General features: G+C 41.6%; 2 protein-coding genes across 7 annotated transcripts; one reads left to right on the top strand and one right to left on the bottom strand.

Annotated features, from left to right (window-relative positions):
* Window positions 1-32,708: 32,708 nt before the first annotated feature.
* Window positions 32,709-108,405, bottom strand: SH3BGRL2 (SH3 domain binding glutamate rich protein like 2). Its single transcript, XM_068936470.1, has 5 exons — window positions 108,338-108,405; window positions 106,534-106,747; window positions 51,972-52,157; window positions 38,729-38,809; window positions 32,709-37,535 (listed from the first exon to the last, which is right to left on the bottom strand). The coding sequence occupies exons 1-5, from the start codon at window positions 108,403-108,405 to the stop codon at window positions 37,521-37,523; spliced, it is 564 nt and encodes a 187-aa protein (XP_068792571.1). The 3' UTR covers window positions 32,709-37,520.
* LCA5 (lebercilin LCA5) lies at window positions 106,732-142,604 on the top strand. Of its 6 annotated transcripts, none has more exons than XM_068937622.1 (9): window positions 106,732-106,957; window positions 113,033-113,413; window positions 114,779-115,308; window positions 116,650-116,787; window positions 117,852-117,948; window positions 118,862-119,007; window positions 120,863-121,001; window positions 131,365-131,452; window positions 136,700-142,604. In XM_068937622.1, exons 2-9 carry the CDS (start codon window positions 113,215-113,217, stop codon window positions 137,049-137,051), a joined length of 1,689 nt encoding a protein of 562 aa, XP_068793723.1. In that variant the 5' UTR covers window positions 106,732-106,957; window positions 113,033-113,214; the 3' UTR covers window positions 137,052-142,604. The 6 variants fall into 6 exon arrangements, with proteins under 6 accessions (XP_068793723.1, XP_068793720.1, XP_068793725.1 ...); XM_068937624.1 differs by lacking the exon at window positions 106,732-106,957 and adding an exon at window positions 107,020-107,298 and having other exon boundaries at window positions 136,700-137,066; XM_068937619.1 differs by lacking the exons at window positions 131,365-131,452; window positions 136,700-142,604 and adding an exon at window positions 122,785-126,061.
* The last annotated feature ends 1,575 nt before the right edge of the window (window positions 142,605-144,179 follow it).

The raw sequence follows: 144,179 nt of genomic DNA, 5'->3' as shown, positions 1-144,179 counted from the left end.
TAAGCAAGAAGAAAGCAATGGATGGCACAGAGCACCAGCAAAGGTGAGGGAAGTCATCCAGTTTATAACCCGCCCCCTGCTTTTCCAGCAGCAATGCCAAAGTGAAGCCATCTCAGAGGAGGGCAACAGCAGCCCTGTGGGAATGGAGGACCCCGAGCTGCTGTGGTCCCTGCGAAGAGCACGGCAAGCCGCGACTGGAAACCATTGGCATTGCCAGGTTACGTCAGCTGCAGGGCTCATGCAGAAGAGCATCTTCTAGGAGAAGGAAACCTTCACTGGGAGACTTGTTTTAACACTGCGGTGATGTATTTGACTCATTTGTTTCTTCCTAACACCCACATACCACGAGCGCAGAACGCAGCCGTCAAAGCATGCAGCTACAGAAATTAACTCCTCTGGCAAAAACAAATAATGATCCTGCTTCAAAACAGTTGGTTAAATCTTATTTCAAGAGATATCATTACCTGGCTGTAGCACCAAACTTCTTTCGGGAAGCTGATTTTTTAAGCTTCCAAAGCCTGTTACACTGGCTGGGCAGCAAGTGATAAAATGGACAACAAAAATCACGGCTGCAATATTTAAATAGATGAGCTATGAAGTATAATTTTAATGTCAGATAATGAAGGTTGGAACTTAGTTTAAAATTCATGGATTTCAGCAAAGTACTAAATTTCTGCTTAGACTACAAGGACTTCTTATAAAGAAGTACTTGCAACCTCCCATGGCTTCTTCAAAAATCTCTATCATAGCCTAACTATATGCATGGGTATTATATTAATAATGACACTAGCTGCATTGCTGTTTATGGACACCAGAGTCATGCAAGACATTGTACACGTTAGAGAAAAGATCCCTGTGCCAAAGAGTGTGGACAAACTCTGTAGACACTGGGGAACTTAAGGTAACTTAAGTTACCTTAACTTAAGTCCCCAGTGAAACAATTTAAAGCTACATGAAAGCAGTAGCCTTTTTCTGCAGCTGCAAAAAATTTTAATTGGTCCTAGAGCTATATCGAGAGGCTGTAATTGTGACCATGAAATCAAGCGGACTATTTGGAAGGGAATAACATTTTAGACATATGAGAGAATTTTGCAGGCTATATTTCATTTATTTGAACTTTTGATTGCTCAGAATTTACCCCTGAAGCTATCTGATGTCTTGGGCTGCCATGGAATAAAGCTGCGGACATACTAATCTCTAACACCATCAAATACTGTGATTCAGAGAAGAAAGACAATATCTGAAAGGGTGTGTAATTACAGTTGTTCTAATGGTTCCAAAAAGTAACCTAAAAGAAATGAAGCTTGCTAATATTGTTCTTCAAGTTTCTTTTAGCAGCTGTACAGAACAGCTTAGCGATAAAGTTGAAAAAGCCAGTAAGCTTTATTCAGTGTTAAAATAATGGCAATATTTATTGAAAAGGAAACCTAAAACACATGTTGTCAAGGGACTGATGATGAAATACGTGTGATTTGTATACAAACTGCACTAAGAGAGAAATTTTGAAATGTTGTCTCAAAGGGACAAAGCTATGATTATCTCTACCAGCAGCTAGTGCATATCTTACGAGAAGGTAGAAAAAGTGAGATGGGACACTCTGTGCTATTGTATTTTTGTTTCTCTCAGCATAACAAACCAATATGCGTAAATAAGCAGCTCATCTTCTTCCCCCCACCCAAGAAAAAAAAGTAAATGCGTTTCTCCAACCAGCAGGAAGAAGATGCAAAATAATTATAATGTCTGTAATCTAGGAATGAGCAAAAACAGCAATTACCATAGCAAGGTACTTCACATGCAACCCTTTGGGAAATCCAAAATTTCTAAATAATACTATCTAGTTAGAATCTGACTGTAAGTGAACATCTATGCACATAAAACTAAATATTAAAAGAAATGCAGTAGCTGAAATCCAAATATAAGAGGATCCATAAGATGAAAATGGCAGTATGTTTCCGGTAAGCACAGCTTTAAAGAACAGCGATGCACCACTTTGGTGTCACTGATTTCAGAGCTGCTACTTTCTGTTTGCAGTGTGCTTCATGTTATACCTCACACATACTCTTTTCACAGAATGATGGAGATTTTTTCTGTGTCTCGAATAACACTGTGCCATATCCAAACCGTATGCTATGGCACCAAGGTAGATTTTTTTTTTTTAGCATCTACCACAGCTGAAAGCACCAAGTCGTTCAGATTTCCAGAAACCTGGAGTGGTCCCACTTCAGTCTCGGTAGACCCTGGATAAAAGGGTCGTATTCACGCAGACTACAGCTGGGTGTCTAGCTGGGGTATTGCACCCAGCTCTTTCCGTTGATTGCAGGCGAAGACAAAATACAGCACTAGGGTGTCTAAATCAGCTGTTGTCCTCTGTCACTTTGGCTGTGCAGCAGATGGTCTGAATACGTCCCAGCATGACTAGTGGCTGTTGATCTTTATTCAGCCAAGGTCTGTTTCATATTTATTTCTCTACTATTTAATGAAGCAAGAAACCTTTTATATACGTGAAAATAAAGTTCGTATTTCAGCTGCCCATTCTCCTGCTTTAGCCACAGCTCAGCTGTTGGGTGCTTTGTTCCAGATGATGGAAATACCATCTCATGGCACCAGTAATTTAGTTCACTGCAGTGACGTTTGTGATGGTTAAAGCCAATTGCTACGCAATTTAGAAGGAGGATGGAGATGTCCCTGCAGCTTTCACTGTGATGCTGATTGTGAGAGTATCAGAAGAAATGGTCCTAGTCCGTGCATATGCCATAAGGAACAGAGAGTAATGTCTAGCTGGAGCATCTTCTCCAGATTTCAGATAGTACAGGATTTTGCCAGTGGAGGAGTTCAGGGTGAATCTTAAAAACCTTCCTGCGTGAGCAAAATTCACTGAAGCTTCCTGCTTGCTTTTCCTCCCTCAGTGGTGAGTTTGCCTCAGAACAACTATTTGAAAGGTAGCTGTTTACCTTCATTGTCTGTCCTGTGCCTCAGAAAGGTGGGAAAACCAGGCTAGCAGCACCTCTCCGCTGCTGTAGGCGCTATGAAGATAAGTTAATTAACATTTGAGAAGCAGTCACATTATGGAGTAATGCACGCCACAGGAAAAAAGTATTAAGAAATTAGCATTTCAGAGCAGAGTTTGACTAGCAGGCAGTAACTAAGGCCTGGGGCCACACACTCAACAATGAGCAAAAACAAAATATTGAGTCGCTGCTCCTAAAGTGAGCCTAGGTCCTCCCCAGCTCTGGAGGAGGCAGAAGTCCCGTGGGAAAAGCAATTTGTGACCAGGTAAGGAGGGACGGCAACAAATAGGCTCCAAGGGCCTGGGAACGGGCTGCAGAGGCGGGTGTATGTGTGTGATACTACCCATACGAGAAGAAAAGCAAAATGTGCTGAGCTGAAGCTCATCACGTAATTTGACAGCCTGAAGACAGTGCCAAGCAATGCTGGAGGTCCACAGAAAAGTCCAACAGTGAGATTTTCTATATTTCCTGCCATGTGAGGGCTATTACACAGACTTAAGCAGTAGTGAGACTAATGTGAGAGGGAGCTATTTCTTCCTTCATACTTTAACTCTTCTTTTATCTATTGAAGCGATTGGGACAGTGCAGAAATATGTTTTTCTGAGGGAGAGAGGTTATGATGAGTAAATCACGCTAGCAGAATACTCCGTATTGTCATCAAGCAGCATTTATCTAAGTATTGTAGCATCTCCCTAGACTTGAAGCTGTCCCCTAAAAATATTTGTGCGAATAAGTAGGGAAAGGAGAAGTGCTGTGACTGCAGAGAGGTAGATGTTCTGATTTACCTACTATGGAAACTCAAATGGTCAAGGAAATGTAAGCTTATTGTGAAAAACATATTTCAAAGCAGCCAGGGGAGAAGCGGAGAAACAGTCTAATTTAAATCCTGAAAAAACAGTAATTTGTTTCTATTTAAAACCTCCACGCAGAGAAATACATCTTACCTTTGGTACCTGGGCGTCAGTGTGGAAGGTGTGTGTTAATAACATACAAATACCTTATCAGGACTCTAGCTGGATTTAAATCCAGTGAAACCAGCTTCCAGCAGGAGTGCTGAGAGAACAATAACAAATGACTCTATTAGTATTAATGCAGTCAGCTTGTACTATTTATAAAGTAAATATCATCTGAGTAGAAAAATTGCCTCATTGGCAGAACAGAGGTAAAAATTTCCATTTATCACATTTTAAAATAGCCTAATCACGCACTATGTAGTTGGTAACCATAAATGAAAGTTTTTTTTTAACATTAAGATGATTAATAATAGGCAGTGTTATGCATTTTCCTGCTGAGGGAAAACATAAATATTTTGTCCTAAACGCAAATACTCTCACTGTAATGAAGTGTTTGCATTAATCTACTGAATAATTTCTTTTTATTCCTGCAGGCATTAGGGCCTTTAAAAGCACATAAAGGAAACATGATGATATCTTATTTGGCTGAAGAATGAAACCTACTGAGTGAGCCGTACAGGCATTTAAGGTTTTAATGCTGTTACAGTCCACATCACCTGGGACTCAAACTGCTCAGAGCCAGGAGACCTGCCCACCAGCTCCATTCCTCAAACAGTGGTCCCATTTTGACCAGGGGTATTTGGCCGATTTTATGATGCTCTTATGATGCAGTCAGTAGAGAAGTGGCCAGGAGGACAAGGAAAGCCCTTTCTAGGGTGCAACACCCCTGCACATTTTGTTTTTACCCTTGGAAGTATGTGTACATGGAAAATTAACTATGAAGTCATAAAAATAGCTCCCTCCCAAAGGATCCTTTGGCATTTGAAAGTGTGGCTAACCGGAAGATACAGCCCGTTGGGAGTGCGAGTGCGGTTTGCCTCCCTTCCGCAAGCACGCAGCGGTCTACTGCCTTTGCTGCAAAAAGCCCCCTGAGCACAATTTCGGCTCTGGAAAAGAAAACACATGCACAGCCCATCTCTGGCTAAACTAGGATGACACCAAAGCCCACCCTTAGGCTGAGGGGAGGGAGCTCAGAGCCTCAAAGGGCAGAGGTACCAGACTGCCCACACCTGTGACCAATGTTTATGTGCCATATATATCCTCCAAACCACAGCCATCTGCTGTTTTATCACCCCTTGGGCCCTGTGGTAGCTGTATTTTTTCTAGGGAATGTGTGTGTGGTCAGAAAGAGCTTCACACCTCAGCTGCTCAGAGCTTTATCTCCCATGTCATCCACAGGAGGGTTGTCAAGCCAGGCATTTCCTCACCTGCCTTATCTGCAAAGCCCTACTGGCCTGAGAGCTTTTCGCAGCATGGATCTGCTGATTCAGACTCTGAACAGAAGACACAGGTGGCCAAAATATACCTGAAATAAAAAAGCATGTTTTAAGACCCTACCTTACCCTGTTCAATCTGGTTGCTAGCTTGACTGGACCTCCCTGCCCAAGCATGGTCTGCCACGCATTGGTGATGATTACTGAAGAAAAAGGTGTGTGAAGGGAAGCTAGCCTTGGGTCCTCAGCGTTGTGTCCCCAGCACTGTGAGTCAGACTATCCCATCCATATCTAGCACGTAAGTCCTTGAAGGTAAAGCAACTGATGTACTCTACACTCAAAAAGGTAGGACTGAAGGAGATACCTGAGCAATTAGGTTAGCCCTAGAACAGATAGCAGGAGTATTAGCTGATCCCTTTTATATACCGTTTAAATTCTGCTTTCGAAACAGTTGTGCTTTCTGCATTCAGCTGAAAGTTTTTCCAAAATTCATAATTCAAAATAACATATAGTTAGAAATCTGTTCTTTCCCAATGAAGGTTAATTCACGGCCAGTTTACACCACTTGTTCTTGTGCCCATGTTATCTCTTCGGTGAATAGCTCCATCCTTTCTGTTTATCCTCTCCCACCCTTGCAGTGTCCAAATGTAGTAAAAATAGCCCCTCTCTGCCTTACTTTGCTAAGTGAAGCAAGCCAAGCGGCTCCGATGGCATCCAATAGGATCCTGAGGGGAATGGGCCTTTTCTGCACCTATTCCATTTTTTCCATCCTCTTTGAATGTGAAAGACCAGGACTATGCAAAGCACGCCAAACAAAGCCTCTTTCCTTTCTTGCTAGTGCTTCCTGCTTGCTACTTTGGGCAATTTGTAGTTCAACTGGGAGGCTCTGAGATGCCCCGAGGTGCCATCTTCCCCCCAGGGAGTGCGGGCACGTGACTTAGGTTTTGCGCTTCACTAAGAGCAGAATGACAAATGGGTGCGTGCCACCACTCTTGCACTTCACTGCAGACTGCTCCCTTACCCCTAGAAGCCGCTACGGGTTTCAGACCTGGAGAAGGAACCTGGCAGAGGTGGCCTGTTAGATAGTTTGGAGGTTAAGCTGAAGATGCCGTTTATATTTTCAGATACACATTTCTGGTTTAAAATATTAACCCAAAGTTGGTTGGTTGACAGGGCCTAGGAGGGGGTTTGAAGCAGTAAATAAGGGAAAAAAAAGATTCAGCTGTGTCAGAGACATTTTTGCCCCATTTTTAATTAACGATCCACAAAAATGGGGAACAAAGCTTGGCAGAAACAGCGAGAATCACCCAGTCCCAGATGGCTCACACCAATTGCTAGGAATTATTTAAATTCCAAATAATGCTCAGGAGTAGTTATCTTTTGTGCCAAGATTCATTTCAGAATAAAACAACTTCGGACATTGCTGTGCTGCTCTATCAGTTGAAGGTAAGAAGCAGCTCCGTCCTTAATCTATTTCAGAGTTAAGCTTACAATTACTTGTTCATAAGAACTACCAAAACTCATAATTCTACCTCCTATATCAAAAAAGCTCCTCCTAATTCAAAGGACTCAGCAGAACAATCAGCATAGATTGGTAATGATGTAAGCAAAAATAATAGCAAACAATGCCTACTCTTTATGCAAGTACCCCCTAGTTCCCCTGTTAGATGCTCAGAAGAGGTAGGAGACTGTAATAAAAAACACGTTACCACACACTACCTGCATCTTCAGAATGCAGCATCTCACACTCACATACACCATCCAACAGCAGGGTTGTACTAACTTCCACTCAGTACCAAGTCCCAGAGCTAGTGCTACCCTCCAGGCAGCACGAGGGTGCAATTCCCACCACCAGCTGCTGCCGTGTCTCTGAAGACAGGACAGGACCTGTCTCTGAGGCCCCTGACCCTCCCTCTCCTTTGTGGACCTCTGGTGCCAGCTTGCCCACATGTTTCTCAATTGTTCTAGGAGGCTGAGTGCCCTCCCAGGGACTACTGTGGAGTTTGTTAGGGGTCTGGGAGGGGTTTGTTAGGGGTCCTCCAATTCTGCCATTGCCAGCCCTAAGGTTTTAAAAAATTCACCTCCTTACATAGCTCATAGTTACAGAAACAAAAAGTTCCAGACTTTTCCTTGCATGCTTTTCTCGTGCAACCATGTTGGTCAACGCTTAAACATTTTTATAAGCAGAGGGATAGCTGGGCTTGCTGTCTGCTAAGTTAACATTATATTCAATTGTATCCAAAATGCTAAATGATTTTATTTAAAAATGCCCATTCTCAAAAGGCTCCACTAAGCCATGTCTAAACAGGTTGCTGGTTCAATAAATGAATATCACGCTGCTTTAAAAGGACAGACCTGCTACTTACTGCCAGCAGTTCTCAGGAGCACAAGGGTGTGTATCCAAAACCTTCCTCTTCAAAATCTCTCTGGAATACAAAAACAAACTGTTCCTTCTAACCTTTTGAGTAGCCAAGAAAACGTTCACCGTTTTGTTGACTTGTCTTGTGGAGACACTGAAAGGCTCACCCTCCCAAACCCAGGTAATCCCTGGGCGCTTTAGAGACATCTGTGCCTGTAACACCTACTGTAGGAAAGGGGGTAGGAAAGAGGAGGTTTGGAGAACTAGGAGGCTCAGATAAACATGTTCCTGGATAGGTAGGAGAAGAGTGCAGGAGGGCGTGATAAAAAGTATGTAAAAGGCTATCACAATTACCCGTTCTCATGTCTACAGCGAATAGGACAAAGAGTAAAAGCTTAACCACAAGCTGGGAAGAAGTAGCTGAAATGTTAGGAAGAGCTTTCTAGCCATAATAATAATGAAGCACTGGTGTGGATCATCCAGGGAACATGAGGAGTCTCAGGCACTGGCACGTTTTTATGTTATTCAGACCTCTGTCAGGGCTGGTTTGAGTATAGCTTACCCCGCTCCAGAACTGGAGGATGGGTTAAATGGTCTCCTGAGAGCTTTTTTTTTTTAATAGCTCTATATTCATAATCTTTCTCAGCTACAATAAAATCTTAGTATGTCGCTAGAGGAAAAAAAAAAAAAAAGTAGACTTACCCAAACATGTTTCCCACATATGCTTCAAATGTTATTTAAAGGGCAGCATCACATTGGAGTGGGGTCCTGGTAGAGCACAGGCAGTGATTTCTGCTGCGCCCCTGGGCTTTGCCATGTCCCTTTACCCTCTTTCAGAGGGCATAAGGCCCATCTTTCCAACTGTGCTCGGCTGCAGCAGCCTCCACAGGTAAGAGAGCGGCGCCTTGCCCTTTCTGTAATTCTCAGGAACACCTTCAGTCAAGGTAAGTTGTGTCTTTACTAATTTGAGCCAAAGAGGAGGTGGCATCTGGTTTTCTAGGCTTTCTTAGCAGTCAGGGGTGAGAGAGAGGACTGAGCCAAAATTTGTTTTATTTTCATTGCGGGAGACCTGCAATAACATTTGTCAGCTTCAGTATGCACGATCCTGAAAATCTGCCTACACAGGATGGATTAGGACACAGGCACATCCTACCTCCACCTAGAGTCTAAATCAATCATTTAACCTTTGTGCTTTAAGAGGTAAGGTGGTGAGATATAAATCTGGAATAATATTGAAACATAATTCTTAACGATAACTCTCTTGATGAACACTGTGTTAAGTATAAAGTATCTTTCCCTTGCTGGCTGTTGAGGAGCTGAACTCGCAATTCTCACTCCCATCCAGCCATTATTACTTGAAGTGAATGAATTAGGTACCTAAACTCTGTTAAAGCAGAGTACATTTTTTAGATTATATGACAATGGTTACGGAGATCAACGAAGGGAGAGGAGACTGAGGATTAGAAGAGACACAGGAGTAAACTTAATAATGTGAGCTCTCATTAGGTAATATTTCTGCTCTTTTGTACCCACCAATTAAAATTTCTACTGCAATTTTCTAAAGATATCTTTTGGGAATCTGACTTCACGCCTGTCCTTTTCTAATTCATGTTCTTGGCAAATCCCCTCTGGTAAAACTTTTCACGATCAACCTTAATCTACCATTTAGCTATAAGTGCCCAAATTCTTTGAAAACGAGGGTTTTGGACCTAAATCCCTTATGTAATTTTCACTGTTTTGCATTTTGTTATAAATTGCTGGATTTTCTTAGTGGAACGATGAAATTGGCCAAGGCTAAATAAGTTTCAGCATTTTCTGAAGATATCCAAATTGATTATTGTATATCTAATTTAAAGTAATTAGTCATCCACACTATGCTATTAGCAGCAAATTCTTGTCTTGGTATGGAAATTCAACTCCACTCTCAAGTTATAAGTTTGTTTAATTTAGAACTTGAAGTGGAGATTTATTTTTAGAAAAAAAATGTTTAAATCTGATTATACCCATGCTATATAGAAACACATTTAGGTTTTGGCTCTAAAACAAGCATCCTGAAAAAAAGATATCACCCGGATCTGCTTTCATGCAGTGCTGTCCACCGTGAAATGCAATCAGAAGCTGGCATTCACTTTTGAAGGTTTACCGAAACCCATGCTTTCAACCTTTTTCCTCATAAGGCTTATTTCCCCACCAAAGGGAGAGAGACCTGGTCTCACTCTTTCTCCTCTCCACCAGAGACTTCGTGGAGGAAAGGCATGCGCGTATGCCTGCGACTGACAGGCATTGGGGCTCAGATTGCACTAGTTTTGCTGCAGTTTGGTTTTACAGATATGCTGCAAAGCCCAGCTTTACCCCTTCCTCTCCATTCTAAAGCAGTGGGTAATGGACAGATTTTATGTTCAGCTCTGTGCGTATTTTGAAGTTTTAGTGTAAGAAAGATGTGTTCGCAGCAAGGAGGAGAGGAACCTAGAATTATATTTCAAAAAGTTAACAACAATTATAATAGTAACCACCATTATCAGATGCAACCTGATGCAATAATCACAGAGGACATGCTCGTAATGGCTTCTTTGGCTTAAAGACCTTTGTTGTCTTATAAATCAGAACTTAAGAACATGTTCAGAAACAGGAAAATACTGTATGGAAGAAAGACCTAGGATTTCTACATCATTCAATGATTCAATGTGCCTCTCTAATCTAACACATATCCTTATGTCCATGCTGGTGAAAATAATGCCGCTACGCAGGGAAGTGTGGCGAGCACTTTCTGCTAGTTTGGAAACTGAAGCTGTACATTCATGAACAAGTGAGTATCTTCAGGAGTTCATACAAGCTGGGAAGACTTTCCCAGCCTTCCCATCTTTAGAAACTATTGTAGCCATTACCAGTACATTTTCTTGGTCTCAGAGAAGTTTTGTTCTATTATAATAACTGATTTGGATGTTACTGGAGACTCAGTCTTCTACCACTGCAGAAAAAATAACAAGGTAGTCTTTTGACTACATTTTAAATATTGAATTTTGAAATGGGCTTTACTAAATAAGAAAAAAAGTACCTGTCTACATCTTTTAATGTTGAAGACCATTTACGCTTAATGATGGGAAAGCGAAGCATAGAAATATGGAGATTTTTAAAATCAAGCTAGACATATAATATAAGTTTGATAAATAGTCTGATGAAGGCTAGAAGGGAAATGAAAACACAAATGCTATTGGAGAATGTATATAAAAAATAGACAGCAATGTGCAGCTTTAGTCATTAGCAGCAGAAATAATAAGTTATTGAAATGAAGCTATTAGCAGAATTCAAATGAACTAGACTCATGGACATATAATGACTTCTTCCTAGCAGATATCTGGGAAGAACATTACTAAACAAGCCAAAACTGTGGGCTGTCTGCAAGTAAAGGCATATTTACCACTTCAGGACTCAGAAACCAGAATATATGTGAAAATCTCTAGAGATAGTTAAAAATAAATGAATAAAGCTAATTCCTGTGCTTCTTTTCAAGTGTGAATCTTGCAGTTTTAAACTAGCTCAGTGCCATTATGCAGCTGGTAAAATCAGTGATCTTCATCATGCTGGGATTTTTACAGGGAATCTGTGTCAGTTCTTAATGGGAACCCTCAAGGGATTACATGCAATATACTTTCACACAGAGTGTGGTCTATCATATGTAATATTAAAGCACTGTAGGGAGAAAGGAAGGACAAATGACCCCTAAAAAGGAGGTGTCAGCTGGCAGCAAGGTGTGACTAAGCAGAGATCCTGGTGAGGATTGCAATATGGGTGAAATTCAGGTCTGCATTTGGGATGCATTTGAGGCCATGTATCATTCACACAAATGCACTGCAAGTAAGACAGGAGACTTCTTACTGCTGAAGGACCCAAGGGCTGCGGATGGTCGGTCAGTGTCCAGAAAAGGAAGACGGCTTGCTTCAGTTGCCCACTCAAAAAAGTGTCTTGTACCGTCACGAAGTCACAGAGTATCTGAGATATCTCGGGGGGTATCAGGACCAAGGGCAGCTGGAAGGTACCTGGGGCATCCTAACTGGCATCGGACATCTGTGAGAGGGCCATCAAGTCAAGCCTAGGCTGTTCTATCAGGCCAGAATAGCACAGACTCAAGGAGAAAAATGAAAGTCTGTGCTTTCAGAGAAAGAAAGATTATTTAGGAAAAAATACAGTAAGTAATTTAAAAAAGGGAATGTAGTGCTTCTAGTGCAGCAAGGCAGCCTGGTTTACCTCGTTTCTCAAAAAAGCTTTCAGTATTTCTCTGTTAAGAAGCTATTAAAAGAACGGAGTGCAAGGAAAGGGACAAAATCTTGGAATGGCTGGAGGTCTGTTTAAGCAACAGAAATCGTAGCAGATGGCTGTTTCTGAGTATTGAGAAATATTGAACCTTAGTGATGGATGCATATAGAGATTTTCCCCTAGGCGGCCAATAAGAAGTTGTGCTTTGTAGTAATGACTGGGCAAGTCAGCGGAGAGGGGAGGGATGAAATTTGCTGCTGGCACAAACAGTTCAAACGTTTTTAAAAGGTGAACGGATAAAACACAACAGTGCTTTTAAATTAGAAAGGGAGCTGTAATTCCAGTAAGACAGTGAATATATCTTGACCAAATCTTTGCCAAACCCAGCTTAAAAACAAAAGAAATTCAACCATTCATGGATCCCAACATATGCAAATTTTCCCTCATTCTCCACTTCCCACACAAGCTGGTTTCTCATTTCATGGTTTTATTTCACAAGAGTAGGAGTTTTTTGTTAGGATAAGTTGAGAGACTTGGTAGGGTATAGAAGAGTTAACAACAACCTTTTAAAACACCATTATTTTAGATTACTTCTTCATCACCCTTCGAAGAAGTAGCTGACTTCCAAATCGTTAACTGCATGGTAGATTGGTTTCATGCAAGGTGGCATAAGTCAGTCCTCCCCAAACCTGAAGCCACTTGTCTATACCGCTGTTCCTGTGTTCCCATCCATTTTCTGTCCCCTGCTCTGCAGTTGTTCACTGAGCTCCACATTGTAAATGGGATCAGTGAAATGATAAGAGCTGAAACTAAGCCTGGCAGCACCCCTGAAGAAGGGGCAATGAACTACACTGCCTCGGAACAGGACGGAGAAACGAGGAAGGGGAACAAGTGGCCCCCAGCAAAGGCATTGGGGTGGGAATTTCTTAAGCTCGCAGCACAGCCAGAAGAAATACATCTTCTGAAAAATGGTACATGATGGAAATAGGCTTGGGAATGCTGTTGAAGAACCAGAGCTGTGTAGAGGCCATCCACACACGGTCAGGACAGGGAAACAGACAAATCTGAGGATTTAATTTGATAATATGTGTCTCCACAGATAATTTATAGCAAGGAGAAATGTAATTTTTTAAAACTTTTTTTACAGGGAAAAAGTATCATCTTCAGAGTCAGAAGAGTCCAAGTTGGGAAATATTTCTGTAGAGAAATTCTAATCCATTTTGATCAGCCTTCACAAAAAATGAAAGTACCCGTGCAGGAAGAAATTCCATCTCTCCTCAACTTCCCTCCCTTTTCCTCTAGAAAAAAAGTCATATTAGGCATAAATGATGATAACATGAACATAAAACCTCAAAGCAATAACATCTTCTTTTGAAAGACCTTGAAAGGGAATGAGGAATCATCCCAAATAGCCCCTTACCATCTGCCTATAATATGGTGCCATTTTAAAATGAATGCAATATTGAGTATATTAATAATAGAGAATGGTAATAGAAAATCATGCAAAATTATTGAAAAGAGGCAGGAGATTCTGATAATGTTAAATGCAGACGGTCACTGCATATGGCATATGGTATATGGCACAAATGGAATGTCAAAAAGAGAACTAGTCAATTAAGTCCACCTGCAGCTGCATCTGGTGAGGGACCTGAACAGCAACAAGAAAGGCTTTGACAGGTGGCAAAAGGAAGACTAGAGGAAGTGTGGGCCTGCTGCTCAATGAGGCAGGGGACCTAGTAATAAAAGGACATGGAGAAGACCAAAGTACTCAGTACCTTTCTTGCCTTGGTCTTTACTGGTAAGATTGACTTTCAGGAATCCTAGGTCCCTGAGACCCATGGGAAGGTCTGGAGCAAGAAAGACTGACCCACGGTTGTGGAGGATCAGGTTAGGGGACATTTAAATAACCTGGACACACACAGGTCAATGGGTCCGATTGGAGACACCCACTATTACTAAGGGAGCTGTCCAATGTCATTGCAAGACCACTCACAATTATCTTTGAGAAGTCATGACAATCAGGGGAGGTGCCTGAGGACTGGAAGAAAGCAAGCGTCAATCCAGTCTTCAAATAGGGGAAGAAGGAAGATTCAGGGAACTGCAGACCAGCCAGCAGCATCTTGATCTCTGGGAAGGTGATGGAGCAACGAATCCTGGATACTATTTCCAGACATGTGAAGAACAAGAAGGTGATTGGGAGAAGCCGGTATGGATTTATGAAGGGGAAAGAATGCACGACCAACCTGATAGCCTTTAATAATGAGATGACTAGCTCAGTGGTTGAGGGGAGAGCAGTGAATGTTTATCTTGACTTTAGCAAGACTTTCAATACTCTTCTCATAAGCATTGTCATAGTCAAACTGATGAAGTACAGGCTAGATAACTGGACAGTGAGGTGAAATGAAATTGGACTGAACTGACCTCAAAGTGTTGTGATCCATAAAGTGTTGTGATCACATGGAGCATGAAGTCCAGCTAGAGGCCAGTTACTAGCGGTATATCCTAGGGGTTGATACTGGAGCCAATATTTCCTCATTGACAACTTGGACGACAGGTCTGAGTGCACCTGCAGCAATTTTGCTGATGATATAAAGCTGGGAGGAGTGGCTGATACACCAGAGGCCTGTGCTGCCATTCAGAGGAACTTCAACAGGCTGGAGAAATGGGCAGAGAAGAACCTCCTGAAGTTCATCAAATGGAAGGGCAAAGTCCAGCCCCCGGGGAGGAATAACCCCATGCACCACCACAAGCAGAGGGTTGACTGGCTGGAACTTTGCAGGTCCTAGGGATCCTGGTGGGCAGCAAGCTGAATACGAGCCAGCAATATACCCTCATGGCAAAGAGGGCCAGTGGCATCCTGGGCTGCATTAGGGACGGTTCTGCCAGCGGGTGGAGGGAGGTGCTCCTTTGCCTCTACTCAGCACTGGTGAGGCCATTCCTGGAGTGCTGGGTCCAGTTCTGGGATCTCCAGTAGAGGAGAAGCATGGACATACTGGAGTGAGACTAGTGAAAGGCCACAAAGATGATGAACGAACTGGAGCAGCTGGCGTAACTGAAGAGGCTAACAGGTCTGGGATTGTTTAGCCGGGAGAAGAGAAGGCTCGAAGGGAACTTATGAATGCATACAAATGTCTGCACAGAGGATGTAAAGAGGACGAGGCCAGACTCTTCTCAGTAGTGCCCAGTGAGAGCACCACAAGAGGCAATGGGCACCAACTGAAATACAGAAAATTCCACTTAAACATGAAAAAACTCTTTACCATGAAGGTGTTTGAACACTGGAACAGGTCATGCACAGAGGTTGTAGAGTCCTTGAATATCACTGGAGATATTCAAAACCTGATTGGACATTGGGCAACCTGCTCGAGCTGACTCTGCTCTGAGCAGGGAGGTTGGACTAGGTGATCTCCAGATGGCCCTTGCAACTTCAATGATTCTGTGATCCTTTGAAAACCTGGTCTCATCTACTCCTCCAGGTTCCCAGACAGTGGAGCACAGGGCCGCGTGAGCCAGGTCAGCCAGGAGGATGCGTAAGCATGTTAGCATGGCACCAAGCCCAAATTGCTAAACTCACCTCTCAATTACTATAGAAAAAAGAGCTGTGTCACAGCCTATACCACACTGATATCTGCCTGCAAAGGTAGCATAGACGTGTCCACTAAGGTTCTTCCTGCACGAACAACAGAAACGTGGTTAGAGAAAGATCCCAAGGCCCAGGAGCTCAGTTTGTTTGCCCACACATAAGCATTTGGTGCCATTTCAGATGCTCTTAGATATATGCCTACCCTCCAGGTAAAAACTCAGAAAGGTTCCTGTTACTACTGTATCTTATCTACCAGCCTCGTGCCAAAGTGTTAGGTGCTGTAGACACCAAATATATGTGTTTGGAGAATAGAGTGGTAAGTGTCTTGAGACAGTTCGGCAGCCCTGGCTGTGCGAAGGGCTGGGGTGGGGTCTCAGAGGGCTGTGGGGGAGGCACCCTGGTGGGATGTGTTGCTGGGGCTGTGCGACATGGCAGATTGCCTGGAAACTGGAGCCACAGGGAAGGGTTTCAGCTCTGCAGCTTAGCTTAAAAGGAGAGATAAGACTTCTCAACCCAAATTGTGGACATCCCTCAGAGCCCAGTGATGGACTAGGACCCTGATGTGCTAGATTCAATACAGCCACGGATCGAAAAGGCACTCTATTCTCCAAAAAGAAAAAAAAAATAGAGATCAAAGAGAGAAATAGAGCAATTGGAGAGCGTTAGAAAGCAATAAGACAAAAGTAGCCAGTTTTGATCTCTGGCCATCAACACCCTTATGGCCACAGCCATACAACCTGGGAGTGGAAGATAAAGCCCGGTATTGCAAGGAGGAACATCTTGGGTGTGGAAGAGAAAAGGCCTGTATAAGATGCGAAAAAGGTTTACGCTCCAGAAAAGGTACTTAAGAACTAGGAAAAATCTTTGTAGCATGCAAGGGCCTTGAGGATGGCAAAAGACATGTCTTACTTTCCTCAGTAAGAAACATACAGATTTGGTGTGCTGATCAAATCACCAGCTGGGCAGGCCACAGTACAAACAGAAAGTCTTCTTAGAGGAAGACTGCAGAACTACAAAGGGAAAACAAAGTATGAAGGACCTAATAGTCCACCATGTAAATTCTCACTATCACATCTGCATCTGAGGTAGAAATAAATATTTAAAATAAGGAAATAAAAGATTGTATGATGGTAGATTTTCTGTGAAGACTTTAACAAGTGCACACTGGTATCATATCACAGCATTTTCAAGGCATAGACATATCTCTAGCCCTGTCGAGCCAACCAGTCCCTTCTAACTGGACCACTTTATACATCAACACTTGTATTCATATGTATTTTAAAAATCTAAAACATAGTCTAAATATATAGGAGTCCTTGTGTGTCAAAGCATTCAGTGAGAGCCACAGGAAAGAAATCCCTGCTGTTTGCCTGAATTCAGTGTTATTAGTGAAATGTGCTGCTGGAAAATGCATCTTTTTTCCCGAAATAGGCCTTTTGTCTGTTTTGTCAGTCTTCTGAGTTAACGGTAGATTAATGGTGTTACATTACACCCAGATTTCATCTAAACCCTTGTGCAGGCATTAGAACAATGTGTCTGATTGTTATTAATTTTGAGAGGAGCCAGTGTACTCCCTTTGCACAGTCCGAGACCCTCCAAAATTTGTGCGGCCTGAAATGACTCCCTTGGCAAGGTCAGCAGGACATCAGCTGCTTGAGTACAGACGAGCTTAACTAGTAAGCAGATTACGGGTGCACTTTGAGAGTTTCTGATTGCTTAACCCAATGAGAGCTTGTCATTATTTTACACTCCCAGACCTATGTGGATATGCAAGACTGCAGAGAGCCTTGGGGTGTTGATAAGATGACTTTCAGCCCTGAACCATTATCTACCAGAACAGATGGTTAATAGAGAAGACTACTCATACTATTAGTTTACCAACCAGCTCATACGTGTTGTATACTACTCATTCAGTTTCTAAATGCATCCATGTTTCATCATCATAAAGAGTAAAATCCAAGCTAACTACACATCTGGCAACAAATATTTCACCTTAACTGTGCATGTATTAAGAAACGCCTGTTGAATGCAAAGATGGCTTTTCAGCAGCAAGAAAGATGTTTAAAACTGCGTGCAATGTTACCTGTTAAGAACAGGTAATAGCACTACGATTTTCTGTGACTGAATGCAGTTTTACTCTATTTACGAGACTCAAAGCTCTCGTGGGAAACTAATAGTTTGGTAGATAACATAGTCAATTTTATGAGCGTCCCTTGAGCTGAACATTTCCATTCAACCTTGCTCCTTACACTTTAGGCTCACCTGTTTTCCCTCCATTGCTCTGGTTTTCCCATCTTCAGCTGTCCTCTAATTATGTACCCCAGGCTTACCTAACAGAAGCTGTTTGCCGCCTTCCTGCTGATGCAAAATGGCTTCTGGCTTTAAATAATTAAATAATCAGTGTGGCTTTCCTCCATATCAGTTCCGGTTCTTGTGGGGTTGCTGCCTGTGAGTTACATTTTGCTTTTGGATAAAACTCTCTTTTCTGAGCATGGTGATGCCTTAAAACTGGGCTGCTCGGCCTATTGCTTACCTCAAGGGCCAGATCTCACCCCTTAGATTGTAGGCTTGAGATGGAACTGATTCAAGAGATTATAATGCTTATTGATTAACACACTGCTAATAATCTAATAAACCAATTAAATGATAAAAAACTAATTAAATAAGAACTCACCACTTTCACCAATTTACAGTTCTGTCACTCTTCACACAAGTTACGCATGATTATTGAGTTGCTGTTTCTCACCCTTAAGGCTTTTTCATTACACATAACGACTATACCTAACCTTCCACCCTCTCATTCCACATATTATCAAGGTGCAATTCTGTCCCTGTTTGCTCTATTCCCCTCCCACCAAGTCTATCGGACATAGACTTGATGGAGAGTCCAGCTGGTTGTCCAAGCAGTTTCCACCAATGTCCTAATCAGCTTCACCACCATCCGTAGGCATCTGCAAACCTATCGTCAGAAGATCCAGTCTTTCTTTGTTCACTGACCGATTTTAAACTTTAAACTTTATTCTCTACTTTTTCCATTTTTTACCCTTCTTTTTCACCACCTTATATCTCCCTTTCCCCACCCAATCTCCTCCCAAACAACCCTCCACTTCGCTCCCAATTTTGCTACATCCATACCCAAATTTGATTTTTATGATAGTATTACCTAAGCAATCTAAGTATTACTTGGTATTAATGATACAATTTCCAAGGAACAGTTGGCTTTGCAGGGCTCAGCTCCTGAAAATAGCCCCCAAACTCAGTTATCTGGTTCACACTGCTTGCATATTGTTTACCTTCCTCACTTCTTAGGACTTTCCATCCTACTTTGGCTCTCATTCCTCTTCCTAGTTCCAATTAAGTACAAGCACTTTCTTTTCTTATATCCAAACAGTCCACATGCCAGTGGTTACCCTGTAACATGTTTTTCTCACTCTTTTTTTTTTGCTCACGCAGCATCCTGCTCTGCCTTAGCTGCTTAATCACAAATCGTTGGCCTTGACCCGTTCCTGGGCCAGTGCCCTGCTTTCCCACAGAGACCCTGTCTCGAGACAGGCCTGACCTGCTGTAGAGCAGAGCCCTACGGTGACACTTTCCAGGTGTCTTAGAGACATCTAGGCTGAGCACAACGTCATTAAGGACATGACAAGAAAGGTACGGCAACGGGGTATATACAACAGGGATGTTCCCTCTAGAGCTCCTTGCCTTTAATATCTTGGTGATGTCAGACCTTTACCAAGCATCTATCCCCAAGGGAGAGCTATCAGGCTGGCTAAAAAGGGAGGCTTTTCATCAGAAATCAGTCCATCACATGCACCAACTGAGCTCTTTTGTTTTTATTGGCAGGTGTGAACAGGCTGGACTGCTACAGCTCACACTGCAAACAGATTTTCCCCTGGAAAGCATCTCTGGAGGGGACAAATCTCAGGCTGTGGAAGTAGCATAGTTGTGTTGGAATGAGGGTGGAACTGGTGCGTACTAAGGGAAAGGCATCAAAGCTGAAGTAAAAGTAACTTCCTATTCACCGGAAGCTCTGCAAAATGTCCCTAGGTCGCAATCTGCCTCTATCTATTACTTCTACAGGTTGTTAATCTGCTTGGAGGTTTCATCTGAGCAGATGCATGCGCTGCTGCTCCATTGTCTTTCAAAGACAGGGATCAAACACACTTTGTGGAGGATGCAGCTTTTCTGAGAACCTCCCAAGCCTGGTTTGACTGAAGTGGAGTAAGAAACAGACCATTTTGACTCATTATTTGAAATCTGATGGGGCCAATGTTATTTTGCTTTAAAAGTATTTGAGAAACGTACTTTCTGTGGGCAGTTATTTACCTCAGAGCTGAAAAATAATTTTTTTGTAGTAATTTTAGTAGGAATATAAGCTTTTGCAGGTCTGGAGGGAAAGCAAACACTGAGAGATCCAGACTGTTGAGACATTCAACAATAAGGAGACAATTGTGCCTTTTGGCTCTTGCTCCCTGTTAATCTCCATATTTAGTCGCATGCAAGTGCCAAAGCTGCTCTGAACCCCAGAAACCCGAAGCAGCACCATCCGACTCGTGGCACGAAAGTGAGACTTGGTGCTGTCTTTCTTCGGCCCCTGCCAACCAGGGCAGTGGCCGTGTCAGTGGGGTAGAGCCATTGACTGTGTGTGCAAGGCAAGGAATTAAGTGAGGTTGAAACTAGTGCGTTATGATCAGGGCAGCTGATGCAAAAGTAGAAGAAAAAATAGAACAAAGCTGGGCTTTCTGTAAAACAAAAGCACACTGAGAGAAATCGAAATGATATTTCATTTTCCAAACACAGGTGGACAAGATTTTGTTTGACTTGTACTCAGGGAAAAACTTTCTCTCTGTGCAACTTCATTTGTGAGGAGTCATTTGTTCCATTTGCTTCGTCTTTCTTCCCCAGTTCTTCAAATAGATGCAATGCCAGGTGTGCAGAAAAGTTTGCGTGAGTGTGGCCCGTGTAAGATTTTTTTTTAATGATCTGGCATCAGTAAAGACCCAGTCAGGTTCTTATCTGATCTCTATTCCTATACAGAAAATAATTTTATAGGTTATTGTTCATACTGTCAGTGTTATTTCTGCCAAGCGTTGTGCCCCTCCTGGTCTTTCCTGATGCTGCTGCTGCTGAACTGTGGAAAAGGCAGCTTGATGCCCAATAATCTCATCAAAATGAAATATTATTTCTAGTTTAGTAATTTACTTCTGTAACAAGACATGGACAATGCCAGTATTTACAGAGGTAGTCACAAAAGTGCAACTAATTAAAGGTCATTTTGAAAAGAAGATGGTCCCATTGCTTTGAAAAATAAAATAAGGACTGTACAGTTGTAACTGCTTTGCAAGGTTTACTTTCATTTCTAAAGCAGATGTTTCTGCTATTTAATTATGAATAAACTAGAAGAGCTGGATGCTCTGGGAAATCTGCTGTAAAAGCAGATGTCAACCAAATTGTTTCAGTTTATACAGAACACTTGTAAACTCCAGAGGGTTGTGGCCTTTTTCGCTTAAAGTACACAGCTTCTGTAAATGCCTGTAGTCAGATTAGCGTATGCTGTTTGCTAGTCATTAAAAGCAGCTTCTTAAAGAAACTTGACCTCATTCTGCTCTTTCCCTTGTCTTTCTGTCAAGAACATTTCAAGGATGTTTTGCCTTTTCTTGGTGCGTGAGATCAGACACAACCACATGAGAAATTTATTAGCAAAAAGTATATTTTCAGTCAAAAAATTCAACCCTTTGCAGAGAGAAGTATGTTAATTATCTATTTTTTTAGGTTCTATATTAACTCTCAAAAGTTGATAAATTTGTTCCCTGAAAATGGTGCTGTAACCTGTATTCTGTGCATACGCATATGTTTCTGGCTTTATGATGGCATGAGGTGAAAAGCAGGGCAGCTGCATGATGAAAATCTGTGATGCTAGGTGCTTTGGGGTGATAGTTTTGCATCTGGTGATAGTGGATTTTGCTGCCAAATTCCCTTCCCTAGACCACTTTTGTTTTTTAAAGAAAGATGTTTATTTGCACAAAATAATAGTACATAGGGTTTATTTCTGAGTCATCACTGAAATACAGTCACTTCAGTTAAAAATATAATTAAATATTTTCTGAACTTATGTTTGTTTTGAGCAATGTAACGCAAACATACACGTTTGGAGAAAAACTTCTTTAGCACAGCTGAAACTCTCAAAGCTGTAAGACAAAATTTGTCTTTGATTGGTCTTTTAGGTTGAAATAAGTTTTTTCCTCTAATATATAAACACTGCTAAAACACCTAAGGCAGACTTTTTCTTATTTGTTTCCTCCCACCCACCTCCAAACCCTTGCTTCGTCATATTAAGATTTTTGGCCGTTATAGTAGGTCAAGTAGAAAGAAAATGAGTCCCTGAATGTCCTAGCCCTCTAAGAGCTCTGACAGCTGGTGTATCAGAGATGGGCATAGGTTAATAAATGGTAATTACTTATCTTTCTCACAGAAGGCAGGATTTGGGTCCAGACTTAGATTCTCAAGTGTATATACCTGCATATAGGCCCAGCAGGTGCCTACAGTGCCCATATGCCCCCAGGGAGCCACCAACAAGGTTGCTGGAGACTGGGGAGAAAACCATTTTGACCATGTTGACCAATGACTACATTTTTGACCGTATTTGACCATATTGAGCAGGAGATTCACTCAGTTGCCTAAATATAAATATCGAGTGACTTCTAAGCTGCCCTGGGTCTTCCAAGGCATCTACACGGGCCTGGTGGGTGGGATGCGGGAGCTGCAGAAGGCCTCTGCTTCTCTGGAGCAGCAGCTGGAGGCCCAGCAGGATACCGTAGCCCGTCTTCAGTGGCATTTGACGCCTGCATCTGAGCCTTCCCAAGATGTCCATTGACTGCAACGGGAGCTTTGGTACCCTGCTCACACATACTTACATACTTTTAGATATCTTACTGTGGAACCAAATCACATCCTTTCAGTTTTTAAACTGGGTAGAAAAACAGTAGAGCCAAAGGCTGCATTCAATTGTTGGATTGCAATTAATGTCAATAGGATGATGATGTATTTCACTTAGTGATAAAGCCAATGGGGGGGGGGGAGGGCGATTCCCATTCCTATATGCCAGTGGAAGAAGAGATATTTCTTTCCTATCCTTCCTTTTCAGTGTAGAGCTCCTGTTGTGTGAGTAAAATAGCTGCCTCTCTGGAGAAACCACTCTTAGATATGCAGATACTGTCATGAAACAATATCAGCTTTTGTAAAATAGGTTTGAGATTGCATTTTTTACTTTAAAAACTTCTGTGGTAAATATTTATCTCTGAATATTATAATTAGTCTGTATTTCGGCTTTTCTTTATTCTATTTCTAGGCAAAGTAGGGATGAAAATAGGGCTTTATATAACCTTGATGAAAGCATCTGTCAAGTAATGGAAAAGGAATAAGTACAAGAGACATGTTATTAAGCAGTAAAAATATCTAGAGACACAGCTTTACAATGAGCGAGCCTGGTGTTCTAATTAAACCATCTGCTTTTAAAATTGATTTCCTTTAACAACCAGCTTAAGCACTGGAGCCTCCCTGCATGACACAGAACTAAGCCTCCTGGACTCATGGTGTTCAATCTTCTTTTAAGCATGCAGGCTCTGATTCTCCACCGCTGCTTTCTCAAATGATGCAAAATGGCCCTAAAATGATGGCTCTGGATACGCAACGGTCATCCTCACCTAGGAGTACTCTGGAGAAGTGGCTCATGGGCCAGGCAAGGAGATTGTCCCTCTGAGGTGGGGGAGTTCTCTGTTGTCCAGACATCTGCTTCATTAGGGTTCATCCTGAAGCCATACCTGAGAGTTTCCCTTGGCCTAAGGACATTGAGTCCTCGTAACGCAGAGGTTCCTGCGCTCAGTGGGGCAGCAGAGAACCTGCATTCCTGGAAATATTCATTTCTACAAAGCAGAACTAGAAAGACATTGTGAAACCCACTGCAGGATTACCGGCAGTCTGGGGAGCGGCCTTGGCAACTTTGGCTACCGGCTATTCTGTAAAGAAAAATGGCTAAATATATGTGGTTTTGTCCCGGAGCAGAACAGGAAGAATTTTACAGCTTTGCGAGGCAGGAAATCTCTGTAGTGTCCAACTCTACTAAGACATGTAGACACCCACTTGCCCTTATATTTCCCATATATGATACATTTTCAGTGTGGCTAGACAGTTTTCACAGTTTATTTTTTTCTATTTGAGCCTATCTGCTGTTCCCCGGCATGATGCAGAGAGGCAGAGGAGGGCCATGGCGTTTAACACCTCAGTAATCAGGAGCAGCTTCGCTGATGACCTCCGTCCGCTGGGGCTCCTTCATCAACCCGGTAAAATAAAATAAGACCCTGGAAACGTCAGGGGCTCCTGACCTGGTTGTTCACAGCATGTTCACAGGTCTTTAGTGACACTGCTTATAAAAGCAAACCATCAAGAACCTACCGAACTGCAAAATAAGTAGAATTGGGGTTGGCTGATGGGAGCGCTGCTCAGCCAAAGTGCACAGCTGCTGAGAAGCAGCGGGCCAGGTTACAACTAGCATGTTACCTGCCTTCACTGGCCTCAGCTCTGTAAACTCAGGGGATGAAGCTGAAAGCATGAGAAAAACTAAGTAAGTAAGCGTAGAGTTAATTCAATTAAAATCCCTCTAAAAATTTTTATTAGCTTCATGCAAAACAATTTACTCACCCTCTTATTATTCTGCTCATCCCCTCCATTATGAAGGTACAGTATTCGCTAGCGTTAGAAAAGACATGGGGTAAGTAAGTTGTTAATTCTGGGAAATAGCCCAATCAAGTGCCTTTTGGCATGACCTAAACAGGATTATGAGCTGCTGCATCAGCACTGCTGAATGAATGAAATGGCTCCTTGGCTTCTGGTGGTTACGGATCATCTCCTGGGCCAAAAGAAAGCAGCCCAATCCAAAGAGCTGTAAATGGCTGAAAATAAACCCATCAAGACTTTCTGGAAATAGTGCAAAGCCCTGTTTCAGCCTCTCCAGCAGTACTTCTGTAAAAGTTTGGTGCTGGTGTAAAGACCAAGAGAGGAGAGCCTGTCTCCAGTAGCTTTCATCTTCTTCACTTTTCAGCTGCGCCGGGAACAGGAGCTGACTCTGAAAATATGTCTAAAATTAAAATTAATTTCCCAGGAGCCTCCCTACTTATTTTCCTTAATTTAAAAAGCTGGCTTATCTTGCATTAACAGGGGCTTAAACAATGCATCCTCTTCACTGTTACAGACATTTTAAAGGCAAGCCTAAAATACATGTAATACAAATAAACTGCAGGACGTCACAATACTCCGGGCTGCTCTCGGAGCAGAGCGATGCAGCTCCAGCCCCTCCACCCCTGCGATGGTGGACTCACCTTGCAGTCTCCTGCTGGCACTGTGCTCACCCCAGCGCCTGACCCTGCCCATGTCTTGCCTAATTTACCCATCCAGCCTCAAGGCGATGCATTTGCGCAGCACCATTTGCCTGTGCACTGGCAGCGGCCATGCAACCCAGTGAGGTGAGGAGCTCCGGGGCCACAGCAGCCCCAGGGAGCTGAGCCCTGCCAAGGGCATCCATCGCTCCATGAAAGCAAAGGGGCAACGTGACGGTGGTGCCCACAAGGTTAGGAAAACCACAGGTCCCCCTGACAGCATGGGCCCCTTCAGGAAATGACCAGCCTAGCTGGTTTATTTGCCCTTAAATCTGTATGTTTGCCTGGGAAGAGAGGACAGCAGTTCTCATGCTTCCAAGGAGGCTCTGGCAGAAGCGAGCAGTACTGGGTCCTCACAAAATGGAATGTCAATGTCTGGACTAAATAAAATGCTTAAAGATAACCCTGAGCACTGATTTGGAAAACTGGAGACTTTCATCTGTGCATGCTGTTGTGCCTGTGAGCTGGACACGCTGACAGAAGACCAAGGTGAAAGAGCTCCTCGTACCCTGATCAATTTGGTATTTTCTCCACGACTGCCTTGCACACCCCTGCCTGAGACAGCTGGGCTGTTGGATACTGCAGGAAGGAAGCAGTGCAAGTCCTGAGATACTTGATCTGGCCGTAATCCTTCAGGGGTGCAGTAGAAGTGATGTTAGTCCTTCTGTCCTACTCCCTAAAGAAGTTACTCTTAAGTTACTCTTTGTCCCATGCCGATAGCGCACCATGGTGCACGTGGAAAAAGTGGGTAAGCAACCTGCCTGTCGAATACCTGACACTTTGAATTGATGGGGTCCCTTTAAGCCTTTTTGTTTGTCAGATAATGTATTGTAAGTCTTCATGCCCAAGGTTTGGTTACCTTATATGTACCTTCCCCGCTATCCTCTAGATGTCAGTGACAGCCAGCACATCCTGCCTCCACGCTCTCATGCACACCTCCTAACCAGGCTGGGCCAAAGTCAGCCCTAGTTCAGCTTCACTAACTGGATTATTTTGGGGATGAAATTCATCCTTTGTGACAGTGTGCATGAAAACTAAGCTGAGATGCAAATCTGCGAATTAATTTTTTTGAAAAGGCCATTCTCGGATTTTCCTATGGGTTATCAATTGTTTATAACATGGTTGCTCGGTGTGTCTGATAGGATTAGATGATCCTGATCAGCAAGCTCACAATAGGGCACGCGCTTTCCTGACAGAGGGGGAAGAACAAACTTTCTGCCATCCGCTGATGAGGCCCCCTCCTCTCATACGAGGCCTGTTCTGTGCTAACTGCAACAGGAGGTGAGCATCAGGCACATTATGGCACCGTTTACTGGTGGTGTTACAGGAGGATCTTCAACAAGATAGAAAAGAAATTTGCCGGAGAAACAAAAAGGCTATTCAACAACTTGCTGGGTCCATCTGTCTCAGTGGCTTTAGGAGATATGCAATATTGTTCTTCCTCTTCCTGTTAACCATGAAAGTCTCTTTTTGGCTGGGTTTTGGAGAGAATAAACCCTTGTAACACCACTGAAGCAGTGATACGTCTGCTCCACAGGATCTTGGCTAACCGTGCCTGAAAGGTGGTTTCTGACGGATGTTGCTTTGCAGTGGCGATTGATTATCCCAAAAGAGTGGTGTTCAAGGAGCTTGTTACATTTCCCCCCTATCAAATATCCCCAACCCTCTAACATATCTCCATCGCCTCTCAGCTGGTAACGCAAGGCAGAGCTGAAGTGAGGCGACTAAGGAGAAGTTGGGAAGGGAGGTAAAGGGGAGAGACCACCAGCATGGGGGCTCTATTTGAAGACATGGTAAAATGTGAAGCAAAAAAGGGAATGATAGAGAATATACCAACAAGTGTGCCGAAAGTTCAGCTAGGAGGGCATGACCGGGTGAGGAGGACATGGCAGAGGGAGAGGGATGGAGGATCTCATGTATGCGGGAAGCAGCTGGCTACAGGGAAGCCCAAAGGAAACGTGGCCACAGGAGGCCGAGGCAAACACAGCGGGAACAATTTCTGGGGCAAATACAGCAAGAACAGTTTTTGCTGTGTGACCTGCAGGAAAGGCAGGTCGCAGGACTGCGCTGAGAAGTGAAGGAGCTGCGGCAGCCACAGCCAGCGAAGGCAGGGAAGGGGGTGAGATGGCTCCGTGCAGGAGTGGCAGACAATATTTGGCTGCTGAAAGAAAGGTGCCAGATTTCGCACATCCTTGAGGAAAATTAGCCTTTTCCTTATCCCCGTTACCGCAGCATACACAAATAAACGCATGACAGCAACAGGTCTCAGACTCCTCACTCAAGGCTTTTTGTGCCAGGGTAACTATTATCTCCCACGAAGGGTCATGATCCTTGTTTAAATTAGTGTAGAATTAGGATCTTCCTTTACCAACTTTTTTTTCATATATATGTTTATAGATAAAATTGAAATATATTTTTAAAAGTTTGTGAGCTTAAGCATAAGATATGTTGTTTCTAAGAGCTTTAGTTTACTCCTGAGGCTGCTATAAGTTCAAGGAGTACATCTGGCTATCGATTTTTCTGACACCTTTGAATTAATTGAAGGTTAAAGTGTGTCAAGAGAATGTTTAATTCACGTATTTAGCAAACGCAGTTCTTTCATCTGCCCACACAGTATGCCCCGGAAATATGCTAAACTGGAGCATTAGCTCAGTCAGGGCTAAAATGGGAAACTTCTTAAATGATGAGACTTCTGCCAAGACACTGAAAGCAAATATCAAGTTCATCTCTGTCTTCATTATATCTCTAAATTATGGATTTTGCTAGCTGTAGTAATTAAAGAACTGATTTTGGTCTCTCTCATTCTGGAATTGCTTCGTGGTGTTACTCCATGCTATTGTACAGGGGAGAAATCCTCATCCCAGTGATCTGAGTTTTCTTGGGGCATCAGGGGAGGCAGAAGCTCCTCTGCACACCTGGGCTCTGCACGTTACCAAAACCTCTCGCACCAGTTCAGCCCTCTTTAACTTTCATTTACTTTCCCGCATGCAGATTCCTATGGGACCATTAACAATGAGCTAAGTCTGTGCCGACGTGTTTTACCTAACCAGGGCCAGAGCATGCTGCCTCCTGACTGAGCTGAAATACCAGCAAAAGAGCACTGAAGGGCAGTGACAAGAAACACAGCCGTCAGTCTAACGAGCATCCCAGTCTAATGAGCATCCGAGCATCCGCAGCACCCAAACATGTACAACCAAAAGCAGTGTTTAACACTGATGGAAAAGAAGATCAGTGTTGATCAAAAGGATTGCAGGTGACAATGTCTTAGGTTAAATACTATTAAAACAATTTTTCCTATGCCAAAAACACTGAAAATCACTAATGCTCTTCCAAATAAGCAAACCTGCGTAGACAGCTGCTGGGGCGAGCAGGAGGTACACTCCTTTTTCAATCTGACAGAAGCATAGCTAAGACAGGACAGAAAACCACGATATAAGTTCCTATGATCGGCACACTCTGATAAGGGAGACTTATTTAAATGAACGGACACAGTGGTGCAAGAACAAGGGACATAAAGTGGCCATGAATAAACTTCAGCTGGAGTTTGGAAGAAGGCTTAATTTTTGGTGCAAGAGCAATGAGATCTTCAGACAACCTTCCAACTGGCACCGCAGAGACAAAAAAAGAAAAAGCTAAAAAAAGAAAAAAGAAAAAAAATCAGCCCAAACTCAAGATTGGTGTTTTTAGCTGGAAGTTGATACTTTTATGAAAAGAATTACATGATAATGGAAATGGCAGGACTTTGATTCTGTGACCCAAGAGATCTCCTCCAGGTTCACTAGTTAATGCAGTCTCTGAAATTTTGTTACACTGAAATGCTGCTACTTTTGTCCTAGGTGGGTTTGATGGACACCCACACTTTGCTCAGAGCACGAATGTGCCTAAGGAGTTGAAATGACCAGTTAGGGCTTAAATAGCATGGCCCTGCTGGAACAGTATTGATGTTACAGCAATGTACCTTAATGACTCAATACTGTATTTCACAGCAATGCTATACAGTTGTCCTCACCTAAAAACACTGCCATAGGTTAAACTGAAATTTATGCCACTCACATAAAATACCTAGAAGAGAAGGCATGTCCTACAAAAACAAGAAGAAAACTAGAAAACTGTAAAGCTATGAAAACCCAGATAAGAAAACACCTCAAAGGAAAGTTGTATCAGTGTGTAGCACCATGATGGGAGGGTTGGGTGAAGCAGGGAAAGTCCTGTTGACCAAACAGGTTTTGAGTAGAGCCCGCTGCTGACGCACGGCTGCGCTTGCCCCCCGAGCAGCTCTGATGCACCATCTGGGCACTGAAAATTATTCTGAAGGTTTCTCCTGCTGCAGCAACTGATTTTTTTTAAATGACTTTGTGAAAACTGCTTACTGACAGATTGGCTTCCGCCAACTTTGTTTTGAACCATGGGCTGTGGGCGTAGGGGCTTCCCCCTCCCTCAGTGAGAGAAATATATTGTGAGCTGGACAGCATCGCACCTCGCAGGCAGTCCCGGCCAGCCCGGCGAGCCATTTTCCTATCATTTTGCAGTGACATATGGCAGCACCACCACTGCAGATAGGAGATGTTACAGGAGGACTCTTTGCAGCATCCATTCCTGACAGAGACAGTCATTTGGCAATAGTTAAAAGCAGGCAATATGGGTATGCTGGCAAAGGAAGCTGAGGCACAGAGGACCGGAGGCCTCTCCAGATATAGCTTTAATTAGACAATTTATAATTAAACGACGAAGAATTAGGTATTTGAACACATTAGTATGCTGCTTATATCATGCTCAAAAGTAATTGTGTTTTATTAGTTCTCACATCTGAAGAGCTGATCGGTATCGTGTGGAAAACTGATACCTTATCCATCTATGCCTCTTTACAGTGATATACTTCCCTTCTCCCCCCATTTAAGCACATCAAAGTGTGAAATTGAGAGCAGCTAAAGAAAAAAAGGACTTACGCTTTCTGCTAGTGCAGATTTGTTTCATACTCCTTCAGTTGTACACTGGGGACACGAACCCCTTGAGCAGGGATACGGCTGGAGACAGCCCAGTTTCTCCACGAGGCAGTTGGAAAACAGCCACGGCTTCTGCTTGGCACCTGGGGCTTGAAGCCTTGCAACACCAACAGCTCAGTCACTTTACAGTGAACAAAATCTTGCTGATGGAGGAAGCATCTCACTACAGTGTTTCGTGTAAGCCCAAAGAAATGAGGCAAAATATGAGCTGCCATCAACTTTTTCCATTGGCTCCCAGTAGAATCACTTAGGCCACCGAGTTTATTTACTTAATTAAGGTACTGTAATGTAGAGACATCTAGGCTCAATTCTCATTTCAAATTAGTTTTACGCATCTTAACGTTCATTGATTTCAGTGGAATTGCTCTTGATCTACCAAAGATGTGTAAGGACTGGGAAGCACAGTGCTGTTGCGTAGCACAGTTATTAGAGGCTGCATCTCTCATGTGGGCCAGAAAGGGATGTACAGTCTCTGGGACTAGAAAAGCTCAGAATCAGCATACTGTTTATTTTCCTACGTGTTATGTGAGAAGTATTTTCTCACTCCTGCATCAGAGAGCAGGGAGTATTCCCAGGTGGGTGCAGAGCTGCTGCATGATGTATGCTGACTTCAAAAAGCGACAATAGCACCACGTAGGTTTTTTTGCTTGTTTGTTACGGGATGATCCTCTTGCTAGGACCATTTTGGAGTATGGGGAGAGGGAAGGGGGTATTCAGGAATCTCCCTGGTTTCCCAGACATATTGAAAGGAATTTCTCTTACTTCACATAGCTACACTGTTTATGCATATGAGTTCCTCTCCATATAGCTACAGGATGGCACATATATATAGCTAGAGGTGGCATCATTTCTAAGACACAACTCATTTGACCTTTAGCTTTTGCACTAGGGTGAAATGAATAATGGACAGAAGTATGTACTCTTCCCCGCAGAGCACAGGGGGCCTCTCTTGAATTTAGTAGATGTACATATCGTAGACAGCTAAAGCTGGACAGGACAGTTAAACACGGAGGGACTGGTAAGCATTTCACAAGGACTCTGCTTAAGAACTTCCTTTTTCCATGTCAAAACCTAAAAGGTTTCTTTTTCACCTTGTTAACACTTTTTTTTTTTTTTGTATGTGGCTGACCTTTTCTTTACAGTGCAGTGCTATTTACTTAATCCTGTAATTCCCTAATGTTTCTCAAATTCATCAAGGGACTGAATTATGTACAGTGGTCACCATTTAGGTAATCAGTTTAGGCAGTAAAACTAACAGGGAGGATTTGCACCCAGACCCACGTTCACCTGTGTTATGCTGTACTGCCTGTGTGAGGTTATTTCTAATGAAGGCGTGAAGGTGCCTTTAGTGACAGCCTGATCAAAGCCTATGAAGTGAACAAGGAAAGCCTCTGACACCTAAAAATCAAATCACACTCATACTCCAGTTCAGGAGCACTTTCTTACAGCCCAGACTTATAGGCTGAAGTGGGAACAAGAAGGGGGACGTGACATAGACAAACACAGACACACACATATGCATGCATGCAAACACACAGATGACCTCTGAGAACTTTTTCCCATGAATGCTTTTATTGAAAGGCTAGTATTTGAAGGATATAAGCTGTATACCATAATGATAAAAGTGTCTTCAGCAATGAAACCAGTTGCTGATTGGGGAACGCAAAATGAAACTTTTGCATCCCCTTCCCCTGTAACATGGGAGCATAGCTGAGCGCTGCCACAGGGAACACATGCAGAGCTGGGGCTACACGGGAGAACGAGAGCTAGTGGCAAGAAAACACATACCGTGCAACTTCCATGTGCAAAATGCACTTAGGGTATTCTCTGGCAGCCACATACAAAAAAATTGCAACTTCACGGGATGCCGTGAATGGCTACAGAACATCTGTTCATCTTCCTCTCTGGAAATCAAGAAGTGCTCGCCCCTCCCTTCAGCAAAATCTGGCTGCATCTACCCACTGTGATACAACACATTTGAATGTGCACTCCCTCCTTGGACCAGTGGTATGAGCCCCTGTACCCTGTGGTATTAGCTGCTACAGCTCCACTCACTTCAGAGATGTCCTACTGATCCTAGTGCAGCTGAGGAGCTGCTCCATCCTCCTGCCTGCGCAGAATTAGCTTTTCAACCTTGTCTTCCCTATGTGCTCATTCACATCACTTTTACCTGCCTTGTCTTACAGCAAAGTGACAAAAAAAGCCACAAATTGCTAGAGTTTTCATAGCAGTGCTTATACTGGAGATAACGGACAAGCATTAGAACAAACTGGAAGGAGATTACAAATTACATATTAGAATGACGACTTAGGGGAAACCGAATTGATGCAAACTTCTACCTTCTGTCAGCCACTTACAGTGTAAAATATATCTAAATACCTTACAGGGAAAGCCGACATGGATGGTCAAAATAGTAACTTACAGCCAAGAAAAAGTGTGATGTGCTCCTGAACATTTTAGCCCCAGGAGCAAAACTTTAACGTGTGAAAATTTCCTAGCTCCATTGTCCAAGCCATTCCTAGAGGATCTGGCCTTCATTTCCATGGTATTTATCAATTAAGTCAAGTGAAAAAATTGAAGACAATAAATCACTGCTCTTTATCAGGGAGGATCTAGAGCCTAACCCTGTAGAAATTCTGCATATTATAGTTCCCACTAAGTTAACAGGGACCAAACCTGCTTAGCATCTTGCAGAATCGGGTTCATTCATCCCATGGGGAGAGCTCTGAAATGCTTTCCCCTGCTGAAGTACCAGGTTGTCACCAGAGGGAGCTGCAGCAAGAATACAGATTCACCTTATTTTTTCCTTTGTTTTCTCTGGCACAAACAACAGACCCCAAGTGTCTTTTTTGAGTTACATTTTTATTAGATGAACACGGTTGCAATACACAACTTAAAACTCCATGTGTACACAGCCTAGGATGCAATGTGCTCCCTCTCCCACTAGGTTACAAAACATGGATGCTCTCAAGGTGCACGCCAGCTCTGCGCTTGCAAGGTCACAGGAATGTGACTGAAATGGTTGGGAGCAGGAGCTTTGCACAGAGCTCTGCGCATGCTGGGACAGGGAACATCAGGAAGAGGGACAGAGTAGGAAGAAGGGAGTAAGCCCAGCCTGCCCTGGCTGAAGGAATGCTCTCGAGAAGCCGTTCTCCATTTTCCCTCCTAAATCTCTAAGGGAGCCTTTTGTGTGCAAGAGGGCGAAGGATAGGCCAATGTGCCCATGTGAGAACCACTCTTCAAGGTGACATAAAGACGCTATTTGCCATTCTGCACAATTTCTTCCATTCCCGCTCTCTGAGCAGGGCGGAAACGCAACACTCGCTGCTCCTTGCGTTGCGCACACAAATAGTTGTACCGAAATCAGCGCACAAGTCAAGGAAGACTAATGGGATTTGGCACTTCTTGGCTAAGATGCCACTCTCACACTCATGTGAAGGCAGCTCCCTTGCCACAAGGCACTGCCTAAAATCTTAGGCCCCTATTTTTAAATAATGTTATTTCAAGAATTGGGCTCCCTAAGTAAGTGGCCTGACAGAGGGGACACGGAGGGAGAAGCAAGAAAGCTACTCAGAGTTTGACAGCTCCTCTTCATTTCAGTGATAGCACTTGGGCTCCTCAGCACTTCAAACAGACAGTTATTTTTGACCCTAAACATGGATTTAGGGGCTTTACTCCAGGACCACTTCCTTGAAAGGCTTGATTCTAAAATAATTTCACATACAAAAGAAAGAAGAAAACAGAAAAAGAGAGAAAGAGAGAGAAAGGCAGAGAGAGAGAGAAAGCCACCCCAAGAAAAATTAAGAGTTTACAAGACTCATCAAAAACTGTTTCAACCTTACAAAGCATGTGTTTTTCTTCTCAAGCCCCCGTATCAATTTACTGCATTATTAAAAAAAATAATAATAATAGAAACTACCCCCTTCTGAGTTCAAAGTTTGATTGCATCTAAGAAGGCCCTAAAGTAACAGTCCTCTTTCTGACAAGGCACTATCCAGTAGTGTGTGGCACAAACAGAAACATCTCTTGTTAAAGCCACTGATACAGTGAATGTGTGTGTGCACATATGCCCGCACAGCAGATTTAGCTAGGTATGAAGATTTAAAGTTTAATTCACACTGCTCTCCCTTTTAAAAAGTGGGGTTAGTTACAAGTATTAGCTAAAAACTGGGACCATATGGTTCTCAAGCATACCTTCTTTTATGCAATTATTTTAAACAAAATTAAGAATTTGCTATTTCTTTCAACAGTGGCTCTAATTTCCAGAGAACTTTTCAGTCACCTGACTAGTTACATTTCATTATTACAAAACTGGTTTAAAAAATTACAGGTCACCTTATGTAACAAATTAAAACTCTACTTGCTTTAATTACAAAAATAAGGCTGCAGCACATTAGACAAAACTAACATTTGAGCAACATATGTACTTTTTTTTTAGGCTAGCCTCTTACAATTCAACAGCAAATATTCTAATGGCCTTAGAAAGCCAATCCATGCAAGCAAGCAGGGTCTCCCTGGAGCTAGTATTGTCCTCCATACAACTGATTATGCCCATATGCATTCTTTGAAGTAAGCTACTTTCACCTAATAGCTATAACAGAATTTACTCTCCACTGAACTACAGGCTTCTATTCTGCAATTATCAAAATTCAAGGAGTTTTGTAAATTGATTTCAGCCCTGGAGAAATCAGTGTGAGTTTTGCGATTCACATCACCAAGTCTGGGATTACTCGTGGGGATATACTTACTTCTGTAAGTTTTTCAAAACTGGGTGTTCAGGCAGTTCTCAAAGTTTACAACATATCAAGTACATGATAAATCCAGGATGGCTTTTCTGTAATTGACTGTGTAATTATGTAAATTTATATCTGTATTCTTTGTAAAGTTAAATAATTTTCTTTTCCTCATTTAGAAACAGTTATATAGAATTTGTTGAAGTTAAGAATGTACAGCTCCAGCTCATGCCTTATTTGTCACATTCTTACAGTGAAGTTTAGGTCTCATAAAAATACGGGATTAGCGACAAGAATGTCACAATAACTTACCACAGGCAACTATGTAATTCTTAAAAAAAATATATATATATATACATATATATATGTATACTATCAGCTCCCGCTTGGGATTCCTCTAGAGAAGGTGCTATAGCCAAGATTTTGAATAGTAAATATAACCATGGGGTTAAAATCTGTGTGTGCTCTTGTTCCATCTAGCTCCTTTAATCGAGCTGAGGAGGCACACGAAGATGCAAAGAGAAATTGATTCATGGATGGTTTCCTTTAGCTTCTCCTTTTTAAAACTTTTTGCCTTTGTACTAGTGGGAAAAGCCATACAGTTTAAGCAGACTGTGGCTCAGAAACATCAATAGCAAGGTAACCTACTTTTTACCGTAACAATCAGCAGTCACGAACTTTGGACACGTCATACCTCTGCAGTCTTGAGTAAGCTCTTGCCCGAAATCCGGAGATTACAGTTCTCCTGTTGCTCAGGATCTTCATCAAGGACTTGGATGATGACCCTGAGTGTGCCCTCAGCAAATCTATGAATGACACTGAACTTGGGAGACTGGCTGACAGCAGATGGCAGAGCCTCAGTCCGAGGGGAACTCCATAACCTTGAGCCAACAGAGACTTCCTGAGGTTTGACAGGAAAAAAATGCAAAGTTCTGCCCCTAGGGGTGGCCATGCTTCAGTGGAGGCTGGGAGTAGCCCTCCACCAAACTAAGACAGCCAGAGGCCTAAAGCACAAGACCTGTGAAGAGAGGCTGAGGAAGCAGGGTTTGCTTACTGAGGCAAAAAGAAGGCTAAGAGGTAACCTTAGCAGTAGCCTACAACTACCTGGAAGGCAGTTACAAAAAGGATGATGCCACACTCTTCCTGTGAGTGCCAGATAACATAAAAAAAAAAAAAAGTCCACAGCCACAAATGTTCGGGAGTTCAGGTCGGACATTAGAAAAAGTTTTTACTAGTAGAGTAGTGCAGCACTGGCACAGGCAACCTATAGGGTTATGAAATCTCCATCTTTGGATGTATTTAACACTCTAGCAGACAAAGCCACATCTGACCTGAGCTAGTGTTGGTGTTAGCCCTGATTTTGACACAGTGCTGGACTAGATGACCTTCAGTTGTCCCTTCCTGCATTTCTAGAATGCTGTGTTTACTGATTTTAATCAAAATGTCATTTGTTACACAGACGTCGTTGCTTTCTGATACTTTTTTAACAGGAAGTTTGGCTTCCCTCGAGCCACGATCTGAGCAATGCTGGGAATGCAGAGAAGTTCTCACACACAGTAGTCATCTGTCATTTTACGCAAAGACATAAGGACAGTTATTGGAATAGTACTATCCAGCCATTATGAAATCACTTGAGCATAAACTACATTACAGCTTAGCTGTTATTTAAATAACTAGAAGTGATTCACAAATGCAGAATGCAATTTGACCTGTTGCTAAAACGCATTCTGCAACGCTTATTGGCAAATTAGGGGCCTAAGTTCTGCTATCATCAAAATAATCCCTCTGGGATCATCTCTACTTCTTTTTCTTAGCTCCTGCTTCTCAGCAGGGCTGACTACCGCAGCTTCATCCAGTAAAACACACACTCAGCTTTCTCATTGTCTTTGAGGCACCCCAACGATTCCCATACCTGGGGGCAGGTATGGGAACAACAGCTGAGCAAATTAGGTGTGCTCCAGGACCAGGGCAGAGTGTTCAACCTTCTATAGGATTGAGCCCTCACTCTCAAAGTACCCTCCTGGCCCTTTTGTGGATAATGGTGGAGCAGTGTATTATGGGAGGTAAACTCAAGGTTTTGGCAAATTTTCATTTTAAGACAGTCCAAGTGAAGAGCTCTAACCTCGGGCACTATGTCTTTCTCACTTAAGAGATCACCTAGCTGTGAGACCTCTTCTTCTGAACTACCCAGTATTTTCTATCTATGAACATTTTACCTCTATTTGGAAAAGGACCCATGTCAAAATATTGCACCTTGGCATCCCCTCCATGATAACAACTGTTTTTAAACAGCCAGCTGCAATGTGCATCATGAGGCAAATCAAGTTTTCATGACCAGGGTTAGCAGCTCGTGTCTCTTACAATAAACATATGCTAGCATAAACATCGCAATAAATAAAGGTAGAGCAGAAATATGGTAGCTCTTACCTTGGAATGAGATCTTAAGATTGACTGTTTTTATCTTTTGGATTGTAGATAGCACAGACTTTCTAATAAGCACCAGAACTTTAGCTGTCACGATGAACTAATTCCAAGTGCATTAGTTACAACACTTCAAAAAGGTAAGGAATCTGACTAGGTAAGTTTATCTGTTAACAATACAGGCCCTACACGACCATTTATCATCCTCAAATGTATGTGTCAGACAGAATGTCAGTGCCAGTTATAAAAGCTATCTAAAGACAAACGTGAAACATCAACAATGAATATTTCTGAAAAGGAAGATGAGTAGCTCAGTCGTCACCCCATTTCATATGTGTTATTAACTCCATACTGTTGGCGAGCACCATCCCAGTGGCAAGCAGAATACTAACAATGATGCGTGTTGCTCTATCACAGTGATCCATTAGGGAAGCCATCGTGCACTGAACAACAGGGTCATTCATTCAGAAGATGTGCTGGTTGAAGCTTCAGACAGGTTTTCTAGGGTTCTGACTTCTACTTAAAAGAAAAAAAAAAGATTGTTAATGCTATTAACATGTTCCTACATTCTCGTCCTCTGTGTTGGTGACCTTTATCCACCCTCCCTGCCCCTGCCAGTCCTTCCTCCTTTCTCTGTGTCTGGCTCAGGCAAATCCTTTGGAACGTGGGGTACCCATGGCCCTAGTTCCCATAACAGCTGAGGATGCATCATTTTGAAACACTACCAGACACAAATAGTGGTCTGTTCGCGTTTATATGGCCACTCCCCCAGGCCTACGACAGGTTGCATTTCCCAAGAATACAGCTGCAGAGAAGTTGTTATTTCTGACTTCAGCAGGCGATCATCTTTTCCCTACAACTAATTCTTCAAGATAGAAAGCAACGCAGGCTGCCAAAATAACCTGCTTCTGTGGTTAACCCTGCTGTGGTTCCCACCTACTCATCTCTCCCTTGAAGTCCAGAAATAAATGAATTCCTGGCAGAAGAGGAACTTTATAGATACTCAAGGGCTACAACCCAGGCCTCAAGCCACACTAACCAAACCCAAAAGAAAATCTTTCCCTAGCTGTCTAATCTACTGCCCATAGGAGCATCATACGTACTCTCTTTGTATGAGTGTCCAGGCCCATTCAGGCTTCCACATGGCAATAATGTGTCTTCTGTTATACTGCCCTCAACAGAAACAAGTTAACTGGCTCTCTGCTCTGTCCTGTTATATGTGTTCTTTAAAATTTAATTCTTATCCAAAACGTTGCTACAGCTCCTGGCACCTCCACCATTTCAGCATGTTTTTTAATGCTTAATCAATAAAAGTTGTCCTGGTTGGCCCATTATGGCAGGCTGGCCCAGCAAGATGATGTTTTGGTGACCGCTAGCTGCAGATATTTCAGTGATTAAGACCCAAGTTCTGTTCTCTGTTAATTATAATTAAGTCAGTTTCTTTCCGTTTATGCTGATAAAGGGAAGCAAAATGTGTTGCTTGAACTTAATTCATTTGCTGTCTCAAATTAACTCACAGGTAGAACTTGTTTCATTTAAAATGCCTTACCTCTCCCTGCAGCAGTTTCATTTACCTCATTAGCATTAAGTTGATATGGATAGCTATCAAGATAATGGTCCATCTGAACACATTGAGTTCTTCCTGTTCAAAGAAAATTCAATCTTAATGTTTTATGAATTTCCTAAGACGTCTGCAATATTTCACTTACCTTTGATGCCAAACTAGGTTTCAGTCCGAGAAAGGAGAAGACAGTGTTGCTTTCCTTTGATTCAAAAAAGCCATCGTAATCCTAGAGGAAAAAGAAGATCAGTCAATGTTTGTACAGTGTTCTCCTGCTTGATCTTTCTACACCATGCATTAGAGTGAAGGGCGATATGTAATAATGTTCAGGAAAATATTCACGGATGCTTATCCATATTCTTCTACGCAAACCTAACAACTATTCTAAATTGTAATGATATCACCAACTCCAACAGCAAAGAAAAATACACAAGTTCTCTAACACCTATCATTACTTAATTTGACAGAAAAATACAAACGTTAATTTGCATTATGCACTTATTTTAAAGCTAGCGAGGTGCCTAAAAGTAAGTTTCTGGTGGGGTTTTCAACTGGCATTTTAGGATAATTTAATCACTAAAACACCTAGATGAGCAACAACCAATGCTTCAGTTCTGCAGAAGCATGTTTGATTAAGTCTCTGACTTAAAAAAAAAACAAAAACCCACAGATGTTGTTAAATCTGAACAAGATCCAGGCTGACACTGTTAAGGCAGATGAAAAGCAATGAGGGACATGTGCTAGATAAGTGACCTCATGCGTAGCTCCTGTGCGTAGCTCCTGATCTAACTGAGAAATAACCTTAATTTTCTCCACTGGGTTCATCTACAAGTCGGTCCAGCCTGCTCTAGGGCTGAAGGCACGGGAGGAGTGGGAGGATACACCCTACGGTGAGCAGAGTGAGGCTGCAGGGTAGGTTTAGCTTGGCTTAGGCTGCTCATTACAACTCCTGTAAGCAGCTAACCTGTGGGCAGGCAGCTACTAAAAGCAGCTACTGCAGCAGCATAACACACGGCAGGCATCACTTTCTTCCTCCATCACAAGCACCTTTCCCTCCTAATGCAGTTTTCATGAAGGCTGGAGAACTGTTGGCCTCAACGTTTTGACCAAGAGGTGACTCCTGGTTTGTTGGGGTGAGCCATCACCTCTCATCCTCTTCTCAGGTTCTGGGGTTCTCTTCAAGTGTCTTAATTCCAATACTTCTATTAGCTCTAAAACCATCACTGCTCTAAGACCATACTTTATCACCTTTGGTTAATAAATCTGAAAGAAAATCAGCGTAGGCAAGGATTCATAGCCTGAAAATAGTGTTGTAAGAAACACTGCTGCATTCCTGGCTCTAACAATGACTTTGTGACTCAGATAATTCAACAACATCTGTGAAATTCTGTTCACCCTAACCTCTGTAAAGTAATTTAAGACCTTATCATCAAAAGCTTTCCGCAAGTAGCAGTTACTAATTTTTAGTTCCAGAAAATGCGCAAGCCTGATTTAATCTGTTTTCTCCACATTTTTGCAGACCATCAAATCTGGATTCACTCACTGAAAGAATCGTGAAGGTTAAACAGTGAGCTAAACTAAGTAACTGTATGTTTAAAGGAGCACAAAGATCAGTGGATTCATTTATTTTATAGAGGAGAATACTTACAGCCACAAGAAATTACCAGCCAGAAGCAAGTTCCCCACTGCTTTAAAACGTATGTATTGCAAAACATATGAAAATGCTATTGACACTTTCATGCTGTGAGGGAGGGGCAGAAAGGAAACATCGTGCTTTTAGATAAAGTGGCAGTAAAATTAAATAGGGAAGTTTTCCTACCAATTTCTGTAATGAAAACAGAGCATTCCAAAATATTCAAGTGTAAAAAAAAGTTAAAAAATGCATAATAGTCTCATAAAAGTTTAAAGAAATCACTTTAGTACAGTATTTTCTTAAGAGGTTTTTGAGAAACATAACCTCAAGCACTCTTCAGTTTTGCTTTGGGAGGGAATAGGAGTTCAAAGCAGGCAACGCTGACTTTCCCAGTAATACATGCAGGATAAGAGATGTCCCAAAAACATCCCACCTTTGACCTCACATTTATAGGGAGAGAAGGTCTGCACAGATTTGGGCTGTATGTAAAGACACAAAATCAAAGCCTGGGGACATGAAAAATCATAAAGGACATCCTAGTGATAACCGCGGTAGATGCAGAGGTTGAAGAAGGAAAATGGCGTGACGCTCAGAGGAAGCTGAAAGCTTCAAACACAGGCCCAAGTCGCTGCTAAGCCAGTGGGTCTCACTTGAAAAAGCGTTGTGGGACACCCTGCGTTCCACAGAGGAAGGAGGCTGCCATCAGCTCTTTTTGGCAAGTCAGTGGCTCCCTGTTTGTGCACTGGGCTTCGCTGCAGGTAGCAAGTTACTACAATTCCCTTGCTACTGTGCTAGGCGGCTCTACCAATCCAGCCGGGATCAGCTGAGCAGCAGTATCTCACCTTTTTGCAAGGAAGTGGCTCCCACTGACTCCCTGGAGGCATTCAGAAAGCAGCTGTTAACCTAAAAATGTACAAACATGGTGGTAGGGCAAACTGCCACCCACTGTCCCACTTCAAATGGAAACTACATGTATAAATATAACTCTGACTGTATCCCTTTAAATTATGATCCTTGATGCTTTCCAGGGCTGCTAATTACACGTTATTAATGTATAAAGTTTTGGCAACATCAGTAACCAATTAAGACTAATAAAACAAAGGGGAGGTAGAGACAGTGAACACGAATCATCAGTGAGGCAGAGATGTTCAATCCCTCAGGAAAAGCTGAAAAGCTACAAAATGCAAGTGATACATCAAGAACATAAGGGTATGAAAAGCTGCACAGAACGACAAATGCCCGTGAGGAGAACAGATACAGCTCAGGATGGTTTGAGGGGACAGAGGAGTGACAGGAGCAAAAATAAGCTAAGTTAAAAGGTATTTCAAGTCAGAAAACGCTTCTTAACAAGCTAGTCGCCACCTTACTGCTTTAGACCTGGCTTCTCACCATTAAAATCAATGGTTTGAGTGATTCTAAACCAGAACAGAGAGGAAGACTCTGATCTTCAGGAGCAAAGTAACCTCAGATAGCAAGGGCAGGAAGGTGGTGAAGCTCACCGCAGTAGCACGGTGGTTGGTACTGTGTGCAGTGCACCTTGGATCTGTAGAACTTGTCTTACGCGTAGTCTTTCCTAGGCAGATGCTTACGGCCACTGCTGACACAGATCTGTGCTAGATGGACCTTCAGTCTCACACAGTAACGCCGTTTATGTTATCTTAGGCTATATGTTACGCAAAGTGTTAAAATAATCAGCAGTCATGTGCAATTGCCCATTTGGTGGACTAGTAACAAAGAGAACGGCCTCACGCTTAATAGATAGCTTTGTTTTCAAAATCTGAACCCTTCCAGTTTATCCTGAAACTAGGTGGTGTTGTGGCTGCTTTGCATCTCTTTAAAGCAAAGAGATTAATCAAAGGCAGGAGAGTTTTCTTAATGTCTAGATTATTGCAGTAATCCTAACAGCCAGCTACTGCCCAAATGCTATACTGAAGTAAGAGCAGCCTTGTCCTTGAGACAGTGGACTAGCAGTCAGGAAATCTGGATTTAACTCTTCATAATGACACAAATGCCCCTATGTCACTCTGACATTTATATGGGTTTTCCGCCCACGTGCTCCGGTAGGAAAGCTGTAGGTCGTGGGAATTCTCTCCTCCTCAGAAATTCCACTTCCAGGGTAGCTCTCCTCTCTCCGCAGCCACCGCTACGCTGTTCACAGAGCTCAGCGTGGCTGCAGCGGAAGCTGCATCCTGAATGTGACGTGCATGCCTGAGGTGTGCTGTTTTCCTAGCACTGGGAGGCCAAATCACTGTAGTGATGTGATTAGAGACAAAGCCATAATTAATTTGGCTCATGTTGTTAAGCAGGTACACTGAGGCTTGTTTAAATAAACACTGTCACTGCTGGAACCTGTTTTCTGAGCACGGAAGTTAAAATTGTCAATTGTCAATATTACAGATCAGCGTAAAAAACAATTTGTGGTTCAAGGGACGTAGGCAAAAATTATGGCATTGGGTAAGTAGCGAAGGAAAATGTTAACACAGTAGATTTCAACTGAGATTAGGAAAATACTATATTTTATGAAGCTTCAAAGACAGTAACTGTGAAGAAAACTCCTCCCAATAATTTTCTTTAAAAGAGAAAATCGGCTCTGTTGCTTTTAGCTTGCAATGAGAGAAACAGCTTGCTAAACATCTCAAACAAATTTTTATTGCTTATCAGGGGTTTACCTTTCCACACCAAGAAGCAGAAAAACAAGCAACCTGCCCAAATTTAGCTTACACTGCTGTTTATATGGGTCTTTTAAAATATATTAATTATCGGACATCATATAAAGAAAAGTCTATTGCCATGCTGTCAGAAATTGCTTCTCTTTGCTAATCGTTTATTAAATATGATTATGATCTCTCCGTTCTTACAAAAGAGACAAGGTAATTGCTCTTACAAGCAATAGTGGGGAACTTTTAACTTAAATGAACTGAATCAGCACTCTGCTACTGACTGACTTAATACTGTATGCCGCTGAGATGATGTTAGCATCCTTCCTGAAAAGGGCACTTCAGTTCTCTGGGACAGATGACATTCATTCATTGATCTGATTAGGATTACAATGGAAAGCTCTTACTCAGCACAGCTCTCCTTGGAGAATGAACATGTGTGCATGTGTGTGAGTCCTTTTCTAATATGAGATAAATACACACGCACAAAGAACTTGTTTGCGCAACATAGGCCAGTCTAAACATGATGCAGTTTTCAGTTTGTTAATAAGATCTCTGGGCAGGATTTTTAAAGAGCTTATATAATTGATTCTGCAGAGCAACCTGTTACTCTCTCGTAAGAGCTAGGTGCGTATTTTGCTCATCCCTAGCTACAGGCTTCCAAAAACAAAGGCTCTAAAACAAGGGAGGCAGATATCAGGTACAGTTCTATTGTTCTGGATAGCACATGACAAAATGAGACTGATGGGATGTTTGCCGGTAACTCAATGACATCAAATATCCAAGAACCAATATCCCTCACCTCTACAACAGGGAGCCCCAGTGCAGAAGGGCTTCCCACAATCGAGCGCGAAGGACTTCAAACCGGCACAGTGCCCCTCTGGAGCCAGAGGAATGCTCAGGGGAAGGCAGTGGCAGAATTAGATGAAAAAAGGTGCCCCACTGCTGTGCACCTTCCAGCTCATCGTGTTATTTTATGAGTTAAGTTGTTTGGGTAAGAATATTATCAAATCAGACCAGGACAGTAATTTGCTAAGAGGGAATGGTTAAAACATGGGGGAGTTAACTGTGGTAGTCATCCTTCTACAACTAACCATGGCTGAAAGACAAATTCATCCTTCTCCCCAAGAAGGTATAGAACGAATATGGAGTTTCCATTCCACGAAAAGGAGAATTTGGATCCCAAACAAAATTGTTAGTAACCTATGTCATGTTTAATGACGATTCACGAGTCCTGCAGATCATCCATGTAATAAAGATACAAAGTAATAATTAAAAAGAATTTGCAGTATTTTAATACAGTCTGTTACGGTGTCATATTCATTTTATACTGGTGGTCTTTAGCCATTTTAAAACACATATATACCCTACATTATTTTATTTAGGAACTACAGTGTCTCCAGAGTAAGGTATCTCCAGACATGTACCAAACCTTTGACAACTATCAGCTTTAAGTAGTAGGATGCTTTACTGTATATGAGTTTTTCCCACATCCAGTTTGTAAATCAAGTCTAGAGCTAAAATTGCAAGACTGAATCCGTTGGTTGGAACAAGCTTGCTTAGTTACAAGAAGGTTTGAGAGGCGGCAGCAACATACTTATCTCCTAGTCCTGGGCTCTGATGCAGGAAGGAAAATAAGATGTATCGAGCAACTAGGAAGTGAATCAGACTGCAAAAAACCGAGTAGATTCTCAAGAGCTAAAATACCTGCGACTTTACCTTGAAACAGCTGTTTCATGAAGACTGGAAAGTGAAAAGGAAAGATTTCAAACGCAAATGATGATGCTAAACAGAAACATACTCTCTCCATTGTAGGTTAAACGGCAGCACTAATACATTACTGATACCAATTCTAACTGCTCTGGGGAGGACAAAATTATTGGATTATTTTATTTTTACTGAATTGCTGAGCTTCTATTTTCTTAAGCTCTAACTCTGGGTAGGCTGGCTACTCTACACTTTACCTTTAGTCCCACACCCCTTAATGAAGTACACATTACAACTGAAGGTCTTTGTCCCAGGACATGGACAAACAGTGAAGAAGTGGAAGGCGAAAGCACAGATATAGCCTATAATGACAACTGTATGGAGTCCGTGAACAGGCTCCCGCCAACACGGAGAAGAGGCATAGGCAGGAGCTGCCTTTCCAACGGCAGCTCTGCCTTCTATATCCCTTGCTTGAGAGAGGGCCTACTTAGGAAGATATACAGTGCTGTGTCACTGGCCCTAACTCATTCACCTTCAGCCTAGGGTATACAGATGCGTGGGATCCAGGAACTACACGAAACTGCAGAAGGTAACTAAGAACAATTTCAAACCAACAGCTTAAATTGACCATGCAGGGAACCCTCTCTTGGATGGGAAATTTGGGGTGGGGGTGGAGGGGAAGACTTATAATCAAGAAAGTTTCAGTATCATCAATCACGCATTGATGCAGGGTCCTGCATCTAGGGAGGAATAACCTCAGGCACCACTACAGGTTGGGAGTTGACCTGCTGGAAAGCAGTTCTGCAGAGAAGGACCCGGGAGTCCTGGTGGACAACAAGTTAAACGTGAGCCAGCAATGTGCCCTTGTGGCCAAGAAGGCCAATGGGATCCTAGGGTGCATTGGGAAGTGTTGCCAACAGGTCGAGGGAGGTGATCCTCCCCCTCTACTCAGCCCTGCTGAGAGGCCACGTCTGCAGTACTGTGTCCAATTCTGGGCTCCCCAGTATAAGACAGACATGGCGCTACTGGGGAGAGTCCAGTGGGGGGCTACGAAGATGATGAGGGGCCTGGAGCATCTCTCCTATGCAGAAAGGCTGAGCGAGCTGGGCTGTTCAGCCTGGAGAAGAGAAGACTGAGAGGGGATCTCATCAATGTCTACAAGTATCTGAAGGGAGGGTGTTGAGAGGATGGGGTCGAACTCTTCTCCGTGGTGCCCAGCGACACGACAAGAAGCAACGGGCACAAACTGAAACACAGGAAGCTCCGTCTGAACATGAGGAAAAAGTTCTTTGCTGCGAGGGTGACTGAGCACTGGCACAGGTTGCCCAGAGAGGTAGTGGAGCCTCCTTCCCTGGAGATATTCAAAACCCGTCTGGACGTGATCCTGGGCAATGCGCTCTGGGTGACCCTGCTTGATCAGGGGAATTGGACTAGATGATCTCCAGAGGTCCCTTCCAACCTCGGCCATTCTGTGATTCTGTGATTATATGATCTCTGAGCAATTTTAACACTAATTTTCATCTGGCGAGATTACTGCTTTCCTGAAGACAGATGGACCACCCAGATGCTGAGTTGTATGAGACATCTCCAAGGGTGCAGGGAATTGAATGTAGACCTGCTGTTTAGCCTCACAACTGCCTGAGCTCCTGAAGTAAACACATTACAGCTGGCACACCAAGGTGTACTGCCATGTTGCCTGAGCACCTAGAGATGGGGTTCGAGCTCTGCTTTATCTCTAGGCTCAAGAAATTTACCAGATACCCCCATAACAGGTCAGGGCAGACACTGAGGTGGTCTCTAGCCAGCTTTCTTAAGTCCTCTATTGCTTCTTCTCTTATCAGTGGATAGTTACTGACTTGTCATTTGACACACACAAAAAAAGAAAAAAAATGCATCCTCTTCTTTAGGAAATGTCTGTGAATCTTTTCATGATCTAAAAAAAAAAAACAAAAAAATAAAAAAAGACAGACTGGTATTTCATAGGGTAGAGAAATCAGTGTCACTGCAATTGCCTGTGCACTAGATAGTTTCTTGAAAACACTGCATCCCTTTCAGCAGTCTGTTTTGCTTCTTCTTTGTCTACAGGCCTTTGCTGTTTTGACGGAGTTGATATCCATATATTACATTTCAGGGAAAGACAATAAATATCACATATCTTTGTGTCTACTGCTCTGCCCACTAGGCACTCTACCAGGGCTTACCCTAACACTCTAAACCATCTGAGCAGCTTCCAGGAAAGAAAAAAAAAAAAAAAGAGACAAGTCAAGTCAGCCTGCTATGCCTGCTGTGTAAATATTTGCTCCTCAGTTCAAACTCCCACCTGGGAACAGATTTACTTTGCTCCTCAGTTCAAACTCCCACCTGGGAACAGATTTACTTTGAATTTTAGTTGGCCTAAATTTCAGGCAATCCCACATCAGTGGCAGACTTTCTACATATAAAACTATCACTGCTTCAAAGTGTTAACTTGCAGTTTTGTAAGGTTAAAATTAGAGTGCTGTTTCACTGAGAAGTGGAGGTTTCCAGCCTTCTAAAAGATCCAGGATGCACTTTTAGCCCAAGACAGGTCACGTACGCAGCTATGGAGATTTCAAATACAGCAGGAAAGGGAGGTATGAGCCACAGGCCCAGCTTCAGACATCAATGTTCCAGATTTCTTGCTTGCTGCTTTAAGAGCTCTCCATGATGGCTGCTGTAAATCCTGTTTAGACATACGTATCTATGGCTCCTCACCTACTGTGTAAAGAAGCTGGAGCCCTACCTTGGGGCTGCAAATTCCACTCTGGAAGCCACATGCCCAAAATTTAGGCATTTCAGTGCTTGGCATCATGCCACAGTCCCTTTGTGAATCTGGCCCTAACATAACCAATCTGCAGTGATCTTTCCATCTATCTGGATTTTTCCAGGGTCTGGGTAAAAAGCATAACAGTGAGCAAGATAAGTAATGATTATTTTTAAATAGTGTTTGTAACCTGTAGAATACTGAATAGTTGCTACTAGGGTGTATCCTACTAGCAATTCTTCAGAATAATCTGAGTAACACATATGCAAAATCAGTGATGTGGCTGTGTAAAATAAACTTGCAATGGGAAGCAGAGCATTTAGAAATTTTTCTGTAACCTTGAAAGCAAAGTGTTTAGATAGCAAAACTTAGAAAACCAAATACAATCTTCATGTTCCCACTAAAACAGTATTTTCTGTCCTCCATTACCACACACAAGGACTCAAGTGAAATTCACTTGAAAAATGATACAGACAGACCTTTAATATAAACTTAAAACGTCAATTTACACTCTAGTAAGGGAAATAACAAGAATCCTGCTGCCAGTAGGCCATATGGACAGCTTCTGCAAAGAAAGAAAGAAAAAGCCTTAAAACCCAGTCATTATAGGCTTTTGTACTGTCCCAGGCTGACAAATCTGTAATAGCTGAGAGGCAGACAGTCAACAGAATAATGTAATTCTTCAGGTCAGTATCGCAGTAGCTAAAACAGTGGTGAATACAGACTGGCCTACCTAATAAGGACATTTTTGGTCCAAATAAGCACAATGCCGATCTCTTAGAGAAAGGCTTGAAAACATGATACACAACAGAAGTGCCAAATAACATCCCGATTCTAAAACTTCTGTCTTCATTCATTCAGAGACTCATGACCACCACCAACTTCATTAAATGCTGAAACTGCTTTACAAAGAGCTATCTACATTTTAGTTATTTCACAATGATTTAAGTAGAGGACAAAAAAGAGTTTACAGTTGCCTTTAGCTGTAGGAGGAAGTGACAGAACTACTATATGAGAGATACAAAGCATTAACTGAAGGTCTCATTTACAGCCCTTTATCTGATGCTGTATCATTCCTACCAATTGGAAAATTCCTGAATCAGAAAGCGTTAGATTGCTAGTTAAATAAAAATTCCTTCAAAGTTTAAAATATTACCTAGTTCCTATTGAAGAAAATGGCTCTGCGCTCCCTTGTCTTTTCCAAAGTATCTCAATTTTACTTTTCTTTATGCAGTGTGCAGGACTTCCTTCCTGGAACATGCGCTACGCACCAAAATTCCCCTACTCTTACATAGGACTCACTAGAGCAAGATCACTGTGATAATTTCAGATATACATTGTTGTAAATTAACTGAGCCGGCTCATGTGTCTGATTTGTCTGAAACGTAGACTCTTTCCTCACACATTTACAATGTTCTAGCAGTGTCACTAAGATGAAACAACAGAGTGCAAAGACATAAAAATACGTAAATTATCATAGTGTCGGTGCTATAACACAACACTGGATTATGAGTCAAATGATTTGTGTTCTTCTGGAATCAGAGCTCTTATCTACCTTGTTAACAGGAAGCAAAAATGGTTCTTGCTGAGTACTGTATTTCAAAATCCCATTAGCAGAACTTGTTACTGAAAAATCGGGGCGTGGATCTCCGAAGACTGAGAAAAGGATAACACAGATTAATGATGACATTTGCGATTACATCAACTCAGACCAAATTTCAAGGTCTCACTCATGCATCAAGACATGGAGTCGTCTTTTGGTACCAGAAGGATCCTTCCCCCTCAGGTACAAGACATTTATGAACCAGTAACCATCTTTTTTTTTACCCTTTTCCCTCTAATATAAACTAACATGAAATCAAATGGCTGAAATCAACCTGTTTCAGATGTTTCATGAAAAGACTGAAGACAAACTTCCTCTACAGTTTGTCTGTACTGAACTACTTCCTGTGCAGTTACATTCTAAGAAGTGATCGATTTAAATTATAATTTTCTAGCCAGAAAAATCTATTCTCTAGTCATGCTTTGACTAACACAGAAAAAAATAGTATGGCTATGATCGTGAAATAGAGCCTATTTTGGCTTGTACATCGTATTCCTGCGAATCTCTCCTGAAACAATACAAACAAAATAATAAGTGCACCTATTTTACTTTTCGCTGTCTAGCCCTAATGTATTTGGAGAAACAACAAAGGATCTGACCAATTTGTATCATCAGTAATAATGCATAAGCCAGAGTGAGTATATAGGTAGTTTCCTGGTAACGTGGTGAGACTGCAGAATTGGCAGTCAGGAAAACAAACAGTCCTTTGTGAACAGAGCAAATTGGATTTAGAAATTGCCTGGACACAAATCAGGAACCATAAGGCACAATTTTCACTAATTCAATTGACAGAAAACTCTGTGGGCATTTTTTCAGAAGTTATTTACTAATGATTGTTGAAAAAATTATTTGTGTCAAGACAAACATATGAAAGACCTTGCTGTGAAATCACAAGAGGAGAAAGACATGTACAATGTCTGCTTACTTCAACCAACTCCTTTGCAATATTCTACCCCCCCCTTTCCAGGGCTGACCTCCTTTGCCTCCTGCCTAATGTTTTGTCTCCACTCTATTACCTAAGAACCTCATTAACTAATGCCAGCAGGATAACTGTTGAAAGTTACTGCACATACTTTTTCCTTCATGCTAGAAAATATACAGTTTATTTTCAAAGTATGTTTGCTCTTTAAAGATGTTCACACTGACAGTGAGGTCCAGTAATAGGATTACCTCTGCTCAGCCAAAACAGCTATCAGCTAAGCAAATAGATTAGTAAGATCATCTCCATGTTGCATGACATCTTCTGCCTTGCTAATTCCAAACAACAGTTAACAGTTTTTCTAAGACTGGGTTAAAACGTACTATAAAGGAAAGCTGAAGAGATGTAGAAAGGGTAAGAAACAACAGCTCAAACATCATGTTTTCCTGGTGAACTAAAATCATACAAACAATGGAAGTGTTGTCATTCTTGAGTAAGGGGCTGCTCCATAAGTGCGTGTCAAAATTCCTTCCGCATCCCAGATCCATTTCCGTAATGGACACTTCTCAACTTGAAGTAGGAAGGTACAAGTTTTATGGCTGACATGAGAGGTAAACAAGTAAAACCAATACAAAACATGTAGAAGGGATCTTAACTACCTTGCCTCAAAAAGACAGTCAGCTGCAACAACGCACCCAACCTGCTGCAGAGGATCCCGAATCACCTCTTGTGCACTTTCTGCATGAAGCTAACCACTGCAGTGCAATTCATAGGCTCTCGGCAGATCTGAATGCTCCATCAACCAGAAGCAGCCTAGCTGCAGTACCACGAACCCTGGAGAGGCTAAGGTACCCCATGGGATATATTCCTCGCAGGCTAAGTGAGCTACCAGAGAGCTTCCAATACTTGTGTTACCTCACTTAGAACCAGCTGGGGGTCTCCACAAAATATTGCCATGAGCAACCTATATAAATACTCATATCTACTCTGATCCAACTATTATAACCACAGTCTTCCCCGTTTCATCTTCCTACTGAATTCACATACAAGCGTGACCCACTCACTTCCTGATGCACCCAGGGTGGCACAGCACATGTCCCTTTCTCCCAGTCAGTCAGTCAGTCTAACAGGTACCCCACACCTTCCTCCCATAGGATGTGCAAGTCACAAGGTTAAAGTATGAAAAGATGCAGCAAGGCAATGAAGTCTCAGCTGTCCTTTTTTTTTTTTTTTTTTTTTACACAAAATTTTGCTCAAGTATGAGTCTGGGTTCAGGGAAGATACTCCCAGACTACGACGGTGCCAGAGGCTCAGGTGTGCAGCATACCATCCTGGCTAAGTAGGAGAATAAACCATTCATACGGTGCCATTCTTAACACATCAAAGGCTTGTGCCTCAGCTTGCACTAGTGGATAGAGAAACTCTTACAGCTTACACACATCAGCAGAGAAATCTGCCCATCCATCAATCTGCTGTCAATCACAGGCCATCACTCTGCTGTCAGTCACAGCTCCTACGCTTGGCAGTCTTTTAGCAGAGCAAGACAACTCTCAAGCTGCTTTTCTTTACGGAAAAATAAAACTATGCTACATTCCGAAGAGCAAATAATTTTCATCTATCCTAGCGACTTTTGTCTGCATAAAGGCTCTCTGAGTGCAGATGCAATTAACCCTATGACAGCAGAAGAGAGGGAGCTTAATTAAAATGGCAATATAACTCTGTCTAGCTGCTGTTCTCATTTACTGTGCCTAAGATTTCCTTCTGAATTTTTATGCTAGGGTTAGAACAAGGCAGCAGCAAAACCAGGATTCCCCAGATTCTGGTGGTCTCAAAGGGCTTTACCATCAACAGGTTGTGCACAAAGTACATAATACTCCTAATTCTTGTTTTTGTGAAGGGAAATCCACTAGTTGAAAACACCACTACGGTTTACAGATGAATGACCTGAATGTTCATTAATGAACATCACCTGCTTCTATCCCTGCATGCTGTCACCATTAATTCAGACTCTATACCGAGTCCTGACTTTTTAAACGGCCAACAGTGTATCACTAATATATTGTCAGTTGACAACCATAATAGCTACTTACTCCACAGTACTGATCATCACTAAATATCTGCGGTGGCAGTGGATTGCCTTGCGCAGGCTGCCTGTCCTCAGGAATATTTTTATACATCCACTGCCTTTTCTCCTCTGACATTGTGATATCCACCTCTTCAAACTCTATACGATTGGCTTCCAGAAACCTCACCACATCTTGTTGCCTCTTCTTTATCTGGAAGAAAGAAAAAAAATCATCGCATCAGAGCAAGACCACCGTAATCAAGATATCTTTACAAACTTTCCTCCACTCCCATCCCAGTCCCTTGGGAAGCTCACTAACCCAGGAAGACAGAAGAGAAGAGATTTGTTCAGTTTTAAGTTCACAGAAGTTAAATACTGCTGCTACTTTACAAGTTGGCAAAGGTTATGCCTCTTCCCCTCATTTCTAGAAGGCTGTCTCTTTATTTCCACTATGGGAATTTCAGACTTTGCTTTCTAAAGATGCTTCCATAAAGACTACTCTGTATGGGACTCTAAGAAACAGGAGTTAACGGAGGTAACTACTTTTCAAAAACACTAGGGGCTACGTTTTAAATAATACAGGCACGAAGAAATGCAAGGTAAGCAACTTAGCAAGTCCCAGAAGAACCTACTCCCACGATTCACTGACACAAGTATGTTGGCACTTCTCAAAAAAACACCCTGCTACACACCTGTTTGCCTCTCTAGACACCTAGACAGTGTATATAAAAGATATTTAAAAATGCAGCCCCATGGTTCCCTGAACACAACATGCTGAATATTTAACTAAGAGCACCTGTCTGTCAGAGCACCAGATATGCTTAAAAATAAGCATGACCTCATCTCACGGTAATTCATTTCACTGCAAAAAAAAACTGCATGAGGTCTGTACCAAGTGTATGGAGTTTCTGCCCCTCAAAGAGATTATCATCAGCAAAAGTTTTATGGACGCAGAACACAGGCAATTTTTAGCTCACGGTAGCTAACTAAGGCCAACTCTTGACAGCTAGCTGGGCTTCAATCAGATACACTCAAGTAAAAGCTACCTTTTCTCTACCCTCGGTAGGATTTTGTATCGAGACAGCAACCTTAAAAAAGCCTGTAAGGCTGAGGAAAACTAGCTGTGCTCGTTCAGCAAGATCTGCTCTGCATTCTCTTCAGTCCATGCTGTACCTCTTGCATCTACATAATAAAACTAATTCCTTCAGAAAGGAACTATAAATTATGTGTTGTGTTTTGTTTTTTACAGTCATAATTAGCAGCAGCATCTGAAGAAAAGAAATATAGTTTTAATAATTTTGCAGTATTCTCGGGGTGTCAGATCCACGCAGTTGCTGCTTGGCATAAAGCCCAGGTGGATGAATCATGCCTGGGGGTATCATATGACCTAGATACTACTTGGAAATCAGAGGATTTTTAAGGTGCGTGTGCTGGTTGTTCTTGTCACATAACCCATTTTGTCTACCGAAACGCACCACAGAACATTCAGCTTTTGGTGGTAATGGTGATGAAATCACTCTTTCCTTGAAATAAGAGGGTAGCCATCTCAAGATAGAACCTGGAAAGACAAAGCTCTTAAATGGCTATCGTCGTTTTGAGAAGCAGATGGCTTAGAAGTACGTATCTCAGTGTATTCTTTTTTCTTTTCTTACATATGCTGTATTGATTTTCAGGCATATTGTGAAAGGATCACTTTTTCATACAGAAGGCAGCTCCTAAAATTGTTTGCAAATAATGCATTATCAACAGCAGCAAAATTACTGCATCATCATCACTGCTGGTACTGAAGACAACATACCTTTTACAGCCTCCCTAAAAAATTGCAAGGAGGAATTCCGCTGTCAACGTAGAAGTGAAAGAGAAAAATATCTTTGCTCTGTCTTTCACCATAAAAAAGCAGCGAGATAGGCCCAAAAGAGACACAGACTACCGTTTTGCTAATGCAGATGTTAAGTATTTGTTCAAACAGAAAAGAGATACCTAAAATCACGTGTATGGGAAGGCACTTACTTATAATAGAGCTACAACCAATTACAATTCCCTGCTACAGTATTTGCCAGCAACCCTGCCCAGAGTAACTAGTGATTTACACAGTGCCCAGGCCTGTCTTCTGGCCCTGAGGCCAAATGGCATGATCTGGCCAAGTCCTATCAGACTCCCACCCTCTCAGACAAGAGTGGGTGAATGCAAACTGTGTGTTGGGAATGGTCCCTGACACGCTGTAACACTTAAATCATGCCCAGGAATCATTCGTGAGGCTATGAAATGGCCTTGGCCAAAGCTGTATGTGCTAACTGTGCTAATGGTTTCACAGAATAGACAACTGAGTTGCATTGCCCCAGCGCTGGTCACTGACCAGTATACGTGGACCCATTTTAATCTGCTGACTTATTGTAGTCTGTACGTGGGACAAAAGGTTTAATAACTGGAACTCAGATTTAACCAGATCACCAATATTTTCCTGTTCACATCATGAGAATTCTCCCACAAACGCACACTTCTGTTTATTTTTACAAAATTAATTAAGATGTTGAAGGGAAATAAATTGCCTTTTTCAGACAGAAGCCTTGCAATTCTCCATTCGACATCTGCATGAGTTATCAGCTGTGGACGTGCCAGCTGCACAAATTCAAATAAAATGCCCTGAAATTTTTTAGCCCAAAAGTAGCATTTTCTCCTCCCACAAGTGATTTAATTCAAGTCTGCAAGCTGAAGCAAGAGTGTTACTTACATTTGAAATTCTATTAAATTATGCCTTGTTGTTTGATTGACGCTTAGAACATCTGCCACAACAGAAGCCAGCTGATTATTCCCCAAGAAAACCACAGGAGCTTTGTCTTGCCGTACAACTCGATCTGTGCCGCAGGAGTACGTCAGCCTCCCAGCCCTGCCTGCAGCTCTCATTTGTGGTGACTCTGGGCTACAAAAACTTCCAGCATTTGACCAAATGAAACACCGAGCAAATACAACATGCCACAAAGAGCAACGACAGTTCTTCCTTCCTCACTAGTCTATGCAGAGGACCTGGGCTCTGATTAGGAGCCCAGTGGAGATCAATCATTTGACAAACTATGGAGGTGGACATGTTAGGCCCCTCTGTGAAACTCAGCCTTGCAACTTGAGGCTTCCCAGGTTTCCAGCGTGCTGCAGCTGACAGGAACCTGGGAAGAGTCTTCACAGAATCAGTGACACCATGTTCAGAACAACTCAGCTCATGGCTATTCATACACCACTTTGGGAGAGCATTTGTATTCTTACAGGACAGACTGCTTCAGCAACAAAATATTTTGCTTTTAATATGTCTCAGCACCCCTGAAGACACTGCAAGATGTACCATCAAAATATATATCCGTTGTGAAGTCTCAGGGGAAAACACATCTCCTACTTAATTTTGTATTCCATAAAGAGACTAAAGTTTCCATATGCACTCCATTCATCTCATCTCAGACACGTCATTGCTCTTTTTTTTTTTTTTTTTTGAAATTTTTCTTCCAGTCATGAAAGAGTATTAGCCATAACATAAGAACAGGCAATATCACCTCTTCGTATTAAGCAGAAACACTGACTGTGAAAACATCAGTGTTTTTCTACATCATATGATCATAACCCCTCTCTAACACAGTGAGGAAAGATCCATCAGACCTAACAGACTACTATGCAGTGTTTGTCTCCCATGTTTAGTAGGCTGTTTGCAGAACATGTTTTCTGGGTTTGGTTTTACTGCTAATCTACATTTCTATTCACACAAATAAGATGGGAAAAAATCCCCAAAGATATCTCTATTTTATGTCAGTATTTGGAGCTGGTTTCCTTATTAGGATTAAAAAACAGCAGAAAGAGGATGACCATTCTGATATATGGAACTGCTAAAATGAGTTAGTCACTTATCTGATAGTTCAATTTATAAAGAAGGTCTATCCCAGCTAAAGTGTCCACTTTTTCTCCCTATTTTTCATTTTATATTGATTTGCAACAGGCAACAGGAGGATACGCTTTCAGAGAGAATGCACTGCTTCTGAGAAATACTTCAAAGACATCTTCAGGCCAGGTAGGACTACTGGGATCACCTGTTCTGACCTTCAGGATAATAACAGGCATCCCTGAATTAATCTCGCTGAGGAATAAAGTCTGCTTGGATCTTTTTCCTAAGTTCCATTCCTGAACTGATAATAACAGAGAATCTACCACAGTCTTCTAAATTGTTCCCAAACTTAATTAACTGCCTTCACTTAAACATTTACCTACTTCTCTTCTGATTTCACCTTACTTCTAACTTTAAGCCACTTAGGCTTTTTATATTTTTGTTAGACTGAAAAACCTTCTAAGATTTCTGTTTCCTACATAACTAATATAGGCTCAAGTCACCCCGTGACCATCTCCCAGCTAACCTGAACAGTGATCTCTAATAAAGAGAAAATACCTACTGCTGTTATAACAGCAGAAAAACAAAATGAGGGTGCTATTGTCACAAAGCATGTCCCGTTTGGACCAGAAATTCAGCAAATTAGATCACACCCCCTATCCAAAATTCCCTCAGTTTTCCATCATTTTCAATAGGTCCAATCTATCTCCTTCTTTCTTCCTTCTCTGCGCTTCCTGAATATGTTTTCAGAAGATCTTATGTAGTAGAAGGACTTGCCTTCTGACAGCATCTGAACCAGATGAGGCTTTCAAATGATCACTCTATTACGAAACAACAGCAGTATTTCATTTTTCCATATTTTTTTAACTAAGGACTTCAATATATTGCAGAAATCTCACTGGTACAGGATCTATCTAACCCCAACCGGCTATATGAATATTACTTCTACCATACTATAGGCAAGATGACTCAAGTAGCGATATTAATGGAAATTCTGAAATAGCCATGATAAAAGAGGACTTATCTGCCTTAGTTTATTAGCCCAGTTAATAGAAACGGGACAAAGCAGACAAGTTCTCAGTTTCACATCTCCTGGTGGTGTCAGAAGGCATTGCTGAGCATCTGGTGCATACAACGTAGATGCAGGAAAATGGTTTTCTGCTCTGTACTCTAACCCAGACCTTCTGGAGATAAAGTATTTATCTCTGTTTCAGTTCTCCTGCATGGAAAATGCAGGGAATGGCAGCAGCTACTATTCAGTGCACTATCCACCAAGTGAGACATGTAGGACTGACTGTCCTAAACTCTCTTCATCCTGGAACTGCAAAGACCCAAAACCTAACCTGAGCCGTCTACCCATTACAGAGAAATCCCAAGAACAAATCAGCTTTCTTTGTAACATAAAATCCCACCCTAAAAAAGATTCAGACCACACACATGCTGAGAAGCAAGCATTACGATGAGCATTTTCTAGGCTGGCTTCTCAGACCACAAACACATTTTAGGAGTCTGACATTAAAAAAATAGTTGTAAGCCCATCCCAAAGGCTTCCGCTTCCCAGATCGGTAGGCATCCACCTAGAACTGTACCACTTCCCCTCCACCTGCCAGTTCCCCTCCTTCTCTTTCAATCTAGCTACTCTTTTCTCCCCCCTCTTATTCCAGAACCAGCCCTACTGCAGCAGCCCAACTGTCCTCTCACTGCCTCAGCTGAAAACTAAATATATTGCTTTTGGCAAGGGCACCTTTAGCGCGCAGTTCGATGATGCAGCTAAGCAGATCTCACAGCTGCCTGTCACCGAGGTGGCGCAATGTTGCTCCCTCCAGTCAAGCAGCTCCTGCAATTTCCCTTGCACAAAGCTAATGCAAGAATCAGCAGAAAAAAAGAGGGAGCATCAGTAATATCCACAAAACAATCTGATTAGCTTAGACCAACAGTGAAATCACATCCTAAGAAAACGGCCCAGCAGAAGCATGGCCGGCTACAGGTATTTGAAATATGAACTGCATAAACAGTACTGGTGTTACAGAAACGCAAGTTCCAGCTCACTCCCACAGCTGAAAATATCGAACACGAGCCTTTGCCTTTAGCCATCATGCAAACAATCAAAGGCACTGTTGCAGTGTCAAAAGCAGATGTGATATAGTTACTGCAGTGGATTACTAATCCTCCACTTCTCATTTAGAGGAGGCTTAAAATATATTCCCAGACACTGAGGAAATACTACGCTCTAACCAAGAGATGTAGCAAGTCTTAACCCACATCGGACGAGCAGAACTCTAAACAGTGTTAACTGCAAACCCACACAAACCTCCCTCGGATAAATAAGGGAAAAGCAATGCCTGTTATAAACATGCCAAGCAATAGCTGCGTTCTTTTTCTTCCGTTTCTATCACCTTTCTGCCTTTGTATAGAAGCACGGAAAAACAACCACACACATTCACTCAGAGAGGCATGCAAATCCTCACGGTCTTGTTGTATTAAAAATCTGGAGTGACAGAGACATTCTGCTGACTTTCTCTTCCTCTGCATTGCTTAGGAAAGGAGAGCATAGCTGACCCCTGGCAATTTTTACTGCAGAGAGACAGCAGTGACAGACCTTTACAAAGGTTCGTATGATGAATTCACTGTTCTTGGCACGGGAAAATACAACTGAGCTATGCACTTAGGGAAAAGGAGAAACTGAGGTGAAGTGGAGGAGGGCAGGAAAGAAGAAGAAGAAAAACAATCAGCATTACATAACTATTCTCAAGAGCAAAATAAGTGACTATCTGCCACAGCAACTACTGTGATATAAGGGAAATGCAGTCTCCTCTGAACAGACCTCCAAATAGCCCAAATCACTTTGAACACTGCATCCTCAAGAAAAGCTATACATTCCTGTTTCCAAACCCTAAACCACAGAACCTTTAAATCTGCAAAGAAATAGAATGGGCCCTGAGCAGTGGCCACACGCAGCCTGCAGAGCCCTGGGCTGCGCCTAGCAGCAATCTTCCACTCGCATACAGAGACATAATTAAGAACGCGCCATATGAAATACTCTCAGACTGGGGAGGCAATCTGTTCAGCTTCATGCAAAATAAGTTGCAGTTCCCTGGGAGCTGCTGAGACATGGCTCAGTCCGGCAATTTGCACACCTTTACCTCTGCATAATACGTGCATGGTATCTCCGAAAGGTTCCAGTATTTAAGAAATATAATTACAACTTGAGGCAGGTTTGCTTGTTAAAAGACTCCTTATCAAAAGCGGTTCGTGAAGCAAAACATATTATCTACTTTTTCTATAAAGCTACAGAAGACAGTAAACTTTGCTCCATGTCCAGTGCCTGCTAAGCTCGTATTCTCTCTACCGGATGTTACACTGGGATAAAATAGATTTAAAACTATTTCTGTGCATGTGTTTCTGTCACGAGATTAAGAAGAGATAAAAGTTTCTTATTTAAGATACTTTGTAAGAAACCATTGTTCTCTGTGCAAGTAGTAAGTAACACAGAAACACTATGGAGTTGCTAGCAAGTACACACACACTTAACCACAGCTCAAAATAAAAGATGGGCATTTGCTCAGGAGTTCATTTGGTATGATTTCAGTACGAACATAAGGGGAAAGGAGAGACTGATGCACACCAAACAGAAAAAGGAGAGCAAGAGAGGAAAAACAGAAGGCTCTATAGAAACATCAGCTGCAGGCCGTGCCCTGCAGAGCGCTGTGGAGCTGAGCGCGGCTGCAGAGACCTCGCAGTCGCTTCCAAGCCTACCTCGTTTGATTTCTTCTGGGTTTCAGGAAACAAGATTTGCCCATAACGTACATGAATGCCGTAACTGATTCAATCATCACTTCTCCTCTGGTAGTAGAAACAATGCATTCCTACACTGCTGAATATCCACTTATCTGCAAGTCTGTGATGGACTGGACAAAACCAGACTCCATGAGAACCCAAATCTTTACTAATTATTTCCCATCAAAAGAGCAGCAATGGCACTGAAACTGGATCTAGCTCCCAATTAACGATGATACAAATTGGTACTCTGTTGCATCAACCGGAAACCCAAAAAAGGCATTGCTTGTGGAAACCAAAAATGGCGAAAACAAAGTGAGACTTGGAGACTTTGCAACAGAAACTGAACCAAAATTGGAAGTCTCATTGAGCCCACAAGTGAGTAGCTCCAAATCAGAGACACCTTGATGGAGCGTCAGCCAGAAGACTCTGGGCAGACCGAGAGATACAGCGAGAGGATCCGCAGCCTTGCCTGGCAAACAGCAGGTAACTGCCAGACTGAAGGCTGCGGTGTATTGTTGGTTGTTTTAATGAATAAGAAAGCTCACAAAACCTAGGGCCAATGTGAAGCTTGAACTACAACACAAACTGCACTGTGTGGAATTATACTGTCCCGAAAACTTGGACAGTTCTACTAGATAAAACGCAGACAGGAAATGATATCTGTGCTACAGAGACAGGATCTTTTCCAGTCACAGACATATCTTCTCACGAGGGTATTGGGAAGCCATGCTGCCGCTTCCCTGGCTGAGCCTTTAGCTAAAGCCAAAGTGGATTATCAACGTGTGCTGGTAGCTTGGTCTGTTTCAAAAGATGTCTCAGACAACAGGAAACCGTGAAGATACACGACGATCAGAATGTAAATGCCAGGACAATTTTTTTTTCTCCAGGTTAGGGATTCTGGTGATTAACACAAAACACAACAGAAGCTCTAAGCAGCCTGTAAGATTTTAGGGATTCATAAAGTTTTTACCATTCAGTTTATTCTCAATTATCAATAATTTCTTCACCCGATGGAACCATCCTGCAGGACTGGAATAATTCATTCCAAAAGACAAACAATTCAAACCCTAGCTGGCAGCTAACTTCTTTCAATAGACAGACGTTTTTGTTTGTAATTTACTGTATGTTTCAGTAATTCAAGAGAGTGGTTAAAAAGAAAGTGTTATTTTCATGCATTTTTTCCAACATAGAAATCTCTGCAGGTTGCCAGAGAATAATTTAAATCTCCTATTTAAAATTCCACACTTAACTCCTCCTTGTACTATTCTGTTTAGTCAGTGGCATATTTATAGCAAGTATTTTGCATCGTGAAAGAAACACTTTCAACAAGCAGCATTTATCTTCCTTTTCAAAATGTATACATAAATACAAGTATGATAACCATAACGCTTATTAATTCAACTACTCTTTAGTGATAGGAGAGTCTGCCTCCTGATTAAATGCGAGTTATTCTCTGATCTCAAAGCTACACTACATTTATTCATGTTTATTCCTTTTGATTTCTGTAAGTTGTTTTGATTCCGAAGAATACCACTTCTCAGTGGAGTCCCAGTTTAGCGAGGTAGTTGAGAACTTTCAAGGTCTGAACTACTGCAAACTCAGTCCTTGGTCCTGCAGTGATGAACATAAAATTGATCTTTGAATCTCACTATTCCTCCTGCAGAGACAGGAGAGCGAGGAACAGGTCTGCATCTTGCACATGAAAGCCCGATCCTGCTAGAGCTGAAAACCTGCAAGGATTCATGAGGTACCATTTTGTTCACATGAATCAAGGTGGCTTGGCAAAATTACAATTTTGTGGAGGGAAGAAAGATGTAATAGCTATGTTTTGTTTCTTTATTTTCTAAAAATTTACCAAATATTTGGTCACTTATTTTAAAGTTCACTGAACTATCATTGAAGACAGCAGGTTTAGCAGCAGGTTTTGGAAAGTAAGCAAATGCTACAATACTCATAAATTGTACGAAGAAAGATAAAAACTTCAACCAAAAAAATCCCCAACAAGAAAACCAGACACACACTTCAAATTATGTAACGTGTCTAACACCTAGACTTTCAAGCTGAAAACATACAATTGTGTTGTGATTTTTTTTGTGACATGATGAGTCAGCAGACCACAGAAAGTGTTGTGAACTAGTCCTATGTACTTTATCAGTCAAAACGTTTTGTAGCAATGAATTAAGTATCCCCAACAGTATTTTCTGTACTTACTGCAAACGTGATACAAAAGTAAATTTCTTAGCACTAAAAATAGACCTTATGTTTCTCTCCCCTCATTAACTTTAAGCACCAAAACCCAGTGACATAGGAGTATTTAACTATTAGAATGGATAAATACGTAACACTTAACAGCCCATCAGACGCAGTATAAGTCATTAGCCCTCTTTACCTGGGCAGAGTCTCAGTTCGGAAGCTGCGTAGCTCAAGACGCAAGTCCCACTGGACACCTCCTACACCACCTGCAAGGCTGAGCCTTCTCCATTTTGTCTCGGAGGACCCATAGCCCAGCACCCAGTTACACCCAGCTGCTGCTCCCGATACTTCCAAAATAACAGCTAGTTGAGGAGGACTGTGCAGTTGCAAGAGTTCCCCATACAGCAAAGTCTCCTAACAGGCTGGTATAGTTTCCAAGGGATGTTAAGGTGGGCTTCAAGGTTAGACTTCTTCAGGCTAGAGTACTGCCTAGCACAGTACAGGGGCATACTGGGCTTCATGGTTAGCCCTGTTCCTACAGAAATGCAAGGTCACGTCCACCCTTCTCCCACACAGACACCAATCCCCTCCGTGACTTAGAGCGAATGACAAGATACCTTGGAAACAACCACTAGCCTTTCCCCAGGAAGGACCAGGCTTGCACTTCCTTTCTGATCCCAAGGGATCAGAGGTATTTGTATTCCAACACGTTCCAAAGAATTTGAAAAACAAGTTTGTGCAATAAAACTGTCAATACTTTCCCTGTTTTCTCCTGACAACTACTATCCGTGCAGCACAGACGTGTCATTCTGCCAACTACAAATATACACACCCTTGATAACGCACTTTAAAGTGGCAGTGGTAACAGCAGTTCAAGTCATTCAGAATGCACTGTGCTTTTAAGGATATTTACAGTAATTCCCAGTAATATACAAAATAGCAACAGAAAAATACATTTGTGGCTCCAGATAAATGTCAGATTTCAGATAAAGTTGGACTGTATCACTGCAAAGATCTGTCAATATGTTTTTATAAGGCCAGGATGATAGATTTTCTAGATACCGTTCTCTACACTAGGGCTGACTGCTGCTGCTTTCATTCAGATCAATAATAAATTACCATCGACACACAAGTGAGAGAAGGAGGCTTCTAACTTTACTAACAAAAGTTAGTGCTATGCATCTTTGAACAACTACATTCATGTAGCTTGCATCTTCATGCAGCTCCCAGATGTGCAAATTACCTTTTCTTTGATATTTATGCAGCCCCATTTCTTGATGACCAGCTGCACCCCCAAACACAACAGCCATCTGATTATTCTCCCATAAAAACTCTCCTATGAAGAAAGGCTGAGCGAGCTGGGCTGTTCAGCCTGGAGAAGAGAAGACTGAGAGGGGATCTCATCAATGTCTACAAGTATCTGAAGGGAGGGTGTTGAGAGGATGGGGTCGAACTCTTCTCCGTGGTGCCCAGCGACACGACAAGAAGCAACGGGCACAAACTGAAACACAGGAAGCTCCGTCTGAACATGAGGAAAAAGTTCTTTGCTGCGAGGGTGACTGAGCACTGGCACAGGTTGCCCAGAGAGGTGGTGGAGCCTCCTTCCCTGGAGATATTCAAAACCCGTCTGGACGTGATCCTGGGCAATGCGCTCTGGGTGACCCTGCTTGATCACGGGGATTGGACTAGATGATCTCCAGAGGTCCCTTCCAACCTTGGCCATTCTGTGAAACTGCAGATATATCTCCTGAAAGGTCAACAGAAGTTATCCCTACACCACCAAAAGTATTGCTGAATACCATTTTGAATACGATCCACACATTTTCAGATTCCTTTGAGATTTGATGCTGGGAAGCTTTACTAGAAAATAGTCCTTGGTGCAAGGCAGGTCAGTCTCACTCGGCAGGAAGGGACTGCTTGCACACCAGGCCCTTCAAGACACTTCTCTGATCAGAGACTCGTTTTGTATCCCATTTCTAACTGATTTCAGCTTCCTAGCAAATTCCCACTGAAGAATGCGATGCTATCTACACCCTTCAAATGCCACTCGTCTCTGCTTCTGTACAAACATATCTGATCACTCAATTAGAGATGCTACAGGAAGACTGTCTGACCGTAGGAAATGCAGATTCAACTCAAAGGTTTAATGCATACTTGAATTGTATTCCCTTTAATTAGACAGGGATGATAATTTCACTAACCCTGCAGCAACGTAATGACAGGTTTCAGCTGCTGATGCTCTGTTGTTCATCAGATCAAAGAAAGCTTTCTTTCAAACAAAGACATTTCACTTGTCTTTGTCTGAAAAATATAGCCCCAATCTTATGATTGAGAGCCCAGTTTTTAATTATTTGTAATGTTACTATTAAATTGTTCCAAATTATGACTCAGAAAGGTTTTAATAGCACAGACAATAGCTGATATCATTGCTGTGCAACATATGAAAACGTCAGGGAACAAAACAAACTAATTTGTAAAAGTTGTGATGGAATCTTCAGCATTAAATCGCAATGAAATTTGTTTCTGAGACATGTTCTCTTCCTTCAAAAGGGATTTATCCAGGGGCCTCATGTTACACAGCAGATTGGTGAAAAGGATCACAGTGGGCCATACCTCCTAGCATTTGAAGGAAAAGAAAGTTCTGGATTTTTGTAAAAGCAGAAGCAGCCAAAAGCCAACAGGAATAAGTTATCAGTAAGAGTGAAGGGAACATACGGACAACTGCATGTTTTGATTTCTATTTAACGTGGAGTTCAAGTTCATGGTTTGAGGGCCCTGTCTACAAACATAAGCTCTACCACTAACTCTGCTGGTAGAGTTTGCAGCAGCACAATCCCATAAAATGGGACCTTCAGAAAGCCAGTAACTGTGGTTGTTTTAAGGCTTTGTCACAAGCAGAAGCTTGTTACTATCCTGCTGCCAAAAGTTATCATCTCACTGTCTGTGGCAGTGGCAAAACGGGACGTGTCCTGGTGCTTCAGATACTCAGTTTCACAGCCCAAAATACCAGGAGCCACTTTCAACAGCAGCATAGGCAAACGCACATGGTAGCAACCGTGGAGGCAGGAGTGCAGGCACACGTTCCTTTCCACAGGCCTGCGACAGGCAGAAGAGCAACTCTGACGTTACGAGCAGCAAGGTCTTTAATCGCCACTGCTAGGCTTATCAGAGCTCTCAGATAAAAACCTTCATCACAGTGTTACACTGACGTACCTTTTTCTCATGCAGGAAGGGAAATAATTATATTGGTGTATGTCACCAGTAGCTAGTAAGCTATATTGGTAGATTTCTTCTGCTGGTGTAACTATTTTCATTTTTTGTAACACCTCATTATCTGAAATAAGTCACATAAGTAAAGCCTTTAAGTGTACACCAAGCAGCACACAGCTGAGCAAGCAACACCATTTTAGCGCACCAGTTTATACAGAAGACAGCCATCCGCGATTACAATTCCACGAGATCCAGCCACTTAAATAACGGAGCAGCCATTTCTGGCAGGGCCTGGCCAGATGCTGGCACATCTTGAGAAACCAACCTGAGGCACCAGATGTATCTTTTCTTCTCTGCTGCGGATGGAAAAAAGCAGTGTTTCATTTCTACCTTCTGATAATGAGCATCTATGAGTAATCCCAAGGTTAAGAAGTATACACATGTATATGTAGTGTGTATGTGTGTATATATATATATATATATAAATCTATATGTGTGCATGTGAAAACATACATTTTGTTTATAAATATATATATTAAAAAAGGCAAACTGATATATTTGCAAAGGTCAGTCTCAGGCATTAACTTCTGCAAGTTTGTTCCTTGCAAGAAAATGAGAAAAACTCTTGTTATTTTTATGTTTTCATAGGAGTAGTGGGGATTAATTATCCTGAAGTAAAAGAACAAAAACAACAACAAACCTCCATCATTCCCACATGAGATGGGCAACAACAGAAGGGCAGGCACACTTACTGATGATCAACATGAGTCACTGGACAACGTGCATCTCCTCATAGATCAGCTAGCAAGACAGTCCCTCCCCTTTCCTGGTGCCAAATCAAATTATTTTTATGGTGAAGTAATTTGGACTAAATAATATGCTTTTTTACTCTTCCAAAATCCTGCTGTTTCTCTCTTCCCTGGCTAACTAAAAGATAGAAATAGTTTGCTTTAAGAAGGTTCCTCTTCACTGTAGCTCTGATTATCCCAAAAATTATGACAGCCACATGCTTTAGACTCAGCTATTCAGGGTGGTGATAAATAGCTCTTCTGAATGGAAGAATCAAAGGATTTCACCCCAAGATACTTCAGAGATGGAGGCCTAAAGCCCAAAAAAGAGGAGAGCGCAGATTCTGTAACCACCATGTCTTGCTATGAGACAAACAATATGTTTAGTGAGTTACCTGCACTACGTCAGTATCTCACAGCCCCTCCTTCCTCCCAGTCAAAGCACCTGAAGTCTGTCAACCACTTTGACTCATTTCTAGAAAGATCAGGTCACACTCTGCTCACCTGCATGAGTCCCACTGAAGTTAATCTAGTGTTTATTTTTAGCAACGTGAGTCAACAGTGACTTAAGTTCCTGAGCAGACTCCATCTGCCCATCTGATGGGTACTGACGAAACAACAAACCCCCGGAGAGAAGGCTGAGGAAACAACCTCACCACTGCTGCAAAACTCAGAAGCTCTTTCAAGCTATTGCAACAAACAGCAGGCTTGCAAGAAGCCTTACAATTGACAGTCTCAGATAAGAAACACTCCCATCCCCTCTACATTTCCCCCCCACTCACCGAGAAGGAAATCCACCAACTTAAGGGACCTGCAAAAGGAAACTATCTTCTGTAAAACAGCTTATCTGAACATTAAGCAGGTAAAAAAATGCCAACATACTGGGATATGACTATGTTTTTAGATACACGGAGTAGATTTCATCTAAGAATAGTTTGCAAGAACTATGGCATTTCTATGTTCATTACTCTTCTTATCAAGCTTTCACACTGCATGCAAAATAAAGATTGCAGCATTTCATTCTGGATACAGACTCTCTTACCACAGCAGCACTTGAGGTTGCAGCTGATGAAACTGTTGCTCATAGTCTATTTGCTATTAAAATGATACAGTCTAGGTTTCCAGCTCCATGATAGTTTTTTTACCTCCAACTTGCACTCATTGCTAAAGACAAAAGTGATCCTGAATTTGCAGAATAAAAAGTGTTCTTAAATCTTGAGTATTTCTCCGTAAATCCTGATTTCTTCTACATTTCTCTCTTTGGGTAAACAGAAGATGCACTGCACGGAAGAGTGCCAGTGAAAAATCTAACAGATGTCAACTGAAACACGATGCATTCTAGAGCTAACTTTTGTGTCCATTTTAATTAAAACCTAAAGCATTCATACAGCAAGCGATATGGATTTATTCAGCAGTATATTTTACTTTTGACAAGCCTATTAGAACTAAAATATTCAATATATCTGTTACAATGTAGGATATTTTTAAAGTAATACTTAAGTACATAGTACAAGTACTATGAAAGGTCAATTACTTCTTGTAAATATTGTCCCATTATATGGGAAAGCTTTGTTTTCTGGGCTTTCTGGCTGGTACTGGTTTTGCTAATACACTTTCACATTTACTGGTATGTCTTCATTGTTTCTGGAATTTTACCTAAGGATCCTTAAATTTTAAAGATGGGAGTATTCAGGAATGGAAAAGCTACATGTCTTCACAAAAGCTACAGCCGCTTATTTCTAGCCTTGCTGTGCATCAGGGGTGTGCTTTACTGGAAATTAAGTTCCCCTGTCTAGAATGTGGCCTGTAGTCAGGCAATCTGCACTTACTTGCTATGGTTTGCACAGGCACAGAGGCTTAAGAGGCCAATACAGCCCTTTTGCCAGCGGTCCAGTTCTTTCAGTTTAGGTAGATTACATCCAGAGGTTCAGTTCTCCTTACCACTAATGAGAACACTGTGTTATGTTTGCAGATAGCATTAGAGTAATTTAAAGCCAGAACCAACAGCACTGTATATAGTTTACATGCATGAATAAAAATATTGAGAACAATACACATTAATATTAAAGTCCTGAACTTAAACACACAAGACAACGTTTAACGCTAAGTATAGAAGCCACCTAACTTGGATGAAAGTCCATTCAGTCAGTGTTTTCATTGATTTCAACAAGCTTTAGTTCAGCTCTTACATGAATTTATTACAGTAGACACCACATCACAGTAAACAACTGCAGCCCACAGGCTTGACATTAGTTCAGTAGCGACTCTGACACAATCGCCTTTTTTAATGTCTCTTTTTGATCCGGTGTGTATTTTGACAGATTAAAAGATACCTTGCTCCAAAAAAAAAAAAAAAAAAAAAAAGGTCTGGTCTGGTGCTTAATATATTTTGCTCAAGCAGGCCGTCTTGGGAAAAAATCGAGAGAGGAAGAGAATATTTGAAGTAAGTTTACTTAGGAATAGCTGAATAACTTTTGGCAAGACAGTTCTCTTGTAATGGAAATGTTTCATTGCCCCTTGGCTGAGTGGCCTTTGCCATGACAAGAAACAAGATACTGAGCTTGCAGCAAGATGAATACAAGAAACCCTGCTGTATTTAATCAGAATTTACCAGATTAAAGTTTCTAGTGCCAAGAGCTCCAGTTTGCAAGCCCTGAAGCAAGCAGTTGCAACGACTCAATGTGTTACAACATGAAAGCTGTTGCCCTTGCCCCTCTGCTGGAGGTTGCCTCTGCTGCAGCAAAGTTGGCAGACAATAACATGACAATGACTACTGCAAATGTGGCAGTTTATTTGTTGATATACTAGCGCCAGACAGTAAAAAGGGGACGACCACAGTATGGCATATGTTTCATGCCCTGCCTCTCCTCCTAGGTTGCACCCTCCAGAAAAGAGACAGATGAGTTATGTGCCCAAGTTATTTTTAAGGTCACAAAACAACGTGGAAAATAAAAGCAATCTAAAAGTCACTTGTATCAATGAATTGAATGCAAGTTAGTTATTATGACAATGATTTTTTTTTTTAATGAATGTAATCAAATTCAGTTACATGTGATCTCCTGTGATCAATGACATTATGAACAGCATTAGTAAAATGAATTTCCAGGCTTTGATGATATTGCTGAGAGATTAAGGAGAACAGGTCACCATTAGTGAAACATATCTGTTCAGGGACTTGCGCTTTGACACTGTGGTACTCTACAGAAAAAAGAAGGTGGAGGACCCTCCTTAAAATGAACAAGTTGCCTGTTATTTTATTTTTTCCTGTCCACGTTAATATATTCAAAACAGAGGGCTAAACCTCCACTGAGAATGCTACTGTATAGTTGTCAGAGATCACTACATCATACGCCAATAAAAAGCAGATCAGTATACAGAGTCAAAGCACACATTCCAAATGGTCTTCAGGAACCTGGTCAGAACGACACTTTTGAAGTTGTAGTACAGTTACAGTTGTAATCAAAGGTCAGAAAAAGTCTTACCTTTCACAATACTATGAGGTCTAAAGCATTTTCTTCAAGGTAGCATTATTTCTGACATAAACTAGCTGCTGAGAAGAAGTGTAGATGTTTGGAAAGCAGCAGAGCACACAAAAATGGTGCAGCAGTTCAGTACTGAATACCATACTGAGATGGCCCAAATTTCAGCTGTATCCCTGTGTCTAGGGACTCTCTCGAACATGTTCAAGCTATCTGAATCATTGCTCGGAGGCTCCTAGCTCTCTCCATGGCAAGGCACAAGCACGTGGTTAGAACCGGCTTCTTTGGAACTGAGACTTGAGAGCTAGATTCCTGGAGGGTATGGAGGGTGAAAAAATAGCTAAAGCCTTCAGCGCTGGCTTGCCTGCCTCCAGGAATTCACAATTGCAAGCAAGGCTCTCCAGCTCCCTCTGCCAAGGCAAATTCCACCAAGATGGCTGGCAGAAGACAGCAAAGCTGCATATGAGCCACCTGACATGACAAATGGAAACCTAAGGAAGGATGAGGGAACTGCGTTCTGCCAGTGGAAGAGACTGGGTCTAGAAAACCCTTAGACACCTACTGTAGGCAGAATTTAACCGCCAGGGTCCAAGATCCACATAAACCCTGTGGCATTATGTGTCTGAGGAAGAAGCTGAAGGTGTCCAATTTTTTTTCCAGTATTGCTACTTTTGCTACAATACTTCTCTCTAGGTGCACAACCCTAAGCACCACCATCTTGACCAAGTAAAGTGATACAGTGATGATGGTCGTGTGGTATTCCTAAACCAATCCAACAGAAGTGTCCTTAGCATGCTAACACACCAAGCTCAGCATAAAACACAGCAGTTTTAAGCACATTTGCTCAAGAACTTGGAGCAGGAGTGAAGAGGAGTATGCATTTATTCGCAACCTCGCCCTCTAAAGCTGGCCCGTCACAGAAAAAGGAATGCAATGCTATGCTCTAACTACAAAAATTGTCCATCCCACTGGAAGTATTCCTTTTTTTTCCCCCCACTCCACTTGTTCATTTTCATGCCCGCATTATTCCAGCTCAGGGGCTTTCATGCACATGCTACCCTAGTTTCACATACAATACGACGTGGCCATTATTAAGCTGACCATTACTTCTCAGGAGCAAAATCTTGGGATTATAATACACCGTTCTATTAAAATATCAACTCAGTGCTCACCAGCAGTCAAAAACAGAAATGAAGTGTTAGGAACTACTAACACTGGAACTTAAGACAAAACAGAAAACACCAAGATATCACTCTCTAAACCCATAGCTGGCCCACACGTTAAATACTACGCAATTCTGGTGCAAATACTATGCAATACTGCGCAGCTCTGGTCCCTTCCCCTCAAAAAGGAGGCACTAGAAATGGAAAAGGTTCACAGAAGGGTGGCAAGGATGCCCAAGGTTATGCACATAGACTGAGTAGGCTGGGAATTTCAGCCTCAGGAGGAGAAGAGGTAGGCGAGCTGAAATAGAGATTGCAAAATCAGAAGTGGCACAGAGAGAGTGGACAGGGGTCAGCTGTTCACTGTTCACTACCAGAACAGCATCAAATGAAGTGAGTAGAAGCTAACTTTGAATCAAGGCTGTCCTTCAAGTCAATCAGTCAGTACAAGACCTATGAAACTTAAACCACATCAACCAACAAGTTCCCAGAGCTGAAATAGTCAGGGGCGGGGAGAATATCCAGAGGAAGTATCTAGTATACTTGCCAAGTTCTTATTCTTCCCTGGCTATCCGCTTATGACTACTTTTGAAGAGAGGAGTCTGGGCTAGGTGGACCCAACGCAAACTGGCATAGCCATGACTAAGGTCCTAAAACCTTGCAGAAACGTGGGCTTGCTTTGTTTGTAAGGTTGCTCAGGTTCCCAGTCCTCTTCACCATGAGGCTAGGGAAGGAATCACACCAGTACAGCTGAGGGAGGGGAAGCAGATCATGGCGAAAGAACAAGTCAAAAGAAAGGCTTTACTTTTTCGCACTTTGTGTGGCAGAACCACAGTCCAAGACTCATGAACAAAAGAAAGAGGAGACTAACCAGAGCCATTTTCAGTTCTTAAGACTTTTAAGTGGATATACTATAAATCCCAAACTTTGAGGAGCTGGAGTTGCTGCCTAACTCTGCTCTCAATTAGAAGCTTAAGATGTTAGTTAATAATGTGGTTATGCATTTAAAATATTGCTGTGTCCCATGGATATACTGCAGGATCACTTCTAGTTAAAAGAAATACTACTATTTCGTTTCTGGAAAGCGAACTTACATGCTGCTGTTATGATCTGTTTTTATAAACTCCTAGTATTAAAACTTCATTACAGTGTTTGCATTTTGCAAAACCTGGTATTTTACATCACAGGTAGTTGAATTTCTGTAAGTTATATGCAACAAGTTGTAAATTCCTCCAAATGACCACCTTAACCAATACAATTTTCAAAAAAAGACACTTCCATCGCCCAACCAAATCACTTTCAATTTTGTTTGATGTTTATGTTTTTAGGGTGCAATGAGGAAAGAAACCAAACTGTGAGATGGTAGATATTCGAAAACTGATGTATTCTAAGTTCATTCATTCCACGCTTCTCAACAAGGAGCACATGCTTCCTGAGAAGTACTAGGGGAAATGTTGAATTACTTTGTACAAACAAGGGTGGAGCTGAAGACAAGCTTAGCCTTAAGAATTTGACATTTGTCTTCATTATATTGTCCAACAACCTGGGAACCAAAAAAAAAAAACACGACTGTAATTATTTTGTGATTCTGTTGTTTTACACTTTAGTCTACAAGATAGTCTAGGAAACAAAAGATTCAACTTGTTTGCTCTTATACGTTGTCCCGCCTAATATGCTTAAACAAAAGCAGAGCTTTAGTCTCATAAAAACAATATTTGCTATAGCAGCAGCTACAACTAAACCTATCTTATCAAGCGTTCTAGTAAAACATCCATAATTATCTTCATTAGACATCAGCAAGAGTCAAAGTCCAACTTTCGGTCTTTTTAAAGAGTCTACTGTTTTCAGGTTTGTGCTGTTCCTTACCAAACTCTCCCGTCCTCCCAAACACGTTCTCACAGAGAACCTGGCTGAGTGGTACTTGCCCTTGAATTCCATGAATTGGACTGAATGTATTTCAGTTCTGTGGTTTTCAGACCTCATGAACATACAAAATACTTTCCCATCAACATTTTTGCATCTCTCTTTAGTCAGAGTAGATTCTGTTTTCTGTTCCGTTATTTCAATAACTTCTCTGTAATGTCTTCACTTTAATAGACAACAGCTCCAAGGCAATAAAGTACTTTCTCCTCTGTGATAATAAAAGTGAGACAGTTGTTTGAAGTTTCTTCATTATTTGAAAGCTGTTCCACGACATTCCCCTTTCGTGAGCCTCAATACTGCAAGTCCCCTTTGATTAGGTATTTCCAGATAATTGCAACAAGCCCAGGCATAGAGTTTCTTAGTTCATACTATCAAAGATATATCTAGCTTTAAAGCATTGAAACAATTTGACTGAGTCAATATATATTACAGTAGCACAGTAGAAAGTCTAGATTTTTATTCATAGACTGGAAAATGTGAAGTAGACTAAATTACAGTCACCTTGGAATGATTTGCTGAAAAATGGGACCATAAATTGTTTCCTGAAAACAATGAACCACTGCTGAGGGAGAAAAATAAAGGCTAATTTTAAAGCAGCAGCCAACCATCTCCTATGCACAAAAGGACTTTGATTGCCTTTAAGGAGGAAGAAGACCAAAGCCTGCCTCCCCAGTCCCCCACACAAACGCTTGGAAGTCAAGACAGAGCCTACCACCAACAAACAGAAGTTTAGATCAGAAAAAGGAGAAAACAGGAGGGCTAGTAAAAACACGTCCCTCTGCCTACTCAGAGGTTTCCCATTGTGTTTTAATTGGAAGTGCCTAACGTGTGCTTAAAACCACACCAGGTTATTTCGAAATGTACACATATACACAATGCCTCTCTCCTCCCTTCCGGGAACAAGATCTCAGGAACTTGCCTACAGTACACATGCAGGGCAAAGCCACAGTCCAGCTTCAGTAAACACTGAGGAGGAATGTTTCCACTCAAACAATAACTAGGTTTTGTGCTCTGTGGGCTCTTTTAAATTCACGAGGCATTTACATTCACAGGTTTTATTTAAAAAAAAAAAAAAAACAAAAATAGCTACTATCATTTACCTCTCAGAGATCTAAGAAACATCAGATGCGTGGAAAACACTGCAGGGCAAAGTCCAAGAGCAAACGGAGGCAAGGTTCACATTGCTCTTGGCTCCTCCATATCCACTCTCATAATTTCCTGTTCTCATTCTCCAAAATGACCCTCAAAACATTTTATCCACTGAATTTTTAGAATTACTTTTTTTTTTTCCATCTTCTTTAGCACAAAACAAATTGCACAAGCATCAGGATCAATAAACTTTACAAAACTTTCCAGGGAAAGTTGTACTTAGGCAAATTGAAATCTTTGCTGACTATACGATCAGTATATTTCTCTAGAATGTTTCAGCTAAATACATATCATTCAACTGGGGTGTTTTGAAGATTTCAGAAGGAGTTCAGCTAATTACATTTGCTAGGTAATATTAGCTGGGGAAGATAATACCAGGGAATTGCTGCATATTATTTTCATTCAGACAAATCACTCTCTTCACCCCTCCCTCTTTGCAAACATATTCAAACCAGACTTACTTCATTACGTAAAAGAAAGAGGACTGAGAAGTCTCTCTGTTTCAACAGCACACTGCTGGTAAGGTAAAAAAAAAAAAAAAAAAAAGGAAGCCAAAAGCCTACTCTAGAGACTAGACGAACTTTTCATTTTAAAATAAGGAATAATTTAACAAAAATATCTCCAGCAAGATTAGAAAAGGGAATCATGCCACTATGACTTTGCTTTTAGTTTGCCAGAGAACATGACATATTAGAATGTTTCGGTCAATCACAACAGGTCAGACACTAATCTCAGTCACATCCATATACACATACTTGACGCCAACAGATTTATTTCCGAATATTGTACTGTACCCAGGGGAAAGCAATGCACTGATGAGTAATATGTAATAAATCTGTGAATCAAATCACTGGGTGATTGCATATGTGAGAGCAAAATTTGGAAACAAGCCTTTGTAGAATGAAAGAATCCATAATGCCAGTTTTTTTAATAGAATTGCATGACTTGTAGACTACAAATAGTAACCAACGTTTAACACTGTCCAAAAATCATTCCGTCACAGAGGTCAGAACTATGACAACCCAAACATGAAGCCACCACCCATCTACATTACACATCTTCATATGTATAATATGCATACTCAAAAACCTTTCATTCAAACCATATGCTACTCGGAAAAAGAGAGCACCTTTTCTGTGTTGCACTTGTGTTCCAGATAAATCAACTCTCTAGGTGGCCGTTTAGTTACGATTCTCGCTTATTATTAGAGCTTAGCTATAGAGGTAAAGGAGAAGAAGAGATGGGCATTGCGTCCTCAGAAGAGCCACAGTTTTTTCTCTGCTAGTTAGAACAAGATGATCCCAAATTTAGAGGTGGAAACTGCACACGCTTTGCACACAACAGTTCCTCACTGTAAGTCCCACACCACACAGAAAAGCTGTCAGAAGTACTTTCTCCTTGAAGTTGGCAGCTCTTTTAAAATATAAGCACTGTGCTAGATGGAAGGATTTGACAGCATGGATCCAGCCAGTGGAACCAGCTTGGCCTACAAGATTTCAAAATGTGACTGGGTAAGACACCAGCCCACTGGGAATAGCTGTTCTCACAAACAACTATCCTACAGTTTGACCCAAGCTGACTTACAAGTGGAAGTTAAATCATCCATTCTGACACTGTTTTTAGCAGAAGACAGACCAGGATCTCTGAGGGGTATTATTTTCTCCAGACAAGGATATCATCCTGCCTCATGAATTGTACTGGATCTCAAAAAGTAGCTGACCTAGTTATGCTGAAGGCAGGAGTAAAAGACAAGGAGTTACACGACATAGTCACTTTTCTTTCCCTTCGCTAAAGCACAGTTCCAGTTCTTATGTTCAGAAGGATGAAATTAAGTTTAAAACGTCCCTGCTTAGAGATGTGCTAATACAGCAACTGCCCTTTTGTTCAGATGTGGGTTCCCATATAACCTGCTGACAATAAGCTTTTTTGTTTGTTGTCTTCCTCGTCCACTTAGCAGTGATCTATAGACATCCCCTGCAAAGACCCCACAGAAAAAAGCCTCTGGGATCCAACACTGAGCACAGTAGGAACTGAGCCCATAAAGAAGGTTCCTAAATGCTGAGACAACACAGATAAAGAAAAAAAGACAGAAAAGAGATGTCATAGCTTTAGTGCTGCTGTATTACAGTACCTTCACTCACTAAATTTCCTATTCTCTTGCTAGGTTATACTTGAATGTACTGCTACCTCTAAGAAAGTGAATTACAACAAGCATGCAAACTGTGGTCCACGTTATATGACACCCTTTTGTTGGTAGACCCAGAAAAGTCAGCAGATGAACTGATGTGCAAACTAATTTACTTTTCAACCCCAGGTTTGGTTTGCTGGGTTAACAGAGAGGGAAGAGGATGACACTGCCGCTGCGAGCTGGGTATGCACCTTGCCAACAGAGACGGCGGGGAGGAGAGGGCAGAATCAAAAACTCCAATCAATAATCTATTTGCAGACTGGTCAGAACAGGAGATATGAGTGAGCTAATTATGTGGCCCTTTCCTCCCTCTCAACAAAAATAAAATTAAAAACTATGCATTACGGTTTGAGCTATGAAAGATGAAACAAACTGAACCTATTGATACAGCCCTACCACAAGGTGAGCCAGCAGCCATAACAGGGACGGGATGGTCTGTGCTACAGATGCAGGATGAACACGCATTATCGAGCTCTGAAGATGCTCTGTATTTACTCAGTTGGCTACTGAAATGGATAATTAGATTTCAGTAGCTGTAATGCAGCTGCTAAGCATTTTGAACGCTTCACACAAAACATATCAGAACACATACCTGTCACCATGTCACTGAACTGAAAACAAACATTTCACAGTAAAAGGCTAAAGGCAGCGAACACACAATAAACCTTCAGATGGGAAAACAGCAGTGCAACCTCCTTCTACGCAACGCCAAAACGCCACTGCTTTCCCTGCTGGAGCAAAGGGAGTATCACCCGCATCTAATCCTTCTGCCTGTCTCTCACCAGAGAACAAATTCAGCTGAGCGCTTTATGCTCAGATGGTCTTAAAGGGGAAATCAGAGCTGTCACTTTTGTGAGAAAACGTGGGAATTCACAGGTCACAGGCACAAGTGAGTCCCTAAGAGAGGGGCTGCAGGACCTTCGCGGGACGCGGCGGAGCCTTCCCGAGCGGAGCTGGAAAGGAGCGGCACCTTCCCCGCAGCTCCTGCTCAACCCAGGGCGGTGCTGCTGGGCTGAAGTTTCGCTCGAGGCTCTTTCCCCCGTTCCCCTGCAGCGGCGGGCAGGTGCCAGGCGTTTGTAAATTTAATTCATATATATATATATTTTTTTTTGGGGGGGGGGTTATTCCCCCAAGCGCACACGCAGCCTCGGCACCTCCACAGGCGCGTCTGGGAGCCGCCGGCCGCCGCCCAGGCTGACGGCGAGGGGGGCTGTCAACGGCCGCCGGGCAGCCGGCACCAGCCCCGACGGCGCCGCGCCGCCGCTCGCCCCCCACTCACCGCCACGGAGCCCGAGGAGGAGGCGACGAAGACGCGGATAACCATCTTCCCCCCTCACCAGCCGCACCGCGGCACGGCACGGGACGGGACGGCGCGGCCGAGGCGGGAGCCGGCCCGCCCCGGCCCGCCCAGCGCCGCGCTCCTGCCTGACGGGCGTTGGGCGATAGCGGCGGGAAAGGTGGGGGCGGCGCGCAGGGGCCGACGGGCCATGTAGTCCGTGGGGGCGAGCCCGCTTCGCCAGGGCGTGGGGGATCCCCCTAACGCGCCGGCGATGCCGAGGGCACCCACCCCCTCCCTTTTTTGTGCTCGAAGTGGGGGTCGCCCCACCAGGCCAGCCCGGATGGCCGCTCCCTGCCCGGCGGGGTCCCCCTCGCCTCCCCTCAACCCGGGGGTCCCGGGCCTGGTCCCGCGTGCGCGGCCGTCTCGCGCCGCGAAGGCGGCGGGGAGCCGGGCCGTTTTGGGTAGGCGGCACGTCTGCGCCCGCTTCATCGCAGGGGCAGCGCAAGGGGGACAGGCCCTCCGCGCGTTTCCGAAGAGTTGAAAAGCGTGGTCTGCTTTCACTCACTGGTGTAAAATATGCAACTTTTCGTGGCGGGGATAGACCAGGCTTTGTTAATCAAGGGAATAAACAGATAGCCCCAAACAACTCTTTGTCGTCTAGCTCGCCTGCAGGTGACCACGAGGAATCCCTACAGCCCTCGTGATGCTTTTGGGTCCATGAGGCCACAGGCTGTCTTTATTGAATGACTCGGAACGACGTAGCTAGCACACACGTTACTGCAATCACGACCCTCATCCTCTTATGTCTCTCCTTACGGCCAGATGTTACTCGTTTCACAGAATGACACAGCGGTTGAGGTTGGAAGGGACCTCTGGAGATCATCTAGTCCAACCCCTCTGCTCAGGCAGGGCTGCCTGGAGCATGTTGCCCAGGATCATGTCCAGGCGGCTTTGGAATATCTCCCACGATGGAGACTCCACCACCTCTCTGGGCAACCTGTTCCAGTGCTCAGGCACCCTGCACCCTTCAGATACACACTGATCAGATCCCCCCCGCACCTTCCTTTCTCTCCACAAAACGGTCACAGCTCCCTCAGCCTTTCCTCATGGGAGAGATGCTGCAGTCCCCTAATCATCTTAGTGGCCCTTTGCTGGACTCACTCCAGCAGCTCCATGTCTCTCTTGTATTGGGGAGCCCAGAACTGGACACAATACTCCAGATATGGGAGGAGTTAGTAGCAGTGGCAGTAATAATTTCCTCTGATTCAGCTTTCCCTTCCCACCATTTAATCCCTGACATTGAAATACCTCGTCTCGGCCTCTTTAAGACTTTGGTGTTATCCCTGCCTTCAGTAAATTTGCACTGTCCAAACTAAGCACTGAACACGACTCTCGGATTTGGTTTCTCAGTCAAACAGCTTTGACTTCCAAATAAAAGCTTAAAGCTTTCTCTGCATTTTACCGTTTATAATTTATTTTGAAATCCTGAGACATGTGCTTGCAGGCATAGTGGAAAGTACCTAACACGAGCAATAAAAAATAATCAGGACACTCAGTGCTCATTTTGAGCTTGATTCATACCTTATGGAAGTCACTGGAAGGCTTCCCACTGGCTTCACTATCTTCAGTATCAGCTGTTAAAGTGTAATCCTACTCGGGTACCACTCTTGCAAACGTTTACGATTATGCATTACTTTCCTTTCATGAGAAAGCTTGTTGAAACCAATGGAAATGACCATCAGGGTAAACTTAGGTACAAAGCTTAAGATTTTCCAACTCTGAACCTAGGTCTTTTCCATTCTTTCTTGCACCATCTTAAGAAATTAAAGTAATATCTTTTCTTACTATTTTTTATGTTGGTTTGCTACTTGTCTTTGTATATTAAAAATCCTAGCAATAATTTTATATTTGACTTTTATATTATTTGGCTCCAGTGCTGCTATCCTTATCTAAGCACGACTTTACTGTGGGAACCACAAAACAGTGACTCAACAAGAATTTGCTGGTTAATTGCTGCTGAAAACCCAGCAAATGGAGCAAAGCAGGCAAACATTTTTTATGTTGGTCTGCAAGGTAACTCTGAGCAACTTGTTACAATTCTGTGGTAGGAAGGGGGGCCTGGGAATTTGATGAAAAATCCCCATTACCTTACTCAGTGAACTTCCTTCATGTTGCAGGTTTATGTCTGACAAAATATCTTCCCGTCTTACTCTAGGTTTTCTTAAGCAGGTGGAGTTATTTTCCTACTTACTTCCTAGTTGGTTCCACAAATTAGTAGACTGTGCACTTATTTTACTTAGTATCTCATCTGAATTTTATTTTCAATATTCTAGTTTGGCCATACTGTTAATATAAGAAACAAATAGTATCAGGGCAACTCAGTACTGCAGGTTCTATTTGATTCTCTCACAGCGTTAATATATAGCGTTTAATTATAATATTAATAACCCCTGCCTTTGAATATCTGCTATATCTTACATACAGCCAAAAGGAAATAAAGATAGTAAAGTCTGATTCTGAAGGACGTTGAACATTTCACTCTCACTAGAGTAAACAGAAGGTGAGGATGATAAGTATCTCTCCGAGACAACCTTGACACTTGACCAGTAACCTAAGGAAACCATGCAGCAGAGTCTAGAATAGACTGAAGTGGCTCCAACTGGAAAAAGTGTGAGATGTAAACGAGAAAATTAAGAAATTCTAATGGGGCTGTAAACACTGTAACTAAAGCACTTTTAAGGTTGTTTTGTCCTTGATGAGAGTTCTCTAATTTGTCAGCTCCAAAACCCAGAAATAAATTCTCTTTTCCCACCCTGAAAAACAAGAAACTTTCATTTCAGTCCACTTCATTGTATTACTGAGCTGCATAGATTCTCAAAACCTGTAGGAAGAAAGTAGTGGGAGGAAAGGCAAAACCAGCACCTTTTAGAAAAATCCAAACCCACTACTGCATTTATGAATGCCCTAAAGTAATCCTCAGACAGCCAAGCCAATGTGTTTTCTTTTTTCTCCTCACTGTTTTAGAGCCTCCTTTCTGTTCATGTAGCCCTGGGGCTAGGCTGTTCCTAGAGCTCTTGCTTGGAAACAGAGTTTGAGCAGCAAAACTCCTGGCCAGAGTTTATAGGCCCACGTTTAGTTAAAGTGTCAGAGCTCATGGAGATCTTTCATCCATCATAATTGACATACTTCCTAGCTAATGCTTCAGCTTCCTTATTGCACCCTTATTTGTGGACTCCATCTAAGACAGAGCAAGGGGCTTCCTGCCTGCATTCATACCACTTGACCATGAATGGATCAACTTAATGGAACATTGTCCTTTCAAACACCCTCTGAAACAGATTTTGATCCATGACAAGCTGTACTTCAATGAGTTTTCTTACAATTCTCAGTTAGTCAATTTATAATACTTTGGGCTCAAGATCTTGCACTTGTAATTTCTCAATATAAAATTTGATGTAGCATGGTTTGAAAACCATTGAGAATCCAGACAGCTTTTTCTTTTCCCTCTTTTGTTAGTGTTCCTGTAGAGACCACACATGCTAAGGAGCTAGCTCTGCCGTGGAAGTAATCCAGAAAGTTAGAAGAAAGAAATCTTACACTGAGAAGTTAAAGATTCCAAAGCTGCTGCAGATTCATGTCCTTCCTATAGCCATAGCTTTAACTCCATTTCCATTGTACAAGTCTAGAGGCATGAAGAGCAAATGGTGAAAACATTTAGCTGAGTATAAGAAATGTGATAAAAGAAAACATTGTTAAGATGATTTATGAGCAGTTTTCCATGTTTACAGAAGGTGAAGAAACACTGCATTCTAAGACTGGAGCTGAAAATGGAAATTTATGGAGGGCTGTTCTACAGATTTCATGGTAAGAATGATTCATTGTTATGCCAGATCTTTATCGAAGATTAAACAGAGCTTTGCCGCAACAAAGGTAATAGAGGACAAAGAAAACAAAGGCTTGTGAATATATGAAAATAGAAGTATAAAAGTAAAGTACAACACTGAACAGAAAAGGTACTAGTTATGATAAAAGTTTATTTGTATACCAGGATGCAATAAGGATGGGGTGAAAACCCTGGAGAAATGGACTATATATATTTAGGACTGAAAACGTAGATAACATGGCTTCATCTCTCCCTGGAAAGGGGCCGTTTGTCTGAGACTTTTTAGAGTTTTTCTGATCTGTGGATTGCTGGTACCCATCAGTTATTTCTCTGGGAGCTACGAAAGGTTGCTAAGAAATAGTAAATTCACATATACTCGGCAACAATGCACATATTAGAAATTTCCAAAGGGGTCTTCAATGCCTTTTAAAGATTCTAAATATCAACAAAGTTGAAAATCACCGTTTTAGAGTGTCATTAAAAACTATGAGAATCCCGAGCAGTTCTCCTTGGTAGAAACGTGACCATCATGCTAGGGAGAAGCAAAGGGGAGAAGATAAACAGTACAGAAAACAGAGTACTCCAGCTGCAATATGGCTACACAGTACGATCAGCTCATCTCACCCTGCAAAAAAAGAGTAGATAATTTAAAGGTCCCGAAACATGTAAGATGGCCAAGGCAATACAATGTAAAGTACAGGATCGCTCCACTTGTCTGCTAATGACTGATAGCCTATAAATATCATGGCTAGACACAGCTCAAAAGCATACAAGGTAACGCTATGTGGAGGCTGAATCTGCTCACACTTCCTAGAAGCTACTATGTTTTTAATGTATCAGTTTAATCGCAGAAGGAATCTCTGAGGCATGTTAAGTGGTGCACTAATGTCTGCAGTCGTCGATTGTGCACAATATCCTGACTGCGCTATTATATGCGCAACAGGTCAAGCAGCCCATACTCTACATCACCCTATCCCTTGCAAAAAAGGCCTTCGAAGTTTTGCAAATCGCACCAAAGTCTCTCAGTAACAAACTGAGTTTCACACAGGACTCTATTCTTTCCAGAACCTTGACTGTGGCCAAAGGTTTATATTCAAAGCATTTCACAGCTTTTCCCAGTCAGATTTTGGAGATAATGTCAACAGAATTAAACACTGTCCCAAGAGAAATCTTTTTTTCCTTTTGATTCAAATTACTCTGAAGTCCTTTTTGTCGTCTACAGCTACTACAAAGTGCAAGTATTAAAGCAGGCACTGGGAAGAGACACAGAGCTGGAACAATTTAGACAAAGGTTTTAATTCTCACATTCACTAATTTCTGGCATGTTGAGGATAAGAGAAAGGTACTGCTGTTCTTAATTTCAGCGTGATTTTTGTTCCAGCACTTTATAACTGATAGCAAAAAAAAGTACAAATTGCTAAGTAAGCCTTCCTTCATGCCATTTACCTGTACGTATACCTAGATAATGCTAAATTTATATAAAAGTCCATGCTTTTCAGCTGCTGCCCTTTAGTCGAAGCAACGATCTGCTGCACTTTGTTGGAGCATGACTAGTTTTTGATATCTGTGGCTGCCCTGATTCCCTCCATGAATTCCTAATACTAAGGACCTTTGAAAAGAAAAACATTTTCCTAAGAATTTCACCATCTGATTTAACTCAGTCATCTGACTTGCAATAACTGAACCTGGAGATAAAAACATCTTTCATACTTTGTTTTCAATCACTCATCATTCCTTAAACTTATAGCTACATTGTCTAAGAAATGCCAGAGTTCATTTTGCAGTCACGTCTTTAAAAATCCCACAGTTTCTGAAGTCACTGGCTCTGGTAGGGGAGCAGGAATCCAGGCAGGTTTCAGTCAGCACCCAGTCTCATACCCCATACATTTGTTCCGCCCAAGATATTGCAAACAAATCAAGCTCAACGTTTTCAAGCCCTACAGGCTTGCAGTTCCTGGTGAAACCAAACTTCTAAACAGCTGCCCTTGTTTTCACAATTAAGTGAAAGGATTCTTTATTATATCTGCTAACTTGAATAACCTGTAGCAATCCACATGACTGCAGAGGAATGACAAATGAAAGCCTACAGAGATCTCATTCCCTCATCTGCAGTTCCAATGAAATTTCAATTAGTGAGTACTGTAGATGCAAAGGGCACTCAGGAAACAGTCGTATATCGTTATATCACTGCCAGCCCTTTTGGGGGGGACCTTCTGCCAACCCCTTGAAAAGCAGTCTAGCACCACCACATTCATTTTGGCTGTTTTCCTCAAATGGTTTTCCCTATCTGTTCACTTCCACTCTGTCAACGGACTTTAGAAGGCTCATTTCTTCTAAACGCTTCAACAGGATTGCATGAGAAGTGGGTCAGCAATAATATTTATGTATACAAGGACAAAGAGTGAGTAATCTTGTGGAGAATAAGAAGCAGCTGAGTACATGAATGCTGGCAACTTTCCTGAAGTGCATGCGCCAAAGAAACCAAGAATATTTATTGTTTTTATAGTACTTAGGAGTTTGTTAGATGTTTCACAGAACAGAGAGAGAAAAAAATCTCTAACTTGGAAAGCTGACAAAAATTTGAGCATAAAACATATATCTGTACTGCATTTCAAGCACGAGTTCAAGCCTACGAATGCAGGCATGTTTGCCATCACCCTGACATTGTGTGGACACAAGACTAGACTCAGGCCCAGGTTTGAGGTCACCTTTGGGCACCAGCAGGGAAGCAATCTCCAGCCCGCACTAATCATTAGCACAGAACCAAAGGTGTCTTGATTTTGTAGTGTGGGTGGGCCAGGCTTACCCCCACCACGTCCATGTCTCTGGAGGTGATGCCACGTGACCGGCCTCCCCAGCAGACAGGGTTTGTAAATGGCCATGAACTTGACTGCATAAAAGCGGTGCAGACCACTGCTGCCAATCTACAGGCATCTAGACTGGGGTGATGCCTGCCGGCATCGCACCCTTCATGAGCAGGGGCTGAGGAGAGCGATGCTAGAGGTTGGGGTGGGGAAAGAGCAGGGATCGTGTTTCCCAAACTGGATGTGAGGAGAGAAGACAAGCAAGTGGGACCCTGAGCTGGTGAAGAGAGAAGGTAGAAAAGAAAAATGGGAACTCCCCGAAAAAGGCGGCAGCATTGATCAGGGATGTGCTGCAGAGAGTTTGTATCGACCTACATGGGAAGAGATCGTGATTCACGAGCTGGTCTGCACAGACAGGACAGAACCATCCCCTGCCCTGATATAGCTGGAATAGCAGTGGATCAGATGAGGCAGCATGCTAGGCTTAAAACAACTCCCTGGTCTGGCACCATCTGGTCAGCATAGACATAGCCTGTGCAACTGATGTGAAGAGCAAAGGACCATGTAGGAGGCTAAATAAATAAAAGCTAAATAAATGAGAAATTAAAGCTAAATAAATGAGAAATCATACAGCTTCTCAAATAAAGTGTCCACAAATCATTGCCCTTCTGTGCAACTTCTCATTAGTGTCACCCCAGACTCTCTTGTGCTAAACTTGGACCTGTCTGTCAAAACAGATACACTTTTTGTATTCTTTGGTATTGTCACCCTGCAAAAGCTGCTAACATTTATTATTTCGTTTCAGATTTTAGGTCTTCACAACATAAAGTTTGCTACACTTTGCATTTCCACACTGCTATATCCATGTCCTGTTTTTGCAACCTGTCTTTCCAGATCAAATTTTTAATGCAGCTGTTATTCCTTCTCAGAGCTATCTGTGACTTCTTTTCTATTGATGTGAATGTACTGGGTGTGGAATGGTTGGAAGGCAATATTTTTCATGATGGGATAATTAACCTAAAACCGTTGTCCAGTCCTAAAGGCTGAAGTGGTGAAAAGTGACACTGAAGTGGCTTTTTTAGCACTTTCCAAAAGACAGCCGGGAACTCAGTACTATTACCCCTGCTCACATTTGACCTTGCCTGCTTTTCATTGCAGTACAATTAATATGCTTTGTGTCCATGTTTTTCCAATGGGAGATCTGCCGGTTGTCACACAATGAGCATGTATTACCTTTGTCAGTGAAGATGCAATTTAGGACTGCTTCCAGACTATTCAGAGCATGACTTGAACAGTAAGGACAAAAAACTAATTCACCTCCTTTTATTAAATTAATTGAAAAAGAATGGTGAAAGGAACACAACCGGTCTTCACTGGAAATCTGTAAAACAAACATGGCAAGCCAAATGAGAAGTTATGAAAGGTTAGCAGACTTCATCTTGCTGCAAGAACTATTATTTGCTTGATTCATCAAAATGCACGGGCCAGACTTTTCAAGATACATGCTCTTTCTGTTTCACTAAGCAACAGACACATCACGCAGCCAGCAGGGTCAAGTCTGTTGTACTAATGGCATGGCAGCAGTAAGCATGTCAAAGCTGTTATTGATTTTTTTCTAAATGCAGCTGAACTGAACAAGAATTACGTTCAGAAGAGCAGATATTAAATAAGTCATAAAGGTATGGCCAAGCAACTATGTTACTAAACCTCATAGCAACCTTTTGCTCTTAGATGCTTTTGGTGATTAATCTGAGAGCACAGTATGACCTTAGGCTATGTAAAAATACTAAAGATTGGACTAAAATTTAGAAGCTAAAATGATTAAGAAGGTTGTAGAGCAAGTAGAAATATATGTCAAATCCTAAGGTTTACAAAAGCACTGCATGCAAACTGGTCTATTTTATAGAGCATACCTGCTTAAATGATAACCTCTTTTAGCCATGAATTTGTCAAGGTAAGCTGCTTCTAGATAACTCCAGAAGAAGAAGCTACAATCAAAAATGTCCTTTATTATGAATGGTTTCCTTAGCTTTATAAAGTGCTGTCATTTAACCACAAAGGGACAGAAACAACACCTATTTCATACCCTAAGTGGAAAATAACTGATGATGCCCAGTCTGCTTTCTTCACTTGAAAAATAAGTAGTTCTATTTCAAATAACATGAGATAACTTGGACTCAGTATTAACTTTTTAATGATGATGACTGCAGGTCTGGGAAATATTAGTCTCACCACAGTGGATATGCTGGTGAGAGCATATCATAATTTATCATATTACCATATGCTTCATATCATAATCAGATGCAATATTTTTAATGGAATCTAGATAAAAGGCCTTTTTAGCTCCCAAAAAAGGACCTGGAACATTTCCAAAATGAGTAAACATCAGCGCACCAACCTCTTTGTGGATCAGCCTAGCATAATTCCTGATGCTCTCATAATCTTTGTCCAGCTCCTCAGCACATGCAAGGGGGCTACAGAGTATGTATGTCAGGTGCTCAGCTACATAACAGCAGGGCGTACACAGCATCCAAAGTGCTGTATGCATTAACTCAGGCTGCTGTGCTGTCCTTCTCTGAGGCTGAGGACCATCATCCCACTGGCACAGGGCTGAGCAGGATCACTACCTAGCACCACCCTCCTGAGCAGTTACTACCCAGACTGGCCCAAGGCTAACTGGACTCCCCTCTGCTGCCCCAGACTTCCTGCTGGGCTGCATCTGGTAGGTGGTGAAAAGGCTGTTTCTGGAAGCACCAAAGGATTTAGTGAGTTCTGGTAAATTTACTGAGGGGGTTCTTGCCCACCACTGGCACTTCGCTAGCTAGTGTGCATGCTTGTCCCAGTGAAACCACCAGGCAGTGATTCCCCCTCTGAGCGCAGCCAACAGAGGCAGCGAACAGACGCAGCAGTTTGCGCAGCAGTTCGCGCAGAAGGGCGCCAGAAGGCAAAGAAGGCATCTCTCCATTTTGCACATTTTGCGCAGTGGTGTGTCCTTCCCCGGGGCATGGTCATGACACGCCGCAGAGCACGTTCCCCAATGGCTGCGGGAGGTGCTGCATTGGCTGTGTCTGAGGCCTCAACCCAGACAGACCCTCAGACAGCAGATGCAGCTCTGCAGGTGTCAGGCTGCAGGGAGTGCCTGGGGCCTCTCTGTGAGGCCTGGACTGACAGACAGCTCTCCTGTGTGAGGTGTGCTGTGGTTGACCAGTTGCGTCACCAGATAAAGGAGTTACAGGAGGAGGTTAGTAGGCTGCGTAGCATCCGAGAGGATGAGCGGGAGATTGACAGGGCGTTCTCGGAGACTGTTCAGCTCCGGAAGTCCCCTGCCCCCACTGCAGCGGAGGTGTCAGAGGGCTCAGCACCGTGTGTAAAGGTGCATCATAACGCTGTTGAAGAGGGCTGGAAGCTGGTGACCTCTCGTAGAAGGAGAAAGGCTCTTGCTCCTCCTCAAGACTTACCCTTGAAGAACAAGTTTAGCGCCCTCCAAGCTGAGGAGAGGCTGGGCATGGCTCCAAGGGAGGCAACTGGCCTGGCAGACCCTGTGCCGTGCAGGAACCCCCGGAAGAAACGGCGAGTGATTGTTGTGGGTGACTCCCTGCTGCAGGGGACAGAGGCACCTATCTGCCGACCTGATCTCTTGTCCAGAGAGGTTTGCTGCCTGCCAGGGGCTCGGATAAGAGATGTCGTGGAAAGACTGCCAAGGCTTGTCCACACGTCGGACTACTACCCTCTGCTGATCTTCCATGTGGGTGCTAATGACACGAAAGGCAAACTGGAAACCATCAAACGGGACTTCAGAGCTCTGGGAATGGTGGTCAAGGGTCTGGGAGCCCAGGTGGTTTTCTCCTCAATCTTGCCTGTGAGGGGAAAGGACGGGAGGAGGAGTAGACGAGTTTTCCAAGTTAACAGCTGGCTGCGCCGCTGGTGTTGGCAACAGGGATTTGGTTTCTATTACCATGGGACCCTGTTTGAAGATCAACAGCTGATGGGGAGCAACAGGATCCACCTTACCAAGCGGAGCACGTGCATCTTTGCCAACAGATTGGCCAGCCTGGTACGGAGGGCTTTAAACTAGGCAAGATGGGGGAAGGGGAGTGGTATAGTGGCAGGGGAGTCAGTGAAACACCGCTCAAGTCAGGATGCCTCCAGCGGGTGCATACAACCAGGGGAGACAGCATGGGACATGGCTATGGAGGATCCTCTTGCACCTCTTCTGGGAAGCTTACATGCTTGGCTGGCTCTCTGAAATGCCTGTATACCAATGCACGCAGCATGGGGAATAAGCAGGAAGAGTTAGAGATCTGTGTGCGGTCGCAGGGCCATGATCTCATTGCAGTGACAGAGACATGGTGGGATAGTTCACATGACTGGGATGCTGTCATGGATGGCTACGTGCTTTTTAGGAAAGACAGGCCAGGAAGGCGAGGTGGTGGAGTTGCTCTTTATGTGAGGGAGCAACTAGAATGTATGGAGCTCTGCCTCGGGGTGGATGAAAAGCAAGTTGAGAGCCTATGGGTAAGGATTAAAGGGCAGGGTAACATGGGTGACACTGTTGTGGGGGTCTACTACAGGCCACCTGATCAGGAGGAAGTCATCGATGAGGCCTTCTACCGACAGCTGGAAGTAGCCTCACGATCACAGGCCCTGGTTCTCATGGGAGACTTCAACCACCCTGACATCTGCTGGGAAGACAGCACAGCTAGGCACAAACAGTCAAAGAGGTTCCTGCAAAACATTGATGATAATTTCTTGACCCAGGTGGTGGAGACGCCGACGAGGAGAGGTGCAATGCTAGACCTTGTACTAACGAACAAAGAAGGTCTAGTTGGAGATGTGAAGGTTGGAGGCAGCCTTGGCTGCAGTGACCATGAGATGGTGGAGTTCAGGATCCTGCGAGGAGGGAGCAGGGCAATGAGTAGGATTGCAACGCTGGACTTGAGGAGAGCTGACTTTGGCCTCTTCAGGGACCTACTTAGGGGAATCTCCTGGGGTAGAGCCCTAGAAGGAAGAGGGGTCCAAGAAAGCTGGTTAATATTCAAGCGTCACTTCCTCCAGGCTCAGGATCAGTGCATCCCTCTGAGGAAGAAGTCGAGCAAAGCGGGCAGGAGACCTGCATGGATGAGCAAGGAACTCCTGGCCAAACTCCAGCAGAAGAAGGAAGTGTACAGAATGTGGCAAAGGGGACAGGCCACTTGGGAGGAATACAGGGACGTTGTCAGAGCATGCAGGGATGCGACAAGGAAGGCTAAGGCCCATTTGGAATTAAATCTGGCAAGGGATGTCAAGGACAACAAGAAGGCCTTCTTCAAATACATCAATAGCAAAAGGAAGACTAGGGAAAACGTGGGCCCGCTGCTGAATGGGGCAGGTGCCCTGGTGACAAAAGATACAGAGAAGGCAGAGTTATTGAATGCTGCCTTTGCTTCTGTCTTCACTGCTAAGGCCAGTCCTGAGGAATTCCAGACCTTGGAGACAAGAGAGGAAGGCTGGAGAAAGGAAGACTCTCCCTTGGTCGAGGAGGATCAGGTTAGAGATCTTTTGTCCAAACTTGACATCCACAAATCCATGGGCCTCGATGGGATGCACCCACGAGTGCTGAGGGAGCTGGCGGATGTTATTGCTAGGCCACTCTCCATCATCTTTGAAAGGTCCTGGAGATCAGGAGAGGTGCCTGAGGACTGGAAGAAAGCCAATGTCACGCCAGTCTTCAAAAAGGGCAAGAAGGAGGAGCCAGGAAACTACAGGCCTGTCAGCCTCACCTCCATCCCTGGAAAGGTGATGGAACAGCTCCTCTTGAAGGTCATCACTAAGCATCTGGAGGACAAGAAGGTGATCAGGAGTAGTCAGCATGGATTCACCAAAGGGAAATCATGCTGGAACAATCTGATAGCCTTCTATGACAGAATGACTGGCTGGGTAGATGAGGGCAGAGCAGTGGAGGTTGTCTACCTGGACTTCAGCAAGGCTTTTGACACTGTCTCCCATCACATCCTCCTAGGTAAGCTCAGGAAGTGTGGGCTAGATGAGTGGACGGTGAGGTGGATTGAGAACTGGCTGGATGGTCGAGCGCAGAGGGTTGTGGTGAAAGGCGCAGAGTCAAGTTGGAGGCCTGTGGCTAGTGGTGTCCCCCAGGGGTCAGTCCTGGGCCCAGTCTTGTTCAATATATTCATCAATGACCTGGAGGAAGGGACAGAGTGCACCCTCAGCAAGGTTGCTGATGATACTAAACTGGGGGGAGAGGCTGACACACCAGAAGACTGTGCTGCCATTCAGAGGGACCTGGACAGGCTGGAGAGGTGGGCGGAGAGGAACCTCATGAAGTTCAACAAAGGCAAGTGCAAGGTCCTGCACCTAGGCAGGAATAATCCCATGCACCAGTCCAGGCTGGGGACTGACCTGTTGGAAAGTAGCTCTGCCGAGAAGGACCTGGGAGTGCTGGTGGACAACAAGTTAACCATGAGCCAGCAGTGTGCCCTTGTGGCCAAGAAGGCCAATGGGATCCTGGGGTGCATTAGGCAGAGTGTTGCCAGCAGGTCGAGGGAGGTGATCCTGCCCCTCTATTCAGCCCTGGTGAGGCCTCACCTGGAGTACTGTGTCCAGTTCTGGGCTCCCCAGTACAAGAGAGACATGGCACTCCTGGAGAGAGTCCAGCGGAGGGCTACCAAGATGATTAGAGGGCTGGAGCACCTCTCCTATGAAGAAAGACTGCAAGAGCTGGGCCTGTTCAGCCTGGAGAAGAGAAGATTGAGAGGGGATCTCATCAACGTGTACAAGTATCTGAAGGGGGAGTGTCAAGAGGATGAGGCCAGCCTCTTCTCCGTGGTGCCCAGCAACAGGACAAGAGGCAATGGGCACAAACTGAACCACAGGAAGTTCCATCTGAACCTGAGAAAAAACTTCTTCACTGTGAGGGTGACAGAGCACTGGAACAGGTTGCCCAGAGAGGTGGTGGAGTCTCCTTCCCTGGAGATATTCAAAAGCCGTCTGGATGTGATCCTGGGCAATATGCTCTAGAGGACCCTTGTTGAGCAAGGAGGTTGGACTAGATGATCTCCAGAGGTCCCTTCCAACCTAAACGATTCTGTGATTCTGTGATTCTCCTTCCACAATCAATGGCACTTGTTTTGCTTGGGGCTCCTGCTAATTGGGGTGCTCAACTGATGTGGAAGCTGTAGCAGCTTGAAATGAGCATCACAACTGTTGAGGGGCTCTGCTGGATAAGGAAGGAAGAAAGAAGCATCTAGAGAGGCTGGCTGTAGCCAAGCTCTTCACTCATGTATGTGGTCATGGGTGGCTTTGCCCAAATGTAGATGCAAACCTCATCTGAAACGTTTTCATATCACTTCACGCAACAGACCCTTTCTCAGAGCTGTGGACTGCAGAGTAGCCCGCACTGGAGACAAATGTTGAGAGTTCCTCCTGAGATCCTGCATGTCATCAGTGGGTCAAGGCCTGGCAAGGGTCCAGCAAAGACCTCATGGAACATTTCACAGAAAGGAAAAACACGTTTCATATGCCCATGGGGCAGTTCAGGTTTCGTTCATTTCAATTCCTTTGCCAGCCTCCCCTTCGCTAAAGCCCGTAACTGCAATCCCTATTCCTCGCTGAGGCAAGCAGCATTCCGTGGAATAAATGTGACTATCCGTGTGAATGAACGATACTCCATAAACCGCGTTGCAGCTTTAGGCCTTCAGATAGCAACTCAAATAGCAGATTTCTCTTTAGGCTATGAATAGCGGTTACCTTGCAAGCGTGAATGCGGGCACACACAAACCTTACATAGGAAGTAGCAAGACCTAGTGGTGAGACACTGGCTGAAGAGCCAAGAAGCATGGGTTGACAATGAGTTTTGCAGCTGACTCGGTGCAGGTAAATCGTTTTTAAAGCAGTTTCTAATACACAGTCTCTCTTTTGATATTTCTTTTGGGATGTTTCCATTTTGCCCTGCACTGCAGGGTGCACTACCCACCTTGCAGTGAGATGCAATCATTGAGCATGACAAGCAGTAGATAATTTTTGATTGTTTTTCACAACTACAGACATCTCCGTCTTGCTTAGATTCAGCTTTACCTGTGATATCTTCATGGTATCTTCACGCTGCTGACACTTCAAGCCTGGGTTGTCTGACCTGTTTATCTGAAAGCTGCATGTAGATGTTGAATTGATGAGACTGATTTTAAATGGGACTTGGATTTAATGAAGATAACGGTTGAAGATTTAGTTTCTCTCATAGGCTGGTATTCCGGTATTAAGAATAAAACCCCTAGGAATATAGGGCAAATTCTTCTGATGCTGATCAAAGACAATGCCATGAATTTCCCTAGGAACTAAAGACAATTTATACTTCTTGGTCCAAGTTACAGTAACCAATAAATAAAACTAGAGTGAACTGGGACCTTGCTGAATTACAACAAAGACAAGAACCTTTGTCAGTAAAGCAATTCTTTTTTGTCTGTCACATGGAAATTAATGCCTGCCATTAATATGGGAAATGAAAGATTGCTCCCAAATGTTTTTATTGCCATGGAGCTGATTCTTGCACAGAAATAGCTCTCTTATATACAAAATATTAGTATATGGACTTGTTAAATGGGAATTGCGTCTGCCTACATAACACATTTTATGAGTTTTAAATTCTTCGGGAATTTAGCAAACCTGGGGAGAAAATGGGAAAAATGCATACAGTCTTAATCTCAGCTCTCTACTCTTTGGTTCTTTCTCTGGCATTGTAAGGTTTTTTAAAATATTTGTTTGTAGCATTTCCTTAAATATTCATTTTTTAAAGGTTCTGCTGTCCTGATTTTTTTGAAACTACTTCATATTTGTTTATTTTAATGAAAAAGATAAGAAGTTCATTTTAGTTCTAATAAATGATTCATATAGCTCCTGCTGATCATCCACGGACTCCATTCATACTTAATGATTAAAATGGAGTGATAAAATATAAAATGTTTGAAAGCCAACAGTGATGCCTCTGAAGCTAGATCTTTGATAGAAATTGCTGACAGCTTCAGAAAAATCTCCCTCTGTAAATATATGTTCAGACAATCTTCTTTCTCCATTTATTTTTTCCCTTTTACCTTCTCTGTCTTGCAGGTGTCTTCTATTTGTGCAATTTCAGGTCAATATTCCAGCAAGATGAGAGTTTCTCTATAATTTAATTTAACGTTTCTCTTTCTTAATTTATGTTTTTACTCATTTTTAGCCTGCAGTGATTATTTGCAGGGAAAGAAATTGTCTTCAAAGGATATATTTAGACTCTGATATATCGGATTAGAAATGTAAGCCAATCATGCAATGAGGTTAATTTTAAACACTGTGGAAATTGCACAACTCCATTCGGTTTTCATAGCATGGGCACCCATCTTGTTTGGGGTTATGTGAACCTTTAACTCCAATGTCATATGTAATTTGCCATCAAAAGGAGTAGAAGCAACCTTCTTAAAACAGACTTTTGTGACATTGTAGAATTTAAATGTAAAAGATCGAGCAGAATTTTTTCTTAAAGCTGATGATCTGAAGGCTGTGACTGCGTTTAAAAATATTCAAAGAACAAACAGAAAAGTAAAGCATAAAGCAGAAGCTTGTGTTTGTTCTCCTTTTTCTGCCACAAGCAGTGCACAGCAATTCTTACCTCAAGGTCACCCACCAACACCGGTGGACCTACATTTCATCCAATGCTGTATTTATTGTATTTAGCCAATGTTGATATCCCTTGTAATATTTCTTGAGCTTTACAGTTGCCTCAACTGCTTCCTTCCAACTCAGTTTGTCCCCACTTTTCCCCCCAAAAGCCCAATATTTTGGATTTTTTTTTGAATAACACCACTGTTTTCATGGCAGTGCCTGTCTAGGGATGACTATCATATTCATCATCCACATCAAATCTATTTATATCTGTCAGTTAAAATTCAGCCTGCAGTTACTGAGCTGCAGATGGAGCTCCCTGAACAGCAAAAGGAGTCCACACATGCATGCCAGTAACGGTTCGAGCCACAGTGGTGATATGGCTTAGAGGATCTGTCATTACAGAGAGTCTTTATCCCTTCGACCTCAGAGAGGTGTCAAAAAGAGGCACAGACTGCTAACTAACCCATGGATTGGTGTCGGGGCTTTCAGCAAACTGAAGACAAGGGGTAGAAATCCGCTCCTGCCTCTGGAGGAGAGTCAGTGTGATTCCTGCACATTCTCCTAAGTATAGCCCGATTATTCAGGCTTTTTTCTGGGTGACATGAATTTTACCAGCAATGAAAGAAAGAATATAGGGACTGGATGAGATTGTCAAACTTCCAATGAAATATTAACAAAATAATAACAAAATATTTTGCTATTAAAAAACTATTTTTAAGTGTGGAAAACAGAAAGGGTAGGAATTCTTTTTAAAAATGTCTTTTCCAGACAGAACTCATTAAACAAGACATCAAAGCAGTTCCATTATAACCTACAAACTTCTGGATGAATTGCTGAAGTGATACTTTTGTTTTCTACGGCATGGGCTCACTTGAATGTTTCATCTTCTAAGTGCATGAATAGGAGCTGAAGAAAAGGGTTTTAGAAAAAAAGGAAGGATCAGACAATTGGAAAACATACTCTCCTCCTCCAAGACCATGAACCATGCAGGAGGGTCTCTATCCCTGCACAGAGCTGCACTGATTTCAAAAGGGTTCCAGATAGACATCGGGGCGCATCCTTGTGGTGCACTGCCAAATTAGGCTAAACTCAACATATTTAATATGATCTCAGACAGCTAAGCTGCTTATCATTGTATGTCAAATAATACATTATACAGCTGAGTGACTAATAGGTTAAACAGAGAAAGGCCGATCACAGCGCATTTTTAGTTTCTTTGGGATTCTATTTCTCCTCTAGGAATGACACTGTGAACTTGCAAGGCACAGGGAAGATCCGCAGTTTCCAGGAAACCTGCATAAATATATACATATATATAGTAAATACTGTCTTCTGTGTGATCTCAAAAGTCATCATGTTTTCTAAATCTTGATATAAATGGATCTTAACAAGGAGTAAATAACTCACAGTTAGAGATATATGTTATTACAGAAAATTTGTCAAACATTTAAAGGACCCTTTAGTGTGGATCTGAAATTCAAGTTTTGATTTTCAAAAAGATGTTTCAATCCAGAAAAGTATAAATGAAATACTGCTGCCAACGAAAATATTTCCATACAGTTGCGATGGTGCACACAAGCCTTCAGTTATACCCGTACAATATCCAGCCTTGGAAGGATCAAGATTTCACATTTGTAACTACTGCCATAAATGAGAATGAATGAAATGAACACGTTAACAACATTTATGCATTTAAATAAAGCAGAGTTTTTATTTTCTGTATTTATATTTTGTATTTTATGTTTTTATTTCTGGAAACTATGTCTATTTAATTAAACCTTTCCGGAGTCCAGGCCTGAACACGGGAACTTGGTCTCCTTTATCGTTAAATTGTTACAGGGGTCGGCAGAGTGGTCTTCACCCTAATCAGCTAGCACTCTCCTGAGCAGTCCCCGCACGTGGTTTGGGAGATAGCACAGGCCAGGGAGCATTGGTAGTTTGGATACAGCCACACAGTTTTAGAGTCACAGACTCGCAGAATAATTTAGGTTTAAAGGGACTTCTGGAGTTCATCAGTCAAACAATCTGCTCAAAGCAGGACCAGCTGGATCAGGTTGCTCTGTCCAGTCAAGTTTTGAGCATTTCCAAGAATGGACACTCCACAGTCTCCCTAGGCAACCTATCCTAGTGCCTAACCACTCTCATGGTGAACAATATTGCTAATATCTAACCAGAATTTCCCATGTTGCACCATGTGTACAACTTTCTCTTCTCATTCCACTGCGCTCCTCCAGGGAAGAGTCTCGATGGATCTTCTCTGTAGCCTCCCAGCAAACAGCTGTAGACAGCACCAAGATCCCCTCGAGCCTTCCCTTCTCCCGGCTGAGCAGACCCAGCTCCCTCAGCCTTTCCTCATCCATTCTGTGCTCCAGCCTCTGACTTGCTTGGTGGTCCCATGCTGGACTCGCTCCAATTTGTCAAAGTCTTTCTGGCACTGGGGATCCCAAAACTGGACCCAGCCCTCTAGATGCTGTCTTAAACAGTGTAGGCTAGAGGAGAAGAATCACTTTCTTGGACTTGTTGGCTAAAGTCTTGCTAATGCCACCCAGTACGTGAAGGACCTTCAGCGCTGCCAGGGCACCCTGTTGACTCACGTTCTCCACCAGGACCCCCAGGACCTTTTCTGCAGAGCTGCTTCCTAGGTGCTGTTTGCCCAGCAGCAGCCCCATTCTTCACTGCATAGACCACCCTAACCAGTTTGGTATCACGCATGAACTTGTTCAGAGCACACCTTGTCAGGGTACCATGCGTGCCAGGGCACCAGGGGCTGAGAGTGACAGCGGGGCAGTGGGACCTAACCGGCAGGGCCCAGCCCCAGAGCCTGGAGCGAGGCCAGCAGGGCTGGGCCAGGGGTGCTAATGAGGCCAGCCCAGAGCCTCGCGGTCGCTCAGCTGGTCTGTAGCAGGGGGGCAGGCTGGGGCCGAGCTGGGACACCCTATCCATGGGTCCGGGTGTGAAGCAGCAAGCTCATGGCTAGGCACAGGCCAGGCTGCAATGCCAGGCCCAGCATGAGAGCCTTGGCCAAAAGCAGCTCCTGAGGGCAGGGGGTTGGCCCAGCCTCCTTGCCTGAGAGCCCCCCAGGACACCAGAGGGACAGGGCTGCCCCCAGCTGCGCTGGCTCTGAGCCCTGGCAGCCAAACCCAGAGGCGGGGGATATACTGGCGTATACCCTGACACACTCCATCAGACTCTCCCCCGGGCATTGAGTGTCCCGTGGGAAGCTAAGAGAGTTTGACAGCGTGCAGGTGGGCAGACCATGGCAACCGGCTGCAGCGCCATCAAAAGGGGCTCAGTACTGCCCAGCTCCCTGCAGGTCATGTACGGTGCCAGTCAAGGCCCTGGCCCTGCATCGCACCCCAAGCCAGCTCTCCATCCCACCTGCACAGCCTTCTGCACAGGATCAAGACAATGAACCTTCTTACTACTACAGGTTTGGGCATATTTTTAAGATATGAGGTTGAGACATTCAAAGTAGTTTAGAGCACTTCTACGTGTATCCTCCATTAACAAGACTACACCCCTGCACTGCCTTAAAAACTTCCTCTGCGCACACTGGCTGCTTGCCATAAACATAAGGATCTTAAGGAAAGATAAACAGCACCAGACAAAAATTCTTTTCTCATTAAGAAAAGGGAAAAGGAAACAGCCCACCAATAAAGCCAATTCAAAAAGCTAATTAGCTCAGAAGGAGAAGAAGAGACGGGACAAAGCTGTTTCAAATCCCTACATTGCCTTTAATGGCTCGTTTTTATGCAGATACAAGGGGAATCGGGGAGGGCAGGTTGCCCCCGGCTGGCGCCCGGTGCCGGGCTGCGGCGCCTCGGCCGGTGTCGAAGCTCCCTCTAGAGCATCCGCGCACAACTGCGCCCGGGCCCGCGGCGCGCTGCCTCCTCAGTGGGGCGACACCAGGAGGGAAACTGGGCCAGAAGGGAACAGGACCCGCTCTGGCCACGCTTTTGGGCAGGATGATCAGGGAAATAAGGCCTCTCCATAACGCAACGTGCACCGCTACTCAGGTTAGGCGCATTTGCAGCGTTTCAGGATCGGCAGCACCTGAACTGCCACCGTAGGTAACGTGTTTCAGTTGTCTTTCAGGAAGTGAAGAAGGGTTAAAAACCTGAAAACACAATATTGTGCACAAACACTCTGTGCTTCCCTTGTCAGGTCACTTGCCAACTATACTTCAATAAGTTAAACTTTGGACTTTTTACAGAAAGAAGTTAATGTTGAGCCAATATTTTAATGCAATAAGTAAAATTGCTTGGATAACTACAGGCAGCTTTAGCTAGCAAGCGATCCCAACCAAACTAATTGAAATGCTGCTATGGGATACTAATGAAAGAATTAGCAGAGTATAGATTTATTAATATCAGCATACATGGCATCTTGGGAACTAGGACTGTCAAAAAAATTGTTACTGTTTTCAATGAGATGAAGCATTTGACTGACAATGAAGACTGTGGTTGACATGATGTCTTTACCTAACATATGACATAATCTTGCCTTAAGAACAACTCTAAACAAAACCAAGGTAACACATATTAAATTCATTTTTAGAAGTGGTTAAGTACCAGGTCATACAACTACCAGTATCTTCATCCCAAGTGATTGCATATTTTGTGAGATCCTGGGGTGAATCTTTTCAATACATCTATCAATCACCTTCGTGAAAACGTGGCAATACTGCAGGTAAAATTTGCAATGCGATATATGAATTGCTAATGTGGAAAACAAAAAAAGGAACAGTTCTATTATACAAAATGACTTGGTGAAATAAAAACATGACCAGGTTTGTTAACAGAACCAAATGTAAGATCATGCACCTAAGACCAAAAAACAATGAGATTTCTAGATATGGGGCTGAGCCCTAAAATGCCATGAGAAGGACACTGAGAAGGAACCCCATTAGGAGAAATCCTCACAGGTTTATCAAAGCACTTGGGTGCTGATGCTATAGTGAAAAGTCCTAAAGAAAAAACACTGCATACATGAGAATTCCTGTTATAAAAAAAATCTGTAAGGACCAGTCTCTTCAAAGCTTGTTTTGCTGTTATGCAAGAACCACAAACAAGACTCATCACTACAGTCACCAAATAAATGCCTTTTACTAAGGGAAAATAGCAAGGAGCTATTGTGATTGCTCACCAACCAAAAACACAGGAAGGAATCATCATCTAGCAATGTTAAGGTGGCAGCCACAGTACTCCCTGCACACAGTATGCCTTCTGAAATCATGGCATCACTGAGGTTGGAAAGCACCTCTAGAGGTCATCTGCTCAGAGCAGAGTCACCTAGAGCAGGTTGCCCAGGTCCATGCCCAGTTGTGTTTTGAGCATCTCCAAGGAAGAAGACTCCGCAACCTGTCTGGGCAACCCACTCAAGTGTTTGACCACCCTCACAGTAAAAAAAATTCTTATTACATTTAAACAGAATTGCCTGTATTTCAATTCATGCCCATTGCTTCTTGTGCTGTCACTGGGCACCACTGAGCAGAGTCTGACTACATCCTCTTTACTCCCTCCTACCAGCTATTTATACACATTGATCACATCCCCCCGAGCTTTCTCTTCTCCAGGCTAAACTATACCAGCTCTTTCATCCTCTCATCATATGTCCAATGCTCCAGTCCCTTCGTACTTGCTCCAGCATGTCCATGTCTCTCTTGTACTGGGGAGCCCAGAATTAGGACCCAGCACTCCAAATGTGGTCTCACCAGCGCTGAGTAGAGGGGAAGGATCACCTCCACTGACGTGCTGGCAATACTCTTCCTAATGCAGCTGAGGATGCTGTTGGCCTTCTTTGCCCTAAGGGCACATTGCTCGCCCACGTCCATGCTCCTAGAAAATGCATGGTATATCATATCATGCATTTAGTTACATGTTATGTTCAAACAATCAGTACCTGATTATGTTCCTGTCATAGGTATGCAAGTACCCTTGTCATAGAGGCTGTTGCAGCCTGGAGATGACCTATGAGTTAGTATCCACTTAAAACCACATGGTCAGCTAATTTCAGCATCCTGTTCTTGACAACTACTGTAGCCCGTTTCATCATAACTGTTTCATCAATTGACACTTAGTCACAGTCAACCAAGCCTTACAGGCTGTTCTTACAGTGTAATGAGTACACAACCCACCAGATGTGGCAAATATTGCTATGGCAATTCAGTGTGATACAATTCCCACTTCCTGGTATAATAGCTTCACTCACCAGTGAAGGTGAGTTTGACTAAAAACTCACTAGATTTGCTCTGAAGTACCTGCGATACAGCCCCTCCTCTCCTCCAGGCTGCTTTAAGAGTAGTAATCTGCAGAGATGAGCAGAGCAGACAGCTGGGGGCAGTCATGACTTAAAACTCCCACCTCTTTTGCTCAGTTAATCTGGGTAAAAGCACTTCCTTTCACTGTTAAAAATGTGCACTTTCTTACTTCTTTCAACTAGCTCCAGCCTCTAACCACTAAGTTTCATTATACCTTTTTACTGCTAGACTAAAAGCGATCTACAATCAGAAACAACATCACTCATGATCAAATGATCTCTTAACCTTCATTTTTATTGAACTTTCTTTTAGGACCGTCTTTAACAGAGTTTTGTAGACCTCCAGTGATACTTGAAATGAGTTTGTGAAAGCTTTTCCATTTTTCAGCGCCTTTCTTCAAGAGTGGGCACCAGAACTAAATACTGTATTTCAGTTCACAGGTTCCACTAGTGGCACAGAAAGGTGATGCCACTTTCCTCTCCAAATTGATACTTCCTGGTAGAACCCAAAGAATAACTGGACTGAAACCCCAATGATCACTATTTCCTTTTTTTTATTATTATTTTAACTAAAGTGGACTTGGAGCCCAGCTGCAAATTTTCCCTTTCTGCAGCCCCAGACTGCAGTAAGCCCATGACCCTGAAAGGTGCAGCGCAGAAAGAAAGGAGAAGAATCTGCTTTGCGATAACAGAGGAAACCTGCAGCTGCAAATCTAATCTTTTCTAATAATAAGTATTCCCCATCACCTCCTTCACCCATCTAATAAGTATTCCCCATCACCTCCTTCACCATCTTATAACAACCGGCTTACCACATTCAAGATGTTAAATCCAGCAGGGATACAGCTTATATCACAGTGTTGGGCTACTAGGGTAAGAGGTGCTAACAAAGGCTAGCTTTAAGAAAAGGAGGCTAGTCTTTAGGTTCCCTGTGTGGTTAAGAGAAAGAAATAAAGCAAGTCAGAGAGAGAGACCCATACAGAGCATGTGAATTAGGTTCTGCTCTCTTTTTATTGGTGATACGGGTTCCCTAGAGGACTAGCCTCTTGAGCCTAAAATTAGCCTTTCTAAATATCCCTCAGACGGCCCTTAAATCTGAGCTTTAACTATCTGAAATATTTCTTCTCTTTTAATTTGTTTAGTTGCATTTGAATATTGGCTCAGCTATCATCCTTACTTTTACTCAGATTATAGTGATTGATCTCATTATTTAGAGGATCTTAAAAGACAACTGACAGTTTCAGTTATAAAAACGGAAAAGGAAAAAACACCCATAAAGCAATCTTCATCAATCAAAGCATCCTTGAAATGCAATATAGAGGCATAATATGAGTAAGAGATTGTTTTGGCAATAAAAGCTAGAATAATGTAAAGTTAAAACACTGCAAATCCTGAACATGGGAAAATGAAGACGATGTTAGTTTAATGGTATTTAATTCCAATAAAGAGAATTCCAATAAGCTACTGCCTACATTGCAAGACCTTATATCTATATATATATATATATTTTTTTTTTTTTCAAGCTGTAAAGGCTCAGATTTATCCTAAGTGGGATTTTAATGAATTCAGGTAATTAAGTCAAGAATGAAATCTCCAAATCCCTGTTCCAACTCAGTGGTGCCCAAAGTTCCCAAGGCACTCGTTCTGCTCAGAAGCATCTCAGCCTTGGCAGTGATGGGCAGGTTGGGAAAGATCTCATGGATAACATCCGTCTGCCTGCATCCCCTTAACAAGCTCGATTTGGGAAGTGTGTTCAGAGTCAAAACCTGGGGACCCAAGTTTCAACTCCTTCCTCTACCTGAGAGAGTACAAATCGCTACCTTCTGCTCCCAAAAGTCTGTGATACATTATACGGTGGGCTGAGATGTGGGCACTCCTCCCCTCTCACCAAAAGCGTTCCATTTTGCATTAAAAAATTAATAAAGTTTTGATGATATGATCAGGTACCTAGAGGTGGTGTAAGTTGTCTAGGTCCCCTCATGAGTTTAACCTTAATAATCAAGATATGTTTTCATTTGAGTGACTTTTTTTTTTTAAAAAAAGAAGAAAATTTTTCTCAAGCCTTATACAAGGCTTGTCTAACGGGGACAATAAAAATGTTTTCTGAACAGTCACATTAAACACTGAGGCGAAATTTATTTTGATATAACACTCATTCTCTTCACTGGCATCATATCAAAGATACATTTGCCCTTATTTCTCTACAACATAATTCATATCACTAAACTCTACACAGACAGAAGAAAATTCATTTGCTAGACTAGCAATAGAAATGAAGTCTGAAGTCAAAAGAGGTGGATGTTCAGAAGCAGCCCATATTGCTTTTGACTAAAGAACGTGTCAAAATTATTTGGTCACTAAATTTTTTTGGTCAAAGACTAATATACAAATTGTGAATATAAAACTGTAAATTTTGCAAAAGCAGCAGAAACAAGTCCACAGATGCCACGTTTGTCCTTCAAGAAAGGTTTGCTGGAAAAAAGTTGCTAAAGCCTACTAAGAACAAATACCATATCTAAGATAAGACTACTAGATTATGAACAATCTGAATGAAGTATTCCTCCTTCTAAGACATGACTACTGGAGAAAAAAAAAAAAGTCTCCTTCACTGAAATGTCTCCTTCACATAATCTTTTTCTAATCAAACATTCAATAGTTGTTTCTTCAGTATCTTCTCCACGTTCCCAGGCTTTACTGGGCTTTTTTGTTATTTAAACTGCTTGTGAAATACCTGTTGCTACTCTACACACTATAATTACCTTGTTTTAATTTGGGACCTTGTTTAAAACACAGCTATATTCACAATGTGAACAGTTAAAGCTTCACATTGTAGGAATGGAATATCTTATTTTATTATGAAAAATGTTAATTCTTCAAATTGTAAATTATATTCCTGTAATTCACCAGAAGCAACTTTTGTCATTAATCCAATACTTCTCAACAATGCAGTTATATTAAAAAGGTTGTACTGTAAAATTAAAGCAGGTGTATTAAAACAAAGAATTTCGACAAATTAGCAAAATCTGTGAAATTAACCACCAGTGTGAAGTACACATAAACATTTTTTTAAATTGCACTATATTTTGCCCCTTACATATTTCAACCTTTCACAGACTTGGAAAATTGTATTGTTAAAAATAATTCACCGTGAACAATGCCAAACGTGCTTCTTTTATACTTCAAGTTCAACTCGGTTCATGGAAGCCTGTCAAGGACACAAAAGGGATGTCAGTCCTACTGCCATTGCAGTCAGAGAACGCGCAACAAAATCCTCTTGAGGAGGGCTGCAAATAGTCTTCGCATGCGAACTGACACCAATAGAAATTCTTTAAAAGAATTATAAAACAAAATTGTAAAAGGTGAGCGGTCACTTCTGAACACATGACTCAAGAGGACTTGAGAAATAGTGAAAAGATTTCAGGTCACTTTTAGAGTCCAGGGCATGGGAGACAAGTTTGAAAGTGATCTCGGGCTTCTCATTTCTCAAGATAGTTAAGGACATAGACAGAAAAATAGACCGGCTTCAGTGAAAATACAGCTTATTTTGACAAATGCATTAAAATGTAAAAGAGACTGCAAATATTTCTAGCATTGAAACAGACTGAGGTTTAATTTTATTTGTATTAGAATTTAAAATATTTTGATGATTTGGTTGCGGACAATTGACAACAAAAGGAAGCATGTGCTGATACACTGTGATGAATTGTAAGAATTGTAAGTACCATGCACGCAGGAGAATATTCCAACAGGTTTTAAAGGAAAAGAATGTCAGTTGGCCCCTAAAATTCCCATACCTATGCTCTAATACAGACATCTCAGTCACATCATAGACCACGTTTATAGCAGCGGAGAAAGGGAGCAAATATCTAGCTTGCTACTAGAGATAGCAGCCAGAACTGACACGCTTGTCTACCCAAATCTGGGGAACGGATTTGAGCCAAAAATCTCTTTAATATACACTCCTGGATTTTGAAAAGCTTTTCTGCAACAATATGGATGCAAGTTACTAGGTCTGGTGTGTACATATATATGTATATACATGCATATGTATACCTATATGCAGACATATTTAAATATTTATGCATCTGTTTCCTACGTGCAAGACAATATCAAACTATTGCCTATTTTGATGAAAAGAATCAGAAAATCTAAAGGCTGAAGGAGCCAAAAGGAACCTTCTTTGGCATTTCATACTCCATCTGATCAGTTTTATCAATCTTTGATCTTTTGCAGAAATAGAGTATTTAAGCTTAAATCTCATAGTGAAGTTTCACATCATGCCTTACTCCTGGTTAAAGTAAGCAGTAAGTCACTCTGACTCCTTCATTTTTATCACTGTGCATTCAGGAAGTCCTTACTCCTTCACCAAGTTATGGTATTCAAAATATTACCATAAAGATTTTTTCTTTTCCAAATTCAAACACTGTTTTTGTTCTGGCAATTCAGAGAATCTGTTTTATCCATCACATTAGATATAGCCATTATAATAGTTCCCACCCAGTATGCCACAGCCATTTCTACGGTGCAGTGAAATTCAATAGCTTTTTTCTGTGCGTTGGGGATTTTCCATCGATTTTTACGTGAAACAATTACATGAGCAAGGGTTCCACCCATTTGAATAAGCCTGGGAGTTGTATCCCTGTTGGTACCTCTAGGAATATCAAATCGCGTGACACTGTGACCTGATTTAGTTTTTGAAGGTTTCCATCCTCCTTTCTAAAGCAGCCCTCTTCTCAGTTAAAAAAGGGGCTAGGAACCATTCCTTTTAAGCATACGACAACAATCTTCCACTCCCACTCCAAATCTTTATTGAAGTACTCCGTTTCAACAACTTTCCCATCCAGGCAAGCAGTTAAGGCGTCAGTCTTGCTTCACAGAGCCAGAAGAAAACTGCAAGACATTCTTTCTTGCTCAGGTGAATCATATATTTGTCCTGTCCAAGGGAATCTGAAATATCATACTATTTATCTATATGGTACCAACTGTTACGTAGAGGACAATACCTTAAATACATTATTTGGAAGTTTTAGATTGACAGGTTGAAAACTTCCATCAATTACTCCCTATGTCAATGCTGCACAACCTATTCCAGTTGAGCAGCTGATTTAACAATGTTAACATTATTCTGGCTTGAGGAGTCGATGGAAAGCCTGATTAGATGTCACTTGTTCCAAACAAGAGGCTTTATTCCCTATAATATTCAGTAACCAATGATTAGTTAGTTGCTAACCAAGCCCCCAATGGTTAGTCATGATAATTAGTCTACAAATTATGAACACAAAAAAAAAAACCCACTCTTCCACATTTTTTCATGTTTTCTCTTGTTTTTAAATTGCTTTCTCTGCTTATAATTTTCTTAGCTAGAAAGGGCATGGAGACAGATTATAAACCCCTTTCATCCTATTTAGAGCAGCAACTCATTTCAGAGTCTGGCCTGGCCAGCTGCCAGATACAAGCAATACATTTCCTCCAGTTGCAAGCAATAAAATTATTCTGTCTTTGTTACCCCACATTTCCCTGTATCTTTCTGAAGGACAGCAACGATTCTCTGCCAACGTTGCTGTGATGAATTATATGCTTTAGCTGTTTAGCACAAGGGTGAGCTATACAAAGCCACAGGAGGCTGGCTTTAAACACGAGTTTTTATTGTTTTTTAAATCCTTTTCATAATAGTAATGCTAATATGGCAAAAATATTATGTGCCATTAGGGAGATGATCAAAATCAGAAAGTGTACACACTTTTTCTTTCCCCTATGCCTGTTTTCCCTGATATCAAGAGTCAAAAAATAAAACTTCTACTCAGCTTGGGAGACTCCATGTCAGGTCTGTCTCCCAGATGCCTTTGAAACTACTTGTTTCCATTTTCTTATTTTACTGCAGTTTATCCCAGCATGTTTATGACTGCATCCTCACCTATTCCTTAAATCACATGCTCAAGAATTGTGCATACTCAGAGTTCTTATGCACAATGAATACGCATAGGTCAGTTGTGAGAATCTTCTCAGTTCTGACTTATACAATCATAAATTAAAATTTCTTTTCCATTGAAGCAGACATGATTTTTCCTCCTAAAATTCGTATTTTTTTAGGATGGAAATCTTTTATATTGAAGTGCATTAAAACTATTTTTTCACATATCTGTTTGTATTTTACAGTCAGGAAGCTATTTTTCACATGTATATATTAAATTAGTTTACACAACCGATCTCTTATCCTGTTTCCTACTGTTTTTTATTTAGTTATCAATGAGTATTAATTTTGAATGCTCTAGAATGGAAAGACAGTTCTCTCTAGTATAAAGACTCAGTCTCCTCCTCTTAAAACACTTCTGGCTTTCCATGAAGGTAGGTTATAACAGCTTTCATATGAAATACTCTGTTCTGTTCTATTCAAATTCTTACACCACTTTCCTCACTGTGCTACCCTAACATCTTCCCAAAGTCAAATGAGGTAGATAATATCTGCTGTTTCTTTTTCCATTTCTCTCTTCAGAAAGAAGTTCTTTTGGCTAGATTTGTTATTAAAAGTTATTATGAGAAAAAATAATAGCAGGAAGCTGAAGGAATAAAAGCTGAGGTTTAAAAAACCTTCTTGGAGGACTACAAAGCTTTGGTAAATTGGGCCTACCTTGGAATTTAAACTTATTTGACAAGTTGTCACAGTACTTCTAGCATTCTGTCAGTATAATCCATTTCGTTTTAAGCTCTAGGATATTTTATAATTTCATACCATTTCTCTTTTGTTTTGGTTTAAGCAGTTTTGCTTTTTAATTATTTACACACACACACATATAGATAAACCTGTCATATATCTACTAATTCATCTAACCTTCCAACCTTCTGAAATAGTGAAGCAGATTTTTTTTTTTTTAAATCTCATTTTCCACTTTCTCCTCCACCAGATTCACTGGCTGCCGACTTACTACCTCCAGCTTTAGCTCTAACCTGGAGTCTCGTATTAAAGACCGTCGATGACGCCACCAGCGCCCATAGCTCACCCCAGACACTCGTCGTCGTCGTCGTCGTCGTCGTCGTCGTCGTCGTCGTCGTCGTCGTCGTCGTCGTCGTCGTCGTCGTCGTCGTCGTCGTCGTCGTCGTCGTCGTGTTCCGTCCCGCTCACACCGCCCCTCGCAGCGGCTCAGCCAATCAGCAGCCGGGATATATCTTCCGGCCAGTGGGAGAGCGCCCGCCCCTCGGCTTCTCCTAGATCCTCTCACCAATCAGACGCCAGGAGCCGAGGCGCGCAGCCGAACTGGCAGGTCGGACGGCCAATGGCAAGCGGCGAGAGCTCCGCCTCCCTCTGCGCCCTGTTGCTCGGGCAGCGGCTGTGGGGAGCCCCGGCGGCGCGGCGGCGGCGGCGGCCCCTTTAAGCGTAGCGTGGCAACGGCCGGCGCGTCGGGGAGACGGGCGGGCGGGCGGCAGGTACCGGCTGGGGCGGTGGCGGGCGGGCCGCCGTTGGGGCCTCGCCGGCGACGGGGGGCGGCGATATCTCCGGGGGGGGGGGGGGAAGAGTCGGGCCTGTGGGTGGGGGACGGGCCTGAAAGCAGCCGTGAAGCCCCCGGGCCTGTGCTGCGGCCCTCGGCTCGGCTCGCTGTGTCCGATACCCGCTGGAGGGGCCGGACCGGGCCTGTGCTCCCGCCGGTGCCCTGGGACAGCAGCGGGAGCCGCGTCTGGGCCCGCGGCGGTCGGCCGGGAGCAGGTCGGAGGTGGGGGAAAAACTTCCTCCCGAGCACCGGCCGTTTGCAGGCCCGTAGGCCTTCCAGGTACGGCGTACGCAGGGCTGCGGTTTTTTCAGTCCCTTCTCCTCCCCCCGCTGTAGAATAAACGATTGCGTTTAAGCGTACACCCAAGTATAGTTGTGAGTTGTTTTAAAAGGCAGTAATTTTTAAAAAAAAAAGGAAGTTAAAGTGTGTTCTTTAAGAACTGTTTCCCTGTAAAGGAAAATCCCTCGCTTACCCTTTAGGGTCTGGAGAGCTCATTTAGAAATGGCCAGGCCGAAATAGGTACGTCTAGGTGTGCGGGAGGCAGAGGTGGAAGTGCGAATGACGTCCTTGATAGAGGATGTGACTTCAGAAACATAATCCTGATCCCAGCTGTAGCACTGGCTTGTGTGTTACCTATTTGGACTTCTGTTTCCTCATCTCATACCTGAGGCTGATAGCAACTTCTTTATTTTGAGATCTGCTGAGGAAAGTAACGTTAAGTATTGCAGTATTACTGTTAACATAGTTAGCTAATTTAAAAGTTAGCTTTTAAAACTGTATGGTATTTTAGTTCCTGGAAAGGAGATGGACTTAAAAGAAATTACATTACAGTTAGGTTAGCAACTGTGGAAAGCTTCCCCAATAAAATCTTTGCCACTCATTTAACTCTTCGTCAGTGAATATATTTTGATGCAATATAAGTTAATAAGTCTTTTCCTTTTCTGGAGAAGCTGCAATGTTTAGATGTGAGAAGGATAGGTGAAGGTAGAGCCGAGAGACTGCTTTCTTTTTAAGCTGTTCTTTGTGCTTATATTCAGCACTTCAGTAATCTGGATTGATGTTTTTGTATTTGTCTGCATCTGGCTCTTTCTTTTACTGTCTCTCACTTAGAAAAGGTGGAAAAACAGAGTGGACCATTACAAGTCGGCAGTAGTACCCAGGAAGTGGCATATGATGACCAGTAGAAGCATCTAGCTTTTTTGGTCTTTGAAGAGCATTAGGGTTGAAGAGGACCTGAAATTTTATTAGTTTTCCATTACAGAACTAAGCTCAGGATGTGCCATGAAAGAAGAATTCCTTTCTTGTTATTGCTTAATACCTGTAATCCAATAGTTTAGTTTCTATGATTTGTTGACGAGTGATAGGGAAACAGTATTCTGTCGTCATTGCTGTTATTTTTTGTTCTGTATTTTGCTTTCTATCACTTGCTTTGCAGTGGCCGGAGTGTGACTAGTTTTTGTAATGTGGAGCATGTTTTCAATACAAAAATATGTAAAATAAGAGGTGGAAGTTGCTGAACTGGAAGAGTGTGAAATTCTGAAAACAGAAAAGTTTCTGAAGTTGGTACAAGTCCCAGAGATATTAAATATGTTCTCTATTGACCTGACTTTGATGCACTACACTTCTAAAAGCATGTATGCAGCTTTTTTTTTCTACTTGGATCCGCTACCAACCTATAGTGTTTCACTCCTCACAAAATTATTAAATGTACCAAGGGAACTAGATATCTCTGTGGATTTTTCTCATGTGAATTAAGCTGAACTTTTATATAATCTACTCAACCTAGTGGATAACAGTTTAAAAAGTCAATGAACCAAAGCATTTCTTAATTAGACAGTCCTTTTGCTAACTGAAGTAAAACTCAAATAACCTAGGGATTTATTCATTCTCAAGATGAACTGTACGTTTTTTATGTTGATGAGATTACTTTATAAACTGGCAGGCAACTGAATTCAGCGAGACTTGACAGACTAAAGTTTCTTGTTTTGTATGGCAAATATGGTAATATTACCAATTTATAGAGCTGGAAACCATTTGAGCATTCCAAAAAGCTTCCACAAGGGAGCTTTTATTGGGTTACCTTTTTCAATTTGTTTTAAGTCCATTATTTCTCAAAGTACCTCCACAATGTATCAAAAATTACTGTTCATTTATGTTTCTCTATGTCAAAAAGATACTTAGAAGACTATTCTCAGAGTCGAGGAATATTCAGCACTGAAGTGAGAGATAATTCTTACCCTCCAGTTTTTACATTTTTACTTTACAAAATATAATTTGCCTATTTTAAATACACTCTTGAGATATGAAAGCATTCTTCCAAAAGATTATTGCCTGTTCAGTGAGTACTTGTGGAACTATAAAATGACTGAGCAGCTTTAAGTCAGTAAGTGAAAGTGAGTATTCTTGTATATACAAAATTAGACATCTTGATAATTCAATTGTGGATATTTAAATTTTTCTCTGAATGCAGTTCCATTTGTTTTCATTCACATATGTTTTCTTCTCAAGGAAAAGTCTGTGCAGGTTATTTCTTTCTGTCCTTTTGTATCCTGAAGGCAGACAAAGTTAGGGTATTTTTTGCCTCTATCTACATTGTTAAAGACATCTGCTCTGTAGAGCAACGCCTTCCTTCCTCCCGACTTCAGGTTAATACCTCTGGAGTTAACTGGTATGCCCGTTCCAGGAGTCCAAGACTCCTCTGGATGCCCTGTGTGCCCCTGTGGCCCTGAGACATATTTGTATCCAAGTAACAGAGTAGGTTGTTTGAATTCCCACCAATTTATTTTATTCAAAATATTTTTATAGGCAAGAAGGCATTTTACGTGCAGAGCCAAGAATTTATTGTTATTCTCATTAAAATCTTAACAGTCTAACCAAAGACAGATTATTAATCCAAAGACTTATTGTTAGTTGAGGTACTAACGCGGTACAAAGTCTATACAGTTAAAATCATATATGCATAAATTTTTTAGTATGGAGCCCTTTCTCTGCTGTTATCTTTGCCCATCCACTGTAATTCTGGGTCCTGAGGCGAATTGCCTCAGTTGAGAGGAGGAGGTCTTCAGAGCAAGTCATCAGCATCCCATATCTTTCCCTGGGAGAAGTATATTGATGCTGACTGACTTCTCAGCTTGCGTTGATTTGGGGCCATTTTTTTTTCATGTTTATTAACACACTGTAAACCTTGCTCTTTCTTCACTGATTCCCAGTTCCACGTTACATCTGCATTTACTGTAGATGACGTGTGTTACATATGTTGGGTACTTGTTCTGTGTTGTCTTTGTTACATATAAAACTGGTTTTACCCGGCTCCCCAGGTTGCATCCATTTGATGACCACTAATTGACCCATAGTGAGCTGTTATAGCCTGGGGCCCCGGTATCGTTCTGTGTCTGGGCCTTCAAGCCTCTGCAATCACCGCATGCCTGTAGTCCTCTATGCAGCATTTTCTTCAAGGGTCAGACTTTACTCTGCATGGAATAAATACATGTTATTATTCTGTTATAAAAATATATGTAACAATAGGTGTTGCAGCATCAATTGTACAAAGCCAAGCAAAGGCTAAAACAAATTAGATAATAGTCACCTAGTTGTTAGATTTTTTTTTTTTAAACTACAGCTAAACAAGCTATAACAAAGCTCCACGCAGTCCAAGAAGAGTCTGGATGAAGTCTGGCAAGTCCTGTGGCCCATGTTGTTAGCTGAACGTGAAGCCTGTGGCATGTTACAAGCAATGACAACGCTGCCTTAGGTGTAGGCCACAAGGCTACAGACACAGTTACTATTTTTTAGGATTTTTCCGATTCAGGATACCTGAAATGATGCAAGGTCTGTGTTACAGCCCACCAGAGTACTATTTTTATAATACGGCTGTGTGTGTTGCGTTCCCTGAAATTCTGTCCTGTGGAGACACAACTGGCACAATCTTCTCTGTGCTCCCAAAACTGTACCTGCATTTCAGCTTGGGATTGATTTGCTCCACAAGACAGCCCAGGAGCAAACATGCCTGCTGTGCAGATGGTCAGGAGACGAGGACTAAGAAGCGGAGCTGTTTTGGCACTATGGAGGTACCCTGATATGTTCTAGTATTCTCACATGGTCTTAGTCTCACCTTTGTTAACACCTGTGAGGGTCTTTACATTTAGAGACAAACAAGATAGTGTGATTCTGGTTAGGTGCATACTTTTAAAATATGTTTAGTAACTGCACTAATTCAGAAGAAAAAATAACATTCTTTACTGGTCGTTTGGATTTTCTTAATAACTGACACCTTCCAGCAGGTGTTTAGCAATCCCTAACACAAGTCGTCTGAAGCGTAGCTTGTGTTTTCTGGGCTTTTTAGTTTTTACCAGAATACTTTTTGGCACAAGTTTTGGACATCTGACTTGTTTGGACCCCTTTGAAAATATTTAGGTGCTTAAAAACATACTTTTGGAAAGTTAGTGTGTAAGGAGAGTAAAACGCTCTTTTTTTCAAATAATTCAGTAATAATTTCCCACCAGCTGTTTGGTTTAGAAATCTGTCTAAAAGTCTTGGAGGACATGTGGGGATATTCATCCCACTGCTTCCTGCTATGTAGATTATAAGGGCAAATCCATTCAGTCAGTGGAGGCAGTTATGTGTACTAACAGTGAACTGGGCCAGAAAGCTTGAATTTGTAATGAAAACTGTCTTAGCTGTTGACATTTCTTTTCTGCTTGGCTGTGCAGTTCTGCATGTATAGACAGTGGACTGGAAGGCTGAGGAGCGTGTTAAGTTTATTTTATTGGTAAAGCAAAGTGACCTAATATAGTGAAATATTTACAGGTGTGTTGAATGCCCTGCAGTGTAGAAGAGTTACAATTGAAAGCGGCTCAGTTCTTTCTTTGAACGTAATTTGCTTAACCATTAAGAAATGGGCTAGGAGCTTATGTCATTTGACAGGCAGAACTGAGGGGCTCTGATGCGCGTCCTATTTATTCTCCCATTAGAAGCTCAGTGTCCTCAAGTTGGATAGGAGGGAGATAGTGAAATAAGCTTGAGAACTGTGAAGGTTGGTGAGGGAGACAATAGACGTGGGAGGTTGGGTATAGTGAATGCATATATAGTGAACCACTTTCATAAACTGATGAAAAAATTATTTTGACTGAGAAGTAAATTTCTGCATATATCTGCTCCACAACGTAAGGTATCTCAGCAAATGCAAGATAAGGTGACTATACCTTCAGATTAGAGGATTTTTCAGCTTCCATCAAAAGAGATTGCAGTGGCAACCTTTTTTTTCTGTTGTAACTGTTACAGCTGACTTAAAGTAACCGCAGATGTAATGTGTACTATATACCAGCAGCGTGGCCTCTGTTATCAGCTAAAAAAGCAAAAGGCTCTCTATTTGGATTTTCCTATAAAGCATATGAAACAAATGTGCATGCTGCTGCCAGTTCTTGAAGGCGCAAAGTACTCTGTATTGAAGGATGCAATGCCCTGCTACATAGGTACAATTGCATTTGGGACAGAACGCCCTTCAAACAAAGGGGGCAGCTGATTTTCAAGCACAAAATTTGACATCATCAGAATGTTAGAAATTGAGATATGAACTATTTAGTCTAATTCTACAAATAATGTTTCAGTTCTAATCACATGACTGAGTAGTTAATTTATTTAGCTAAAAAGTTTTTAAATAAGTTTAAATCAGTTTCCTGAGTAGTTTCAGACTTTCAGTTGTCTTCTCTTTTGTCTTCCAAATAATTTTTATTCTCTTTCTAACCTGGGAGTAATTTATTATTCTGTGTTAATTTTCTCATTTCTCTTTTGGCGAAACTCCGGAATGAGTGTAGTGCTAGCAACATTCCTAGAGTAGCGTCTGTCCCGTTTAATATAAACAATAAGGCTAGTACACCAAAGCAACTGGCATAAGAGTGTAGGAATCCTGAATAATTTTACAGTTCTTTCTACCTTTCTCTCTTAACATGTCTGGACTGTAAATACTGAACAGCAAAACAATTCTCACTTTTTTTCTCTTTCTGGATTGTTACAGAAAAATGCATTCTAAACGATAACTACTGCTTACTAAAACGAACTGCAAAGATCATGCTTTGAAGATGAGGATGATAAACACAAGGCAATAATGCAGCTGCTGCCATTGTGACTCGTAAAAGGTCCTTCACGTCAAAATGAACAGCCTTTGAGGAAAAATCTGGAAAACAGCTAAATCTAAAAATGGGAGAAAGAGTAAGGAGCCCAGATTCTGAACATGACAGAAAATCGGATGAAGATAAAAATAGTGATTCCTATTATTCAGATGAAGATAATGCATCTCATTCATCTGGTCGGTCACCAACGTTAAGCTGTCAGTCCACAAACCAGGGGAAAAAAGATCACAAAACACAGACTTCAGACAGTCTTGTGCAGTACCAAGGTAGGTAGACAGGAGAAACTGTTCCTTTGAAACTGCTTGAAAGAGCTGATTATGTAGCCAAAACTGAATATAATTCTTAAATGTAGGTGTGATTGCAGTGTTAGTCTTGAAAGACACTATTTCCTAATTTAAGTATGTGGTCAAAAGCGTAAACTTGGTATTAGAATTTTCTGTTCTGCCTTAAATTTGGAGAAATTCTTGAAAAGGGAGGAAATCTAGGTTGTGAGGTTCATGGGAATTCACTTCATTGGTGATAGGAGTGGCAGCATTCCTGCAATGTGTATTAGTTAATCTTTTCATACCTGTAAAGACATAAATGTTCTTTACATAAAATTTTTTTCTTTCACCCATGCTGTGGAAAAAGTGAGCATCAAACACAGAACGGATGAGTATATATGCAAAATACACTTTAGAGGAAAGTGTAAGAAATATTTTGAAGCTGTTGTTTTTTCTGTAGAATATTTTTGGTAGACTAGAAACACAGAAAGTGCCAAAGTGTGTTTGGTGGGGAGAGCAGAATTGGTGTCATACACACTGTCTGTGTATACAGACAGTATATTTCATGACAGCCATATCTCAGTTTTAAAGCTTGAAGTATAAGCTAGTGCTTAGTGTATTTTTTCCAAACACTAATCTACCTTAATGAAATATATACTCTCTATGTACACAGTTGTTTTAAGAGGTGTTTTCTGTGGATTATGTGCTTTGTTCTTTGAGTGTGGCTTGAGAGGCAAATAAGAGAAACAAAATGTTTAGCTTTTATCTGTGGAGTTGATAATAAAATAACGTCAAATAGAATTGGAAGGGATGCCTACTAGTAACCAAGTAAGGATACTCTCAGAAAAATAACTTCTGTTACAAGAATAAATTATTCAGGAGAGGACTGAATTTTCATGGGATTTATAATTTTGCTTTGGAGGCTTCTTGCACCGAGCCTTTGAAATTGCTGTTTTGTCTGTAAGTGTGGCAGCTGGATTCGAAAATACTGTTGCATTTGTCTAGAAGAATTACATCTTGCATAATACGCAACTAGCTAAAGCTCAGCTAATCATTACCATTTTAGAAACATAATCATAACATTGTATGCATAAGAATACAGTATTTCTGTCTTAAACATTTTAATCAACAGGATTAAATATTAACAAAATATGACTGTTATTACTGATAAGTAGATCGTCCACTTTTTATCTATGAAAATGAGCATAAGCCTATTTTTATATACTTTTTATTTTCTGTTACAAAAACTACAGTCTCTGCTAAGTACAGTAAAATTATTTCAGACAGAGCTTTATTTCAAGAAGGATGTCTGGATAGACAAATTACATTGTCTTACAGTAAACATGCTTTTTATTTTTCCTCTCTTAGCCACAAAGAAACTGGATTCCAAATATGCACCAAGCAAAAGAGGGACACGATGGGGTTTCCGTTCCCAGAGCCTCACTAGGGATTCTCCTGCAAAAGATATAGATCTTGTTACAAAAAGAGTTCTTTCTGCTAGGCTGCTGAAAATCAATGAGCTTCGAAACGAGCTGACTGAACTCCACATCAAACTAGATGAGCTGCAGAAAGAAAACAGGGCGCTGAAGAGGCTTCAGCATAGGCAGGAGAAAGCCTTGAATAAGTTTGAAGATACAGAAAATGAAATCTCTCAGCTGCTTGCTCGACACAACAATGAGATTAGAATATTAAGGGAGCGCTTACGAAAATCTCAAGAGAGAGAACGTGCCACTGAGAGAAGACTGAAAGATTCAGAAGATGAACTGTACAGAACAAAAACTGTCTTGCAGAAACTGAAAAAGCTGTCTGCAGATAAGCACCTCGCTGAAAGAGATGACCTGGCAAAGAAATTAGCGTATGCAGAGAACAGACTAGAGGACACTGAAAAAAGAATTAAGGTGAGATGACTTTCTTTTTATAAGAAATTAAAGTACAGGTGTGTGTGTGTGTGTGTGTGTATATATATATATATATATATATATTTTTTTTTTTTTTTTTACAAGAATGAGTTGGGACAAATGGAGAAATCATTCCTTTTACACATAAATAGCACCACTTAAATAATAATTTATTTCCAAGGTGATTGTATAATTATATAGTCAGTGGTTGTGCATTCAAATTACTATTTACAAATTAAGTATATTGCGTTCTTTTTCAGTTTTGCTAACTGCATTCATACTGTTTGATTGTCCTCTCTTCTGCACAGTCTGATGGCTGAGTCAAACAAAATTAGAGCAATTCTTTTACATACCAAAATGAACTTTAGCACATCTCATGGCTATCCATTTTAGAATCTTGTGCATTACATTTTAACTGTATTCAGCAAAAATACTTACAAGTATGTACATAAAAAGTCATCTTATAAAAGAAAAGCAATTTTAAATAAACAGTATTAATTTATTGGTAGTTGCATAAAATACTATTTTTTTTTAAGCTGAAAAAGGGTTGGTCATTATAATGATATCAATATTTGGTGTCTGTATTAGTAATTAAGCCTAAAATGCATTATAGATATAATAGACATTTGAAATCCAAAGAATTAAACCGGAAGCTAAGCTTTCAGGAAATAATTCCCAAAATATCAATGTATAATGTGATGAGTTATCCACATAACCTCACCCTGTAGTGTCCTCATCTGGCACCTATAGTTTCATAATCAGGTGTTACAGCATTTGTAGTACTGGATAATATTAAAATGAAATATTACCCCTTAAAAGGTAAAGGATTTATTCTACTTTTTTCCTTCTGTCATCATCGCAGGTTCACTTAAAACAAATGTTGCAAGGTGAGGGTCTCAAAACGAAAATGCAGTCACAAATTTATTTCTAGTAAAGAAAGGTTGAGTATTATTTCTTGTCTCCTTGCTTTGAATCCCAAACTGTGAGGCGTGTGTTCTGTTTCTAAATCATCAGTTTGAGATTTGTCTTGCAGATCTGGAGGTCTTCTCCATGCCTGTGCCTAGAGGCTAGTAAAATTGAAAAGTAGTGTGTGTTCCCATTGTGTCCTCAAATCGCCTTTCAATGCCTCAGAAGGCTGAGCTGCAGCACCTGCAGATGCTCTGTCTGTTTGCCCCCTCAACATTAGGATTAGGATTTAAATCTGGTGTGCTAAACATTGTAATGATGGGCCAGTATCTGAATCCAAGATACTGGTTTACATGTGTAATTTTATTGAAGTACCTTGATTGTAAAAAGTATTTCTGGTTATTAAGGAGTATTATTTCACTGTTTCAATTAAAGGATCTGGAAAAAAATCTTGAGTTAAGTAGTAGCAGTTTTCAGCGACAGTTACTTTCCGAGAAGAAAAAGGTACATGAAGCTCATGAAGAAAACAGAATTCTCCAAGAAGAGATGCATCAGTTAAATCAGAGGCTAAAGGTAAAATGCTGGAACATGGTCACCACCTGGTATTGCTTGACATTTTATCTTTGGAAATATCTGTAATTGAGTTTGGATAGTTCACTAGTGACTGCATGTTGTGGTGTGTACTTAATTATGTCACATGAGTTCTTTTCCTGCTTTAAATTGAAGTGTTCAGTGCTGTGACCCTACAGTCTTTTTTTTTTTTTTTTTTTCAAACAGGAATGTCTCCATGTTAATCAATACTGTTAGAGCTAGTTAAGAAAAGCAAGATCAAGTGTATAGCCAAGAATTACTCTTAAACTAAATCTACTAAACTTGTGCAAGTGATTATTTGCCCCCTATACTCGCCCAACTTCTAAAATTTGGCTGTGAGGATTGTTACTTTGAAAATATGACAATATTTTACTTAATCGGTTTATCTTTAGAAAGAAAATGCCGAATTGGTCTTGAACCAAAGTACATAGAATTTCCTTGAAACCGTAGGTCTCAAACACGGATATGTAATGGAGGCTTACCCGTTTAGCTTACCTCACCAGCTGCTAAGCCAGTAACATTAAGAACCCATAAATAAACTTACTTGTTTAGAGTACCTGTATTAAGAATACTTTGTTTGTGGAGAGTTTGGAGAATTTTAAGTTTTCAAACGGTTTCTAACAACTCAGTGTTCATTTCTGTATTTCATTCAATAAATGTCTCTGCCTCTACGATGCAGTGAGTCCCTGCTCTCAGGTACTAACACTCCATGTGACAAATGACAACACTAGCTTAGAAATTTTTAACTCTTTACGATACTGAAAGTTCACTTGTGCAGCATGTAAATATTATTTTAGCTACAGAGGCACTATATTTTTTCAGAGTATTTTGCTAACGCCTTTTTAGGCGGAAAAGGCTCTCGCTGTTGCAATTGCACAAGGAAAGTTAAGAATGTGATCATTCTCCGTAGAACATCGGGCTTAACTTTTGACACCTTTACCCGGTTTCTACTGACAGCATGTATTTTAAGCTAATTTACAGTTTTGCTAGTGACTAGTAAATAAAATCCTCATTCTGCTGTATCTACCTCATTCATTCATTCTCAGGAAAAGGAAAGAGAACTTGAAGCAAAAAATATATATGCTAATCGTATGTTGAAGCTATCGCCAAGAAAAGACATGGATGTTATACAAAGAAAAAAAGGTAACTTAAAGCGATGGAGGTATAAAAATTAATAGTGGCACTTTAAGTTAGACTCTGTTGCATTATATCATACATGCCATTTAGTGTTTATGCCACTGCTTGTTCAAGAACATTTACTGTTTTGTACTACTTTCAGCACAGTACTCCTCACAAAGAACAGCGCAGTATTTGTTTGACTGTTCTGTCAGATGAGCTACACTTCCCTTTTCTTCAAAGAGGAAATATTCTAGAATACTCCTGAAGTATCAGTGCAGTAATTTCGTGTGGTGTGAGAAGCCAGCCTCAAGCCTTATGCTATCTGTACAATATGTGTGTCTATATACGTCTGTGTACTTGGACTGTTTTCACTGCATCAGTAGGATTTGCTTGTAAGAAGAAGCAGGAATTTCTGGGACTGTTTTAAATACTTAATGCCAAACAGTTTTCAAACAGTTTATCTGCTACCCATTTTAGTATAGATGTTCTATTGTTCCATTTTAGGTTCAGATTATCTCTATGGAATGACTTTTTTTTTTTTTAAACTTGTATGTTTTGAAGATGCAAACAAGTTAATTTTAAGTTTGTAAGTCTGCTTCTCTACACGTAGCCTTTGTGACAAGCAATAAGAAGATGAACAAGATGTTTTGGGAGAGTTCTTAATAAATATTCAATATACCGAAATGACTTTGAGTAGTTTTAAAGTTGTTTTCTTTTTTTTTAAGGATTTGTTTCAGCATAAATTTGTGCATGCAATTTTTAATTAGCTTTTACAGATATTGAAAACAATTGTGTAAATCTTGTCAATGCTTTCCATTTCCATTGGCTCCGATATACTCTTTCATGTTTGCTGCAAAGACTTAAAAATAGGGGATTGTTATATATTGGGATTTTTTTTTAAGTGAAAATATGACTTAATTTATTTGTATTTTTACAGCCAACAACCAAAATATTAAAAAAGGAGCACAGCTCACAAAAGGAGTACAGACCAGTGGATACTTCTCACCAGTAGAATTTCCTCCAGAATCAGAACTTGTTTGTGATGAGGCAATAAATAAGAAAGAAGGGGTTCTTCTCAGAATAGTAAGTTCTATAAAAATTTAAGACTTGCTCCAAATAATGTACGTGTCAGACTGAATGTTTAGTGCTCAGTTCATGTTTTATAAAAAAATATATAATCATAGAAATATAGAAAATACAACTGATAAAATATTTTTACCTTTGAGGGGAACTGTAAACTTCCGGACATATCATACTGCATTTTCCTGACGCTTAGTCCCTCATCTTCTGTATCTTATTGATTGCCGTTAACTCAGTCTGCTTCTTTTTCTGCCACTGTCAGTTCTTTGAAGTTTTTAACAGACTTCATTTTGTTTTTCTACCCTTTCCTTTATTTCTAATACTTACTTGAACAATCTGTTGTAACACAGTCCTGGCTGCCTTGTCTCTTTTTTTGTTTTGGTCTTAATTATAATTTCTTTTACTTTCCAGCTTTCCTTCACAGTGCCTAAATCCAACACTTCCTCATACAGTCATAGTTTTGGAATTTCTTCTGTCATTTGTCCAGCTTTGTGAATGTGGTTGAGTGTTTTTTTTTCTGTTTCCCTTTTTATTATAAAGTAGTACTCCACTATTTTTAATATTTTGGAGACTTCAGACTAAAATTGAAAGAGGTTTGTAAGGTAGAGTTAAACAGATTCTAGTACAGATTGTACAAATCTTGATGTTGATTATATAAAGCTATGAATATTTGTAAGAAATAATAATGGTTACGGTCTTGATTGGCCTCCTGATAGGAAGGAAGCTTTTTTATGACTGACAGTTTCATTCATACGTCCTCTCTGTGTGAATCCTTTCTGTAAGTGTCGATATAGTTTAATATATGCATTCTTCCAGCACTTCGGTATATAAGTTGTATAACTGCACAGTTGGTACGAGTGGAGCTCATGGAGTCCAACTATATGTCATCTTAACGTTCTCTTTAACCAGTGTAAAGACATTGCTTTAAAAAAAGTAAATCAAATTTGGGTAGTCTGTGCTTTCATCAGTTTTCTGAGTCAAGCATTCTGAATATTTGACTGCCATCTCTGTGTGAATTTCATTTAAAAAAAAAATTCATGCAGATGAAGGGAGAAAATATTTGAGGTTGTTTGGGATAATAGTTCTGTTTTCATTGTCTGTTTATTAAGCAGAAACTGTTTCATTCATTTCTCAGTGAAGCTTATTGGATTCTCTTACTCTGAAAATAAGCACAAGCTACAGAGCATCTAAATATTAGATTGGGCTGTTTTTCGCTTTCCTTCATTGTCACTACTTCTCTCTGTTACTGATTTTTACTGACATTAATACATTTTCTGCAGCTTTTTTCCTTTTCAACATATTTGTACTCATTAGCTGATTTTTTTTTCAGCTGAGAATTAACCTTTCTCTTTTGGTGTTTATTACTTGATACTCAATAACTTTAAATACCACTGTGAAACTGTCTGAATCTATGATCCACTCACTTGAGTATAGAGATCAAACTATGGAAATCAAAGGTAACTAATTACTTGCTTGTTAAATGAGTAAGGGGATGGTCTGTCTTCCGTTAAAGTCCTTGAAAAGGCAACTACTGCCTTCTAAAGAGAACCGTACCCTAATGTGGTGTTAATTTTGCTTTATGACATTGTAGCTGCAACTTTTTTTGAAATCTGTAATGCAGAATAGAGTTGGTGGTCTATGGTTTCAGGTACATAAAACTATGTTACAGGTAGTAAGGTTTTAGGGCCAAACCCCTGGGTTGTCAAGCTGGTTTGTTTTAGATGTTTTGCTCATGTTTATGTTCAGCAGTAAGAATATGATTGCAGAGGGACATAAAAGTTCTTGAGTTTTTTTGATTTTGGTTTTTGATTTTTTTTTTTTCCTCCTTCAGCTTCTGTTTTTTGTCAATTTATTTCAGGAAAAAGAAACTCAAGACAAAGAATTGAAAGAGCAAGCAGATCTCCTGAGACAAGACCAAGACGGGGAAAGGGAAGAGAAACTGAAACATGTTCAGGAACTACAGGCTTTAGAAGGCAGGGTTCAAAAACTACATGATGGTAAGGAAATGGGCAGCTGCAAGCTGGAAAATATAATATAGCATATAATACTAATCAAATAAGGCTGCTAGTTTCTTGTGAGAGCAATAAAGTGATTTTGCAGAGGCCACTACAGTGGAAAATTATTTTCAATTGTGTCATGCAAACAGAATCAGAAAGAAATACAGGATAAAGAGTAGCCTGTGTCCTGTATTTTGCTACTGCACACCCAATCACAGCTAAAAATGCTGTCCACTGAGAAGTATTGAAGACTGACAGGTCTTTGCTTTACAAAGCTGGGATGGCATAACAGCTAAAAGCGGGTTTTATCTCTAACTTGCTAGATGTTACTAAGGTAGGCGGGGGATTTTTACTATTGGAACAAATATGTTTTCATTAATATGGCCCATTTTTTCAGTACATTGTCTACCTCACTTGTATCACTTGAAATTATAAGTTCTCTTTTCACTTGTGGTTAACTGAATCATTTGGTGTGGCTGTTTGAAAGGTGTCAGTTTCTGTCATTACATTTTAATATTACTTTTTTTTTACTCATTTGTTTTTTGAAACATGTTGAAGTCACTTACATTTGTAGGTCTGTTAATATTTAGAGGTGTTTTTGATGTACTGCATCTAGTCAGGTTAAAATTCTCTTTAAGTGGCTGTGGTGAATGAACATGAAGCAGCCGTTGTAGGTGACGAGGAAGAATTCTAAAAAGCTGTAGCTGGTTTCAGAGGAAAATTGTGTAAAGTCTTCTGCCTCCACTGGCATCAGTGCGTGACTTACACAAGCCACAACTTTGTTCTGTTATATCTCTTAGTAAAATGATTCTGTCACACTTTCCTATCTTACTGTATAAGTTGATATTTTCCCACCATACATTCAGAAAGGTAGCTAGTTACTTAACTTGGTGAAAGTATGCACTATCGTAAAGAAAAGTACTAACTGAACATTGCAGTTATTTGTGTAAGGTTGGTCTGAAGTACAGAAGATAACATAGAGCTTAGTGAAAGCATTGATCAGCAAGGGAAATGCTGGTGTGTTGAAGTGGCCAAGTAGTTGTTACTCGGTTTTTGACCTAACATATGTGTTGTGTCTGAATGGAAAAATACTTTGAAGAGAGACTTTTTTACATGCATATAAGTATTTGCAATTTCTTTCTGAAAGTAGCTTATTAGTGTTTTGCATCTTTCATATCACTTTATAGCAGTGCAAACTGACATTTGGTATTTCCGCAAACGCTCTCATTGAGTTCACGTGGTGATGCACAGGGCACTTGTATGAAGATGTTTTGAGTGTACAGCAGACAGTACAATTTGAATCATTCACCACTCAAAACCAATGATGACTTCCTGTGTTTTTTTCATCCGGATAGCTTCACAGGAGTAGTTCTCCTTAAGGAAAAAACAGTGTATCCCAGAGTTAGTGATGTTGGCAAAGAAAATAAAGTACTCTGCAAGTCAGAGCTATTAAAATAAGTGATGTTATATTCATCCTCATTCAAACCCAGGAAATGAGAAGGCAATTGGCAGAAATGAAAAATGAAATGAAATGAAATCCTTCTGAAGCCCTAAAATCTGGATGATGTCCTGATCCCTTTATAAAGTGACAGTGTACTTTTTGTATCTTGGTAGAAAATTGCAACCATTTGGTTGCAATTTTTGGATAATTTAGTTTTGCAATGGGAAACCATGCTATGCATGGAAGAGCATGTTAAAAACTCGATGGCTTTTGGTTGCATTATTTTCAACATATTTTTATAAAGGCATATTACTTTAAATAATGTTTAAACATTTTCTGCAGAGTTGGAAAGGGAAGAATATGACAAAATGAAAAAAGAAAATGGCTTTTTATTGGATAAAGAAGAAAAAACAAAGATGGAGGCAGAAATACCCAAACCTGAAATAGAGAGAGAAAGCACTGAAATGCTGGAAGAACGACAAAAAAAAGAGTTGCTGCTTGCTAAAATGTATGAAATTGACAGGGAAACTCAAAATGTGATGAACATGAAACTTGCTTCCCACGCACCGCACACGAATACAGCAAGAAAATCTGACTCCGTAGAGAAAAAAGAGAAAGCTAACCAATTATTTGAGATTCCAGATAAGGTTATTAATGGATTTCCCCAATACGATGGCCAGGATGATGCCACAAGAACACAAGGGCAGAAGCAGAGAAATGCAAGGACCGCAGATTCAAGTAGTGAGTTAACATTTGGTAGTTATGTACCTTCCTTTGGAAAAGGATCAGGGAGACTGAGTTGGCTTAATCAAAAAAGTGACCGCTTAGAAGAAAATGTTAAGGAAAACGTAGATTTCAGCAGTAAGAAAGAAAAGAAGTCCAATTTAATGGAACAGCTCTTTGGAAGCAGTGCCAATTCCATCCTTCCTTCTAAAAGTAATGATACAACACTTTTCGACATAGATTGGGATCCTAGTAATAGTCCTCCTGTCAACAAAAACAGTAAAATCAAAGCAAAAGGGGACAGTGAGCTTTTCGGAGAAGAAAGAAACCTAAACAGACACCGATTGCAACACCCTACAAGCAAGCCAGCAGTTAAGGCCATTGGTTCTTTAGAAGACGAAATTGAAGAAGTAATCTTACAATGACCGTATTTTTAAATTTGTCATATGTAAATACTAAAAAAAAAAAATATTTTCATACAATATTTATTAGATACAGATTTGAAAAAATTCAGATATATTGTAAAGCCTTATGAAGGAATGAGTTATATAAATGGGTATATGTGCAGAGGAACGATGCACTCTGATAGAACAGCATGACCTAACCCCATCTGCAGTATATTTCTTTTCAAATAGGATATCCAAATAGAGACCTCAGAGATTAGGTAGTGTCTATCGGGCCATGATGCAGTGGTTTGGGATTTCAGAGAGACATTTGCCCTGTTCTGGGAGAGACGCAGGTAGGAAAGGAAGGAGTCTTAGAGTCTTACACCCACTCTTCCTTCAGTTTCCTGCACTCACCCTTCCCTCTCACTCTGTCTCCCTCCTTTCTTTCTTTCTCTCTCTCTCTCTCTCTCTCTCTCTCACTCCCCCCTTTCTTTCTCTATCTCCCTGCCCCCCCCCCCCATTCTTTCTCTTACTTTCCCCCCTGCTTTCTTGAGCTCCTTTCTTACTCCTGCACTCTCCCTCTCCTTTTTTTAGGACTCACTGATGTGTAATGGTACATAAAGTAAAATTATACTTTTCAGAAGGGAGCATTGTTATTTATTGCAGAATGAGTTGGCTAAGAAAGCCACAAGCTTTTGTGTGTCAGCACTGGCATTCAGGGCAGCTACTAGACATGCATCTCTGGCTAGCCAAGGTAGGGAATGGCGTTTTACCTGTAGGCTGCTCACAGTACACTACTCTTGATTTGGAGTACTTCATTTAGGCTTCAGATATTTTCTTTCTCAGGCATTTAGAGAGCCTCTTGATTGTGTTAGGAGATGGCATGTGCAACTTAAATGTTACGAATCTGATAGAAGAGGCTTACCTAGCACAGAGGCTCAGATAGAAAGAGAATATTGTATACTGCAATCATGTTACCACAGAACCACCTCAACAGAAGCACAAGTAACTCAGGAACAGCTGGGTGTTTTTTTTTGCTGCATAGATCCACTGTAGATCTTCCTACCAAACTTATCTAACTGTTCTCATATATTCTGGTTATATTTATTATGTAATGCTATTTTTTGTAATTTCTGAATTTTTATGTAAAATCCCAGTCGTCACTAAATTGTTTTTTAACGAATTGGTTTTATTAAAAGAGTTAAGTGAAAGTTTTGTGTGTAGATCATCTTTAACGCAAAGTTCTCCTGCTTTTTTATTCGTGAGCATTGATACTGTGGCAGGGGGGATGTAGGAAAAGTTCTAATCGTGTTGTTCAGTGCATGGTGTGGGTAAACAAATTATGAATGTAGGCAAGGAAGCAGATACAGCAGAGCCATTCTAGAAAATAAGCTGAAGGTCATTCCTTATTAGAAGTATAGATTTCTGAAAAGCCTCTTTGATATGCTCCCTATGAGTCAGATTCAAAACACAAGAATCCTTCTCTGGATTTTGGTTTCAACATGCTTTATTTTGATTTCAATATGCTTTGAGTCAAGATTTCTGTGAACACAATGGTTCTTCTGAAAAGAAAAGCTAGTGTCTGCATCATGAAGTAACTTTATTTGCTTTCCCCATTCAGAAAGGAAATTAGTCACAGATCTAGACCTATTGTATAGGGCCTTTCTCACTAATTGGTCTGTAATGAAGAGTAATTCATGCTCACCTGCTTATTTACTTAAAGTCCAAACCTGCATCTACTGACAGTATTACAGAATTGGGCTTGCTTGTTTCCCCATGCATTTGTACAGACAGTCAGAACAGAAGGACAATTCTGACCAGAAACAGTGAATTTATTTTTTTATTACTCTTCTACCGCGACTTGTTTTGGGGAATACTGCCTTGTGAGAGGCAAGAGAAGTCTGTAAACACCTGTAGATGTATGCAAGTGGATAGTTAGTTGTCTTAACTTCCTTGTCCTAATTGTGCATGAGTATTGCCCTTCCTAGAAGAAGGCACTGTATTTCTGAAGCTGCTGTTAGTGTTGTTCATCTTTTCTTTCATGCGGTTGTTTCACGTCTTTACATCCTCAATAACATAGCTGCTGCAGTTGTTAAGGATCGTGTAGTGCGTGGGGTGTTGTTTTTTGTTTCTTTGCAAGTCAGCCCCTTAACATCTGCTAATACTAACTGTCCTGCTGAATTGACTTGTCCTGCTGTTTCAGTTATAAATGTGTATTTTCTAATAAGAGGCTGATGTGAGACAGCTTATGTTCACAAACATTCACATTCTGCTACCAGACTTTTCGTGAACCAAGTACTGTGCTGCCTTGCACAAAAAGATGAATCTGTGTGTTAGGAGGCTGGCAATAAATGAATCTACTGAGAATGGCACCATAGGTACGTTTTTCCCTGACTGCTTGCTGTCTCTACAGCTAATTCTCTTTTCCTGCTACGCTTCCCAGTTATAGTTGCGTGCAATTGTGATTACAGTTAAAATGTATAAAGCAAGCGCTTGGGAGCTTAGAGAAGGAATCTTTTGTTTCTTAGTTAAAGGGAGGGGGGTGGGCTTTGGATCCTTCTACCATCTGCAAACAGTGACTGGAAGCAACTTTTGCGAGGTCTTAAGAGTTTATGGACCATAGGACTGAGCTCATTTATCCACAGCAGTCCTCCTTATCTCCTGGTGTCAGCCACCATAGCCACACAGTCTGCATGTTGCTTTAGTGGTGGCTGTGATGGTAGCACTTGACTGACTGCAAAAGAATCCACAGGCTGGGGCAAAAAGCAGTCCGCAAATGTAAGATGTTTGTGTGATGATAGGATGACTTTGTCTATGTGGTGTTGTGAATTCTCATTGATAGGTCTTCAGACTGCCTGACTGTTGTCTGCTGTGTTTTGCTCTCCTATTGAGCCCACAAGAGGTGATCAGAGAAATTCTTATGCTCTAAATTGCTGAGGAGCAATTTGATAATCTGATGAAGGTGAACAGGGGTTAGGACACACCTGACAGAGGAAATTGGAAGTTTTAGGAGAAAAATTGTTTTTCTCTTTGAGAGAGAAGAGATGAAAAGCAGGGTGGGGTAGCAGATCTTTTGTAATGCAGGAGAAGTGATGTAAGCTCTAGGAGGAGAACTTGGGATACCCTGATGACTCTGAACTGAAGCCCAAAGAGCACTTCAGTGGTAAGAAGACTGAACTAGGAAATACTTACCTGTATTCAATATTTTTGTCCTCTGTGGTGTCTTTGGGCTAGCTACAGAGTGGAAAAGTTTTTTTTTTTTTTTTTTTTCCCAGAACCCTAAAAAATCTTGCATTTCTGATTTTATTTCATATGTGCCCCTAAAAAGATGAGTTGCAAATCTATAAACCTTCCAAAGACAGGACACTTGGAAAGGATGTATTTAGGCTATTTAGTATTCTCAGGTTCATTGCTGGTCCTGAGATAGAAGGTCCAATCTAGCTACCCCAGAGCGTGTTTGCGCTGTTAGGGGGTATGCAGGCATATCTGGTCTGACATGTTAGGAGTAGGAATTTGTTTAGGGAAACCTATCGGGGCAAATGGCTGCAAGAGCATCGGGAGGGCTTTTGTTGATACTTGTACGCGAAGAGTGCTTAGGGTAGCCTTTGCTATTTAAAAAAAAAAAAAAAAAAAGCATAAACTCTAAAGCTGAGACTACCAAGAATCTAAACTGCAGAAGGTAGCACCTTTAACAGAATCATGCTGCCACTTTTGCAAAGTAAGGTTTTGCTGCTGGAATTGCATGACTTCACTTAGTCTGACCCACTATTGTTCTGAGATGACAACTTTAAGCGTCAGAGATGCCCCGTGTGACATTACTCATTTATAAAACTCCCCTTTGTTAGATCAAATTTAACATGGTCTCCTGTTTCAAATTATCTCTTTGATTAGCTGCAAAGTTTTGATGTTTGCAGGAGGAGAACAATTGCATCAGTGTGCACTGTCAGCCGGGACTCCTGGCTGCTGGGGAGTTGCTAGGATACCTCTCTGAAAGGTACAATTCACTTGATTAATCACTAACCCTGTTTGCATGACAAATATTTTCATATCTTTGTTTTATGCTGGCATCAAATGTGCATGTGTGTTTAGAGCAAGCTACAGGTTGATTGTCACGTGTGTCTTTTGCCAGCTTGCAATGCACACACAAAAGATCTGTGCTCTAAAGAAAAGAATTCATAGCAAGTATAGTAATACCAGTAATCTGTAAGATGAGTATTGCTTCCAGAGGGGGAACATCAGCCACAGGGAACCAACTGAAGGTTTGGCTTTGGATACCTGTTTCTGGCAGATGTTACTATAGTTAGGGCTTAATTTTGTCTGTGAAGATGCAAGGGAATTTCTCATCCCCTATGTATTATTATCTTTTTGAGCGGGGTTTGGACCACATATCCTGCAGAAGTCCCAACCTAAGCTAGCGTATGATTCTATTATCCTTGCCACATCCCACCGGTATTAATGCTCCCTTCCAGCAGAAATCCTTTGCACAAAGCTCCTTTGTGCTACTTGCACAGCAAAGTTGCCTTAGACACCTCCTGTGTGTTGAAGATGACAGCATTATGTTTAGGACACAAACGCTAATTCAACTCTGTCTCTTGCCGCAGCAGCTGCAGCAGGCGTGCACACCCCTCCTATACCCTTGAAGACTTTTCCAGCTTCCCGTTTCCTGAAATAATCTTGTTCAAGCTCTATCTTCATAACATTTTTCTACCTTTTTGTAAACCTTCCCTGGTCCTAGACCCATCTTTCTTCTCTTTCTCTGTAACTTCCTCTTGCTGCTTGCACTGCTGTGTATCTCCTCTTGACTGACCGTCATTTATTCTTTAACTTCTTTACTGGGAGGGTGATTGAGCACTGGAACAGGTTGCCCAGAGGGGTGATGGAGTCTCCTTCCCTGGAGATTTTCAAAAGCCATCTGGACACAATCCGGAACAATGTGCTCTAGGTGACCCTGCTTGAGCAGGGGGCTTGGCCTAAGTGATCTCCGGAGGCCTCTTCCAACCTCAACCATTCTGTAATTCTTTCTGTCTGAACAGACTCCTGCTTTTCTTCTAAGCACTAACAATCACCTCCCTAAATTATCTTCATCTCTTCTACTCTCCCTCAGTTTCTTTCCTCACCCTCGATTTCCCTACCACACCTGTTGTGCTGTGTTTCTTCTCACCTGCTAGAGGAAAAAATGTTGGCAGTGTAGCCAAGTGCAATGTGAGGCCTCATAGGAAGCAGAGGTGATTTTATTTTAAAAACGATTTCACTAGTACTCACATACCTGCGTTCTGGCACTAAGATGCCTGTACTCAGGTGGTTTGTCCAATAGCCAGGCACCACGATGCTTGTACCCAGCTGGCCAGGCCAGGATCCCTTCTGCTGGCCAGAGAAGACGGCATGCCTGCTAGGAAGTCCTCATGACACCACCTGGGCCCTGTATTGGCCAGTGAGGGTGGCCTAGGCCTGGAAGGGCCTTTGTGCCCTTTAGGAGCTGACGTTGATTTTTGCCTCTCCATCCTGTCCCACCTCTGAGAGTCAATAGGATTTCCTCACTGTTCTTCCGTCACGTTATCTGAGCAGCCAAAGGCTCCAACCTGGTTCTTTATCTTCCCACTGTCATCCCTTAATGGCTTGAGTCTTTGTTTTAGTCTGTATACAGGCTGTCCCCCGACTTCTGGGTAATCTGAAAAGCTGCAGATAGCTGTGCTGGGATCCTGATGACCTGCTAATCTGGGTGCCATGAACTGTCATTTTTACAGCCCTTCTTCCACTAGCCACTGATCCCTCTGCTGCTCCCGTGTCCCAGGCCTTCCCATTCACTCTCCATTTATACCAGTCTTAATGTTTCTATCACCATTCTCTACACTGCAATATACTGGGAGTTTGTGGGACTTGGGATATGTGCTACTGTGTTTTGCAAAGCTTCTGACAAGCTGTTGGCTTCACAGTTTGCTGCTTAATAATTCTCACAGTATCAAGGATGGATAACCTAGTTGCTGTAATTCACTCGAGATCAGTTAATTACTTGTACTCAGCATGAAGAAATTGTGTTTGGATTGGCAAAGGGCACAAAATGAGCTCCTGCACCTGACCTTTTGTTGCTATATAACGGACTGTGTATTTGAATTCTCGGTTGAAAAAAGCACAAAACTAAGCGAACGTCCAAGCCTTGGGGAAGGATTCTTATTCACCTAGCAATTTTTACTTTGCTTGGTGCACATTTTTCCTAGTCTGATAACCTGTCCTATAGCTTTACAGCAATGGTGCTTGGGTTCCAGAGAAATTTTTGTCTCAAAATGCCAAAATGTCTAAACATGTTGGTCTCACACCACCCATGCGGAAACCCTAAGAAACCGAGAGGTACAAAAGGCCTGCTCCAACTCACACCGGTCGGTGACAGAAGTGAGACTAGAAATTTCCATGTTCTTTCCCTGGTTTGCCCAATGACATCCTTTGGTTAGTGCAATCAAACATAGCTCAACATATCTCAAGACCTAAGTCTTGACTAAGTCGTGATTGTATAGATCCTTTGCAATAGAACTTGTCATTTAAAAAATTCCAATATTGAGATAGTTGTCATATTTAAGCACAATTCTAACTTGTAAATTTTGGAAGTTTAAAACAACGTATGTAATATCATTCATGGCAGTCTATATTTCTTGAAAGAGAATATGTTGAAATTTGTAAGTGCATCACAGAGTAATTGCATTCTTCTCTTAGGTAAGGCTGAGACAAGACTACTCTCAGAGGTCTAGTTCCTCTCAGATGGTTATACTGGTGCTTGTTTGATCACCAACTTTGCTCTTGAACAGCTGTTGTAATTCGTAATCAACCTCTTTGTACCTGCTGCTCTTCTTGTATTAGTTAGCTCTGGAATAAAGTTTTATAGAATATATCATGGCCCACTGAAGCAATTTTTCCTTCTGCTCTCCTGCTCTCTCCTGCTAGTTTGATGTAGCTTTCTTCTCTGAGCCATGATGTGAGGTCATGGTCCCAATAAAATAACATAGGTTTTGGAATGAAGACTCTTACATAGATAGCAAATGTTGGGAAAAAAGCTTAGCTTTATACAGGCTGTCTTTCCCAAATGCAGAAGTAATATTAAATACTCGATATTTTAACATTTGTTGTTTTTTTTTTCAGGGTACTAGATTATAACAGACTAATCTGGAAAAAAATTCCAGATTCCTGGAACTCATTCAGGATTAGTTTAGGGATTACAGAGTGGCTGCATGGGCAGTGGGTACAATAGCTGTCAAGAGATCTTGTATATCACATGAGTTTCCTTTAGAGGGCACCATTGACTTCCCCGAGGTCTACTTAAATGTCTGTACTTGCTGTTAATGAGTCGTATTATCCACGTCTGGCCATTTTAGGTCCGTTTGTTGAATACTTAGTGCTCTAAAAATTTAGGATGCTATGGGATAATGCAAGTTATCTACAGTATGCAAATATTTGGCCTAAAATATGTCTTGTGATAGACTTCTTGGGCCTTGGATGTGATTTTTTTTTTCCCACATCACTAAGCTAAATCTTGGAAGGAGCATAACACTTCAGGACACTGAATGGTGCTTTATAGTAAAGGGTTTAAGAGGTCTGGGAAGCTCAGCTTCAAGCTGTAGAGCCTGGCATACGCATGGGCTGTCTTTTCTACTCTGTGGTCTTATGCATTTTCTCCCATTCTGGACTGGTTACTGGATCTATAAGGATAGAAAATAAACAAAACCCTCTCCCCCACCATGTTGTCGGTTTTTCAGCAGAAATTATGCCTCCACAGCCATATCTATCACTCCATGTCTCACTCACTTGCTCTCACTTTCTTTTTTAGTGCACTGTATCCATGCTGAGAAAGATGCTGCTGTGTGTTCATTTTGCTTGATAAAGTCATGTCAAAAGGGTGCAGCTTTAGGATGGAGGTAGGTGACATTGAGTTATTTTCTGGAACGAGGAAAGTTGCTTTTAGATTTCTTGATTTATGTTTCTGCCTCTTGTTTTTAATGAAGAAGAAAAGAAATTAGGTATATGTAGAAGGATCCTACTGTGCTCTCCAAGCTTGAGGCAATGCATGGTTGAAGGGAACTCTGCAGTGATGTAAGCAGGATAATTGCGTAAATAAATGTCTGCTCTGTAGCAGAAAAAGAGCTTAATTTTAAATTGCAGCCAGAAATGGATGCATCTCATTTGTCCAGATAATTATTGTCATTTTATGTAGATAAAGGAACATCCAAGAAAATGGTCATTCGGATGCTTACCTTCTGTCTTGCTCCTCGTTATGATTGCTTATGCACTCTTCTGTGCAATTGCATCAACATGGTCCTGATAATGCAGGTCTATGCTTATGCAATTAACTAAGCACAGAGCCATGGCGAGCGTACCTCTAGCACTGTAGACAACGAGGAACTGCTCAGTGCATTCGCAGCCCCCCCCCCCCCCCCCCGCCAACAAAATCCTTGACCACGCTCATAACAATTCCTTCTGTCGTTAGCTTAAGAGTACCTATAGCCTCCAGCAGGAGCAGGTAGACAGGTGGAGAGGAAGAACAGGGTTGAAGGGAGAGGAAAAGCTCCGATGAAGATGGCCTAAACTGGGGGCACTGTGGGCAAAGGGAAAAGGATTTTTGCAAGCACCATGAAGCCCTCAAATGGTGGCTGCAATAGCTAGAAGAAGAGGGAGTCTGAGGAAAGTCCCTAATTATGTAATCCTATGGATCTCAGCAAGCCTTCACTTACCTCTTCTTCCATCCATGCCACAGGAGATATTTCAGGTCGAACCTCCTGAATGTGCCTGATATTTGGGGAGACTCAACATAAACGTATCTCGTGCTAGTGGGCGGCCTGGATCTTCTCCATTATGCCTCAGTCTCCAGAAGCTTGCAGCCTCACTAATGCAGCACTCTGAAAACTTGAAATCTCTTGTAGAATGCTATATACAGAAAGTTAAAATGGCTTTTTTCCCCCCCTAATTATATAAACAGAAAGAAATTTGAAGAAAATTTAGTTTTCCCAAGCTTCTAGTTTGGGTAGGCCTCTGTGGCAGGCATGTTTGCAACTCTGTGATCCTAAACCTCAGGAAAGTGTATTTCATTTCAGGGCTGCTGTGTTTCTGCAAATTCCATGATAGTGAGTGCTGTATTTTGCCTAAAAGAGATAGGTTGGGTATAAGCATCCAAAGCAATAGCTATATATTATCAGCGTCTCCATCTTACGGAAAGAGAGCGAACATACGGAGTCTGACTTTAGCAGCCCTGCTGAGAACTTCTGGCTCCCAGGTACCTTAAAGGATGCTTAGCAGCTCAGTAAGTATACCCACTTGTCCTAGATTGAGAATGTAGGAGTACTGTGCTTTAATTTTAGTTCATATACAAGCCAGCGTGGCAAGTGACAACCTTTCTGTAACCCCAAGTTCTTTGTACCTTTATTCCTCACTCTTCTAAAGGGTGAGAACAGCAACATGTCTCAAAGTGGTACTAGTTAACTTACTAATATTTGTAACCCTTTCTGAGATCCTCTCTCTCTCAAAACTCAAGGTATCTGCGAAACCTCAGTGTTAAGGTCAGTCCAGCTGAGGACAACCCAAATTTGAAAAAAAAAAAAATCAGTTACCTATTGAGCTGAGATATTTTCACCTTCCTGTTTTAAACCACTTGGTCTTCATACCTAAAAGTACTGGCACTCAGGCACTTAACTCACAGCCAGTCCTGAAATACTCCTGAGTGTCTAGGCTATGAGTCTGGAGCACCTCCAACTGCAATGAGCCTGGCAAGCTGCAACAGTGTGTGCGTGGACCAGTGGTACTCTGTGTGATATCTGAGGTTTATCTCAGCAGCTTGCTGTGCACAGTGATTCTTCACGAGATGAGCACGCTCCCTGCTGTCAAAAAGCAAAACTAGCAAAGGATAGTTTAGAGACAGACACAAACTAAAGAGCCTGAGGTTGGTTTCTGTACTGACTCTCTAATTAAGGCATAAGGTATCTTCCCTTTTCAGAGCAGTTCCTGATGACAGCATTTGACCTTCTCAAGTGGCTCAGATATAGCATAAAAGAGGAGGAGGAAGGTACTTGGTATTCAACTATCTTTTCTGTATTTAAGGGGAGACTTTAGTTAATATGGCAACAGAAAAAGGGATCACAGCAAATTCAGTTGCATCTTATATCAAAGACAACTTAGGCCTTATGCTCTAATAAATGCTGTCCCACAACCCCTCTGTTGACAAGAAACCTTCAGTGAATAAGTAGCATTCAGTTGACTAGGACTCTTCAGCATGGGGAAAAATAAAAACGTCGGATAAAGTAGGGGTACACAGAAGTTATAAAACAATGAACAGCGTGATAGATGTTGGGAGTATTATCAGAACGGAAGCAATGACAGTAAAGCAATGTGTTTAAATCAGATAAAAAGGTGTGCTTTTTTGTGCAGTGCCCAATTAAATTCTAGAGGTTGTAGCTAAAGGATGTTGTGGCAGCCAGAAGTAGAGGGTAGCCAGTTAGAGAGGAACTAAACACATTCAAGGAGGATTTGTCCACATGAGTTATCTAATGTAATGGTCTCAGGGTCAGAACGGCCCTCAAATACAGCATGGTTGGGAGGAGGTGCCGTAGGAAAGATCACACCACGGACACAATGTGTGCTTGGTGCACGCACGCTTTCCCAAAGGAACCAGTCAGTGATCGAGTCTGGCTACTGGACGAGAGGGACTTCTGCCCTCAGCCACTGCTAGCACCGTGATGCTTGGTTTCTGCTTATGTCAGCATTTGTTTGGCTGTTTTGAGTACCATGGCTTGTTGTTGTTACATGCTCATAGTTTGTGTGGAGTCACTGGTGTGACTTTTTTAACGTAAAATCATCTTAATTGTGAAAAGAAAGCTGAGTTCTCATTTTCTCGCAACTCCCTTCCTCCACACTATCTTGTGTACCCAACTCCTGATCTAGGGCTTTTTTCTCCTTCTCTTCGGTTTCCAGTGGCACACCATCAAACCCTGGTTCACTCAGAACAGACCACTAGCTTTCACATCAGTGGTAAAAGCAATTGTCAAATGACTTCTTTTGCAGCTACCCCCAGTTACGCTGATAGATTTAGCTACTGCCTGAATAGAAATACTGGACAATATTTTGCACGCTGTTCCGACGTTTAACTTCCTTCAAACACTTACATTTTTAGGCTGGCTTCTGACTTGCATAACAGAAGATAAATGGCAACTCAGTCTGGCTGTACCTTCAGGAAGTCCATTGCCTTAATGCAACACCAGTATTGTATCTTTTTTTACCTTTTTCTTTGTTTTCTCTCTCTATACCATTTTAGAAATTCCTCAGTTCCCTGAGATCTTGACAGTGCACCCCACACAGCCATGCAAAACCTCGTAATGCTCCAGTCTCCTAAACCTCCTTTACTTTTTTCCAAAGATGTTCTTTTACTGTATTTGATGACTTTCATATAACTTTCAGATACACTCACTCCTAACATACAGCCTCCTATTTCAGTACAGGAGCATGGGAGCAGAAGGGATTTCTTGGTCATGAAACCCATCCCTTCTGCTCTAACAAGAAGCCATGTCATTTAGTCCTTTGCTTAATCTGATTTAGCTCAGTGTTAAAGTTGGCTATTGTGCCCCTTGCTTCCTATTAGAAAGCTGTTCTCCCTGCTTCTGTGGTAAGAAATCATCTGATTTTCAAAATTGTCCTTTAGCTGGACGGTTCCTCTATGGTTCTCCACTGGCTCCAAGGTATTTTTGAAAAGAAATACTACTACTTTGCTTCCCAAGGCTAAACAAACCAAGTTTCCTTTATCTCCTCTGGAAATGCAGGCTATCCAGTCCTTTTCCTGTCCTTATACCCTCCAAGCTTTTTCTACCTCATCTGTGTGGAGCTCTCTCCTTCGGAGCTTGTTAGGCAGAGGTAAATTGGTGCAGGTGTCTGCTAGAATCGTTATATTGTTTAGAGTTAAAATTAATACGTGGACGTAGGCAGCTTCAAAGCTAAAGGAGCTAGAACCTGTATGTTCTGTGCCGCATCTCTCAATAATAAATAATTATTATTTATTATTTGTCATAGTAGTTTGCTCAAAACACTAATGAAAATGTGGTTGCAGCTCTGAAGAGCTGATAACTTGATTAGGAGCTCTATTAAAATTTTACAGTTACTCAAATATGCCATAATGAAATCTGTCATCCAATGTATTGCTTCTAACTAATAGGGCCTATAGATAAAAGTGTACATCCAACATACAGGCATAACCTCTGATGTTTTTCACGTTCACAAGTTAAGTGCCTTTCAGATCCTAGCCAACATATGGCCAAAGACTGAAATGATGAGAGGACAATTTCTCATTGTTTCTGCTGAGGCCAGAAATGGGTGTTTTATTATTCAAGTGACCGATGTCAAATATGGAGAAGATAGACATCCTTTATACATTTAAAGATCATGTTAACCCTTTCAAAAGGGGGTGAAACTGTGATTGCACTGAAGCTTCCATCATGTGAAGTCCATACCGTGACTCCTCAACTGCTTTTCTTTTTCTCAGAATGTGATCTCTGCTCCCATAAACACAGATTATGTTCTTTGTCCAGGTATTTAACTGTTTAACTTCCCTGTAAATTAATTCTGTTTGCTTGCTCGTGCTCAGTTTATCACATTTGCTGGAGGGAAGATGCAACCTTTTTGCTATTTAACAGTCCTCCAATTTTTGATCTATCTGCAAACTTTATCAATTGTATTATGTTTTCTTCCAGCTCATTGCTAAAAGTTAAATTATATAAATAGACATGGCAACACTCTACAAATACACTTCCTTAGTGATGATTCCCTAGATACTCTTATGTTTTGAGACTGGTAGATTAACCAGCTTTATCATCTATTATTTTATGATGATTCTGAAGAAGTATAGTTTCTTAGTTAAATCAGTTTTAATTGAAATTTCCTCTATATATATATTTCATATGTTGGATCAACATTGATGCATTTATCAGGCAAATCTGTGACGTGACCAAAAACGTACTGACTTGCTCTGAAAAAATCTATTTGTCTCATTTTCTTATTGGTACTTATTATAATTTTCTCTTTTGATTTGTTTATTAATGAAATCCCATATATGCTATTCTATTATACTGATTGGACCTGATATCAGCTTGACAGAGTAATAGTTAATCTTGTAATTCTTTTAATCACAGAATCACAGAACGGTTGAGGTCGGAAGGGACCTCTGGAGATCACCTAGGCCAACCCGTCCTGCTCAAGCAGAGTCACCTAGAGCATGTTGCCCAGGACCCTGTCCAGACAGCTTTTGAAGATCTCCAGCGAAGGAGACTCCACCACCTCTCTGGGCAACCTGTTCCAGTGCTCTGTCACCCTCACAGCAAAGAAGTTTTTCCTCAGGTTCAGAGGGAACTTCCTGTGTTTCCTATGTTTAATGCCTTTTACATTTTTGTAGATAGCCATGTATTTTTTCTTCCTGATCCTCTTATTAAATGCACTTCAAAACACCAAAAAATGAATGTGAAAAGGTTGTTTCCATTGCCATAAACCCACATCTTACTTTCTTTTCAGTTTGTGACAGGATGAGACTACCAAAGTGTTTTTCCATAATCGTACAAAAAATACAGAGAGAAATCTCCAGAAAGATGGAACTCTCTATGTTAACCAAGTCCATCTATTTCCAGAGAGCGTCTTGTACTAATAAGCAAATTTCCTTGGCTTCTCTTTATCTCATGCGTATAGTCACTGCTGCTGTTCTTTTAGGCTGGTCCTTCTCCACTGTAAAATACTCTTCCTTCTTCATTAATTTCAGGTGACTGTTGCTCTCGCAATAGTTCTCAGCATCCTTTGCTGCTAATTATGGAGTAGGAACGTCAGTTTGCAATCTCAAGTCTTATCTTTGCAATAGTTATCTTAGTTAATCTTGGCAAGACCACATTTGTTTATCTGAGAATATGATTCAGGGTTTTTTTTTTTTTTGCTTTTTTCATCAATCCGAAGTGAAGCACATCTTCCTTTCACACCTACAATCTCCAACACCTGATAAAACTGGAAATAGCTAGAGGCAGGAAACAGTTTCCCCATTCCACAAAGCTGTTTCAGTTTTCGAAAACTCTTCTGTCATGTATTGGGACACACCTGAGACTTTTCTAGTTATTTTATGTTCACACTCAAGAGTGAGAGAGAAACCAAAACTTTGAAAACTGACACTTTCCAACAAAAACAAAAAATTGGAAAATTCTTGGCCTTTCTAAGCATATAGCCTTAACGTTCTTAACGCACTTTCAGCACTACTCTGGGCATCAACAGTGCTGGAAGCATGTTGAGTAAGATAGTTCTGTTTTCTTTCTGCCACTTAGCTACTTTCACGGCACGTGGGGTAAATGATTTACATTTATCTGCCCGCCTAGATTGCAGCCCTATGTTTGTGGGAACTGCTGACTCTTGGCCTTGCAGCTGGTCGTTCCTGCAGCTGGCCCAAAAGCGGGGAGGTCCATACTCTCCCATAGATGTGTCCTGCCTGGCAGCTAGCACTTAACCTCTCTGAAGAAAGAGCGCTTTTAGGCAGGGGAGGACAAGCGAGCTGGGTCTGCCATGGCACACGGGTGTGCTGCCAAGGTGCCAACGAAGGCTGCCTTTGAACGAAGGTGTGGAACTTCTCACCCTCATGAAGCTTGCAGTTCCAGGACTGGCACCGTTCTGCTGCTGTTGCTCCTTTTGGGCTATATGGTCTCACCCCCACTGCATGCTCTGTTTGCAGATCCCTGAGTGGTTCATTTGGAAAAGTGGAAATTTGTGATTTCCATTTTATTACTTCGGATGCAGTTTTGGAGACAAATCTTTACTTCCAATATTCCACCTTATATATTTTAGTCTGTAGGGTTGTTGGGGTATTTTTGCTTTCGTTCCACTACGAAACGAGCACAAACACCTCTCCTGACACCATGACTGGAAAAGAGCCTCTCTTTGTTGCCCAAATTATTTATTTAATGGGTAGGGGAGGGAATACTATTAGCTTGCCTTGGCAGAGTATTTGTTCAAGTGATCTCGGATTTTCCTCTATTGCAATGTCCTAACTTGGCTGTTGTGATTCTCTGTAACTGAGCAGTAGTTTCTTATCAAGACCATAGAAAGTTCAGCATGATTCCTTATCTGCTGTTGAAGCTGCTCTGCTTTTGAGGCTATTGAGTCCAAAATCCTTCTTTCTGCAAGTCCTCTCCTTTTTTTTTTTATTTTTTTTCTTCCCTCCCCCCTTGCTCTTTGTGATGACAAGCTTTGGATAAAAATCTTTAGGAAGTCATCAGTCCAACTAAACTGCTGTTATATATCCCTCTACCCCAGTGAAAGTGCAAATCTTTCTGGTGTTACTACTGGGCTACAGTTCTCTGTTAACCATCAGGACAGATTTATTTTCTTGCTTTTGAAGTCCTGCATAAATCTGCCATCTTTCTACATCTATATCCCTGAAAATCTGGACTTTCTGCTTTCAGAAGTATTTCTGAGGGGGTCCTAACTCGGAAAACTGATAAATTTTGGATTCCATTAACAAAGAATATTTACTGAATCCCAGGTACTTTCTTAGGTCCTTCGTTCAGGTTCTCCTGGGGCCTATGGAGATTGTGAATGCTCCAGATCACCCAGTATTCAATAATTGACAGCCTTTGGAAATGGGAAGCTGAGGAGCTGTTGAAGAGTGTATCTGAAAAATAGTGTAAATGTGCAGTGCTTGTTAAAAGGTTTCCAGTAAGGTATTGTCTTTTGGGTTGTGGCTGGCTGACAGCAAGGTGCTGTGGTTTTGGCATTTGTTTGTTGCATACCTTCTTTTTTCCTCTCATTTGCAAAGTATGCTGTCTATATATAGCCTAAGGACACAGCCTCTGTTCTGAAATGAGCCGGTTTTTTTTCCTACTGTTTCGTTCTTCCCTGACCCCATTCCATATATGCCACGTCCTAAGGGCAATTGCCATCTGCAGCGTGCTCTGTGGGTGGAATCAGCCTGTAAAGAGAAGGACAAAGCAGCACCGGTGCAGATTCACCAGCAGGAGAGAGAGCGGTATAGCCAGGGCAGGCACTCAAACCAGAGGGCTGGTTTTAGCTCTTGCAGCACGCCAGTGTAGTGAACGATTACTTCCTTCAGTGGTGCGACACCGTGGTCCTCTCTCAGCTTCGAGACCTCTTCTTGTTTATCCTTTTATTTTACCAGACTTCTCCTTAGCATTTTTTTCAAGCCATCCTCCTCACCTGCCTCTCTTCTGTCTGCATTGCTCCCATGGCGCTCCACCTTCTCTTCTTTTCTCTCTGTTGTAGTTGCTGGCTGATCCCACACACAACGACCATCTCTGTGCCAGGGATACTCATCTATTTTTTATTTTCTTCTGGACCTTTCTCCTCTGTTCAGTCCAGGCTTATCTTTCTGGCATGTCTCAGATAATCATCAGCCCCCAGAATGACTCACATGGATCTCAGCCAAGCCTTCTCCTGGCCTCCTTTCTTGGTGAGGGAAGACTGTGTTGGCCACTCTGTGGCGTCAGCAGTCAGGCCCATGAAACTGGGGATACGCCTCAGTTCACACCTCTCCTCTTCAGGCTGTTCCTATCACTTGAGTATGTCCTCTCTTGTGACAGGTCATCGCTCTTCGGGACAGAGGAGGCTGTGAATGATGGGAGCATCTTGGCCTGATGATCCCTTGGGGGTCAGCTCAGTGAGAACGAATGCTCTGATCCCCGTGACGAGGAACAAATGTTATAAGGTCAGTTCAAACATTTATCGGATAACCCAAGTGACTTGTCGGATAGCATTGCCCAGTTTTTGGGAAGGTAAAAATTTAAATTCGGGCTGGTAAGCTGAGCAATGCCAATAAGGATCTCAAATTTGTAACAATTAAGGAAGGAATGGTCTTTTTGCTCTGACTTTGCGCATCATGCAATCAAGTCTTGGTCCATGACTACAACTCCTAAGCAATAAAGTAATACAAATAATTAATAACAATCATGATATGAGTTTCATTACATGCCTTGCACTGAGTAAATTCCCCTGTGAGCAGTTACCGCCTGTGAGAATGTTTAATGTCTTACTGCAGTTTGAAAATGTAGTGCAAATGACAGTGTAATAAACCAAAGAACTTCATCAACTTATAATTGAAATTAATGAGAACTGAGCTACTGTGTGCTGTAAAAAAAGAAAAGAGGGTGTTTTACATAAGCTGGTGTAGCTCAGTTTGAATTATCTTCCTTTTCTACCTCAAACACTGTTTTTATTGCACAAAACTAGTCTTACTTCAGAAATCCAATAAATATCACATGCAGTATAGAGTTACATTTTTCTCAGGATCCCTGCAGAGTTGCTTGTACATATTAGATCCATAAGAAATTATGGTCTTCTGTATTTTGGGAAGAGAGGAGTTGGAAAATATATTCCTTAACTACAAGAGCATTTTGTACGATATTACCACAGAAATCTGTGCTTAAACCAAAGCTTAACAAAGAGATTCTCTTATTCCAAGGTCACTTTGTATCTCTGTAACATCACAAAGGTTAGAAATGGCATCAGGCGAAAGCCCGGAGCACTGAGGCATGCCAGAGAGTTATCAAAACGGCTGTGGCAGCCCTTTTCCCATCCGCTGGCAGCAGAAGTGAGTAACAGAGATGGTCGGTACTGATCATTGCATTTTATTAGCATGCCGTAACACTGGCAAATGTGATTCTCCATGCTAACTTTTGGCACCAGTATGATTTCATGGACATCTAATGACTACAGCGGAGCACCATCCAAGCTGCTCGGTTCCAGGTGACTGAAGTGTTCCACGTCCTCACCATTTTATGTAATATTTGTTCTTGTTGTAAATTTTTGCTATTAAAAGCTGCTAAGATAAGAGGCAATCTTTTCTTTTCCCCTTTTTTTTTTTAATTAGATTGCACAGTTTTGCAAAACTCTAAGAGTTTACTTTGTAACTTAATGGAAGTCTCTTAGCATGGTCATTTAGATCATTCAGCATTACTATACTGCAGTTATTTGCATTTTTTGATGTTAGATCTTGTGGGTCGCAAGTGAAAGGAAGAGTTATGATGTAGTGTGCTTCCCTACAGCAGACACAAATCAGGAGAACTGTATTTGGAGGCATATCATTAAATTTCAGCAAACAGGTTTAGTGGAAAAATTATTCTTCCTATGTGATCACTAAAGCTGCCATTGTCCATAAACTATTTAAAAGGCCTGGATAAAGGGCTACTTAAAGTCTTCCTTAGGCTTAATGCAATGTTTTGTTGTTCCTTTGTTTCCTATTGTCCTACATAATACTTCTTTTTTTTTTCTCAGTACAAGAAAAACATCTATTCATGGAAAAAAGCTATTTCCAGGATTGCTAGAGGAATACAATATTTAAACACTAGCTCTGTCTAATACCTACAGAAATCTAAAGATCTGTAAGCTTTTTGATAGCGGCAAGATAAATGGATGGTTAGCTTTTGACAAAAGCATGCCACATGAGTCTTTAAGAGGTTGGGCTGAAGTGAATGTCCGTCTTTTCCTCAGACACCGTTGTTTTATTCCTTTTCATAGCAGTTATGTACACTATTTTTAAAAATAATTCTTCTTTTCAGTATACTATCAGTCTGCGCTTTTGGTCTGATTCGAAGCCCTTGAAATCAATGGAGATTCTTCCAAGTAAAGATAAAAATGATTGTCTAGAAATAGGATGGAACTTGTGACATTTTATCTATTTTAGCTGAATCTGAAGACATAAAAAATACAATTTTTGTCTTCTTAAAATGTGATTAGTCTTTATCTTCTCGGGACCTGGAAAGCAGTATCCCAGAGTCAGAGTACTCTTTTCTAAATGTTTACCTTCTTGGAGCTAGAAATTCCCTGTCAAAATGCCATCTTTCCTGATGGAATTTACTACTTGGCAACAGAGAAGGACAGTTTCAACAGCAATATTACGCGCTAACAAGGAATGAATCAATTTACATTTTAATCATAGAGGAAACCAATACCATCAATTGGTGAGTGCTTTTACTCTACTTGGACTCACAGTTATTGGACGGATCCCAGCAGATTTGCCTTTACAAAGACATTTGCTTTCACCGTGACATCCCTTGAGTGCTCAGCCTCCATAAAAATAAATAAAATCTTCTGAAACTGTGCTAAATTCATTACCAGTGAATTCTCTTTCACTATAAAAAATTATAAATAAAAAAGACAGGCTTATTTTAAGTTTTTAACAGACTGCTGTAGTTAATCATGTGTATCAGGGAAAAGGCTTGGTTGCTAAGAAAATCTTTGGCCTGTTTCCATGGGATTTATATGTTATTGACAGAGAAAATACCAAATGATAGGAAGTGCATCTGTTAATTTGAATAACGAAACAAAAAAGAATAGAACAATTTTCTGCCTAACTTTTGAGTTCATGCAAGCTTAGACCAAAAATAACATATTTCCTATCAGTTTACAAAGTAGATATTTGGCTTTAGAGACCTGATTAAGATGTAAAAAAAATTAAAAATCACAATTTCTAAGTGACCAGAACATAAGGACCTCTAATTGTCAGTGGTTGCCCTGACACTGCAGCGCAGAAGTTTCTGAGATGAGCTCAAAGCCGATGTAGATGTCCAGAATGTGAGTTATTTGCGAAAACACCCCAGGGTGCTTGTAACTTGTGGGGAAATCTCAGCTGATTTGCAGTGAATAGTCTCCACTGTAGCTGTCAGCTGTGTGATCCGGTACAGCTTTTGCTGTAGTTTCCAGCTGTCCCAATTGCCATGGTCCAGAAGAGGAAAAAAAAAAGATGACCTAGGATAAGGAGAGAAGATAGAGTGGGACCTTCCTACAAATACCCCCGTGTTACTTGCCTGAGGAACAGACAGGGCAGTAGGGAGCCTGGGCTCTAGCTGAATTTAATCTGCCTACATTAACAGATGCCTAATACTGGGTCACAGCTTCGAGCTCAAAATGCTGCCAGGGAGGTGCTGTCCGGTACAAGGTGGAGGTGGCCAGTGACAGAAGCAGCCAGCATCTCAGCGTGGACTAAGAGCCCTGCACAGCCCAAGGTTTAAAGACTGGCTGACTGTGAAGACCATACTTAATCCACTTTGAAACTTTTATTTTTAGTATTTAAATATAGACTGGAGTCACCTAACAGGCAAGAATCAAGCAATGGGATTATGTGCCATTAATATACTCTCAGAGACTGTAATTTTAGTTGCTCTGTATTTAGACGCTTGGCTATGCTCCATAATGAGCACATGACCCCATAACTCATGATTTTGGAAGGGGAATGAGTCCCACAGTCTGCAGTCCAAAGAAAACAGTGGAGGTATTGTGAAAGGACATATTATTTAGTAATATGGCAGAGTTCAATAAAGTAGAGTGGTGGCCAGGGAGCCTATTCAGAAGATGAAGTTTCCAGGCATGCTCAGAATTTTGATCTACAGTGCAAGGTTCAGAAAATCCTGTGGAAAGCAAATTATTTTATGAGATTATAATTTTATTTTGACTTCTTTAATTCGTGTGGGTTTTAGAGATCATTTTATAGGACAAGGAAAATCAGCCCTACAGCTGAATATGTATGGCACATATATTGCTCAGTAATAAGTTCCTACAGTGTTTCTTTTCCTGGGGGAAGAAATCTTGATTTTGGTTCTTTTCTCATTATGTCTGTTTGAAAATAGGAGGTTTTTA

This window comes from Struthio camelus, chromosome 3 (assembly GCF_040807025.1).
Source record: "Struthio camelus isolate bStrCam1 chromosome 3, bStrCam1.hap1, whole genome shotgun sequence".
Taxonomy (NCBI): Eukaryota; Metazoa; Chordata; class Aves; order Struthioniformes; family Struthionidae; genus Struthio; species Struthio camelus.
The sequence above is the reverse complement of the archived record's forward strand: the minus strand, read 5'-3'. Positions and strand labels throughout refer to the sequence as shown.

Bases quoted from the DNA above. Each gene is read 5' to 3' on its own strand.
- LCA5 (XM_068937619.1), top strand. From the start codon at position 113,215: ATGGGAGAAAGAGTAAGGAGCCCAGATTCTGAACATGACAGAAAATCG. The intron at 115,309-116,649 runs GTGAGATGACTT...TTTCAATTAAAG, and splicing joins ACACTGAAAAAAGAATTAAG to GATCTGGAAAAAAATCTTGA. The intron at 119,008-120,862 runs GTAAGTTCTATA...AATTTATTTCAG, and splicing joins AAGGGGTTCTTCTCAGAATA to GAAAAAGAAACTCAAGACAA.
- SH3BGRL2 (XM_068936470.1), bottom strand. From the start codon at position 108,405: ATGACGACAGAATACTGTTTCCCTATCACTCGTCAACAAATCATAGAA. The intron at 106,748-108,337 runs GTATTAAGCAAT...CTGATTGGTGAG, and splicing joins ACTAAACTATTGGATTACAG to AGGATCTAGGAGAAGCCGAG. The intron at 52,158-106,533 runs GTGAGCTATGGG...TCTTTCTTCCAG, and splicing joins GACGACGACGAGTGTCTGGG to ATAAAGAAGAGGCAACAAGA.